Here is a 144,179-nt window from a genome sequence, read left to right on the forward strand (position 1 = left end):
GTTTCCCGGTCTCGCAGGGACTCCTGGTCACTGGAGTCCCTGCACGCTCGCAGCCCCGCCGAGCCTCTCACCCGGACCGCCTTAGGAAGCCGCCTTGAAGCCCGCTGTGCACACCAACTCGAAGCGGCACCCGCGGAGCGGGTGCGGCGAGAAGGCGAGCCGGTTTGCTCGGTACGCTACACTGACACACGCCGTCAGTTTCCAAATGCCTCCGTTGATGGATTCAAACAAATGTTGATTAACATTGGGCAAAGGATGCTGTATTGCCACACTGCACCAGGCGACCCTAGTGCCACTGTGGGTGACCTGCTGGTGCTGCCTTGGACCTAGCCCGATACTCACCTTATGTCCTGGAGGTTGGTCTCGTAAGTCGCTGTACAGTACCTGAAGGTCATACTTGTTTTTCCTCCCAAGAATGACATTGCAGCTTCTGAAAAATGTAGTGTCGACTTTTTAAAACACAAAGTATTTCTCTTGCAAAATGTACCTACCTTATTGTATCGATTCTGGTGTCTAAACATATATAAAGATATGTGCTATTTTTATAAATAGGTTTGGAACTCCTTTTTGAGTGTGTGTATCATTTGGTTGACTATTGTGTGTACCTACAGATGTCTAACACTCTTCTCTTATAAGCCTAAGGCTGCTCGACCACACTACCCCCTAGAAGAGAACCTTGAGATTGCTAAAGCAAGCCCCTGTCAACTCACAAGAAAACTCCCAGACTCTTTGCGCGCTATACCTCATTTTGGTATACCATAGAAAGAGCCAGCTTCACAGAGAGTTGCATTTGCAGACTGATGGAGGAAGGGGGCAGGGCCCTTGGCAAGTTGCCGGCTTTTTAAAAAAATCTGATTTTTAGGAAGGGGGGCATTGTGGCCCACTTCCCTGGACTGTTTTTGGCCCTGGAGACTAATTCCCCTTGGGCCTGCCCCGTATGATTTTTTTTGTATTTTTTGTTTAAGGGAGGGTGGGCCATGTGGCACCACTCCTGGGCTGATTTCAGCCCTGGGGACCTCATCCCCTGGAGCAGGCACGGTGCATCCATTGGGGCGTGGGGGCGTAGCACCCCCGCCAGCCCACGCCTGCAGCTCCCTCGGCGTCTCTGAACTTAAGTAAACTGACTCAGTTTACTTAAGTTCACAGATGCCGAGGGAGAACTGACAATCATGTCAGTCAGCATGACGTCAGACTGCCCACCCCCTTCAGAATCTGAAGGGGGTGGGCGGTCTGACGTCATGTTGACTGACATGATTGTCACCAGGGGAAGCAGGCAGCAGCACAAGTGCGCATGAATGGGGACGCAGGGGGAATTTTTAGCCCATGCCCAGTCATGCGCACTTGTGTTTGTACTGCCTTGTGCATGCCCATTAGGAGACCTTCGGCCTCCTAATGGGCAGGCGACGGGCGAAGAGAACCCTGTGCCCCAAGCCAAATCCCAGTGACAGGATTGGCTGAGGGGTTGCCACTCCAGTGCTGCTGTTCCTGTTTGAAGAGGGGCGGATCAGGAGCAGAGGCGGTCAGGTAAGTTCTATCAAATTTATTCACCCTCGGCCCGGGCCCCCGGAACCCAACCCCGCGCGACCCCTCTCCGCCCCCAACCAGACACCCCCCACGAGTACTGCGACCCAGCCGCGACTGCATTACCCTTGCAGAGGGAACAGTGTAACAAGTCAAAGAGGGGTGGCTAATGTGGGTGATTGGCAATGCCAAATACCTATTACAAATCTACCTTTGAAACACTCTTAACATTTCAAGCTCTGGCACTTATTTATTGCACAGGTTTTTTATCTTGTGGTCGTGTGACAAGCCATGCACACTCGGTTCACGCAGTAGATGGCATGATGGTTAGGACGCTGCTACATTCTGTTAGATGTATTCCTTAATTGTGTCAGTTTACCCATATCATAGGGCTCACGAAAGTGACATCACACATCTTTTGTTGCCGATGATACCACAATAAGTAAGCTCATAGAACACTGTACTGAGAAACGCACAGAGAGATGTCTCCTAAAACCAGCATAAACTGAAAAGACATACTTCTATAAAAATTAGAAGCCAGAATGTAAAAAATAAAGCTGTTCAAATGGGTTTCAAGAGTCATTACAGGCATTTTGATGAACTGGACAAATTAAGTTTGCATTACAAGTTGGCATCAGGTTCCTCTCTGAGGAAAGGGACACTTTTAAGTGCATTGTTGAATTGCGTTCTATCCCCCTATGGTGCTGTGTTCCCATTTCTAGAATCATCTCTTAACCCAAGGCTTGAGTGCCCTCAATGTCTGCGGGCAGTGTGCTTGGCGGGGGATGGGTGGGCGGATGAGTGAATGGGGGAGCCTCTAGATGGATTTATGTATGCATGTATGCATGAACAGATAAATGCAGTGGATGATGGAAACATGGATGAATGACTGGGGATGATTAGGTGAATGATGTATTGACTGAACGCCCTTAAGCCGGCTGTACTCGCTCACTATGTAACATTTGTCCCCAACTTTTACGCCCTACCACTTTGAAATGTCACCAGCCACCATTGCCCTGGAGCCCGTCATTTTCCTTTTCTTGTTTTTTAAATAAAGGAAGAGGGGCAGTGTGTCCCGCTTCCTTCGGCCAATTTCGGCCCCAGGGACCCCATCACCTGGGACTACCCTTTATTTTAATTTTGTATTTTGTATATATTTTTTTTTATAAAGGGGAGGGAGCAGCGCAGTCTCCTCCACAGGCCGATTTCAGCCTTGTGGACTCCATCCCACAGGGTCTGGGCACTTCGTAGGGGACCGCGTCCCTTCCGGTTCCCCGCCTTCTGCAGGACCCGGAATTCCTTCAAGACTCAGGGAGCTGCTGAATATACAGCTCCCTGGATCCTAACCCAATGTGTTTTTTTCCCTGCTCGCTTCACAGCAGGCAGGGAAACAGACACATGCTCCGCTTTAAGCAAGTGAGAGCATTTTGTTAGCTGGGCTATAATGGCCATTAAAGGCCTGCTCCCTTGTTGAAGGCCCGAACTGAAGGCCTTTAATTCTAAAGCAGGCCTTAAATGGCTGGTATAGCCCGCTACGGCTGGCTATAAGGCTATAGTAGATATTAATGTTGCCTCATGTATTACATAAATATTGAACAACAAGTATCAACAGAGGGAGGTAGAGTATGGAGATAGGATTCTCACTCCACGGGCACTGATAATTAAACAAGAAGAATCCTACTCAGGGTGTGCACCTCAGGGAGTGTGGGACACCCAGTGTTGTGTTTAATACCCCTCACACACCAACAGGCCCCTTGGTGTCATGCTTCATCATCGGGGTCTTCGCACCCCGCTAGAGGGATGCGGCGTGCTACGACCAGCAACTGCGCGGGAGCACTAGAGTGGTTGACTATGTGTGGTGTGTGTTATGTGCTTGTGCTGGGGTATGTGGGAAAATGTGAGTGAAGGGTGTGGTGAGGATTAAAAAGACACCTGGCCAGTAGGTTGTAAGAAAAATTTATTCGAAAACTCTGGCTGGTGCTATTAAAAAAAGTGCAAGGCGAGGTTAGTAGTCTTGATTATGGACTTTACCTCTGGTGTGCGTCAACATGTTTCGGAACTCAGTGTTCCTTCTTCAGGACGGGTGCACAACTTCCCAACCCTACTCACGTGTGTTATTTTAGTAAAAAATGTTGTTTACTAAATTTTAGAAAAAAGTGAAAGTTAGTTATTCACCAGGAGTCCACCTACCTACCCTGGCTTTCTGGAAATGCTCGTAAGGCAGAACATGACAGTCAAAATGAGACATGCAACTGCATGATCCCGACAAACCGCTGTAGGCACACTATAGCCTAGTCTCTCACTGTAAATAACTTTCACTTTTTTCTAAAATTTAGTAAACAACATTTTTTACTAAAATAACACACGTGAGTAGGGTTGGGAAGTTGTGCACCCGTCCTGAAGAAGGAACACTGAGTTCCGAAACATGTTGACGCACACCAGAGGTAAAGTCCATAATCAAGACTACTAACCTCGCCTTGCACTTTTTTTAATAGCACCAGCCAGAGTTTTCGAATAAATTTTTCTTACAACCTACTGGCCAGGTGTCTTTTTAATCCTCACCACACCCTTCACTCACATTTTCCCACATACCCCAGCACAAGCACATAACACACACCACACATAGTCAACCACTCTAGTGCTCCCGCGCAGTTGCTGGTCGTAGCACGCCGCATCCCTCTAGCGGGGTGCGAAGACCCCGATGATGAAGCATGACACCAAGGGGCCTGTTGGTGTGTGAGGGGTATTAAACACAACACTGGGTGTCCCACACTCCCTGAGGTGCACACCCTGAGTAGGATTCTTCTTGTTTAATTACATAAATATTGGCCATATACACAGCACACATGATAAACCAATATCTCTTGCATCAGTACACTCATGTAAGTCTTGTCAGGACACTTGAGGTGGGGGAAAGTTCATGTTTAAAAGCTGTTACTTTTGACAGATGACACTACAGTGATTAAGCCTAAAGTACTGAAAGTGAAATAAGCATTTTATAAATAACTTCTTTTTAATCTGAAAGAGTCTTTGTCGTGTTTTAGAGGACCTTCACTGTATCCTTTAGAAGCAAAATAATTTGATGAGCTGGCTCTTTCTTTGACTCTTAGTGCTAAGCCAGACCCTTGACTCGGCTCTTCCTATGAATTCCCTGGCTTTCACATCTCTGTTTCTCTACTTGATTCCCCTCTGAGTCAGAGCTAGCCGATCCCCTCTCAGAGTGCACATAGTCCCCGTCTGAATCTACCTCTTTTGATTCCCCAAGAGCTGTTTCTTATCATCTGTCACCAGCACTGTGCTGCTTTCCAGCATTGACAGTAAGAAATGCACAGGCATCTTGTAAACGCCCAGGGGATTAAAAAGGCTATGTTGGGTTTCTGTGTTATTTATGTAATCGATTATAAAAAAGGTTAATTATCTAGCCTGCCTCCAAGCTCACCCACTGCATGATGTTTTGACTGTGCTTCCCACTAAGCCACCTACCTACACACACCAGATGTACCTCTACTCCCACAGCCCTCCTAAAATAAAATATTCCGAGAAAGCAGTGTGATACTATGCTGTTTGATTTTTAGCAATGTAACTTTTTATGCAATGCGTCAGCTCTTGCACCATACATGTGGTGTCCATAACCTATTAAGAGGCAGTAGTAGCCAAGTGCACTCACTTGTCATGCACTCAATCCTGAACGGAGTCACTCTTTCAGAGTCTTAATCAGTGCCTCAAATTATTTGCAGCTTCTCTCACTTCACTCATGCACTCTTTAACATGCACGACTAACTGCTTTAATTTCCACACTCAATGTACTAGCGCCCAGTTACACTTCTCCCTGCTACATTTATTCACTCCTGCACCTGTACATTTCCATTCATTTCTTCACTTCATTATTAATTGGTACACTGATTCAGTTCTATACATTCCCTGTTTGGTTCAATGTTTCCTTCCACATTTTTGCACCCATTTAGTCGTGTACATTCACTCGTTCCTGTACTGATTTATTCACTGATGTACTCACATATTTATTCCAACGCCTAGTACTGAACTCACTGCTGCATTCATTGAATTATGTACACTCATTCAAACCAGTACTCATTCATTCACTCCTATACTCAGAGCTGTGTTCATCACCTGCTGCACTCATTCATTCCTCTGCATTCATTCATTCCAATGCTCATTCAACACAGCACTAATTCACCAGGCACCTCACTCATTCACTATTACATTCATGTACACTACTTTAAGTCTGTAGTCATTCACTCCTGCACTTGTTTACCGTGAACGCTCATTGACTGCTACTCTCATTTACTCGTGTATCCCCTCTCATTCGTTTTTTTAATCATTTACTGTTGCACTCTTTTATTCTCGCACACTTATGCAAAAACATCAGTTGATGGACGGAATGTTGCACAATGGCAAAACATTCACCCCCAGTCACAGATCTGCGTTTAATCCATCATTATTTTGCTCACCACACCACCCCAGTTCAGACATGATCATATGCAAATCAGTCTTGACCCTGTGCCTCATGGGAACAGTCCAGCCTGAACTGCCAAGCCATGTCTTCCTTGGACCAGAATCAAGCATCCTAGGACTGGTTTCTGGCTATCAGCCGTCATCAGCCAGGATAGCTTGATTCCAGTGAAATGGAGAGCACAGGACTCACGTCTGAGCATACCCGTCCCACTCGGGGTGACAAATGCAAAAACATCAGTTGATGGATCAAGCATCCTAGGACCGGTTTCCGTCCATCATCTTGTGTGTTTCGCTGTTCGCCCTATGTGGGAAGGGTATGCCCAGACGTGGATCCCGTTCTCACTACGCCACTGGAGTCAAGCTATCCTGGCTGATGACGGCTGATAGCCAGAAACCGGTCCTATGATGCTTGATTCCGGTCCAGGGAAGACATGACATGGCTTGGCAGTTCGGGCTGGACTGTTTCCATGAGGCACAGGGTCAAGTCTGATTTGCATATGGCCATGTCTGAACTTGGGTGGCATGTTGAGCAAAATAACGATGGATTAAACCCAGATCTGTGACTGGGGTGAATTTTTTGCCAATGTGCAACATTCCGCCCACCATCTTGTGTGTTTTGCTATACTTAACTTAGACACAATGTCTAAAATATTTTTGCAGCACCAAATAATAAAAAAGTGAAAACACAACACAAGAAAAATCCTACCCAAATAAAAAAATAGAGTAAAATGTAATAAATCATTTGAGAAGAAACAGACGAAAATCCATTTAATAGAACCAGACATTTGCAACTTTAAATATTTAGGCGAAAGCAGTGATTAGAAGCACAAAGCATTAATGGTGGTCATCTGGTCGTCCTGAACCGGGACAAAGTCACAAGTTCAGAGATGGAGCATGGGCCGGACACAGGGACCAAGTTATGCCCTCTGAATAGAGTACTTTAAATCCGGGTTGCGGAGCACTGCGAGTTCTTGCATCAGGGATATATCACACAGCACCTGCTGCGAGGTACTGCATCAAGGATGCATTGCGCAGTGGTGGGTAGGAGGATCTGCCAGCCATCTAGCCCTTGGAGTCACTCTGGTGGTCCCTGGTTCAAGATGCAGGTCCAGTCCTTCCCACTCAGACAGCAGGGCAGCAGAGAAACAGTCTTTCCGGGCCTTCCACAATCCGGACATTGATCCAGAGTTGTACTGAAGAGTTGGGCCTGAAGGTCCAATATTTATTCCTAGGGCCCACTTTTAAGTAGGCGAAGTTTCTGGAGGCTTCCACCCCCAGAGGTGCTTGGAATTTCCTGCCTCTCTGCCATGGCCCCAGCTTATCTGCGGTCACAAAAGACTGGTGTCAAACCCTTTGTGAGTGTGCCAAGGAAGATCCTTTGTGTGTGGATGTGTGGTAGGTGACAGCTCCTCCCCATATTAGGTCAGAGATGGCCCATCCTGCCAACATCTATTCCACCTTTGCCTCACCATCTGAAGCAATACACAAAGACACACTGCCAGCTACATCTAGTCATGTGACCCATGATACAGACTGTAGGCACCAAATGGTTAGGAAAAATAAGTAACAACTTTTTTAAAGTGATACTTTCAGAATTGTGACTTAAAATCTAACTTTACAATTAAAGAGGAGCTTAAACGCCAATTCCTATGACACTAAACACAGCCTTGCTACCTGCTCCCATTTGAAGTTGTCTTTTATTGAATGTATAAGTTAACCTAATGTTATCCGACACCTATGGGAGAGGTAGTCCTTGCAGTAGTGAAAAACAAATTTAAGAGCTTTTCACTACCAGGACATGTAAAAGTTAAAAGAACACGTCCAACTTTTTAGAGGCACTGCACTCTGCTCTATTGGCGCTTTTGTGCCTACCCTGTTGGTGACATATGTATTTAAAAGGAAGGTTTAAGCCCAGAAAGAAGTTTATTTTGACAGGTCAAAATGGCAGTTCCAAAACTGCACATAGGCTGCAATGATAGTCTTGAGACCTGTTTAAGAGGCTACTTAAGAGGGTGGCACAAAGAGTGCTGCAGGTCCACTAGCAGCATTTAATTTACAGGTAAATTAAATATGCCAAAGGGGTCTAAGCAAGATTCACCAATGGTTAAAGGAATGAGCACAATCAGGTTAGCAGTGGTAAAGTGTGCAAAGTCCTAATGCCAGCAACAATGAAGCCAGCAAAAACAGGAAGATTTAAGGCAAAATGTTATGGGAAAAGCACGCCAAGGATGTCAGGTCCAACAGCCCTCATGTGACAGCTAAGTCTAAAAGTAAAGAACATGTTAGATCTTTCCAGAGTAGTTCCACAACAAACCTAAAAATTCCAAATATATGTTGCTTGGTTGTGTCGGGCATTCTTAAGTAAACAAATGCAATTTTTGAAAGGTGTTGATGAGAGATAAAGAGAAAGGTGCTTTTTAGCAATCATGATGTAAGAAATGTGGTTATTGATTGGGGGGTGAAACCCTACTAAAGCACTAACCACAATTCTCTGTTAGGGTGAGGCACACGCAAACCCTAAATTATTCTTGGCTGTACCCTCTGGTAGCTTGGCAGAGAGCAGTCAGGCTTTACCCTTGAGGCAATGTGTAAAGCATTTATGCAGCACTTCAGACAGTAATAAGGTGAAAACACAACAGAAACATATCCCACACCAATTTAGAAAAATACAGTAATTTTTTAAACAAATCAAAACTAGAATGACAAAAATCCAATCAGTAATTCTAGAGATATGCAGTTTTAAAGATCTCACTAAAATAGTCCCAAAAAGAACAAAGCGCCTGTCACTAAGTGACAAGAACAATCAAGGAGGAAGAAGAAGAAGAGAAAGAAGACGCACTTCCCTCTTACATCTCTCCTCTCCTCTATTTGCATCCCCCACCACATAGCACATACCGGTACACTAGCCCGCTGGAAGGCGAAGACAGCCTAGCAGCGGACGATCACTTTAAGAAAACAGGCTTGCAAAGCTCCGCGTTTGCTGACGTTGGGAGTCAAGCCCAAATCACAGGTCTCCCTTGGTACGTGCCGCCGAAAAGTTTTCAGCACCCAGAGGAAGGAGGTGCCATTTTCAGCGTTCCGCAGGAGGGAAAGACCCTGAAAGAGGAAACTCTGGGAGAGGAGAAGACTTATATGGAGGCCGAGGAGCTGACTGACGCAGGACCTGCTGGGACTGTGGTCCATGCATTGTTTGGAGTTCGGAAGAGAGAGGAGACCGGGAAGGAGAGAAACACTTCGAAGTGACCCGCTACAGATGTGGCTCTCCCAGGTACGTAGAAGCCTATGGGGCTTCCTGGGCAGAGAGGAGTATAACTAGCTAAAAGCTCTGAAGTTGGGAGGGATTGGCGGACAGAAAGCTTGATCACTGAATTCCTCTTCTGATAGCTTTGTTTTCCTTTTTTTCTGTTTTCTCTTATTGCACTGGTGGAAGACCATTTTGGTGACTTTTCTATTCTCCCACTCCCCTTCCTTAAATAAGAAGAAACAAAAAAGAAACAAAAAATACTTACCTGAACCTTTCTCTTGTCCGAGGGACAATTGTGGACAGGAAAACTCCAGAATGGGATCACATGGAAGACCCTAGGAGGAAGAAGGAAAAAAGGAACCATTAATATGGACACAAGTCTACTTTATAAATAAATAAATCATACATAAGGTAAAGCAAAACGTGCATGGCTGAGTCATTTCCACATGGTGCCTGTTAGAACCTGGGATGTCAGGTCACCTAGGGTAGCCTGGCCTAGGGGCAAGACATACAATTCTAGAGGCACAGTGTGAAGGTTGCAAACCACCCAGCAGTAAATCCACGCAATAACACTTAAAAAGGACACTACACCAATTTGTTAGGAAAATAAGTACCTGTTTATAAAAATAATATACTCTGTTCTCTTACACTTTAGAATTCACAGTTCAGTACTTTACAATCAATCAGGAAATAACAATCCGCTTAAGTCTTGGGAGAGAAAACTACAACTCAGTATAAGCAAATGCAGATGTCATGGAATTAATAGCAATCTTTTTCGCAGTGTCAACTGGCATTAAAAATCCACATCAATAGTATCTTTCATTACATTTAGATGACTTGTAATCAGTAGCTCTACTTTCAGGGATGTTAACTTATCTCAATATTTATCATTAATAATACATTTAATCAGTTCACAACATTGACCAAATCTGGCTTCAGTGAGGAATTCCAGTTTATTCCGAAGTTTAGTTAATAACCAGCAATCTTTGTAAGGAACTTATGCCTTCACTTAGCCAACAGGTTTCTTTATGCTACTCCCCAACCTGTGTTGAGCAGGGATTGAACGACCAGTGTCTAATTTGCTCCACTGTAGGCACTAGCGCCACTTCCCCCTTCAGTTCACCTCCTTACTTGAAAATACCTCGTTGCTGGGTCCTTTTCTGTGCCAGAAACAAGGGGGAATCCGCCACCGATGTGGCCAAGAAATCGAGTGTGGCAAAAGGCTCTCTCGAAGCTCCCCTGCTCTCTCCCCACTCGGGCCAGCTCCTCTGCTTGGCGCTCGAGCGGAGGGCAGGGCCGAATCACACAACCCCAGAGAGCCACCGGGTCCCTCAGCTCCCTCTCCCTGCTCGGCCAGCTCCTCTGCGTGGCGCGCGAGCAGAGGGAAAAGGGCGGGACACTCACTCTGGATGCAGCCGGCGCTCCCTCTTCGCGTTGATCAGCGGGGCCACTGTTCCCGCGGGCATGCGCGGAAGCGCTCGCTCTGGTGCTTCCTCACACAGCGCCTGCTCTCAGGAAGGACGCGTCACGCACGGGCCTGCTCGGTCCTAGGCCCCTCCTGAAGGGATGACAACAACGGATTGGGCATGCGCAAAGGCGCCTTTTTGGTAGCGTCTCGCCCTGACTTCCCCTGGCAACCGGGTCGCTACACAGCACTGCGACAACAGCGCGGAAGGCGCCCCCGGGGTCCCTGTCACGGCGAAAGCCTTCAAGACTTCCCAGATTAGATGGGACCTTTCTCCACTCTTCACCACCTTAACAATTAGAAGAGGGTCGGCTCGCTACCAGTCCTGACACAGGTAAGGGGTGTCCAGCGCCACCCAGGCCAAAAGCTTTCTTCTTACCCTCAGAAAGGAGGGGGAATCAAAGGGGGGCTTCCACAGGTTACAGCCACAGTGCACTTTCTCAGCACTAGACCACCAGCCCTCCTTACTGGGCAGATAAAGGGGCACAGGAGTCTTCTAAATTCAGTTCTGAGATCCCAAAAGTTAACCCCTACCTAACTGTCCAGGGTCAGCAGGATGAACTAGCTTGGCTAGGACAACAGGAATGGGCGGTGGAAAAGCCTTGACAGAGGGCTACTCTTGTAGAGGAAACCACCCTTCAGGATCCTACCCCTACCAGACCTCAGCCTTCACTCTAGCTGCTCCTCACTGACAGACAAAATGGCTGCCCAGCATTCCGCCTTATATAGGCTGACCCTCAGTGGTCCAGAATGGACCAGAAGGTTCTGGAACGCCCTATGCTAGTCTATGGGCAAGTTCTAGGTTTGACAGTTAGGGCAGTTGGTAGCCACCATTTTGTGGTTCCAACTTTTCCTGTCAGAACAGGCCTCTGGGCCTGAGGTGAAAAACTATGAGGGGAAAAAGAACACCTATCCCCTTGGCCAACACCTAGAAAAAGTCAGTGGACAAAAATTATTAAGGGTATGAGGGGCAAGAAGGGTACAAAATAAATAATAAATTGGAGGGACTACGCAAAAAGCCAGACAGGTCTAACACGCGTCCCCCCCAGCTGAAAGTGGGGAGAACTACCCAACCCCTTGGGAGTCCTCATCACTAAGGCGGAAATACCTGGAGAGACCGTCTGCATTGGCGTGGTCCACTCCAGGCCGATGTTCCAGCCGGAAGTCCATTCCCTGTAGGGAGATGGACCACCTCAACAGCTTGGGATTTTCCCCCTTCATTTGCATCAGCCAACGAAGGGGTCGGTGGTCAGTCTGAACCAGGAAGTGCGAGCCAAAGAGGTATGGCCGCAGCTTCTTCAGAGCCCACACCACCGCAAAAGCTTCCCTCTCAATTGCACTCCACTTCTGTTCCCGGGGAAGCAGTCTCCTGGATAAGAAGACTACAGGCTGATCCAGGCCCTCTTCATTTAGTTGCGATAACACTGCCCCAATGCCATGTTCTGATGCATCCGTTTGGACAATGAACTCCTTGGAGAAGTCTGGGGCCTTCAGGACCGGTGCCGCACACATTGCCTGCTTCAATTTCTCAAAAGCTTGCTGACAAGCTCCCGTCCAAACTACCCGTCGAGGTTGTTTCTTCGAGGTGAGCTCTGTGAGGGGCGCTACAATAGTGCCATACCCCTTCACAAAGCGACGGTAGTAGCCTGTGAGGCCCAGGAATGCTCGGACCTCAGTCTGTGTCTTGGGGGATTCCCAGGCCATGATTGCCTCAATCTTCGCCTGCAGGGGCTGCACAGTCCCCCTACCCACCAAGTGTCCAAGGTACACGACCGACCCCTGCCCAATCTGGCATTTGCTGGCCTTGATTGTCAATCCAGCTTGTTTCAGGGCCTGGAGAACTGCTTGCAAATGCTGCAAATGGTCCTCCCAACTGCTACTGAAGACAGCAATGTCATCCAAGTAAGCAGCAGAGAAACTCTCCATTCCAGAGAGGACCTGGTTCACCAGCCGCTGAAATGTGGCAGGGGCGTTCTTGAGCCCAAAGGGCATCACACAGAACTGGAAGTGTCCCTCAGGCGTGGAGAAGGCTGACCTTTCCCTTGCTCCATCTGTCAAGGAGATCTGCCAGTACCCTGAAGTGAGGTCAAAGGTACTCAGATATTGGGCAGCTCCTAGCCGGTCAATTATTTCATCCGCCCTAGGGATCGGATGAGCATCAGTCTTTGTCACTGAGTTCAGTCCTCGGTAATCCACACAGAACCTCAGTTTGGGTGTGGTGCCTGGTGGTGCGGCTTTTGGCACGAGCACCACCGGACTGGACCAAGGGCTGATGGAAGGTTCAATAACTCCCAGCTCTAGCATCTTGGCAACCTCTCCGTGGATGCTTGCCTTCACCTTGTCGGACAGCCGGTAGGTCTTTGACTTCACTGGTGGGCTGTCCCCTGTGTCCACATCATGGGTACACAGGTGAGTCCTTCCCGGGACAAGGGAGAACAACGTAGAGAACTGCTCCAGGATCTGGCGGCAGTCCTCCCGTTGCTCAGGAGTTAGAGTGGGAGAGAGAATCACTCCCTCCACTGACCCATCCTTCTCTTGAGACGAGAATAGATCTGGGAGAGGTTCGCTTTCCGCTTCCTCTTCCCCGTCAGTCACCATCATCAACATGACTTCGGGCCTCTCATGGTGGGGTTTGAGACGGTTGGCATGCAGCACCCGTAGGGGCTGTCGAGGGGTCTTAAGGTCCACCAGGTATGTGGCCTTACCCTTCTTCTCCAACACTTCAAAGGGGCCTGTCCAGCGATCCTGGAGGGCACTAAGCTCTCCAGGCTCCATCACGCACACTTTCTGGCCAGGCTCCAATTCCACCTGGTGAGCATTGTGGTCATACCACTCCTTCATGACTGCCTGGCTGGCCTCCAAGTTGTCAGAAGCTTGCTTCCACAACTTCGCCCTTTGGGTCCTGAAGGCCAGCATATAGCTCACCACATCCTGGGGGGGTTTCCTGGGAGACTTCTCCCAACCATCCTTCACCAGGCTGAGAGGACCGCGTACAGGGTGCCCATACAGAAGTTCAAAGGGGCTGAAGCCCACTCCCTTCTGTGGCACTTCCCTGTAGGAAAAGAGCAAACAGGGTAGGAGGACGTCCCATTTCCTCCGCAGGCTTTCGGGCAGACTTCTGATCATGCCCTCCAAGGTCTTATTAAACCTCTCAACCAGTCCATTCGACTGGGGGTGATAAGGAGTGGTGAACCGGTAGGTCACTCCACACTCCTTCCACATTGCCCTCATGTAAGCTGACATGAAGTTGGTCCCCCTGTCGGACACAACTTCCTTGGGAAATCCCACTCGGGTAAAGATCCCCATTAGGGCTCTCGCCACTACAGGTGCAGTGACTGTCTTCAGAGGAATTGCCTCTGGGTACCGTGTGGCATGATCCACCAGAACCAGGATAAACCTGTGACCAGCTGTTGTTGGTGGATCTAAAGGCCCTACAATGTCGATGCCCACCCTCTCAAAGGGTGTGCTAACGACTGGAAGTGGTTCCAGGGGAGCCTTTAGCTTCATCCCTGTTTTCCCACTGGCCTGGCAGGTTACACATGTCCGACAGTAAGTGTTAGACGCCACTTTCATCTGAGGCCAGTAAAAGTGGAGGACAAGCCGCGCAAAGGTCTTGTCCTGGCCTAAGTATCCTGCCAGGGGTATGGCATGAGCCAATTCCAAAAGAAAGGCTCGGTATTGTTGCGGGACTACCAAGGCCCTTGATGAACCAGGCAAGGGTACCTTGGGTTCACTGTAGAGGAGTCCATCCTCCCAGTAAATATGGTAGTGTACCGTAACATCACCTGCTGCTTGGGCTTCAGCCTGTCGCCTCAGTCCCTCAAGGGTGGGGCACTCCCTCTGCCCCTTACAGAATTCCTCTCTGGTAGGACCTCCCTCCACATGCCTCTCAGCAGGGATGGGTAAATCCTCCAGAGAGTCTACTTCCCCCTCCACGGACTCCTGATCCACCACCGCAGGTGGCCGATCTGTCACATGGGGTGTGGAAGCCGGAGCAGGCTCTCCCTGCCTCCGGGTCTGTCCCTTTTTAGCAGCGGGTTGGGCCATTGTTCCAGGCTCCAACCCAGGCGAACTCCCTCTCCGGGCAGTCGCAGACCGTGTGCTTGCACAGGCCCAGTCAGGTGCACCCAGCATCGCAGAATGCGTCCGGTATTCCACCTCTCTCCAAGTGTTGTGTTCCATGTCATTCCCCAACAGACAATCGACTGGCACGGCAGGGCTTACGGCAACTCGAAGTGAACCTGCAACCCCCTCCCACTCAAAGGGAACCTCAGCCACTGGATAGTGGCCCATTCGGCCGTCAGCCATCGCGGCGGGGTGGAGTACATTAGGAACAACCTGCTCTGGAGAAACCAGTTGACTTCTCACCATAGTCATACTGGCTCCTGTATCTCTCAGAGCCTCCCCTCTCTGGCCATTGATGGTGACCCATTGCCCATACTTTGTAGTATTTGGGGGCACCTGGATCTTTGGAACCATCTCCCGCTCTCCCAGGGACACTAAGGTGACACCCGCCCACTCACCCCCCTTATCTAAGGGCAACTCCTCCCCGAGCGCTACACTAGCTACTCCCGGTGACTTTCCTCCGGTGGGAGGGGGTGGTCTCTTTGGGCATCTGACATCCCCCTTATAATGTCCAACACCACCACATTCAAAACAGTGGAGAACCCTTGGCTGCTGGCTTTGGCCAGGATTAGGGTTTCTGGGCGGGTTTGCCCTAGGGGTGAAACCTGCTCCCTTTCCCTGGAAATAATTTTGGGGACCTTTGAAGAACTCCTTCTTTTTATCTCCCCCCTCCTTCTTCTGGGGGGCGCCCTGTCCGGCTTTTTTAGAATCCCCTCCAGTCCCCTTTGAGGACACCCGGGTACTTGCCCAAATGTCCGCCTCCTCTGCAAGCTTCCGGGGATTGGTCAGCTTGCTGTCCACCAGGTGTTGGCGCAGCTCGGGAAAACATTTCTCGAGGAGGCGTTCTTTCAAAAACAGATCGTACAGCCCCTCATAATCCTTCACCTCGCTGCCCTTGACCCAACCCTCCAAAGCTTTCTTGGCGTAGTCTCAGAAGTCTACCCAATTCTGGGTACTCAGTTTGTGACTTCCCCTGAATTTCTGTCTGTACTTTTCAGGGGTAAGTCCAAACTTCTTCACCAGGGCCACCTTCATCGTAGGGTAGTGGGTTTGCTCCTCCTGCTCCAGAGCCAACAAGGTGTCTCTGCCAGCTGGGGGCATGTATTTATACAGCCCACCCCCCCAGTGAGTTTCTAGGATCCCGTGAGCCCTCAGGGAAACTTCGTAGGCGGCCAACCATTTGGCAATGTCATCGCTTGTGGTGTAACTGGCGATGACATCTTAGGGTAAATAGGGTCTGGTTTCCCTGGTGTTCACCTTAGTTTCGCTGCCACCATTATCTGAATTGGAAGACCTTAGGGTTAAAGCTTGTAGGTCCATCTCTTTAATGGTTCGCTCATGGGCTAACCTCTTGTCCTCCCTTTCCATATCCATTCTAGCTAATTCCAACCTCATTCTCCTCTCCTCCCTCCTATCCTCTAGCTCGGCGTCAGTTAAACCCCTCTCTGAGACGCTGCTGCCCACCCTTGAAGGTGTCCTGGGACCTGTCAGTAGATTCCCCCCTCCAGCTTGGTACAACATTGCAGTCTCAAGGACAGTGTCCCTGTCACTCCCTTCCGTATCCAGTTCCTCCCCTGAATGAGCTTCCACCCATGCCCTTATGCTGGTCAGCAACTCGCCTTTCCTGGCACCTTTTTTAAAGAATACCCCCTGTTGCTGACACCACTCCTTGAGTTGGGTCACGGTGTAGGATTCCAGCTCCTCAAAATTTAATTCCATCTTTTACTATGGAATAAAATTGACACACAGGAGAAAACCAAGAAGTGACCTGAGGTTAACCTCCACCCACCACCAGAAACAAATTTGGAAAAATCTAAATTCAAATTAGGAGGGCCGCAAGGAGAAAACTCCTGGTGTAGGTCAGTGTATTGCGTTGAATTACTAATGAGTAGCTGCAACCAAGTCAGGATCCCACCGCTAGGCACCAATCTGTTAGAACCTGGGATGTCAGGTCACCTAGGGTAGCCTGGCCTAGGGGCAAGACATACAATTCTAGAGGCACAGTGTGAAGGTTGCAAACCACCCAGCAGTAAATCCACGCAATAACACTTAAAAAGGACACTACACCAATTTGTTAGGAAAATAAGTACCTGTTTATAAAAATAATATACTCTGTTCTCTTACACTTTAGAATTCACAGTTCAGTACTTTACAATCAATCAGGAAATAACAATCCGCTTAAGTCTTGGGAGAGAAAACTACAACTCAGTATAAGCAAATGCAGATGTCATGGAATTAATAGCAATCTTTTTAGCAGTGTCAACTGGCATTAAAAATCCACATCAATAGTATCTTTCATTACATTTAGATGACTTGTAATCAGTAGCTCTACTTTCAGGGATGTTAACTTATCTCAATATTTATCATTAATAATACATTTAATCAGTTCACAACATTGACCAAATCTGGCTTCAGTGAGGAATTCCAGTTTACCCCGAAGTTTAGTTAATAACCAGCAATCTTTGTAAGGAACTTATGCCTTCACTTAGCCAACAGGTTTCTTTATGCTACTCCCCAACCTGTGTTGAGCAGGGATTGAACGACTAGTGTCTAATTTGCTCCACTGTAGGCACTAGCGCCACTTCCCCCTTCAGTTCACCTCCTTACTTGAAAATACCTCGTTGCTGGGTCCTTTTCTGTGCCAGAAACAAGGGGGAATCCGCCACCGATGTGGCCAAGAAATCGAGTGTGGCAAAAGGCTCTCTCGAAGCTCCCCTGCTCTCTCCCCACTCGGGCCAGCTCCTCTGCTTGGCGCTCGAGCGGAGGGCAGGGCCGAATCACACAACCCCCAGAGAGCCGCCGGGTCCCTCAGCTCCCTCTCACTGCTCGGCCAGCTCCTCTGCGTGGCACGCGAGCAGAGGGAAAAGGGCGGGACACTCACTCTGGATGCAGCCGGCGCTCCCTCTTCGCGTTGATCGGCGGGGCCACTGTTCCCGCGGGCATGCGCGGAAGCGCTCGCTCTGGTGCTTCCTCACACAGCGCCTGCTCTCAGGAAGGACGCGTCACGCACGGGCCTGCTCGGTCCTAGGCCCCTCCTGAGGGGATGACAACAACGGATTGGGCATGCGCGAAGGTGCCTTTTTGGTAGCGTCTCGTCCTGACTTCCCCTGGCAACCGGGTCGCTACACAGCAATGCAACAACAGAGCGGAAGGCGCCCCCGGGGTCCCGATCACGGCGAAAGCCTTCAAGACTTCCCAGATTAGATGGGACCTTTTTCCACTCTTCACCACCTTAACAATTAGAAGAGGGTCGGCTCGCTACCAGTCCTGACACAGGTAAGGGGTGTCCAGCGCCACCCAGGCCAAAAGCTTTCTTCTTACCCTCAGAAGGGAGGGGGAATCAAAGGGGGGCTTCCACAGGTTACAGCCACAGTGCACTTTCTCAGCACTAGACCACCAGCCCTCCTTACTGGGCAGATAAAGGGGCACAGGAGTCTTCTAAATTCAGTTCTTAGATCCCAAAAGTTAACCCCTACCTAACTGTCCAGGGTCAGCAGGATGAACTAGCTTGGCTAGGACAACAGGAATGGGCGGTGGAAAAGCCTTGACAGAGGGCTACTCTTGTAGAGGAAACCACCCTTCAGGATCCTACCCCTACCAGACCTCAACCTTCACTCTAGCTGCTCCTCACTGACAGACAAAATGGCTGCCCAGCATTCCGCCTCATATAGGCTGACCCTCAGTGGTCCAGAATGGACCAGAAGGTTCTGGAACGCCCTATGCTAGTCTATAGGCAAGTTCTAGGTTTGACAGTTAGGGCAGTTGGTAGCCACCATTTTGTGGTTCCAACTTTTCCTGTCAGAACAGGCCTCTGGGCCTGAGGTGAAAAACTATGAGGGGAAAAAGAACACCTATCCCCTTGGCCAACACCTAGAAAAAGTCAGTGGACAAAAATTATTAAGGGTATGAGGGGCAAGAAGGGGACAAAATAAATAATAAATTGGAGGGACTACGCAAAAAGCCAGACAGGTCTAACAGTGCCACAGGGCCAAATGTGGTTATCTGTTTGTGCTGGACCTGGACAAAATAACCTATAAGGACCCACTTAGGCCAGCTGAACACTGTACCCTAATCCTGGTTGTGAAGAGATGTGGAGTTTCATGTCGAGGATGTTTCGCACAGCAGAGGGGATGCGAGGTCTAGGACAGAAAATGCATAGCACAGTGGCAGTTCCTGAGAGCTGTGGAGTGCGAGGCGATGTCCTTGCATGGAGCTGCGTTGCGCAGAGGTAGCTCCGATGGGCTGTGCTGGCCAATGTCCTTGTCTTGTTATGAGTTGCACAGCAGTGGTTCCGATAGTCTGCATTGGGTGAGGTGAAGTCCTTGCGGGTATGCGTCCGCTGCAATGAGCTGTGACAGGAAATGAGAAGTCTTTGCGTTGGGGAGATCCATGCAACAGTGGTGAAGCATCAGTACAGAGGTCGATGCATCGAGCAGCATAGGTGATGCACCCGATCTGCGGGAGAGCTGCAGGGGAGATGTGTTGGTTCTGCTGAATCCACGGATGGGCTGGCAGACCATCTTCAGGCCCCCTTCCAAGGGTCCAGGACTGGGGTGGCACAACTTGACAGAACAGGAGTCACAGATGGCAGAATCAAGGTGCTGGGTTCAAGGTTGTTGCAAACCTGCCAAAATAACTGAGTCTTCTAATCAGAAGACCAGCCAGCTATCCCTTAGAGTCATTCTGGGATCTTGACTTCTTCACTGCAGTTCAAGTCCTTCTCTCCCAGGCAAGAGGGCAGCAGAGCAGCAGGTCAGCTCAGCAGGGCACCAGTCCTTCAGAGAATCAGTCCAGCAGAGTAGCAGTCATCTAAGCAGCACAGCAGTTCTTGTTCCTGGCAGAGTCCACATGTCTAGAACTGTACTGTAGAGTTGCGATCTGAGGTCTAATAGTTATACCTGGTGCTCACTTTGAAGTTTGGGACATATCTAGAGGTTTCTACCACCTGAGGAGCCAGGCATCCCCTTTGTCCCTGCCCTGGCCCCAGATTGTCTGAGGTTGCAAAAGACCAGTGTTAAACCCTTTGTGAGAGTGCTTAAGCAGAGCCTTTGTGATGTGCAAGTGTAGTAGGTGACAGGTCCTCCCCCTTGTTAACTCAGAGTGGCCAATCCTGCCAACACCTATCTTCCTTTTGTCTCACTGTCTGGGAGCAATACACAGTGACCAACTTTCAGCTACGCCTAGTCATTTGACCCAGGAACAGGCTGCAGGCACCAAATGGTTAGGAGAAGAACATACCAAATTTCTGAAAGTAAAAAAAAATGAGCAAATGATAGATGGAATGCCAAACAAATTAAACATTCACCCCCTGTCACAGATCTGGGTTTAATCCATGATTTTCTTGCTCACCACACCACCCCAGTTAGGAACCAGCCATATGCAAATCAGTCTTGACCCTGCTCCTCCTGTCAACAGTCCAGCCCAAACTGCTAGGCCAGGTACTTCCTGGACTAGAAACAGGTATCCTGGGACTGGTTTGGGGGTAACACCCCACATCAGACAGGCTAGCTTGAATCCAGTGGCACAGTGAGCACGAGAACCAAATTGTGAGGCCACCCAACCCACTGCGAAAATACATTCTCAGTGTGTTCCAATTAGGTGTTTAAAAAGGTCTTCAGTTCAAGGTCCCGTACCTGGTTAATATTATGAATACAGTATGTGCTGTCTACTCAATTCCAGTTACATGGAAAGTACCTTACATTGTCCGAATGTCCAATGAGGTGGTTATTTTGTTCTGAGTAATTATAACCGCATCTCCTTACTTGATACACTAGTGAAACAAAGTAGGGAAATGTTCCTTAACAAGATTAAGGAGTAGGTAGTGGAGGTTGTCATTTTGAAATCTTGACTAGCGTGTTGGCATACATAAATTCCTCTACAGCAGAGACTTAGTGGGGAATCCATTGAAACAAATTCTCAGTAAATAACAAATTTGCTCCAAGACAAAAAGAGTGGGATATTGAAAAGTGTACTCTGAAAAGGTGCTTAGATAATATCTGTGTCTAAATAAAATTCATTGCAGGAAGACGACAAAATACAAAAGAGAGATAATATTTCTGAATTTCCAAAACCAATTCAATGTAGTCCCTTGATGGAAAAATGGGGAGATCATCAAGCACTTGGCTTTATTGAGGCAAGCCTGTATAAATAGCTATTCTGCTGTACAAGAAGGAAAATAATTATTTGTAACAAAGGAATGCCTGCAATTGTTATTTTATGATTTGTAGCATTTATATGGTGCCCAAGAAGGGGGTTTTATGTTCGTCATGTGTTGATCCTAAGCAGGTATATGATCTGGTTGACAGGAATTGTCTTATCAGGTTCTTGTTGAAAAAGGTGTTTATCTTGCAGTGGTTCTTCAAGCTAGGCAAAAACATTGATGTATAAAAGCTAAAGCTAAATATGGAAAGGGTAGTGAGGAATCAGGGAGTTCTCATTAGGCAGGGGAGTCATCTTTAAATGAGATCTGGAACCACCATGAATCCCATCTTTAGTTTGACCCTCAGTTGCCCTTTACGGTGATTGGAGGCTATTTTTCTAAGGCTGCGGACCTGGGTGATCCCAATGCTCTCTTACCTGTTAGGTTGTTGTTGTGGAAAGACTGTTAAATGTTCTACATGTGTTGCCAAAGGATTTCTTGGTTTATTATCAGGAGAAAGCAGAATGGTGGTAATGGACACTGAGAGCATTAAGATAGATAAAGCACCCCTATAGGAAGAAACTTTGTGATCAATAATACTCCACTGGCAGTGTTATGAGCTATCTTTATTTCAGTTTTAGGCCGACCATCTCCCTTATGTGAAATCATGAAATTGACATGAGCAAGCTTGCTCTTTGACATACAAAACTGCTCAGTGTTGACTCTTTAAGGAGCTGGTAGGGTTCTCAATCAGTTTTTGCTCAGCAGTCTATAATGCTAAAGCTATTATTTCAGTAGTGTACACACCAGTGGTTAATTAGTAAAAGAAATAAGTCCCGGGACTCTCGTCAGGAGGCAGCTCGCAACAGCCCAGTTCTCCTGTTAGCGCCGCCTAAAACAGAACCAACTACTAACCATGAAAGTGGGGAGAGGATGTGGCGCCAATACCAGAGCTGTCGACTTTGGAGCTGAGGAACCACGTTGGAGTCTCGGCGTCCGCTCAACCTCCGGGCAAATAACTTAATCTCCCTGTGCCTACCATAAATGAATGTGTCCTAATCTGGTGCTCATGAAAAGTGCCAGTGTTGATGATTAAGTGCTGGTGCTGAAACCACTGGCTCAAATTAAGCACTGGTATAGAGTAGACTTATTTGAATATCTAGGATAGCATGAACTGTGGTGTACAGGAGATGTTTTGGTAAGATCTTTGATAAGTTTTCCAATGAGCACCCTGGTGATTCCTCTAAGGACAGAAATTGGATATATTTAATTTAATTTATACGCTTTACAGCCCCCAATAAAATATTATATGAGTACTGGATAAACAATATTTCACAATTCCTGTGAAAATTCCACAGAGAATAGCTAAATCAACCGGCATTAGCGGGGAGTGATTACTATGTTTTCATTAAAAAATACAATTTGGATCAAATGTTCAGTGATTCCCTTTTGGACAGTGAAAATGAAAATTGCAAATAATTAGAAGCATTAAGTGAAACCAAGACAACTGGAGCATCAGTGTAAAAAATGACATCAGACAAGCGATAAAACAATGGGCGTGAGTTATTTCACATATAATTCTTCTTGGTCCCTTCAAAGTCTTTCACAATTGAAAATATTATATCGACAATTTGGGTGGGTACACAATTAGACATAACTTTCAACTAATAGGGCTGAGTGTGCAAGGCACTAGAGAACTATCTTTTAAATCTAAAAGCAGAATTGGTGACAGCATCAACATGTTATCAAAACTATTTTAACACCTCTGGTAGAAACCACCAGAGATGGAATGGGGAGATTGGAATGAGACAGCCCAATCTTTGTATGGACTAAGAGGGTTATTTTGAGTTTGGTAGAGTGGAATTACACTGCATCTCATCGGGGTTCGCGTCCTGGAAAACGAATTGTTCCCAGCATGATTCGCAACCTCTGCTGGGCAAGCAGAGACAAGGGTTGTATGACCAACTTTCAATGAGTTGTAAGTCAGTAAAGTGGCGTCTCCAGTAGCTAACTCAAAAAAATACATTGCTTTGTGCTATTTTCTTCTATGCTACTCTCCAGAGAGATTGTATAACGATTGAGGTAAAATAAGGACTTGCTTGAAGTACAATTTTTCCAAAGCTGTACTTTTCCAGGTGCTGCTCCAGTGCCCTGCATCATGGGCCTTTTGGTGTAAAGTTGGTAGGGAACTCTTTTCGTTGGCTTTAATTTACAGATAATACTAGCTTAACAATTCTGGGTTGCATAAAAGTCAATTAGACATGTTGAGGGCCAAAAGTACATTTTATTTTTGAAAAGTGTATAACACACTATACTAAGGTCATAATTGCTGTCTGCATTCACACATTAAGACACATCAGTGGGAAGAAAGGAAAATAGTAAAACATTTTGATTTGCAGTCCCTCCACTGTGGGGCATGCAAACAAACAGATAAGCTTTGGTGGGACATTGTTGTGCCGCATGGTAATGGAGACAACCTGGAAGTGGTATGACCGAAGTTGATAATTGTTATTTTCTTTCTCGTTTCAGATTGATTGTTTGGATTATCTCTCACTTGGTTGTAAGGCTGGTTGTATGAATAATTGGACCACACTCTGCTGCAGTGGCAAACACTCTTAGTTCAAGGCGCACAAACCTGTACTCCCTGAGGATTTATTAAAAACGTGTAGGTGAAAATGTGGCTCAGTAGTAGTATATTGGTACTCTCATAAATGTAACAAGTCACCTAGAGAACCCATTGAGCACAGTGGGTCCAGTATGGTTTATGCTAACATATATTGTGTTTTTGACATCTTCTATTAAGTCCAGAGGAACTACTGAGAGGCTGCACTAGCTGCCGCTTTCCGGGAGTACTCACAAGCAAAAGTAGTTACACCTCCATTAACATATGTAATGTAATGTAATGTAATATGTTTCTTGTATAGCGCAGGCTACACTCCAGGGAGCATCTTTGCGCTTTTAGAAAGAGAACCTGAAACCGGGGGTCTGGTGGATTGGTACAGTTTAGACTAGGGATATACATTGTGTTTTGGAAAGAGTATAGATCCAATTTTTAAGGGTCTTTCGAAAGATGAATTCAGTGGGGATTAGGTGGAAATGTGGTGGGAGCGTGTTCCAAGCTTTGGAGCCTAGAACTGCCAGGGCTTTCCCTCCTCTCGTTTTGAGTCTAAACTTGGGAATGGTGAGGAGGTTGGCAGTTTGGGATCTAAGACATCGTGAGGGGGTGTAATGTTTGAACATACTCTGTAGGTAGCTAGGTCCTTTCCCATTGAAGGCTCTGTAGGTGATCAGGAGTATTTTAAAGAGCACCCGTTTGTGAATTGGCAGCCAGTGCAGGATGTTCAGTGCTGCTGTGGCTGATATTCTCCTTTTCCATCCTAACACCAGTCTGGCTGCGTCGTGCTGCACCATTTGTAGTTTGTGGCAGATTTCTCTGTTGGTCCCTGCATAGAGGCTGTTGCAGTAGTCAATGCGGGAGGTTATAAGGGCTACTGCAACCATTTTCCTTGCTGAGAGGGAAATCAGATCGAATAATTTCTGAGCCCTTTTATAATGCCAAAGCAGGTCCCTGCTACGGCCACTGCTTGAAACTAAGGGAGGGGTCGAATTTGATCCCTAGGTTTTGGACTGAGAGGGCAGTATTGGGGGGGGGGGCAATGGCATCCTCTGGCCACCAGGATTCGGGATTGAATTGATTTCCTTTACCAAAAGGTAAAATCTCAGTTTTACCGGAGTTAAACTTAAGGTGGTTCATGTCCATCCATTTGAACGTAGCTTTAAGGCAGTTCTTGAGTTTCATTTCAGCTTCACCGGTATTGTCCTCCATGACCAGAATGAGCTGTGTATCATCTGCGTAAGATATGGTATCTATGCCATAAGATGATATGAGGGCAATTAAGGGGGCCATGTATACATTAAAGAGCGTTGGGTTTAAACAGGAGCCCTGGGGCACTCCTGTTCCTAGTAGTTTTTCTTCTGACCTATATTGGCCTATGATGACCACTTGTCGTCTATTTGCTAGGAAGCTTTTCCGAGCACTTTGACGGGTGTTTAAAATTCTGTGCATATCACCATATTTGCGCTTTTATTATGCACCACATTGAAATGTCATCGAACAGAGTTTTTTTTACTTATCAGAAAGCTCTGTGGGTGATTGCTGAACTGAATGAATGTGACATCACTCAAATCCAAAAGGCCCCCTGTTAGAATATAGGGTGTTGTAAGGGCTCATAACATCTGAAGGTGTGTCACAACTAGAGATATATAGAGATTAATACTACATATGCTCTATTTTTCATAGCAAAATTGCGGAAAGAAGGGTGACTCACACCTGGAGTCACCTTGAAACCTATTATGGTTTGGACCTCTTGACTGGTATAAGCCAACGTGGTCGATTGAGGGTAAATAGCTGGATGTTGTTTGTGGTTTGGGACCCCTCACATCTTGAAGCCTTCTACCCTTTGGCTTCTATACATGAAAGGATGACATACTATATGGGGATCTTTTCTCGGGAGACCTTCCTTGACGCCGGGGGGTTATCGTTGCTGCCGCTACTGGTGACGCTGGGTCCCTGACGCTGACAGCTCCTCCCGCCGCCGGTGCTCATCACCTGCACGGCCGCTGTGGGGAGGAACTGCAGCTCCCAGCAGGCATTGCGAGCCGACGCCCAGCCCAGCTGCTTCCCGTCACCACGCGCCTGGAGGCACTGTAAAAGGAGGAGGCTCTCACTGGAGAGCGGGGGACATCTTTTGGCAGACCTTCCTTGACGCCGGGGGGTTATCGTTGCTGCCGCTACTGGTGATGCTGGGTCCCTGACGCTGACAGCTCCTCCCGCCGCCGGTGCTCATCACCTGCACGGCCGCTGTGGGGAGGAACTGCAGCTCCCAGCAGGCATTGCGAGCCAACGCCCAGCCCAGCTGCTTCCCGTCACCACGCGCCTGGAGGCGCTGTAAAAGGAGGAGGCTCTCTCTCCGCATCGCGGACGGCGCCGGGCGGAGCCCGGGCAGAGGGCGGGCCGTCTGTGGCCGTCCGGGGCAGGAGGAGGCCGGGACGGGCCACGGACCCTGCACCATCCTCGCTGGACCATACAAACTGTGAGCTCCCTCCCTTGTAAACTCTTTTGACTGCATCTAAGCTCTTTCGGACAAACCTGTGAACATTTTAACGTGGGTCACTATAACTAGGGGCAATGTCTAAATCGAGGGCTGTAAAAATTCCCCCCGAGACTAGGACAATGGATAACTACCTAGTCAAGGTAGTAACAAAATTAATCAAGAAAGGCGATTGTCTTTAAACCGGTTAAGCCCGCAGGCTCTACCAACAAGCCCTAAATCCCCTGTAGCTGCTTCTGGGTCGGGGCTTAGCCTCAATCCAGACTCACTTGGTGGCAGCTTTATTGATGTTCCTATAGCAGAAAGGGAGTTAGACCGGGAAGATTCACCAGATATAAGACCCTGTACGCCACCGACCATTTTGCCTAGGCCCCCAGCTACCTCAGCTAACTCATCCATGGAGCAGACACCAGTACGTAGGGTTGCGAGGCCGGTGAGGGCTTGCAGAAAGACACAGGCAAAAAGGGGAGGGGGCAGAAAAGCAAAGCCTGCAAGGAGCATACCGACAACCTCAGGGGGCTTGCCAGAAAGTATAAATAATGGTAGTCACAATGATACACCCATGTTCCCCGCCTACATAGAGTTGCTGGCGGGTATCATTGAGGCCAAACTGGAACTCCTAATTAAACCCTTGGTAGCAAAATTAGACGAGGTCACGCTGGAGGTTGCAAGACTTGGAGAAACTTTAAACTCTCACATAACACAGACTAAAACACAAAGGATACTAAAGGAACCTAATAATCATGTGGGAGTTGAAGGCAGTAGCAGTAACAAGGGGGGGCAATGGAGGAAAGGTAACATCAACCATTAAACCTGCACCCATACCCCAAACAAACCTGCGTGCCACCCCTACACCACCTCACCCACCCCAACCATTAGTATTAGCGAACCAGCCTTCAACATCGAATTCTGGCAGTCAAAATATTAACACAGGGGGGAATAGAGGTGGAAGAAACGCCCCCAAGAAAAGAGCCGTAGTTAACTTACCCCCTGAGTGTGTCCCATACACAGTAGTTTTAACAAATGTCCCGGAAGTGGATTCACAGCTTATAGATTCTAGGCTAGAAACCCATGAAGCATTAAAAAATAAATCATTGGCGTGGCTAGGAAAGAACTGTGGTTACCCACTTGCCTTTGCCAACGACATAATATCAACAGAGCGAGTTAGTTCGGTAGGAAATTCCAGGAAGACTACTAGCGGGGACTGCATTATTGTGACCTTTAAGCACCCGCAACATGTGGCGACAGTCCTCCTCAGGGCAGCCTCCCTACCAATAGGGGTTAATAGTGTATGTGCACGGCCACTTGGGTTCTTCTATAACCATCTTACCAATAGCAGGACCCCCCAACCGGCCCAGTCCAATAACCCTGTTTTTTGTTATGGGAGTGGACCCTCTTGTTATATGGAAAGCAGTTATCAACATGCAAGCAGGCAGGACCGATACTGCCAACGAATGGATAGACAGGATAACCCATTTGTGCAACCCTTACAATTGTCCAATCGATACACCCCCCTATCCTCAATGGAGGAAAATGATTGACTCTTACCCAAACACAGTACCAATGTTGAATCTCTAGTTCCTGCACTTAGAATAGCCACATGGAATATAGCAGGAATTAAGGCAAAATTGGGAAATGAAGCATGGATTAACACGATAAGAATGTTTGACATTATTGCATTCCAAGAGACCTGGGATCCATGTGATAGTTTTTCCTTGGATGGATATAGCCATTTTGGTATCCCGGCTGTAACTAGTGTCGCAGGTAGAGCCAAGGGTGGCTTGTTAAGTCTTTTTAAAGTTGACATAAAGGGATCTTTAAGGCAATTAGATTCGGGTTCTGAGAATTGTCTTATTGTTGAATTATCTCTCCCGGAACATCCTAAGTTTTTATTCATAAACTTTTATAATTCCAACGCAATTGACTGTATTTTGCAATCCCTAGATAAGTAGGAAACTTTTTTGTCAGTTTACAGTGAAAATGTAAATACCTTTGAAATCATATTCCTGGGGGACCTTAATATCCACCCATGCAACATGTTGTGTGTCAGTAATGAAAAAAATGGCCCACCATACTGTTCGACCATCCACCTTGAACATTCCAAGCAGGGGGAGTATTTAGAATTTTTTTTAGCTAGATGGAACTTATATGAGTCAGGATGTGGGGAGGGTGGCGACAGGGTCCCTACTTTTAAGGGAACAGACAACGGCACCATTATTGATTACAACTTTATAACTTCATTTTTATTGAGCAAGGTTTTAATGTATAAAACTGTGGTATCTGTTTTTAGCGATCATAATCCGGTAATCATGGAACTAGCAATTACTGATTTATTTTCTATCAGAAATGGCCCACATATGGGCAGGTCAAATCTCAGAGTTAAAGACCAAGGGCGCAGGTTGAAATGGGACAGAGTAGTCCCCGAAACCTTTTTACAAGAGGTACTGTCCGAAGCTGAGGATGAAGTGGGCGTGTGTTTATCTAGCAGGGCCCAAAATAGTGAAGTGGTACTTGCCTTTGGTAGCATCTGTGGTAAGATCGATTTAAAGCTGACCGTCGGCATTAAGCCAAAGACCTCTTTAATTAAAAGATGGTTTAATAAAAGATGCTCCAAAGCACACGGTGATCTACTCAGCGCCTTGAAGGCAACGCCAAAAGATCCTGTACTTATCACGAGCCTTAGAGCTCAGTATAAAAAAGCCATAGTTGACAGGAAAAAAGAATTGAGAGAGGAAGCTTGGTCCCAGCTACTTGATCCAGTCAAAATAAAAAATAGTGGAGAATTCTGGAAGATTGTTAATCAGCCTTTATTCTCAGGCGAGGAGAACTCCCCACTTGAGACTAGCATACCAGATGAGGGTTGGATAAAGCATTTCAGTCAAATCTATTCTGATCTTAGTGGTGGAGTTGTTGGGGGACCTGTTGTCCGTATTGCTGAGTGTCAGTCAGTGACCTTTGAGCCAGCAGAGGTGGAAAAAACTATAGATCTGACCCTAAAAACAAGGCGCCAGGACCCGATGGGGTCCCTGCCGATGTTTTCAAATGCGCTCCCAAATTTTGGGCCAAATTACTTTGTAAGGTTTTTAATACCCTAAGCCATGAAAACATTCCGGAATCGTGGAAAACATCAATCATTATTCCTGTGTTTAAAAAGGGAAATAGGCAGGAATGAATGAATGAAATTATTTATAGAGCGCACGATGGCCAAACGGCTTCCTGGCGCTGAGAGCTCTAGGGAACAGAACAAACAGGGCCGGGGAGGTTAGCGGGGGTAGGCCTGGACAAACAGAAATGTTTTGAGCGCTTTACGGAAGTGTGAAAAAATAGGGATAGAAGGATCCCGCCTGCTATAGACCTATCTCATTAATTGACTCCTCAGTCAAAATACTAGGACGGGTCATTTTAGCTAAATTAAATGAGTGGGCAAATGATAGAGGTGTCTTGACAAATGTCCAATATGGATTCAGACCTAAGAGAAGCACGTTAGACCAATGCCTCAATCTGCACCTGTTAGTGGAGAAATACACTAAGGCAAGGGAGGGATCCATGTACCTAGGTTTCATGGATCTCTCGTCAGCGTTTGATCTGGTAAACAGATCAAAGCTATGGACTATCCTGTTAGACATGGGCCTGGATAGGGCATTGGTTAACCTCCTGGCAGACTTGCACTCGGGCCTTAAAGCCACAGTCAGAGCCACCTCTGCGGTGCGGTGCACGGAACCCTTCAACTCAGAAAGGGGGGTCAGGCAAGGTTGCATCCTGGCCCCCCTTCTGTTTACAATATACATAAACGCCCTGGAACCTGCATTGAGAGAAGCGACTCTTGACATCCCGCGTGTAGGGGAGCTGGGTATACCGGTACTCCTATACGCGGATAACGCGGTTTTACTCTCACTCACTGGGGTGGGGTTACAACGCCTCTTGGACGTTTTTGAGAACTTCATGGGGTCATTGGACCTTAAAATAAACGCCAAGAAGTCCCAGATTATGTTAATGGGCAGTGCCACAAGGAAAAAATGCTCTAAAACGTTTTCCTGTGGACAAGAGAAGCTGTGTCGAGTAGCCACCTTCCCTTACTTAGGGATCACTTTTGATAAACGGGGCAACTGGGGACCTCAGTTAAAGAATGGAGTAATATCTTTGGCAAGAACATCGTCGGCCCTTCATGGTTTTTCGAAGAAGTTAGGGGCCAGGCCAATCGTAGCCCTGATGAAAATTTACAGGGCTAAATGCATCTCAGTAGCATCCTATGGAAGTTCAATCTGGGGATATAGGTGCTCGGACTCCCTTCAGATGACAGAAAATACATTTTTAAGATGTGTCCTTGGCGTCCCACAATCTACTCCTTCTTACATAGTACATTTGGAACTTGGGGAGGGCTATATCACAGACTTGATAAAAACATCACCCTTAGTAGCTTGGATGAGGATATGGCTAAATAAAGAAATACCCCTGAATCATATCATAATGAAAGATTGTTTATGTTTGGATAAAGTACACAATATACAGTGGTTGAGATACATTAAGGACAGTCTTACTAACGTGGGGAGACCTGAGCTATATTCAACGCCAGAGATGATAACATCTAAAGACATTGCACTAATTAAGGGTGCAATGCGAGAAATGCTAAGCCTGGAAAGAGAAGAAACGGAATTGAAAAAAACCACTGTGAGGGCTAGCCTAATTCTGTCTTTACATGGTGGCCCAGAAACTTATTTAAATACCGTGAATCACCCTTACCACAGGTTTCTCTTAACTCGATTTCGTTTTAATTTGATACATTTTAATCTTGGTTTTTTCCCTGTATGGAGCACTCCAGAAAAAGCATTGCCATGCTCCTGTGACATGTTCTCCGAACAAAACACAATGCACTTTGTGATGTTCTGTGGTCATTACTCAGATGTGAGGGGAAAGTTTCTTGTACCCATTTTAAAGGAGGCCGGTTTCATACAAGTCAAACCTGCCCTCCTGTACTTACAGTTATTGCAGACTCCTAGGATCATGTTTCACGTAGCTAGTTTTCTAGTGAGTGCTATTTGGATTTGGAACAGGAACGTGAATGATAATATTACCCCATTAATGAAATGAACTGAGTAAAAACTGTACTTTGTGACCACACTAGTAACTGAAATCATGGTAAACATTGTTGTGGGACTGTTTTTTATTCTTATTTTTATATTAATGTTTGTATTTTTAACATTGATTATGTGGTTCCTAGAAATTATGAATGGTATTTTAACTTGTTTTTAATGTGTGTATTTATCTAATGTATTTTATAACTTTTGTATGGTGCCACTGTCTTTATATGATATTAAGTTATCGCAATAAAGTATTTTGACTGACTGACATACTATATGTGTGGTTTTTATTTGTATTTCAGTTGTGAAGACAACGAATGTCCTCATGCAGTGGCGTAAAAATCTGTGATGCCCTGAAGAAATTGCCCGAAATGGAAGTGGCAATGAAACATGTCGGCAAGTGGAGTATGGCTAGATAGGTATTAGCCATTCTCACTGTTTTAACATCCCACGACCAACATGAAAGTGACAGAATAAAGCTAAGTTCCGTGTTGCTTGTGGCCTTTTACGTATTTGTCGTTGGACACGTTTGTGTTTGTCTGTTATTTCCACACACTGCATTCCCTCACAAACACTGTTTTGTTTGTTTTGTGGACACCATTCTTTCTTTTGAGCTTGATGGCGCCAATGATGAGATCAGGGCAATCCTGGTGAGTACCTGCCAAGTTCCCGTTGGTGGTTCGCCCGTGAGGTGCCATCTCGCTCACACACACTTTTTTCTAATTTCCTTCATTTACCTATTTAGGCACATAGGTGTGTGTTATCTGTTGTCTCACAATTGGTTTATGTTTTTCAAGGGATTGGGCAGTTGTTTTTTTAAATATGGCATAATTTGGGTGTACCTCCTACCTCAGCAATTAAAAGAGAGGAGTAGTGTGCAAAAAGGTTTGCATTTGATGGTACTCCAGTAATTGATTGAATGTTCTATGCCTGTTAAGTCTAGGTCTTGTTTTGTGCGTATAGGAAGCTTTTAAGCCAGCTCAGCACATTTCCGGCGATCCCTGCCGCGGCTAAACGGTTTATCAGGATGGTATGTGACACCGTATCGAAAGCCGCGGACAGGTCCAGCAGAACCAGGACCGCTTTCTTACCCTGGTCTAATGCAGCTCGAAGAGTTTCAGATGTGAATATTAAAGCTGATTCGGTTGAGTGCTGAGCTCTAAAGCCTGCTTGATTGGGGTGCCAGGTGTTATTGGCTTCCAAAAAAGCGGTGAGCTGTTTGTTAACTGCCTTTTCAGTCAGTTTACAAAAGGTAGGAAGGAGGGAAATGGGGCGGAGGTTTGTGAGGATTGCAGGATCAGGTAGTGGCTTTTTTCTGCAGGGGCTTCACTGCTGCGAGCTTCCATTCCTCAGGTACTAAGTCTAGGTTAAGTGATGAGTTAATTATATTATTGATAAATGGATTTGCGATCTCTATCAATGTATGAAGGACAGATAGAGGGCAGGGGTCAAAGGGTGAGCCTGATTTGAGCTTTAGGATCTCAGTCTGAGATTCCTCTTGGCTAACAGGTAAAAAGGAGGACAGAGTGTTCATCTTTATGTTGACACTGTTTATCGGGTTCTTCTCTTGGGGTTGGGGTTGGGGGAAATCTTTGATAAGCGTTTGAATATTTGTATCGAAGAAGTATGCTATGGTGTCACATTGACTTTGGGAGGGGGGAATGTCCCTTTGCATGGATTTGGGGTTAGTGAAGGTGTTCACGATGTTAAAAAATTCTTTCTGCTTATTGTTGCTTTTAATAATAGCTTCTGTGTAGTATTCTCTTTTGGCTGTTTTAATCATCCCATGATGAAGGCGGCGGGCGGCTTTATAGTTGTCACGGTCTGAATCTATATAGTTGAGGCACCACATCCGCTCGAGAGCTCTAACCTTCCTCTGTTCTATTTTTAAGGTTGGGGAGAACCAGGGGGTAGAGGGTCTCTGTTTCCTACTGGGTCTTCGACTAGGAGTGACCGAGCCCTCTCCTGCGCCAAGTGTATTAATCCATTTTCTGAAGGACTGACTGTCTTTGTCGGGCTCTCCCATCGGAGGAGGTCTAGATGCTGCTGCTCATGAAAACTCATGAAGTGTGCATGCTTGATAAACAAATGCATCTGACATGTAAAATTATTTTGTCTGTGAAGTATTGTTTGTTTGTATAAATACTTTATGCGATTAATTTAAAATCACAAAAAACACAATACAGTACATCACAATACCTGAAAATATTTGTACAGGTAAATAAAACCACCAGATAAAAAAAAACATCAAAACATTATAGGAAATAATTGGAGTTTCTTTCTGGCATTATTAACCACCCAGACCATGAGAACACTATTGCACATGTTTACAGTTTCATTCTGACATTAAGCTCAACCCAAAGGTAGCTTGACATAGGGCAATGTTTTTCCAGTGTGGGCAAGGTTTGTAGAAAGAGATATGCAGGTCGACATTGTAAGAAATTAAAAGACCTTAACACTGGAATGATATAACGCTTTGTCTAGTTGGTGTACATTTTACAGAAGACCACTACATGCATAGTACTCTGAGTTGACATGTGATCACATGGGCAGTTTGGAAATGTCATGGACCAGTCATTCATCACGGGAAAGCTGATTAGCCGATGGTAAATATCCATTCTAAAACGAGTAAACAAAAACCGATGTCTGGCATTCAGTACGTATTTAAGATAAGGCTGCATATCATACGTAGTCAACATGGATTGGTTCTTTAATACACTGGGCTTCAACAGTTACACAGTCTGAGTTCGTCAAAGTGCGCTTAACATTCAGGGGCTTATTTACAAGAGGGAGAGGTGTGGCACCACGGCCAGGGCGCCACGGCCAGGGCGACTGAAGCTGGAATCTGGGGATCTCGGGGGAAAACTGTATTATTAAGCACATGTTGAGGTAATAATCGCAAAATTAGATAAACACCACCACCATGTGGTAGAATGTCACGAGTGCTGGTTAGGCAATTAAGAACCGGTGACTAGATGGCTGAAATTAAGTACTGGAGATAACCCCTTCTCTAGCCTTCACCAAAATTGGGGATATTGAGCTCCCAGTGACACCAAGGATAGAAATGTACTCCTGTTCTTGACAGGAGTAAATCTCTGATGATATCAAGGTTTGAAATGATCCATGTAAAGTTTTGAGAACACCCATAAACCCACAGGTTTTGGGTACTCATCCTCTTAGCATGGCATTCACAACCTGGAATACTTTCCCCCAGCCCAGAGAGTATGTCTAATCCCACATAGTAATATAGAATATTGTGCAGTGAATAAATCCATGTTTTGTGACCATGCAATGCCTTTCTCAGCTGTATCCTTAGGAGAAACTTGTCATTGGGTAGTTTTTGTCCTTTTTTGATAAACCTTCATACCAGAAAACGTTAAATATGTACACTAGGATATATTGATAGTGCTACGACATTGTGCCCTCTGTCTGTTTGTTTACACCTATAATGGAATGTAGCTCAATGACAATGGAGAGCCAAGGAGAAAACAAATACGAATTATATTTAATAGTTACTTCTAAAAATATAATCATTTATTTATAGGTAGGTTCGAAAGATTGTTGCGTTTTCCTTTTCAATAAAGTGATGTTTGTATGGATTGTTATTATTTTTACAGAATGAGGATTGTTGCAAGATTAAATTTATTTTATAATAAATAATGTTGCCAAAGCAAGTCAGAATTACAACTAAGTAATCAGCAACAAACAAGGCCCACAACATTAATGCAAAATGTTCCCACGCCAAACTTGTTTTCAGATGAGACCTGTGATACTGGAGAAATCGGTGAGGATCCATCACCCCACCTTTTGGTTGGCAGACCGATGCAAGATTTTCTCATTCAGCATTTGGCTCTTGCCCCCCCACCCCCACCCTCATTCACCCCGAAAAATATAATCGGTTTTATAAATGTATCCTTTCAGTTCACCAATATTCTTGATTTTGCTAGCTTGTCACACCAATTGCAACAATGATATATGCGATAACTGGAGTGGTCGGGCCAAGAGTAATTGGGACCTTCAACCGGAAAACTGTGAGGGTTTGTCATACAGATCATAAATTCTGAAAAAGAGTTTTCCAAGGGATAAAAGTTCTAATGAGGGCCTCACACTTGTAGAGTGCAACATCTTTCCATTGATAGTACTGTACCAATTGTAATAGCTGTGTCAATAACTTATGCCTTGATACTATTATAACACATGGGCTTCTGCAATCCCGGTATAAAAATTGGTCTCTAATTTCTTTATAATAGCCAACTTGTGACTTATCCAGTCACTGATTATAAAGAAATTACATAAGAACTCAACTGTATAGGTTACATTTGAGTTCTGACATCACAATGCCTGCTGAGAGACAGCTTTGTTGAAGTGTTTAATTTTGCTCTAGAGATTTTATTATTATTCTTTACATCTGCAAACATGCTCTCTCTTTCACATAAAAGAGCTATAAACCAAGGATTTAAGTGGTTTGTGGGAAAGCAGATGTTGTGGCCATGTATTATAAGAAATAAAGTACCCCATGCAAACCATGATAAGGAGATTGCAAATCACCTAGGAGTTCCATAACCTTATAAATGAATTCCTCTTTGAATTGCAGTATCCTCATAATGTACGGCAGGGAGTACTTTATCCCATATATAATTTTTACATATAGCTTTTGGTGTCAAATGACAATAAAGTATTTAATCACGTTGGTATAAAAGCAGCTTTTTAAGGCACACAGCAAGCAGAGCAGAAAGAGTTGTTTCGAAGAGGGCAGCCAGGAGGAGAAGGATGCTGCAGATAAAATGCATCTTTGGAGGAAGTAAGGTTGTTTTAGGAATGATAATTGGTGAGGGCTTATGCTGAGTGATGACAGTCACTCGCCGCCGCCGCGCGTAATGTATCTGTAATGCCTTGATGGATATAATCGGTGTTTATTACATAGGGTTTTCACAGGAACCGCTGGTCGTTAACCATATACAATTATTGGGGTTGTCCTGCAGTCGCAGCGCGATATTCAATGAAAAGGGACCATTCGAGAGCCCTGGCGTTAATTGTCACTAGATATGTATTTACTGAAAACTGGCTCCTTTTACGACTTGGCCATACATCCCTAAATGAAGTGTTAATGCCCTATAGCGTGCCACCGAATAAATACAAGGTTAGAGTTTCGCACTGCAAGTCATTTAACAGACTCCCAGAGATGTCATTCCCCTGTTGTAAAATGCTTTCATTGAAATTCCAGTCCATAATAGCAGCTCATAAGACCTCTCTCGGACCACCGAGTCTCGCGCTTTCTATGTTGCTGAACCGCGCCATCCTCGCAAGGTGAGTGCCAATCAACTGATTAAAATAGCTGTGAAACATGAAATCATGCGGCATTATTTGCTGGCTGCTGCCCGGGGAAAGGGGCAGAATGGAAACCTCGATAAGACCGAAACCCCTGATGGAAACAATCATGGGAAAGCAGTAATTGATTCGAAGTACATTTGCAAGCCGTTCTATGGCACCGTGTGCAGTGACGCACGTCCGCCGCTGAAGCCAGCGCACCTCAGGCTGAAGGGAATTGTTACTGCGCAGTTCTTCTTGCTTCGAGTTTGACAGCACATCTCAGGGAAGGTGGGAGCCAATGTGGCGCTGCATTATTTCGCCTGCACACACACACTCACGCGCGTTGCGTGGGTGCTGAGCCCATGTTTAGCTGTGTCTTCTCCGTGTTATATTGTGACAAACAGAATGCATTTGTCCGGCCCCACCTGGAATATTGAATTTCATGCTGTACTGCCACAGAGCCCAGGCGAGCGGTGTACACATATCTAAATCATGAAATGTTTCCTGATGGGGGAATGATGGCTACCGACAGGCGGGATTGCATAAATAATGCTTCCCCGGCAACACTGTGCAGGTATTTACATTTTTAGTAGGCACGCTTGGTCTCCGCCTGGGGATGAAGTGATATGTATGCGCAGACAGGTCAGGCCTGCAGGGAGGGAAACAAATAGAGGCAACACCTTCGCTGTCTCCCCGAGACCATATCTTAACGGTTGCTGGCAAGCTCCTTCCAGACTGGGAGCTGCAACAGCGCGTGGCTGGAGCTACATATGTATTTTCCAATCCCAAGAGTCGATATTCACTAAATTTTATGCTTAACCCAGATACACGTCATGCAGCCATAAGGGCTCACAGTTTAACCAGGCCCCTTCACAGAAGAATAACCACGCCCCTCCACAAATCAATCAAATATTGGAGGTTGAAGTCAGGGAATTATGACGTGGCGAAGCACCCTGACTCCTTAATAACAGGTTCTTTGTTAAATTCAGCAGCTGAGCAAGTCAGAGATCTAACACCGGGTACCAATGCGCATGCACCACTGTTCCCACTCTTGTCTCTTAACGTGCTCTGTTGGTCATCGGATTTCTTTTAGTAATACAGGAAGTAACTGGTACCTTGTTTCAAATGCAGTAAACTAATATTTAACAGTTTAAGGGAATAGCAGGGACCCTCATATTTTCGATTCAACATACTTATAATGTGTGATTTTTGACAAGTCACAATGGGCCTAATTCACAAAGGTAAATTACACCTTTGAGTAATTCACACTTTTCAAGTAAATTTACTACCTTTTGCTTATTCACAAAATCTAAGATATGTTATTACTACCCCTCCCCCCCCAAAGCAAGTAGTAGGTAGGTGGAAAGCAAGTTTATGAGGGCTATTATCTATAAAACTTTCTAAAACAATAAGAACATCTGTACAATATAAAATTGACTTAAAACCCAACTGCCCCTAACACAAGCCTTGCGCCCTACTGAAGCCCATCCTTGAAACTCTGTTTGAAAGCACGTATAAAACAAGCAATTCCTACTGCCACGTCAAGGTAGCACATTACAGACAACAGCTCTATCGCCTCAAACCTTTGTAATGTTCTGGATTTTTAAAACAAGAGTCTAAACTTGATCCGGATGAAAATGTAAAAACAACAATCTGTAAGTACATGCAACAAAGAGCATTCAGGGTGAAGGCGCAAAGACCATTGCCATTCAGGATCATAGTAAATAGATTGTGGGATGAGTAAATTGGGATACATCCCATCATTCTCACCCTTAAAATGTAATTCCTCAATCTGGGATCAGGTATCTGATCAGGTAGGGGAAGACAGTGTTGCGGTCAAGTGTATTTAGTGAGAAGCTGATAGACGGCTTCTTCAGATAAGTCAAGTCAAGAGACCTGGCAATCTTTCCCGCAGATTATTTCAGTATTTGTGTACTAGGAAAAAGGGACCAATTGTACCCCACTCGGACTGCTTGTTTTCAAAATCCCTTATCCTTTTCCTTAGTTCCCTTGCCCTCCTTCTTTCACTGTCTTGGATCTCATTCCAACACAGTTTGGACACCTTTGAAGCTTCGCTATCAACCGAAAGCTTATTGAGAAATCACAGGACCTAGGAAAACGGCAACAGGTTCCAGGAAGTTAGATTCAGCTCCCTACTTACACCCTGGACCATGGTACCTGGCTGCAACGATAGGAGCCTTCTAAGAACCCCCCCTCCAACCGATCCCAATCACAGAAAGGGTCCAGGGCAAGTACCTCAGCTCTATACATACCCAAAGGGAAGTTTTTCCCTTTTAAGCCTTCATTAAGGGAGTAAGTGCTTGGCCTGCATATTTCGAACAGTTGTATGATGGAACGACTCAAGTCATTACCAAGCATGACTTTAAAACGCGTTCATACAATGACCGCAACACTACCATGCATGCCATTACCAGGCATACGCCTTTACCACACATGCCTTTACACAAAAAGTTTTTATTGTAAAGGCATGTATGGTAAAGGTGTATGTGTGGTAAGAATTTAGCAGGTAAGTATAACCCCTATATATACACAATATGATGTTGGCCAGGGAATAAAAGTAAAATAATTCAACATACTTGAATGTTGTGTCATCATCCTTTGGACCAAGGAAGGAGAGTGGATATATATATATATATATATATTACCTACTGGCAGTCGCCAGTAGGTAGTTATAGTTAGGAACTACTTTCCATAGAAAATCCACAACATTCTATTTGGAATAACTTTGGCGCCGGTGGACGAATCTTCACGAATTTCTCCAAGAAAATGGCCTGCTCGGCTCTGCTCCTTCCCTGACAGTTTGGAGATGATTTATCTAGTGGGGGCCGAGAAAAAAGGGGGGTCCCAAAACGTGTTTTCCCCATGCAATTTTCATAGGGACCTTTAGCCAGGGCTACAGCCCGAACGGCTGAACGGAATTACACCAAATTTGGCAGAGAGGTAGAGTTTGGTTCGCAGATTGTGCTTTTTGTTAAATGGTGTAAATCCGTTCAGTAGTTCCTTAGAAAATGAAAAGTAAAATCATAGCGCTATCTAGAGATGAAGTACAGCACGCGTACAGAAATCCATAAAATTACGAGCACAAGTTGCATGCTGATTGGTTGTCAACTGTGCGTCAACACTCCAAACCAAGAAGTGTTGGCAGCCATTTTGCTCGTTGCTAGAAGCGACTCACAAGAAAACAGTAAAACAAAGTTGAGAAATAAGGAAAGGGGGCAGGGTAGAAACATACTGACCCTCTAATCTTGCTCGGGGGGTCGTACATGGATCTTAAGGCTAAATTCGTATTTTTTCTAAAATACAAAATCGGGGAGACGTGTATGGTATACGTACGCAGTGGAAAGGGAAATAAAAAATAGAAATCTGTTTTATTCATTAGGTCCCGGGGAGGAAAATTCCGGGGGCAGTTTTTTTCAAAGGGGGGGGCTTGTAAGGTACCCGAGCACCAGGGAACGCCACCCCTCTGTGGTTTTATTTTGAAGTTTGCGGGGGGGTTCGATCCCCTTCCCCTCAGTCTCCCGAGCACCGGGGAACGCCACCCCTCTGTGGTTTTATTTTGAAGTATACGGGGGGTTACTGTCCTCTTCCCCTCAGTCTCGGGGACCGTCACTCGACTAGGCTTTTTTTTGAAGAAAATATATATTTTTTAAAGTGTGTTTTCAGCTCTCCCTTTTTCTCTCCGCGTACACGTCGCGGGGACCCCCACCTTCCTGGGGCAGTATTATGTAAAATGACCTTCCAGCCCCCGGTACCTGCACTCCCCAGGGTTTTTTAATGTTGGGAGGGGGTCGTGCTGCCCCCCTCCTGGAACCCTTGGTGGCCCTGGGGTCCACCATCTCCCAGGGTCAGTTCTTGCAGTGTCTCGGGGTGCGTACTTCTGGCACACTGCTGTTTGGTATGGTAGGGCGGTATTGTCGCCGCTCCCACTTTACCACAGCAAACCGCTTTCCTATTTGAAAAAGAGAGCAAGGTAATCTGTTCTCTCTTTTAAGAAAGCAGATTGTTTTTCAAAAGAGAGAGCAGCATATAAGCTGCTGTCTCTAATAAAGCAATGCCGGCTCTCGAAGGACGCAGGGAGCCATCTGAGATCGTGGGGGCATTGGGGCTAAAAAAAAATAAAAAAAGTTATTTTTGAGAACTAACTTTACTGGTCAAAAAAAGAGCTATATTTCTATGATAGTATGTAAAACTTTCCGGTTTTTTTTGTGCACCAGTTGTACTCTACGCATGCGCAGCCTCCTTTCCAAGCCCACGTTTTTTAAATTTTCTTCAAGTTCGCCAAGCAAGCCTCTCCTCATTTCAGGTATTAAATTTGCCACTTTCTTCTCCCGGGCCGTGTGTGTCATCCGCTGCAATACTTTTGTAATATATTAATAAACATATTGTATCTATATTTATTTGAAATGTAGTGTTGAGGCGCCAAACGTTGAATACATAATCCGTCCAGCGCCATTTTAGTAGTTTTTCTCCGTTATTTTTATTATACCTTTACTTTCATTTTACTCTCCGCTTATCTTCTCTAAGATCCTTGAGATTTCCTGGCACAGATACCACAGTGTTTGTCCTTCACATCAGATCTTATGACTTGGTCACACGTATACCTAAAAACTGATTTGAAGGACGTAAGCCAGAACCATTACAACACGTGTTCGTCAACACAAAGACATTATTAAGATTATGCGTTTATCATGCATGGTAAATGCATACTAGTTGTAAAAGCAAGTGTGTTAAAGCCATATGCGTGCAAATGGCTTCGTGGTGACGTTCACTCGTGGTTATGACCGCGTTGTAATGGCTGTTTCCCCCAGGGCACTGCAGGAACCAGGTCTGGGCGTGGTGGACTCCAGGGCACCAGGCGGAGGGCACGCAGCCCCTCTCATACAATATAGAAATCTTTGTGGGGTGATTGTTTCCGTGGGTTGGGGGGCGTCATTGAGGCCCACACTTAATTTTGTAGGGTGGGAGGTTTGCATGGGAAAATGTTGCAAGAGGTTTTAAATGTGGTACACATTGTTTCATATTAGTTTGATTTCTTTACCATGTTGTAGTGTACCCAGAGAAAGTATAAGTCAGTACTTTTCAATCTTACTCTTGAACATCTTACTATAGTGCTTCAACATTATAAATATTATTTTCATTGTGGACCATCAACCCCCCCCACAAAAAAAAGAAGTATGTTGTTTTTTTATTAAACTTTTATTAAAAAAATAACTGTAAACGAAACTTAATGATAACTATGTTATAAACAACTAGAAAAATAACTTAACAAAACAATATTATAAACAAACTGTGAAGTGGACTCCAAAAGACGTTGGATTGGTAATCTGCAAAACAAAAAGGAAAATTAGAGTTTAGAATTATGTAGATGTGAGTAAATGAGCTGAAGCATTACAAGTCAAGGTAACAGTTCGATTTTACGTGTGCAGTGTGCCTGGTACATTTTACTTCTGTTATAGTGCCGCATTCAAGAGGTGTCTATATGGAAAGGCTTACTGCATCACTGACACAAAAGTGGCACAACGGGATTGTAAATACGCCGACTTATTTCTAATGCATTGTAATGAAGGCATTGTATATTTAGGCCTCTGTGCTTGCCGTTGTATAAACACTGCGGCCAAACACTGCGGCCAGTGAAATTCACAACTTAAAGACACTTTTGCTTCTACACATCAAAGCAGACAGCATTTTCTATAAGTTTAAAAGAGAAAGAGAAATGATGTCACAGAGAGTGAGAGAGAGAAAGAGAGAGAAAACAACATTAAAACTGTCTCGCAGAGTATGGAGTTGAGATTTTTTCTTGAAAAGTCAGACGTAGATTTAGAAGCTCCTTGCGTCACTTTTCACATGTTAAAAGTGACAGAAAAGTGGCGTAATAAGCTTGTAGATCTGTTTGTCAGACTGTTGTAACCTATCTGTTGTCAGTGCTCGAAGGTAATTATACGTTTTACACAGTGAAGCTCCAGCACACTACCCACTGTCTCCTTTCACAAATGAAGGTAACACTACAGTTTTACGTGTGCAGTGTGCCTAGTACATTTCAGTTCTGTTATAGTGCCGCGTTCAAGTGGTGTCTATATGGAAGTGCCTACTGCGTTACTGACACAAAAGTGGCAGAACAGGATTGTAAATATGCAGACTTATTTCTAATGCATTGTAATGAAGGCATTGTATATCTAGGCCTCTGTGCTTACCGTTGTATAAACACTGTGGCCAAACACTGCGGCCAGTGGAATTCACAACTTGAAGACACTTTTGCTTCTACACGTCAAAGCAGATAGCATTTTCTATAGCATTAAAAGAGAAAGAGAAACTATGTCACAGAGAGTGAGAGAGAGAAAGAGAGAGAAAACAACATTAAAACTGTCTCGCAGAGTCTGGAGTTGAGATATTATCTTGAAATTCAGACATAGATTTACAAGCTCCTTGAGTCACTTTTCCGTTGTTAAAAGTGACACAAAAGTGGCGTAATAAGCTGGTAGATCTGTTTGTCAGACTGTTGTAACCTATCTGTTGTCACTGCTCGGAGGTAATTATACATTTTACACAGTGAAGCTGGTGCACACTACCCACTCACTCCTTTCATAGATAATTTGTTGTTTCGGAAGCAAAATTCTTTGTCACCTAGTGCGATTGGCGTTATTGAAAGATGGTCCTCTACGTGTGGAAGAAGCCTTCAATGTAATCAAGAGAGTTAATCGTTTCAATTCAGATATGGTAGTATGCAGCAGCGTGGAGATAGTAGCGTTCAAATCTTTAAAAAAGAAAAAGAAACAATGTTTGAGAGAATAAAGAGAATAACAAAGAAAAATGGAAAAAAGGACATTAAAACGTGGGAGAGACTCATACAACAGGGGAGAGGTACGTAAAGCCAGAGGCGCAACCACAGTCAAAAATATCGGGGTGGGGGGCTAGAAAAATCTTGGGGTGGGGGCTTTAGTTCAAGGGAGTGGAGATGCAAGGGCTGTAAGTGGGGGGTGATTATCAAAGCCTCATTAACAAGCAAAATATTTTTTAAAGCCCTGTGACGTACTCGGGTGCGACTGTGTGTGGGCCCAGGAATCTATCTCATCCTAGCTGAAGCCCCGTTAGCCCAATGTTTTTCTGCGCCTGTTGCATACTACATATTCTCTCCTTTGACAGATTACTCGTCGTTGTTTCAGAAACAAGCTTGTTTGCTCACCTTGTGCTATTGCCGTTGTCCGTGTTACATAATGAATTGTGAAGCTGTACATCTAAATGATATTAAAAGAAAGATGTTATGATTGGTCATTCTTGCTATATTAATTTGGAGTTAGATAATATTGCGCTTTTATAGACGTTGATTGTCAGATTTCTACGAACTATTTGTATTATGAATATATTCCAGACATTTCAGCGATTATAAAAACGTTACTGCTATTGGGAAAAAAAATTAAACATGTAAATTTATACATTATGTAGGAGTGTGTTCGTCTAAAATACTAAGTCACATTTTTGTATGTAGTCAGCTACAACCCTTTGACTCTTTCCGATGCATACTCAAGCCTCACTGCTCACCTTTTCGTGGAAAAGATACCTTCTTCATGAGGTAGTTCTGATCTCCAACAAAGAAGTCTCATATATGGTGCCAAATCTTGATATCTCTATGGCTAACAACATATTCGTGCTCCCATCATCATCGCAGGTTCTTCACCCACTCAGTGCTTCGGGAACCACTAACTCAGTGACCAAAGAGGCCACGCATGTGGTAGTGGGCTCCTTGTTCGGTGCTTTGGGACCAACTCTAAAATGCCGTACAACACCTGCGCTCTGTCTTTTTTATACATAGGGTCACGTGTGTAGTGATGGATACGCTAAATGGGTGTGGTGTGGGTATATACCAGTCATGAGGGAGTGTGTGTGTCGATCCGACAACTAGACTTGCAACTAAGAAATCACTACAATGGAAATTTGGGTTTTATAGTGTTGTTGTGTTTTCCTGATAGCGTAAGAGTGGCTTTCTATTTTCTATGTGACATTACAATACAGTAACCATGTATGTAGCCTATTTGTGATGCATTTTATTGTATAATGCGTTTCAAAAACTAGTTGTGGTAGCGTGCTTTTAAATTAAACTGTGGAGTCTGCTTACGAGTTTGTTGAGTGTGGAAGTATTTTTTTGTTCTATTTTCTATTCTATTATAATTGTGCTGACTTTTCTCCTGTAGCGTGCAGTACTATATTATTTTATAAAATGTATAAGTGTTGAAATCATCTCTGAAAGTAGAATGTAAGCATGAAAGCTGCTGTCTGTGATGAAAAGCAATGCCGGTTCCCGCAGACCGTGGAGGCCTTGGGGCTCTTCCCACGATTCGCAACGTTACATTTGAGCCCCGGAGGATGGGGTCCTCGGGGATTATAAAAAATTAGTGATAAAGGCTATTTTTTTTATGGTCGATTTATTGTACGCGTACCAAGCACGTATGGATGACGTACGGTGTGAAGATTGGAAGTCGTCCTATAAGCGTACTGAAGGAAGAAAAAGAAGAATATTTTTCCGATATTTATGAACTGTATGTGTTTAGATATTGGGTGGCTCTAAAAAGAGCCCTTGTGTTTATTGAGAGATTTTAGTACCTACAAGTAAGTACCAATGCAGAGTCTAAAGTTCAAGAGGAATACTCTGTTTCCCTCATTTGTAAAATGTACACCGTCTCTCCTATAGATGCCATCCATATTGAAATGTAGATTGTTGTGGTAGATGAACCCCATTCTCTAGTCTCGGAGAAAGGCAGAAACAGATTTATTCACATGTTTCCTAGCTTTTTCAATCTGTGGACAATAGTGGTTGGACCACTTCCATTTCTGCCTTTGGCATATATTAGAATATACAAAGGCAGTTTTGAGGAACAGTGTTATCAATTGTTGAAAGGTGTCCTTCATAAGCATTTCCAGACCTACCCCTGTCAAAGTGCCTAGGTCATTGCCACCACAGTGCACAATTATGAGGTCAGGGTATTGGAGATGTAAAAAGGATTTCACCAATGGCATCAATTGATGCCACTTTAATCCTCTCTGTCCAACCCATTTAATGTCTGCATTTGGTAAACGTAGGTCTTTGTGAATTCTTTTCTGTTGTGCGTACCTTTGGCTCCAGAAAATATAGCTGTGTCCCACAATCCACACTGTAAATATCTTGAAGAGAGATCTGGATGCACTCTGAAGGTCTCTGTAAATGAAATGGCAGTTTGAAAATTAAGATTTTTCTAAATTGGTGGACAACATGCAGTTTTGAAAAAAGAAAAGAAATGATTGGTTGTTCGAAATTATTCTACAATAAGCTAAGATGAATATTTCTGTTTTTTAAAAGCCTGATTTTTATTGGTTAAGAAAAACTGATAGAAAAGAACGTTACATAAGATAAGCTGGTATATTCTCAAGTCAAGCACACTTGCTGTTTTAATTTGCAACAATGTAGGATGAAATTTTCACCTGTGTGCTGAGTTAGATGTTTTCTGAAGTGTTTCTATGGTAACTGGCAGATTGTGGAATGGGAGAAGGGTTGAAAGTTTTGTCAGTTGGAAAGGGTGCAAAAGTTCAATCAATGTAAAAGTGTGTTTCGTTTTGATTTAATGTGGGAATAAATGTGATTTTATTTATTTGTATATGTGTGTAGATTAAGTGTGTTACTTGACAGGAAAAGTTTGCTATTGCTATAGGTCTTCCTGTCCCCCTAGGACTGCTTAGGGGGGTTTACAATGATCCGCAAGGTCAAAGTCTTGGATGGGCTTTGTTGAGCATTTGATGGCAGTGGGGACCACCACCTAACAGGGCCGGCTCCTGTAGTGTTATGGGGTGCCTATCCCAGGGACACTGCTATTTGCTATGGTAAGGCGAGAGTTCTGTTTCAAGCAGGAAAGCAGATTGCTTTTCATCTGAGAGAGCAGCATGTAAGCTGCTCTCTCTGACAAAAAGCAATGCTGGCTCCCAAAGTATTGGTACTTATAATAAAATTGTTGAGGAGCAGTGTTTTATATAGTGCTGAATTTTTCACCTCTGTTGACAGTTGACTTTTGCATGATCTGTTGGGGGTAGGGTGGAAAGTTATGTCAGTTGGAAAGGTTTGAAATGTTAAAGCAATAGAAATGTGTGTTTCATTTTGAATTAATGTGTGAAGGATTTTAATTGGTTGTTTATATGAATGTATGTGTAAAATAAGAGGGAAAATGTTCCATTTCGTGGTTTGGCTGAAAACACTGAACTGGAGAGATTCTGTATAAGAATAGCTACTGTGTGAGTGGTATTCTTCTTAATCTAGAAATCAATTTGAAAGGTGAGTTGATCAATTGTATGGGAATGTATGTGGTGCATCTTTGTACATTAAGGAATTATGAGGTATATTATCAAGACAGGTGATAACATTTTTGCCGCTTTATCGGCAAAAAACTGCTGATAAAGCGGCGATAAAGGGCTTGATAATATGCTCTATGGAATTCCAATTGAAGCCCATGTTAGATGTGAAAGACATCTAACATGGGCTTTGTTTGGTATTCCATAGAGCATATTATCAAGGCCATTATCGTCGCTTTATCGGCAGTTTTCTGACGATAAAGGGGCGATAATTTTATCACCTGTCTTGATAATATGCCCCTATATTCGTCCCTTGTTAAACGTTTTATAGTCATAAATGTGTTTTGCTATAATGCATGCTGTTATGTTGTTTTGTTTGTGCGTCTGTGTACATTAAGGAATTATGGATGTATTATCAAGAAAGGGCGATGCATTATCGCCACTTTTATCGGCAGGAAACTGCTGCTAAAGCGGCGATAATGGGTTTGATAATATGCCCTTGTGAATTCCCATAGAAGCCCAGGTTATGGTGTTAACCTGGGCTTCAACGGGAATTCACAAGGCATATTTCCTGCCGATAAAAGCGGCGATAATGTGTCAACCTTTATTCATATTATGGCCCTATATTTGTCCCTTTTTCCATAATTTCTAGCCTTTCTTTTTATACTTCCCTCTCTCTCCTCTTACTCCTTTCTCTCTCTGGGTACTACTGTCTTTTTCTTACATTGTCCTCTGTGGTCATATTGCCCTTGTTTGTCTTCATATTTTCCTGTTTCTTCTCTAATTCCTTCTGTCTCCTCATTTTATTCCCTTCATATTTAATTATTTTCTTGATACTCCCCGTTCTGTCCTCTTTCTTGTTTCTCTCCCTCTGTATATAGTCTGGGTCGATTTACAAGCCTCTTGTGCGTCTTTGTTGTTTTATTGTGTTAGGGACATATTATCATGGACCGGTGTTAAAATTATCGTTGTTTTAATGGCAGGAAACTGCCGATAAAACGGCGGTAATGGGCTTGATAATACGCTCTTGTTCATTTCCATAGAAGCCCATGTTCTGATGTTAACAATGGCTTCTATGGGAATTAACAAGGGCGTATTGTCAAGCCCATTATCGCCGTTTAATCAGCAGTTTCCTGCTGATAAAACGGTGATAATTTTAACACCGGTCCTTGATAATATGCCCCTTAGTTTTTTTGATGTAATAGTGGCAGAAAAAATGTGCTAAATTGCATATGTATTTTAAAAATGAGCCAGTGTTGTTCACTGAAATGTTGTAAGTATATACATGGAATATGTATAGTCATTTAAATGTTTTTCAGTAGTAAATGGTAAAATGCATGATCTCATTTTTTGTATCTAATATCACGGGGTGCATGTGTGTACATTAAGGAGTTATATTCACACCTTTTTAAACGTTTTACAGTAGTGAATGTGTTTTGGTAAAATGTATGGTCTTATCATTTTTTGGGTAATATCACACTGTGCATGTGTGTATATTAAGGAATTATGGGCCATATTATCAAGCCTGGGTGATAAAATTATCGCTGCTTTATCGGCAGGAAACTGCCACTAAAGTGGCGATAATGGGCTTGATTATAGGCTCTATGGAATTCCAATCGAAGCCCATGTCAGATGTGAAGGACATCTAACATGAATTTCAATTGGAATTCCATAGAGCCTATTATCAAGCCCATCATCGTCACTTTAGCAGCAGTTTCCTACCGATAAACCGGCGATAATTTTATCGCCCAGGCTTGATAATATGGCCCTATATTCGAACATTTTTGCATATTTTCTACACTCTCTTGTTATACTCTCATCTTACTCCTTCCTCTATCATTATACAATCTTCTTTATCTTAAACTCTTAAACTCTGCTCTCTTTTTATACTTTTTTTTCATACTTGCTCCTCTTTTTGTATATTTGTCCTCTTTATATTCTCTCTTGTCTTTATATTCACCACTGTTGTCATAGTTCTTACTGTCTTCTCATAGTACTCCCTCTCTCCTTATACGGTCAGTCTTCCTTTATAATTGTCTTTTGTCCACATTTATGTCTCTGCGTCTTTTAACAGTCTTTACACTTTCTTCATATATACTCTTCTGTTCTTATATTCTCTGTTTCTTGTTATTCTCTCTGTTCTTTGTAGGTACTCCCTATTGTTTTCTCACACTTTTCTTTTTCTTCTAATACTCTTCTTTCTGTACTCACATTTCTCCTCTCTTTTCTTATACTTTGCACTCTCTACTAATATTGCCGTCTTTTCTTATTGTCATATTCGTCTCCTCATTTTCCCCCCTGTTCTTATACAACCCACTGTTTTCATATTCTCCTCTTTTCTCTTACTTGTGCATGTCTCCTTATAGTACTGAGTTTTTCTTATTTTTCCTTTTGTCCTATACTCCTTCTCTCGGTGTTTATATTTTCCTCTTTTTCTTCATACTTGTTTTCTCTTTTCATTTTCTGTCCTCTCTGTTTATATTTCTTAAATCTGTTGATATTGTTTGCTCTCTTCTCTTACTCCTCCTTGACTCCCTGCATACACTCTGCAGCACTTTCCTCATATTTACTGTGTTTTCATACTGATCTCTCTCTTTATATTTGTTTCTCTTGTCATAATTCTGCCTCTTTCTTCATACACCTTTCACTCTTCATAATTTTCCATCTGTGAATTCTACTTCTTTTCTCCTCAGACTGCATCCTCTGTTCTTGTACATCCCTTTTTTCCTTATGCTCCACTTTTCCCCACATTCTTCGTGTTCTCTTCTGGTACTGTTCTGTCTGTCCTTATACACACTGTCCTTTGCTAGTATTTGTTTTTTGTTCTTATTGTTGGGCGTCTTTTCGCATATATTTCCTTCTTTTTGCTTTAGAGTCTTTCTCTGTCTTCGTATAGTGCCTCCTCTGCCTTCTTAGTTTCTCTTTTTCTTCTTATACTCTTTCTTCTCTCCTCATATTTCCATCTTTCTCTTCATAGTCTCCCTTACCTATTGATACTTTCCAGTTTATTCATACTTCCTTTATCCCGTTATATTGCAGTGTCTGTTTATACTTCCCTTTTTCGTTATATTTTCCCTTTTTTCATACTTCTTCCTCTCTTGTTGTAAGTACTTTTATTTTCATAGTCTCACGTTTCTCGTCATAATCCTCCCTCTGTTCTTATAAGTAATATTATAGAATATTTCATATATGTATTTTTGTAATGTTATATATATATATTTTTAATAGATTCTGTTTATCAATACTGAGAAAACGGTATCATGCCTACCAAATGTAAAAAAAAAACAACGAAAGAAAGGTGTTTATTTGAAGAGAAGTCATCCACAAGAATGACATGAAGAACCATGTGTTAATGAAAAGAAAAAAAGTCCTGGTAAGAGAAGGAACACTTTTCTGAGGAAAATATTAAAGACTAAGAGTAGTGTGCACAAAGGAAAAATTGTATTAGTGTGTCTGCAACAAAATGAAAAAGAAGAATAAAGAGAACAATCATGGAAAGTCAACTGCATAAAAAATAGTGTATAGTAAATGGAGGAAAAAACAATTTATGGAAATTAGGAAAAAAATGTTTTTTAATAGAGTTGCGTTAAATTTAATTAACGAAATTAAGGGATGTACAAAAACAGCATTTTATAAGAAGAAGAAAGGTATAGAAAATGTAGTTGAGAAAGCTTTCAAATTGAAAACAAAATTGTTTATTTTAGTAATCAATAGAATTCGATCACTAGATAAACCAATACATTTAATGAAGGCCAAGTGGAGAAGAGTAATTAACAGAAGTAATTTTTGTGAGTTTTTTTTGGGTGAATGGAAACATAGTTCAAGTTCTGAGCCTTTTTTAATGAAGAAAGTTATCTTCAGAGTAATGATTTGTTTCATGCAGTTGACACTAGTGGTCGTGCTTATGAGGTTAGAATTGGTTGTCCTATTGAGAAAGAGAAAATTCTTCCTAGAAATGCAGAAGAGGTGTTAGCTGATGAAGTTTTAGGGAGACGTCCTAAAGCTCCAGTGTACACTCGGAATTGTAGTAGTATTTGTAGTGTACGGCAAAAATCTATTGATTTTTTATGCAATTTCTTACGTAACTATACAAAGAGAAGTGTGAAACAAAAGATTAAGATGTTGCAAGGACTAGACCCTTGCAGAGTAAGAGAAAATACTGGTTTGCAAGGTCATTCTCTGGCTTGTGTTTCTAAAAAAGTATGTCGAAGTGTTTTTCACCATTTCAGGATCTTAGCAGTACATCATTCTGAAACGAGGAAATTAGTCAGAAGATTGTATTATGCAAAAAGTCCAGCTCTACTGTTAAAAAAGTTGAACAGTGCTCTTTTGCATGGATCTGTATCAAATGTATAGAACGTTTGTGATGAAATTGAGGTTAGTTATTTTGATCCTGCGGAAGACAGTGCAAAAATTGAGATATTAATAGAATGAAATGTAGAAGAGAATGTACAAAATTGTAGTACAGATAATTTTGAGCAAGAAATTACAAAGTTTAAGGTGATTTCAGATGAAAGGCCAACTTATTGTTGTGTCTGTTATCTACAAACTCATTATAAAAATCAGACCAGGAGTATTGGTTTGTATTTAAAGAGTGAAAAGGAAAATAATAATGAGTGGAAGGATTTTGCAACTTATTTGTTGGTAGAGAATTGTTTTAATTTGGGTTCTGATCAGCGTATTTGTAAATATTGTTATAAGAAATTAGATGAGAACAAAATGCCTGCTAGAACTGTGCATAATAATCTTGAGTTGGTAAATATTCCTTCTGAACTGATGGATTTAAATACCTATGAGTCTTTTCTTATTCAATGTGTGCATCCATTGCAGGCTATTGTTCGTATGGAGCCTAAGACAGAAAAATTGCCTCCTTCTGATTTACAGAGAGGATTAAAGGGAAGAGTTGTATATTTGACTCCAGATTTAAAGAGAAATGTTGAAACAATTGGTGTAGAAAATGTAGAGGATGAGCCTTAAGTTATTCTTGTTAATACCGGTCATACTAAGAGTAAGAAAATCTGGCAAGAATTAGGGGATGTTATGAAAGTGAAAAAGGCAACGTTGTATCTGGTAAAAAATAATGAATATTACAGAAATGTGTATATGAGAGAAGAAGAAATAACTGTAGAAGAAGATAGTGACTTGCCATCTGGACAAATTGAAAAAGTGGATGTGTCCAGAACTGAAGAAATCCACGAACATTACAGTGTTCATCCACTGCATTCTAAAGAAGTGATGGGGAATACTATAGAGTTATTCCAAATGAAAGAAGCAAAAGGAAGTAATGGGAAAAAAGCTTGGAAGCTTGTTGTTTCCCTCTATTGTTTCCCACAGGAAAAGGAGGACGATATGATGACCGACCTGTGTAGATTCCTGCATCTGAATACCGGACATCAAGATTATATGCAGAAGATCCAAGATTTCGACAATGTCTTCCGTATTTGTTTCATCTTTTGTTTGAGAGTGATTTGTCTGGACTTTCTTATGCAGTAAACCATATATTGAAAACAGGTGTACATCTGCAAAATGTTTCGGCAAAGGAATCTATGGATAAAGTACAGCATGAAAGATAATGTTTTGGAATCTCAGATAATTAATCTCATGCCGTGTCAGCGTGGTACTAATGAGTACTGGTACCGTCGTCATGGAGAACTCAAATGTATGCTAAGGAACGTAGGAACTCCTACATGGTTCCTTACTCTAAGCTGTGCTGAATATTCTTCGAAAGGCAAATCCAAATATACTAAATATTGAATACAAGACACCTGGAGAATTGTGCTCTTTAAATCCAGTTAATGTATGCAGGTATTTCAATCATAGATTTGAAGCTATGATGTCTTTTATCACCAATAAAAAAATCCTCCTCTTGGAGAGGTTCTGGACTTCTTTTGGAGTATCAAGCAAGAGGTGCTCCTCACATACACATGGTGATATGAATCAAAGACGCTCCCAAATTTGGTACAGACTCAGATGATACTGTGTTGTGTTTTATTGAAGAATATGCTACATGTGATATACCCAAAAGTACACAAGATAAGGACTTAAGACAACAAGTCTTAAGATTCCAAAGCCATCTTTGTGGGAAATACTGTCGTCGAAAGTACAAATCTAAAGACGAATTCTACACCAAATATCGTTTAGCATTTCCACGTCTAGTAATATCGAAAGGAAGAGTGAACAGTTTTATGTCATCTTTGTGACATACTATCACAAGAAAGTCTCCAAAAATACCTAAAACTTAAGAAGAAACAAAGAGTCAAAATACATAAATGACTATAACCCAGTCATTTTGTCCATGTGGAATGTTAACATGGATATTCAATATGTTGCAGACAAGTCCATTGCTGTTGCTCAATATGTAACATAGTACATAACAAAATCAGAAAAGACGGAATTGAAGGAAATGTGGGAAGAGATTTCCCACAAGAAGAGTCTAAGTAAGAAATTATATACTTACAGTTTGAAGATGTTATCTCATCGAGAAATTGGAGGGTATGAATGCTCGGATCGCGTATCATCTGCAAGTCTTTACTCCAAATCAAGAAGAATCATTTGGGTGAGTCTAGGTCTTGCTGCACGACTTAACCGAGTTCTTAAATCTGTACAAGAAATTGAATATTTAGCTGAAAAAGAGCGAGAAAGTACAGATATTGTGAAAACAAATATGTTGGATACATATTATCCAAATAGAAGTCATCATCTTAAGAACATTTGTCTCTATGAAGTGCTGCAAAACTATATTTTTAAACGGAATATTACAGAAAACATCGATAATGGTATATATGCTGTGATTGGTTCCGAAGGATGTCTGGTGAAACAAAGAAAAGGACATTTGATTAATCACCGTAAACTGAGTTGTGAAACACCTGACAAAAATTGAATTTTACTATTTAGCTGTTTTGCAACTTTTCAAGCCATGGCGTTCAGAATTGGAATTACTTGGAGATTTCGAGAGCTATGAAGATTCCTTCAATGCAACTAAAGTTACTATACAATGTGCTGTTTTTGCTAATTATGTGAAAATGTTGAATGACAAAATTGAGCAAGAAGCTACAATTGCAGCTGAGATTGCTAGAGACAGTGTCTCAGGGGAGTCAAACTTCTGCTCCGTTGTGTCAGGACCCACTAGGAGAACCAATTGTTCAAAATGAAGCAGCAACTGCTTTGGAAGAGGTGGAAACAGCAAAGTATCAAGGTCAAGAAGATGTTAGAAACTTAGGAAATTTGGAAGAACAACTAAATTTTGAACAGAAAGAAATATATGAGCAAGTGAGAGAACAGATTGACCATGGATTACTTCATGAGAAGAAAGAGTGCTCTCATTTGAACCTATCAGAATGTACGTGAGTGGACAAGCTGAAACAGGCAAACGTTTTTTAATTAAAGTAATCAGAAGTTTTCTACAGAAAATAACTGAGTCGCATTTGTCTTGTGTTGTCACTGCTCCAACTGGATTAGCAGCCCACGATATTAAAGGAATTACTTTACATTGTTTATTAATGCTCCCAGTAGAGCATGAAAACAAATTAGAATACCACAAGCTATCTGGAGAAGCTTGTTTTGAAGTTTCAAGAGTGTTGAGGAAAATGAAACTTCTTATTATTGATGAGGTAAGCATGGTATCAAACATAATGTTTGCTGTGCATTTAAGAATGCAGCAAATTCTTAAGACATAGTATGATGTATTATTTGGAGGAAAGCACATCATCGGTTTTGGAGATCTTCTACAACTTACTCCTGTAAAAGGACAACCAGTGTTTAAAACACTGCTGCATGAAGATACTAGAAAGTCTTTGGGGAGTATTGGAAATGTAAACCGAGTTACCAAATTCTTACCTAATATTTTTAAAGGCTAAATTTTAAGTTCAAAATTTGGCCTTCCTGGATTACTGCTGTTTAGGTAGATTAGTCTGGTGTTGTAGAGTATTTTGTAAGTGAGGGTAAGGAGCTTGAAGTTGATTGTCTTGTCGATATTGAGGCAGCGTAGGTGTATCAGGTGGTGGGTGATGTGTCTGCAGCAGGGGACATTGATGATCACTCAGGTGGAGGTGTTTTGGATTTGTTGTAGTTGTTGCAGGTGTTTGGCTGGAATTGTTGTGTAGTGTTTTGTCACAGTGTAGTCTGCTGCTGATGAGTGCCTGTGTCACTGTTCTTCTTCTTTTGGTTAGGATTCACTTGTAAATGTTGCGGAGTATGTGGAATGTGTTATAGCAGTACGAGGAGATGGTGTAGACTTGCTTACACATGGAGAGGGAGGAGTTGAGGATAAATCCTAGGTTGTGGACATGGTTGGTAGGTGTTGGTACTGTCCACAGTGTAGTCAGCTAGCAGGAGTTGGCCAAGGCTGAGGGGGTGGGTCTGAGGATGAGTACCTTCATTTTTTTCGAGTTCATGTTTAGAGAGCTGCTCTTTATGTAGTTATTGACGTCCTTCATTGTGTCGTGGAGGTTGCTTTTGGTGGTATGTCGCTTTGGTGAGGAAGAGGATGAGCTGGGTGTTGTTGGTGTAGGAGATGTTGTTAAATTGTGATGGTGGGCTACTTGTGTGAGGGTGGCCATGTAGATGTTGAATAGCGTCGGGTTGAGGGATGAAGACTGGAGGACGGAGCAAATGATGTCAGTGGTTTTGGATCAGAAGGCTGGGAGGCAGATGCTCAGGATTACTATTGGACAGTTTGCAAAGTAAGAATTTGATGCATACTATTTGGCTGTGCGGAAAAGTATGTGAAAGCAATAACAAGTTTTTGTTGTATATTTTGTCAGCATATATTTGTAAGTAACATTATATACAGTGTATGGAAATTAATCATAATGCTTTGTTATTTTATGATTGTTTGAGATGTGTCATATTTACGTATTAAATTGCTCTTAAAAAACCATTCAAGATATGTTTTATTTCTCTTTCTTAGATTGTTATTGAGAATGTTGAATTTTTTTAAGATAATCGTATTGATTGTCTTTTTTTTGCCCGCTGTTATGTGATGAGTAGTGTTGAAGTCACTGTTTCTAGTGAAATTCAATATATTCTGAGAACAGCAAAAAAAGCAAATGTAATACTTTACAAATTATTTTGTATTGTAAAAGATATATTGTAACTGTATTTTTTTGCGTCTTCCACAGATGGTAATTTTATAATATATAATTATTTTAATATTTATTATGCTTAAGGTAAGTACAAAGAACTGTTGAAAATGTTCGATAGAATGTGCTTCAACCGAGCTGAAGTAACAAAACAAGGATTGGAGAACATAAGTGTGTAAAGATGGTTTGTATTTTTTAAAGACATTTCAAAAAATTATATAGTGAGTGTACCTGTCAGAACCACTAATTATTCAGTGGATACGATAATTGCTTATCTAAACCCTAGCTGGTGCAGGAGAGATGAAGAATCCGTAAAGAAACAGACTTGGAGTGCTTTAGTGCAATAGAGGAATTCAAATATGGCTGTGTGGAGGAAAGACACAGTGGCTGTCTAGTCATTTACCACACACCTGTGTGGAATCCTTAGTGAGGCGCGTGCTCCCTAACAAGTGTGCACTTCACCTACGAAGTTCCAGAGTTCAGACCCATTTTGAATTGCTTCAGAGATATTCCTGAAGAGAAAGCACAAAGGTTGCAGATAAACACTAGAGGAGAGGCTAGTTCGAAAGACCTAGGAGTAGGTAATTAGTAGCGTTAGACTACATTATAGCTATGGAATAGAGATAGAGTGGGGTAGGTTAATAAATAATTTTTCTTTGTTAGTTTCCTTTATGTATCCATGTCAGTGATACAAAGATGGTTTGTATCTTTTTATAGATTAGAAAATCTTAAAATATAAATATACTGACTGTTCCAGTATTCTTTGCATTTCACTACAACACATGTACTAGTTTGGACCAGGTATGGTGAATAGAGATATTGTACTTTTTTTGCTACTGTATTTTATAATAACAGCCTGTTTTTTTCAGATAGTGATAAGGAGTTACTGGTTTGGTAATTTAAGAAATGTTGAAAATGAACGTTCATATAAATAATTATAAATATATAATGTTATAAAGTAGTTGAGACGGGTATTTATATAATATTTATTAAAGGGAAAATTAGTTGATAAAGCTAGTTTTGTGTTCTGTATTAGGAAAACAGATTAAATAAAGTGTTTATGTTTTTGTAGAAGGAGGTCAGCATAACAAATTTACAATGGAAAATCAAGAAAACAAAATGGAAGACGATGTTGAAAATACTAACACTGTCGTAAAAGACATGAACATAGCTTTAATGAGCAACGTTATTGAAGTTCAAGAAATTAATATTGGAGATATCAGGTTTGATTTTCTTGATGGATCCTTGGATGATGCTTTTGTGGAAGCATTAGATGAGATTGAGATTCATCAGATGACTTTTGAAAATGATATCCAGGAAAATGATATTCCTGATGAAATGATAATGGAAGCTGCATTAACTTGTGAAATGTTACAAGAATAAATGTATTATTATATTATAATAATGGTTTGAGACACTGTGCTTCCAGCATTGTAATCATTTAGCTACTACCCAAGTAGTCATGTTGCAAAGTGGACTTTAGGGTATGGACTGTTTCAAACCCTCATAGACAACATAGGTATTTTTGTATGCACCGGAAAACTTGTCTTTTATAGGTTCTATTCCCTAGGGGGTATCATTAGTCTTTTACCAAACACTCTCACACTACTGGTTCAATGTTCTAGTGAGTCATTCAGCAGTATGGCTGAGATACCCGCCACCCCCTCTCAACACAATCCCCAAGGATGGGAAACCGGAAACGGTTCTGAACTTTTGGAAGGCGGGAGGGAGTGACCCTCCCGGCCGTATTTATTAAAATATGAAACAAAATCAAAACATTAAAATAACAGTTTCATATTATGTACAATTTCATTTCCACATTACGATGTTTGGCTAACCTTAACATATTTCTAATACAAAGGTTCTCCTAGCCGAACTAACATCCTACAAAACATTTAACTTGAAATTGTACATCCTAACTTTTAAGGGCCAACGGCAAGGTCGTAACCGGTGTCAGATCCCTAACCAGAAATACCCCCCCCACTTGGGAGGGGCGACCGCACAGAGGCGTACCTCAAGTGCATCTACCAATTTCCCTTGACTTGACGGGGGCCCCAATGAACTCGTCGCCATTTAAAGGTCGTCCGAGGACTCGTGTGAGGTGTCTAGAAGGTAGCGTAAACCCCCTCCCCACCCCACACAACTTACCACATCTGCCGTCGCAGGTGTCCTGGCCACGGGAAATTCCCCAGGAGGGGCCCGTAGCCCCTCCTATCCAGGAAGGGGCCTTGACCGCCTTTCCTTTCCTTTCGGCGGCCCATCCTTAGAAGGGACCGCCTCCCCGTTGAGGGGCCAATGGCCACCTCCCCCGAGCGCTCCCATCCGTAATGGGTGACGCCCCCCCCATAGGGATCTTCCAATTACTGCTCACCGATCATGACCTTACCGCCCGACCAAAATAAATACGACAGTTTACCTAAAATCACTAAATTACAAAACAACCATAACTATTACAAGTATGATTACTGATCAACACTAGTGCAGAATTGCTTTATTTGAAAAAACATACTGAAAATGACCATTCTTTATTGCATACTCAAAATATCACGACAATCATCACAACCTGCAAGAAATAGAGTTACCACATCAAAACTTTATTTAAAACAACTGGCTGTCCTCAGGGGCTGGTGGGTGGGTCAAAATTGGCTCTTCGTTCCGTCTCGAGCTCACGTGCAGCGGGGAGGTGCAGCTTCAGAGCACAGGAACAAGAGGATGCTTTCTTGGCTTGTTGCTCCTTTTATCCGTCTTCGGGCGGGCGTAAACCCGCCTCCGCCTGCCTCCGAGGGCGTGGCCGGCCGCGTCAGTGTCTAGGACAACCCACTCCAGGGCGGGAAAAGGCGCGCCCCGGCTACGCCGCTTCGGGCATACCAGCCGAGACTCGCCTCCCGCCCAAGATGGCTTCCCGGGGGGATCGGGGTACTCCACCATACGTTCGGGGGGACCGAATGGTCGCCCCTTTCCATATGTGCTTATGTATATACTGTTCTAAAAGTGAAGCTGCTATACATTCAGCCAGACACTCTCACTTTCACTGTCACTTGGCAGTTTCACATTCACCATACACTACTAATGTATTCATTTATTCATTTATGAACTACACTTTCATTTTGACAAACTTTCACAGACTAATATAGAAATATAGTTCTTCCTTTGACCAGTGAAGGTAGTTCTGATAAGAACTGTTTTATTTGTCTTTTTAGTTTTCTATTTTTTTGTATTTTTTCAACAAGTTTTTTAAAAAAAAAGAAAAAAAAGAAACTGGAACAAAAAAGTTAAAAATAAAATTAATGTTTTGGACAACGTTGCTCTTCTTTAGTCTTCACAGTGAGATCAATAGACTGCTGATTGTAACAAAGTAATTTGTTGCAATATTTTCAATGAAATTTTAGATCCGGAAACTGTGGCGCAATAATAGGATGCGGACTGCTCGGAGGAGGAGGTGGTGGAGTTGAGGTAGTAGGAACTGCAGGTTGAGGATTCTCTGCAACGTTTGTGTTGCCATCCTTACATAGTTATTTGGATGCAAATTTTTGACATGGTGAACCATGCTGGTTATATTGAAAGAGTACTTTTTAGTGGGATCAACCCTGGAAAGAGTAACCTCACAGATCTTGCAAGTTACTTTCGGTGCATTTACTTTTTTCAGTCCCTCAGGATATGTAAAAAAACTTGCAAATGAAAGCTTCTTTTCTCTTTTTCTGAAGTTGCTCAGCAACAAATTCTTCCTCACAGGAATGTTCTGATGAAGTTTCAAAAAGAGCAGCCACTGTATAGTTTGGTTCTACAGGACTACAGCTCCACATGACTACAGCTCAAGAGAATAGATGCTTCTCTTGAGAAAGTCCAAGCAGAATGATCAAAATAGGAAGGGTCTTTCAACAGTTTAAATATGAAGTATTATGAACAAATCAAAACTTTCCTTTTATGCTCACATGGCTTTGCATACACTTACAGTGCATTTACTGTGCGTTTACGTTGCGAGTACGTTCGACGTGTGACGTACAGTTGCATTTTTCGTAATTGCTTTCAAAAGTAATATACGGTTATTAAAAATTTAAAAAAGTATTTTCATGATTATCCCAGATAATGTATTTCCTTAGTATGTACATTAAATACATAAATATATGTTTTTAAACAATTAGAAACATAGAAACATTTGCGCCGTACGCGCATGGGGCGTCGTACATAACGTCACACGGAAGCATCTTTATTTATTTATTTACTTATTTTTGACATTTCTAAAGCTCGACAAATACCCGCAGGTGTCTCGGCGCTGAGAATGCACTTACTTGTAAAGCGAAGACCTATAGAGAGTAGTGGGGAGTTATTGGTCAAACAGCCAGGTCTTTAAAAGTTTACGGAAATGAAGAAGGGAAGGACTCAACCTGATACCTAGATTCCTGACTTTGGCTGTCGGGCTCGTGGTGTGCCAAAGGCTTCTGGCTACCAACAGGATGGCCAGGCTGGGAGAAGGGGTCCAAAAATAACTACCTCAGTTTTTTCTGAGTTCAATTTTAAACAGTTGGTAGCCATCCATTCTCCTATGACAAGCATTCCATTTTTAAATTTCTTTGCCACTAGATCTCCCTCACCTTTGATGGCTAATACCAACTGCGTGTCGTCAGCATAGGAGGTTAGGCTCATCCCATGTGCTTTGATGACATTAGCAAGGTCCGACACATAGATGTTAAATAGTGTGGGACTAAGGGATGAGCCTTGGGGAACTCCACATGGTGACGAAAGTTGCGCCGATTGGAAAGGTCCTAAAGTGACCGCTTGCGTTCTTCTAGCCAGAAAAGACGCAAGCAGGTCTCTGGCGGAATGACAGATTCCGAGCTTTCCGACACGGTCGACCAAGATGGTATGGTCGACCGTGTCGAAAGCTGCGGATAGATCCAGCATTACCAGGATCGCTGTCCTACCTTGATCCCTGATTGCCCTGACATCATCAGCAGCCTTAATCAAGGCTGTTTCGGTCCCGTGGTACTTCCGAAAACCGAATTGAGTATCGTCCAGGAGGTGATGTTTTTCAATGTATTCCGATAACTGGGAGTTCATAGCCTCTTCAATTACTTTAGCTACGAACGGGAGACTCGCAATGGGCCTATAGTTTTTCAGTTCGTTTTTATCAAGGGAAGGTTTTTTTAATAGGTGTTTTAGTAAGGTGTTTTTTAACGAGTCCGGATATATCCCTGAGAGCAGAATGGAATTGCAGATTTGTGTGATTACTGGGATAATGGACTCCATTACAGGTGGGAGGACTGAAAAAGGGCAGGGGTCCAATGCAGATCCTGTTTTGATTGTTGACACGATTGTTCTTATGTGGTCATTTGTGATTGCTTGAAAGCTGGAAAAAATGTTTGCCGGAGGTGCCGTGGGGGAGGTGGCTCTCATCGAAGGTGATTTGGCAGTGAAGGCTTGATAAATATCATCAACCTTGGTGAAGAAAAAGGTGGCTAAAGAATCACACAATGCTTGTGAAGGAGGAGGAATGAGATCAGGAGTGTTGCCTGACAATGTTTTGGTAATTTGGTACAATTGTCTGCTTGAATTTTTAGCTTTATAAATTTGGTCTGAATAAAAAGCTTTTTTCGCCTTTATAATCATAGCTTTATAAAGCGCCAATGAATCTTTATAGCAAATTTTGCTGGCTGTGTCGTAGGTTTTCCTCCAAAGCCTTTCCTTGTTCCTATTAGTTTGTTTTTGTAGCCTTAACTCCTCGGTATACCATGGGGCGGTGGGTTTTGCTCTGTTTCTGGATAGTAATTTGGTGGGAACTAATTGATTCGTTGCCTGGCCCAACCAAGTCTGAAATTGTTGTAGTGCCGTATTGGGGTCGGTGGACACAATTGGGCGAGTATGGTCCAGGTTTGTTCTGAGGTCATCCTGATTTATGTTTTTCCAGTCTTTGAAGGATTTTTGAGATGTTGGAGCTAAATTTTTATTAGGAAGGGTATTAATGGTGAACCCTTACCTCCCTCAAGATGGCGGGTGAGGTGGGTCAGGTGACGTGTGAGCACCTGGAGACGGCAGCGCTGTAACCAGGAAGAGCCTAGGTTCAAGCCTCAAGCGACACAATCTCGCACTGAGGTAAGGGGCTATTAAGAACGATCTGGTTAAAATATCTACAAGTTTTAAAAATAAGCAATAAGTGGTCAGCAACTTCAGAGAAACAATGCACAGAATAGAGAGGAGATCCCCCGGCTTCCGCCTCAGGGGATAGTGTACAGCAAGTAAGGATTTTGCAAACACAGCGACTCCACCCCCTTAAGTATTCTAAGAGGGCGGGAGGGGTCTAACCACTACACCGCAACCCTTACCTCCCTCAAGATGGCGGGTGAGGTGGGTCAGGTGACGTGTGAGCGCCTGGAGACGGCAGCGCTGCAACCAGGAAGAGCCTTGGTTCAAGCCTCAAGCGACGCAATCTCGCACTGAGGTAAGGGGCTATTAAGAACGATCTGGTTAAAATATCTACAAGTTTTAAAAATAAGCAATAAGCATCGATGCGACGCGTAACGTCAAAACGTATTCGTAACGTATACATTGGTACGCGAGGTGTATGATTACTTGTACAAAGTATGTGTGATCACCGTATGCGTACAGTACGATTATACAAAAAGGAAAAAGGAAATATATAGAATTTGATTTTCATAAATTGGAAAAAAAATAAATTAATAAAAAAAATATTTTAGACTTTTGTTTTGTTATTATTTTACAATACAAATACAAAATATACCTTAAAAAATAAAATAACTGTAAATAATTATAATAAAAATGTAGGAAATTAGTATAGAAAGACAGAACTATAGTAATTAATACCTTTAAAAACTATCATTTACAAAACCTTTGAAATTCACTGAAAAACCATAGGTTTCACACCCGTTATAGTTAGGAAATAGCATTTAAAAAACCTATGAAATTCACTGAAAAAACCATAGGTTTCAGCCACGTTAGAGTTAGGAATTAGCATTTAAAAAACCTTAGAAATTCACTGAAAAAAACCATCGGTTTCACACATGTTATAGTTAGCTGGATGTTTCACTCATACAAAACCATTGAAATTCCCCAGTTATAGTTAGTTCAGCTAACTATAACTCGCACGCCCGCAATGCACTGCTGATGACGTCACATATTACATCACTCATGACATGGTCAGTGACATCACTCATGATATATACAGTCATGAATGATGTAATATGTGACGTCATCAGCAGTGCATTGCAGGCGCGCAAGTTATAGTGAGTCCAACTAACTATAACATGGGAATTTCAATGGTTTTATGTCAGTAAAATTTCCAGCTAACTTTAACTGGTGTCAAACCTATGGTTTTTTCAGTGAATTTAATAGGTTTTTTAAATGCTAATTCCTAACTAGAACTGGTGTGAAACCTATGGTTATTTTCAGTGAATTTCAAAGGTTTTTTAATGCTAATTCCTAACTATATAAGACCTGAAAGCCCACCAGGAATCTCCAGTATGCGCCAGGGGACTGCATTGCAGAGAGGTGTAATGAAGCCACGCCCCTTTTTACACCTCTCTGCAACGCAGCCCCCGTGCATGTTTGAAGAGGGGGAACTAATTCCCCTTGCATACTGGGGGCCCCTGGGGGCCAACTAGCCCACCTGGAACCTCCAGTATGCGCCAGGGGGCTGAATTGCAGAGTTGAAATTGGTCTAAGCCCCTTGTTACACCTCTCTGCAACGCAGCCCCCTGCCGCGTTTGCAGAGGGGGAACTAATTCCCCTTTGCGTACTGGGGGTCCCTGGGGGCCAACTAGCCCACCAGGAGCCTCCAGTAAGCGCCAGGGGGCTGCATTGCAGAGAGGTGTAATGAGGCCACACCCTTTTTTACACATCTCTGCAACGCAGCCCCTGTGCATGTTTGAAAAGGGGGAACTAATTCACCTTGCATACTAGGGGTCCCTGGGGGCCAACTAGCCCACCTGGAACCTCCAGTATGCGCCAGGGGGCTGCATTGCACAGAGGTGTAATGAAGCTATGCCCCTTTTTAGACCTCTCTGCAACGCAGGCCACTGGCGCGTTTGCAGAGGGGGGACTAATTCCCCTTGCATACTGGGGGTCCCTGGGTCATATCTGCCCATACACCGATATTCCGAACGATTGAAAATGACTTTTCTTGAGAAACATTTGGATTTGGATTATCATGTCGTATACTTTGGAATTTTTGAAAGACTGACTTTGAGGATGCTATAAATTACTCAAGTCTGCCCGAATTGTGTGGGTAAAATTGATACCTAGTCACTTTGAATAAGAATGTACTTACATCTCGTCTAACATTTGGAAGAAACATCTAGTTATATGACAACAGGATACATACATAACTTGAAGGAAATAAGAACGCCCTGAAGAAGTTCTGTTGTACAGAACAAAATGTTTCGACTGGCTGTGGTACATAAACTTAAGGAAAATAAAAGCATTTGAATATACACCAAGATTCAGCGCTTCAATAAGGACTCTAAGTGATATGATTTGATTGGACTTATTGTGCAAGTGGTGCTGTGCCAAACTTTGGAATATTCTCCACTACTCTTTACTACTTACTCTCCCCTACTCCACTACTCTCAAATACTCACTCTCTACTACTCATTCTCTACTACTCTACTACTCTCTACTACTCTCTCTCTACTACTCACTCCGTACTACTCACTATCTACTACTCTCTACTACTCACTCTCTACTACTCTCTCTCTACTACTCTCTACTTCTCACTCTCTACTACTCTCTACTACTCACTCTCTACTACTCTCTCTCTACTACTCACTCTCTACTGCTCACTCTCTACTACTCTCTACTACTCACTCTCTACTACTCTCTCTCTACCAGTCTCTACTACTCACTCTACTACTCACTCTCTACTACTCTCTACTATTCTCTCTCTGCTACTCACTCTCTACTACTCTCTACTACTCACTCTCTACTACGCTCTACTACTCACTCTTTACTACTCTCTACTACTCACTCTCTACTGCTCTCTACTACTCACTCTACTATTTACTCTCCACTACTCTCTACTACTCACTCTCTACTGCTCACTCTCTACTACTCTCTACTACTCACTCTACTATTCACTCTACTACTCTCTACTACACACTCTCTGCTACATCTCTACTGCTCTCTACTACTCTCTACTACTCACTCTCTACTCTCTATTACTCACTCTCTACTCTCTACCTCTCTACCTCTCTCTACTTCTCTCTCTACTAGTCTCTACCTCTCTACCGCTACCTCTCTACCTCTATCTCTCTACCTCTACACCTCTACCTCCCTACCTCTCTCTACACGCACACATATACACATATATATGCATATGCATTTATATATATGCATGTGTATGTATATATATATATATATATATACATACATATATAAACATATATAATCTGTATATCTATATAAATACAAATATAAATGCATGCATACATATACATATATGCATACAGATGCATGTTATTTACATGAAAGTTTAAAAAACACTAATAAAAGCAAAGCTAAAAAGCCACCTCATTACAAACAGAATGGCTTTAACTTAAACGAGGGCGAGATCTATTGCATTTTCAATGCTTGTTTACTTTGGTTCCATCAAGAAGGCATTCAGATGTGTTACACATTTGCCATAAATTCTGAATGTTAGCACTCTAGTTGCTCATTAGATCACTGTAGTAAAGCTACTGCTTACCAGGGAAGTCTGCAGCATGTATTCAAAGTGCATGTTTCAGTCTGCATGTCGGAATTTTTTTTAATGAAATAGAAGAGGATTTGAGAAGTCACTCAAAATGATCCCTAATTTTTCTTTCTGAAGCACTAATCATACTTTCTATGGCAAAATTAACTCCCTCATTTTGTTCCTTTTTAAATTAAATGTTTTCAGACTTACCACTTCATTCCAATCAAGATGACTTCTGGTGTGCCATACTTTTGTCATAAGTAAGACTGTTAGTGCTCTAGTTCTGGGACATTCTGTCATTGGGCTATACTTTGGCTACATCTGGGTGATATTTGGGCTACATTTAGGCTCTTTTGTCTCTGGTGGCCATCTTGGGAGACTGTATGTCAGAATTTTTTAATGAAATTGAAGAGGATTTGAGAAGTCACTCAAAATGTGCCCTAATTTTTCTTTCTGCAGCACTAATCATACTTTCTATGGCAAAATATACCCCCTCATTTTGTTCCTTTTAAAATTAAATGTTTTAAGAGTTACCACTTTATTCCAATCAAGATGGCTTCAGGTGGGCCATACCTTTGTAATAAGTAGGACTGTTAGCGCTCTAGTTGTTCTTTAGAACACTCTAGGACATTCTGTCATTGGGCTATACCTGGGCAACATCTGGGTGATATTTGGGCTACATTTGGGCTCTTTTGTCTCTGGTGGCCATCTTGGGAGACTGCATGTCAGAATTTTTTAATGAAATAGAAGAGGATTTGAGAAGTCACAAAAAATGTGCCCTAATTTTTCTTTCTGCAGCACTAATAATACTTTCTATGGCATAATATACCCCCTCATTTTGTTCCTTTTTAAATTAAATGTTTCAAGAGTTACCACTTTATTCCCCTCACGATGGCTTCAGGTGTGCTATACCTTTGTAATAAGTAGGACTGTTAGCGCTCTAGTTGTTCTTTAGAACACTCTAGGAGGCTGCAGTAGAACACAAAGGAATCAACTGACAGTCTCTGTCCTTGTTGGATGTACATGTTTTACTGAGAATGTCAGACTTCATTCTCACATGACTGAGAAAGATAATGTGAATTTACAGAAAATATGCTTTCAGTTTAGCTTATAGATCCCCTTCCAAACCACTGTGGGAAAATCATGAGATATTAGTTTTCTTTCAAACATGATTCATGATATCACAGCAGAAGGCTTTTTCACATGGTAAAATCACCTTAGAACACACCACAATTCCTAAAATGAGTATGGTACAATCAACAAATGATTTATAATGTAACTAAAGTCCTAAAACCCTCTATTAACTACAATGCATTTTAATGAGGTGCTTTCATGTATATTGGTCCCAAGATGGCTGCCAACACTTCTTGGATGAAGTGCTGACAGCCAATCAGATCAGATGTGTGGTTAGGCTCCGCCCAGATATATATATTTTTTTGAACCTAAATTACTCAAAATCCACTGGAGCACATATCTTGAGACATAGCAAAGGCACATCAGGCTACCAGTCCCTATAATTTTGCCAAGTTTTGTGGAAATCCATTCAGCCGTTCGGGCTAAAAGTGAGTCCAACCGCCCTATGGAAATTAACATGGGGAAAACACGTTTTGGGACCCCCCTTTTATCTCGGCCCCCGCTTGACGAATCCCCCCCAAACTGTCAGGGAAGGAGCGTAGCGCAGCTAGGCAAATTTAAGGAAAATTACAGGCGGATTCCTCAACCGGCACCAAAGTTATTCCCAATAGAATGTTGCGGATTTCCTATAGAAAACAATCCTAACTATAACTACCTACTGGCAACCGCCAGTAGGTAATATATATATATATATATATATATATATATATATATATATATATATATATATATATATATATATATATATATATATATATATATATATATATATATATATATATGTGTGTGTGTGTGTGTGTATATATATATATATATTCACTGAAAAAACCATAGGTTATAGACCATATATAGTTAGGAATTCGCATTTACAAAACCTTATTTTACTCACATAAAACCATTGAAATTCCATATATAGTTAGTTGCACTAACTATATATCGCGCACCCGCAATCCACTGCTGATGATGTCACATATTACATCATTCATGACATGGTCAGTGACATCACTGATGACATCACTGATGACATCTCAAATGACATTACTGATGACATCTCAAATGACATCACTGATGACATCACTGATGACATCTCATTTGACATTACTGATCACATCACTGATGATATCATTCATGTGATAATACAATGAACCTCTTCAGACTCTAATATAACCTTAGATACAATCAGTGTAAACAGACACTCACAGACTGTCACTCATCCATGGAGTTACTCACACACCTAGTCAGTCATGCAAAGAATCAATCACACCTCCATTTCCTCAACTATACAGTTATACAAACTTTACTTATTCAAACATATACTAACACATATTTACTCTCTTATACAATCCCTGATACAAGTTCACAATGATCCATACAGCCACTCACACATTCACTGGCTCTTATGCAGTTATTTATATATGTCAACTCTCACATGTACTGTGTTTTACATATGTACTTACTTTGACATGTAGCACTGAGATATCCATTCACTCACCAATACACTCATGCACACAGTCAACCGCCCATACAGCTGTTTCCACATGCACTTTTGAAACCATACATCTAGTGAATCAACTGCTCACACATCTATGCACAGAGTCATACACCTCCCAGCCACCCACACACACACTCAGTCTCCCATACAAATACTTGGGCAACCAATCAATAACCCATATACTTACTCATATAGCTACTTATCAACACATGCAACAGTTTACAGAACAACAGACATAATGATGCACAAATTAAGACAGTTTAGTCACTAACCCATGAACTCAGTGAGACACATTTAATCACTCACTCATACAGTCAGTCATGCACCTACTAAATCCTTCATCCAGACACTTATACATCCACTCATTCTTCAATATGTAAGACATATTTTAACTTTACAGAAACATACAGTCACTGGATGTTGTCATCAGTGATGTCATCAGTGATGCCATTTGAGATGTCATCAGTGATGTCATCAGTGATGTCACTGACCATGTCATGAATGATGTAATATGTGACATCATCAGCAGTGGATTGCGGGTGCGCGATATATAGTTAGTGCAACTAACTATATATGGAATTTCAATGGTTTATGTGAGTAAAATAAGGTTTTGTAAATGCGAATTCCTAACTATATATGGTCTATAACCTATGGTTTTTTCAGTGAATTTTCAAGGTTTTGTAAATGCTAATTCCTAACTATATATGGTCTATAACCTATGGTTTTTTCAGTGAATTTTCAAGGTTTTGTAAATGCTAATTCCTAACTATATATGGTCTATAACCTATGGTTTTTTCAGTGAATTTTCAAGGTTTTGTAAATGCTAATTCCTAACTATATATGGTCTATAACCTATGGTTTTTTCTGTGAATATATATATATACATACATATATAAACATATATCATCTGTATATCTATATAAATACAAACATAAATGCATGCATACATATACTTATATGCATACAGATGCATGTTATTTACATGAAAGTTGAAAAAACACTAATAAAAGCAAAGCTAAAAAGCCACCTCATTACAAACAGAATGGCTTTAACTTAAACGAGGGCGAGATCTATTGCATTTTCAATGCTTGTTTACTTTGGTTCCATCAAGAAGGCATTCAGATGTGTCACACATTTGCCATAAATTCTGAATGTTAGCACTCTAGTTGCACATTAGATCACTGTAGTAAAGCTACTGCTCACCAGGGACGTCTGCTGCTGGTATTCAAAGTGCATGTTTCAGTCTGCATGTCAGAATTTTTTTTAATGAAATAGAAGAGGATTTGAGAAGTCACTCAAAATGATCCCTAATTTTTCTTTCTGAAGCACTAATCATACTTTCTATGGCAAAATTAACCCCCTCATGTTGTTCCTTTTTAAATTGAGTGTTTTCAGACTTACCACTTCATTCCAATCAAGATGGCTTCTGGTGTGCCATACTTTTGTCATAAGTAAGACTGTTAGCGCTCTAGTTGTTCTTTAGAACACTCTGGGACATTCTGTCATTGGGCTATACTTGGGGTACATCTGGGTGATATTTGGGCTACATTTAGGCTCTTTTGTCTCTGGTGGCCATCTTGGGAGACTGTATGTCAGAATTTTTAAATGAAATTGAAGAGGGTTTGAGAAGTCACTCAAAATGTGCCCTAATTTTTCTTTCTGCAGCACTAATCATAATTCATATGGCAAAATATACCCCCTCATTTTGTTCCTTTTTAAATTAAATGTTTTAAGAGTTACCACTTTATTCCAATCAAGATGGCTTCAGGTGTGCCATACCTTTGTAATAAGTAGGACTGTTAGCGCTCTAGTTGTTCTTTAGAACACTCTGGGACATTCTGTCATTGGGCTATACTTGGGCTACATCTGGGTGATATTTGGGCTACATTTGGGCTCTTTTGTCTCTGGTGGCCATTTTGGGAGACTGCATGTCAGAATTTTTTAATGAAATAGAAGAGGATTTGAAAAGTCACTCAAAATGTGCCCTAATTTTTCTTTCTGCAGCACTAATAATACCTTCTATTGCATAATATACCCCCTCATTTTGTTCCTTTTTAAATTAAATGTTTTAAGAGTTACCACTTTATTCCCATCACGATGGCTCCAGGTGTGCTATAGCTTTGTAATAAGTAGGACTGTTAGCGCTCTAGTTGTTGTTTAGAACACTCTGGGAAACTCTGTCATTGGGCTATACTTGGGCTACATCTGGGTGATATTTGGGCTACATTTGGGCTCTTTTGTCTCTGGTGGCCATTTTGGGAGACTGCATGTCAGAATGTTTTAATGAAATAGAAAAGGATTTGAGAAGTCACTCAAAATGTGCCCTAATTTTTCATTCTGCAGCACTAATCATACTTTCTATGGCAAAATATACCCCCTCATGTTGTTTCTTTTTAAATTAAATGTTTTAAGAGTTACCACTTTATTCCAATCAAGATGGCTTCAGGTGTGCCATACCTTTGTAATAAGTAGGACTGTTAGCGCTCTAGTTGTTCTTTAGAACACTCTGGGACATTCTGTCATTGGGCTATACTTGGGCTACATCTGGGTGATATTTGGGCTACATTTGGGCTCTTTTGTCTCTGGTGGCCATTTTGGGAGACTGCATGTCAGAATGTTTTAATGAAATAGAAAAGGATTTGAGAAGTCACTCAAAATGTGCCCTAATTTTTCATTCTGCAGCACTAATCATACTTTCTATGGCAAAATATACCCCCTCATGTTGTTTCTTTTTAAATTAAATGTTTTAAGAGTTACCACTTTATTCCAATCAAGATGGCTTCAGGTGTGCCATACCTTTGTAATAAGTAGGATTGTTAGCACTCTAGTTGTTCTTTAGAACACTCTAGGAGGCTGCAGTAGAACACAAAGGAATCAACTGACAGTCTCTGTCCTTGTTGGATGTACATGTTTTACTGAGAATGTCAGACTTCATTTTCACATGACTGAGAAAGATAAGTGTGAATTTACAGAAAATATGCTTTCAGTTTAGCTTATAGATCCCCTTCCAAACCACTGTGGGAAAATCATGAGATATTAGTTTTCTTTCAAACAATATTCATGATATCACAGCAGAAGGTTTTTTCACATGGTAAAATCACCTTAGAACCCACCACAATTCCTAAAACGACTATGGTACCATCAACAAATGATTTATAATGTAACTAAAGTCCTAAAACCCTCTATTAACTACAATGCTTTTTAATGAGGTGCTATCATGTATATTGGTCCCAAGATGGCTGCCAACACTTCTTGGATGAAGTGCTGACAGCCAATCAGATCAGATGTGTGGTTAGGCTCCGCCCAGATATATATCTTTTTTTGAACCTAAATTACTCAAAATCCACTGGAGCACATATATTGAGACCTAGCAAAGGCACATCGGGCTAACAGTCCCTACAATTTTGCCAAGTTTCGTGCAAATCCATTCAGCCGTTCGAGCTAAAAGTGAGGCCAACCGCCCTATGGAAATTAACATGGAAAAAACGCGTTTTGGGACCCCCCTTTTTTCTCGGCCCCCCTTGATGAAACCCCCCCCCAAATTGTCAGGGGCTGCTCAGAAACAAAATGTTCCATTTTCCTGAAAATTTCAGACAATTCCGTCCACAAACGCAAAAGTTATTAGACATAGAATTTTCAAAAATCCCATAGAGAAAAAATCCTAACTATATATACCTACTGGCGACCGCCAGTAGGTAATATGTGTGTGTATATATATATATATATATATATATATATATATATATATATATATATACATATATATATATATATATATATATATATATATATGCAAACACCATCGCGCGCTGCATCTGCGACGCAATCCAGGCCACACCAGCAATGGTCTTCCAAAGGATTTTATTAAAGTTTAAAAGTTATCAGGCATAACGCGTTTCGAGTCCATGACTCTTTGTCAAATGCCATTCGCTCCTGCACCAGTGGGTTCGTTGCAGATTTTAAAAAAACGTAACTTCTAGACACTGAAAGAGGACCAAAGTCAGTATTTTTCCAGATTTAAGGGGACAGGTACCAGGCTCATGAGAGTTTAAAGTTCGTGCATTTATTTCCAGCTGCAGAGGTGAGTACCTTGTTGTTTGGTGGTTTGTAGTACCCCTTCACAGTATGTTCATATTATTAAGGTTACCTTTGCTGCCTGGTCTCGTTGGTGTATCGTTCGGTTACATGGGACTACAGTTCCCAGAGTCCTCTTTACCTGTCCCATTTTCTTCACCGGATTCCAGTGTCGGTGATGGCAATAACCTCAATTACACAGCGTGTGCCGAGTGCGAGTCACGCAGTAATAAGGACATTTCCATATCTCGGTCACAGTGTGAGTGTTCAGTTATGCGACCACTGATGTAGGTTATCTTTTAACAAGCCGAGTTTGCTGTGCTTCGGAAACTTCCTCCGCATACCCTGACTGTTCCAAATTCCATTCGCCCGACCAAGGCGGGCCTCACACAGTGGCCTCATCCAGCAGGTTAGTGTCCTGTAGCTTGTTGCAGCCGGGGGGCACCCAAAAGAAAAGCTCCTCGCTTCTGTCCCTCGTTCCTGACAGGTGAGCGCCTCCCCTCACGGGTCGTGGGCCTGGTCCTGAAGTGTGTCAGACACTTCTGTTAAATGCAAACACCATCGCGCGCTGCATCTGCGACGCAATCCAGGCCACACCAGCAATGCTCTTCCAAAGGATTTTATTAAAGTTTAAAAGTTATCAGGCATAACGTGTTTCGAGTCCATGACTCTTTGTCAAATGCCATTCGCTCCTGCACCAGTGGGTTCGTTGCAGATTTTAAAAAAACGTAACTTCTAGACACTGAAAGAGGACCAAAGTCAGTATTTTTCCAGATTTAAGGGGACAGGTACCAGGCTCATGAGAGTTTAAAGTTCGTGCATTTATTTCCAGCTGCAGAGGTGAGTACCTTGTTGTTTGGTGGTTTGTAGTACCCCTTCACAGTATGTTCATATTATTAAGGTTACCTTTGCTGCCTGGTCTCGTTGGTGTATCGTTCGGTTACATGGGACTACAGTTCCCAGAGTCCTCTTTACCTGTCCCATTTTCTTCACCGGATTCCAGTGTCGGTGATGGCAATAACCTCAATTACACAGCGTGTGCCGAGTGCGAGTCACGCAGTAATAAGGACATTTCCATATCTCGGTCACAGTGTGAGTGTTCAGTTATGCGACCACTGATGTAGGTTATCTTTTAACAAGCCGAGTTTGCTGTGCTTCGGAAACTTCCTCCGCATACCCTGACTGTTCCAAATTCCATTCGCCCGACCAAGGCGGGCCTCACACAGTGGCCTCATCCAGCAGGTTAGTGTCCTGTAGCTTGTTGCAGCCGGGGGGCACCCAAAAGAAAAGCTCCTCGCTTCTGTCCCTCGTTCCTGACAGGTGAGCGCCTCCCCTCACGGGTCGTGGGCCTGGTCCTGAAGTGTGTCAGACACTTCTGTTAAATGCAAACACCATCGCGCGCTGCATCTGCGACGCAATCCAGGCCACACCAGCAATGCTCTTCCAAAGGATTTTATTAAAGTTTAAAAGTTATCAGGCATAACGCGTTTCGAGTCCATGACTCTTTGTCAAATGCCATTCGCTCCTGCACCAGTGGGTTCGTTGCAGATTTTAAAAAAACGTAACTTCTAGACACTGAAAGAGGACCAAAGTCAGTATTTTTCCAGATTTAAGGGGACAGGTACCAGGCTCATGAGAGTTTAAAGTTCGTGCATTTATTTCCAGCTGCAGAGGTGAGTACCTTGTTGTTTGGTGGTTTGTAGTACCCCTTCACAGTATGTTCATATTATTAAGGTTACCTTTGCTGCCTGGTCTCGTTGGTGTATCGTTCGGTTACATGGGACTACAGTTCCCAGAGTCCTCTTTACCTGTCCCATTTTCTTCACCGGATTCCAGTGTCGGTGATGGCAATAACCTCAATTACACAGCGTGTGCCGAGTGCGAGTCACGCAGTAATAAGGACATTTCCATATCTCGGTCACAGTGTGAGTGTTCAGTTATGCGACCACTGATGTAGGTTATCTTTTAACAAGCCGAGTTTGCTGTGCTTCGGAAACTTCCTCCGCATACCCTGACTGTTCCAAATTCCATTCGCCCGACCAAGGCGGGCCTCACACAGTGGCCTCATCCAGCAGGTTAGTGTCCTGTAGCTTGTTGCAGCCGGGGGGCACCCAAAAGAAAAGCTCCTCGCTTCTGTCCCTCGTTCCTGACAGGTGAGCGCCTCCCCTCACGGGTCGTGGGCCTGGTCCTGAAGTGTGTCAGACACTTCTGTTAAATGCAAACACCATCGCACGCTGCATCTGCGACGCAATCCAGGCCACACCAGCAATGCTCTTCCAAAGGATTTTATTAAAGTTTAAAAGTTATCAGGCATAACGCGTTTCGAGTCCATGACTCTTTGTCAAATGCCATTCGCTCCTGCACCAGTGGGTTCGTTGCAGATTTTAAAAAAACGTAACTTCTAGACACTGAAAGAGGACCAAAGTCAGTATTTTTCCAGATTTAAGGGGACAGGTACCAGGCTCATGAGAGTTTAAAGTTCGTGCATTTATTTCCAGCTGCAGAGGTGAGTACCTTGTTGTTTGGTGGTTTGTAGTACCCCTTCACAGTATGTTCATATTATTAAGGTTACCTTTGCTGCCTGGTCTCGTTGGTGTATCGTTCTGAAGGACTGGGTTCTTTTGGACCCAGCGGTGCCAGGGCACAACACCTGAAACCTTCGTGGGTAACCTGCTCCGGCGTACAAATCACAGAGACACGGGACACTTCCTTCGGCGTCAAAGAGTCAAGGTTTATTTACTGCAGGGAACACAGAAGTCACAGGAAGTACATCGAGTGTAGTTCGGGGAGACTGCTTCAAATTGTATTTGTGGATCGCTCCTTTTATACAGTTTCTACCCATAGGATAACATGATACACAATAGTTTACAACCTGGTTCCCACAAGTCGCTCTCAGAGGGGTCGCTTAGATCACTTTGAAACACACAAGATCCGGAACATAAGTGCGGAAACATTTGGCGGTTCCCAACTGTAAAAACCCATCTTCCCACCATTAGCAAATTCCAATCAGCAGTAAAGTAGATCGAAACAGGAACGAAGACAGGTGCAGAGGAAGACGGAAACAGTGGGGAGATCGGAAAGGGTGTAAAAGGGGAGTGTCGAGAAGCACGAGATACAGGCATCAAAGGGACGTGCCTAATGAGATGCACGACTGAGACAATAAGCCCGTGCGGCAAGATGAGCCTCGAGCGGCGCCATCTGCCTTACAGTAGCATCCCCCTCGTCATAAAGACACTTTCAAAGAACATGTGTCTTCCGCAAATATCTTGGGAGTCCCAGGGTCGCGAAGCGGACAGCGTCCGTTCGCTGGCTACTTGAGGGCAAGAGACAAAATGGATGCCGTATCTAAGATGGAACCCGTGGGTACAGATGACAAACCCACATAGCAAACGAACGGGCTAAGTTAGCACAGCGAAACTGCGCACACTTGCTAAACTCGTCATTTGCGGTTCATAGATACTAGACTCGACCATATTCGTGTGAGTCGAAAACACCACTTACAATTGTCACGGAACCTCAGACGCTCCTTTTGCCCTCATGTAGGCAAGCACTAGTCGGAATCATACTCGATATTCATCAGACCATCAAGATGTCGTTGTAGCATAGCTCTGTCCAACCGAGTCCCCTTGGTAACAGATGGTTGTCTCATACACGTTGTAGCACAGAGGCCACATAAGGCAGGACCACACTGCACACAAAGGCAACACGTGAACAGGAACACTACCACAACCCCGATGATCGTCAGAATCTTCCAACCCCAAGTCGACACCAGGCCCCAAAACCAACCAAGTAGCGTCCAATCCCCTACATCCACGTGTATGGATTCGGAGATCTTGTGCAACTTCGAGATGGCTTGATAGACAGTAGGAGCATTATCTGGAATGAAAATGCAACAGCTCGAATGGATCACTTTACATACCCCACCGCGATCTGCTAAGACAACATCTAAAACCATACGGTTTTGTAATGTCATAAGTCTCTCCGCCTGAAGTTCTGTGGTGATATTACCAAGGGCACTGGCAGTAGTGTTAGCTGTCGATTCTACCACTCGAGTCAAATGTCTCAGGTTCCTACTATTAACCATAGGTCCCCAAAACGGGAGGAAACCCGTGAAAAAGTCTCCTGCCTCTTGACCGGCAGTATCCTCTTCACTAATTACGCCTCGTACAACTCTAGTCTTGTGATAATCGGCATCTACAGTAAACGTCGGAGGCAACAGATTTGCAACAAAACATGAGCCCATGAAGTCTGCGGGCAACCATGTGTATGCACGATCATGACAGATGAAGTACGTACCCTTGGCAGCCAGAAACACAGGGATCGGGGACATTGACAGAACGTAACTTTCAGTGCAAGCACTTACTCCAAGTGAGGCTTGCGAGCCACGACCCACAAGACAAAGATTACCAGTGTGGGGTACGACCCATATTGGAGACGAGCTTTTAAGCTGCTTTTCATTAGTGAACGTACTATATTCCCCTCTATTCGGTGCCCTATAGGCTTGTACCTCTGCCTTAGGGATGAGATAAGCATCATGGATCTCATCTTCCAAATCCTGTATTATCATCGATACCACCCACTGCCATGAGGTAGGACCCGGTTTGGGGGAACGTTCTGGAGAGGGGTGGAAACCTAGTGCGCTTCGAAGCATTGTTTGGTATGCTCGAGCTGACCCTTGGGAACTATACGGTAACACCAGATATGGAATTCCCTTACCCGTAGTATGTGGCATCAACCCACACACCCAACAATTAGTAGTGTTAACCACTAACTGATGCTGATGGAGGAGCTGGATAAAGGAATTGTTGCGGAATTCTACACGTCTAGCCTGTTCGTGTTCTGGTAACATATGAAAGGAATGAGGAGAAGCAGTAGAAGTAATGTTAGGGTAAGGAGTAGGAGTAGGGGTAGGAAGTAAGAAGTAAGACATAGTGTAATACACCCCACCCGCCAAAAATGCGGAAGCAGTTAAAAACAATACAAACAATTGGAATACAAAACATTTAGTACGACTAAGTTTCTGCAGCTTGACTCTATATGCCTGAGCTCCTTCCAAATCATTCAGCTTCAAAAATGCCATTTCCCTACGACCGTCCGCAACGTTTCTTGACGCACTTCGTTCTGTGCAGCAATAGTCAATTCCCAGGAGTTCCTAGGAACCGACGGCCTTTAACCTAGCGTCAAGACCTACTGTCCAGAAGGAAGTACGCGCGCGGCCCTACGGCCCTCAATACACAATATGTATTTTATTTAGCACAAATAATTCAGCTGTGGAAGGAAAAAGATACAAGAAAAAAGCTTGATATATATATATACAAAACAATTTTCAATGATACGAATGTTCAAAGTTGATCATGGGAAACGAAGATATTGCAGTTATCAATTTCAGCAAAGCAAGCAAAAAAAAATTTATTTGTCCTTAGTATGAGAACGCAAAGAATATCGATGTTTCCCGGGACGTGTCTGCTCGTCGAACAAAGGATCCGTCGAAGAGACAGCGTCCTGCTGATCAGTTCGTTGGTCTGGTCTTGAGTCTCTTGCTGACAATGTTCCAACAATGGCTTTCTGCTGCGCTGAGTGTTCACCAACAAGTTGTGCGTCACTGAAAGGTACAAACGCCGGCAATGTCGCTGCTTCTGTTGACGCAATGCCTTTCCTCACCCACGGGTCTGCCGGCAAAGGAATAGGGACTCGCTTACAATGGGTAGCATGTACCCAGTTCTTCCGTCCCTCAAGACGAACGGCAGTCCTCGTGGCCAAAAGCACCTGGTGAGGTCCAACAAAGCGGGGGTCCAGATTCTTCTTGCGCGAAAAATTTCGGGTGACAACCCAATCACCAGGCTGGAGCTGGTGGCCTGGACCCTCCGTCTGCGTCGGCAAGGCGTCGTAAACCTGTTGATGAATTAACCTCAGTTTAGCAGTCAAGTCATGTAAGTAGTCAATCAACATCGGGTACTCAAGATCAACAAACATACCTGGCCTAGGAACCCCCCACACATTCGCAGGACGGCCGAACACTATTTCATAGGGACTAAGCCCTATTCGGGAGTGTACAGTCGCCCTAGTTGACAGTAATGCTAGAGGCAAAGCGTCAGGCCACGAAAGTCCAGTCGTAGCCTGGATCTTCGCTAATTTTAGTTTAAGGGTGCCATTGTACCCTTCAACCAATCCAGCTGACTGGGGATGATTGGCGCTGTGGAATTTCTGATTAATTCCAAGGCCCTTACACACACTCTTCATCACACTTCCAACAAACTCACTTCCGTTATCTGACCACACGACTCTAGGCATTCCATACCGAGGAAAGTATTCCTTCAGTAGGATTTTCGCAGTAGACAAAGCAGTATTATCTTTGAGGGGATAGGCCTCGATCCATCGGGAGAATGCGCAAACCACAACCAAAACGTATTTCAGGTTATTGCATCGCTCCATATGGATGAAGTCTAATTGGATCACCTCAAAGGGATACGAAGGAGGAGCAAAACTGCCAGGGGGAGTTGGGGTTCCTTTGCCAGGATTGTACATTATACACACCATACAATTCTTCACCAAACGTTCAGCACACTTAGTAATTCCATCATTCTTCCACACATCAGCCAACAACTTGCAAATACCCTTCGCGCTAATATGTGCTAACCCATGTGCCATTTGCACAACGGCCAGTACATACGCATCAGGCAACATCCATCTTTTCTGATCTGACAAATCAATCCAGCAACCATTCACATCCAACCTTCCCGTACTTTCTTTCCACTTCATCTTTTCAGTGTCGGTGGCCTCATTCTGAATTGCTTTCACACTCTCTATAGTATTCTCACACATACTTGATTCTGTAGGCCACCTAACCGAATTCGTCACATACATTCGAGTGCTAAGGTTCCGGGCAGTCTCCTTAGCAATCTCATCTGCAAACGCATTACCACGACCAACATCATCCGTCACCTTACGATGCGCACTACATTTAACAATTGCAACTTGAGCAGGCAAAGTCAATGCATCCAAAAGATCGTTCACAAGCTGGCCATGCTGTATTTTCGTGCCGTGTGACGTCAAGAAACCACGTTCTCGCCACAATCGTCCGAAACTATGCGCTACACCGAAAGCATACTGACTATCGGTGTACACATTCACACGTTTACCTTTTGCTAATACACATGCTCTAGTAAGAGCGATCAGCTCTGCAGCTTGGGCAGAATTCTGACTCAATCTCGCAGTCTCAACAACAGTATTCAATGTCACCACAGCATAAGCAGTAGTCACATCACCATTCGGCAATTTAAAACATGACCCATCCACATACAGGATGCCATCCGGGTCTTCCAATGGGGTGTTTTTAAGGTCCACACGACCTTTTGTTTCCTCCTCTGTCCGCAAGTAACAGTCATGTTCTGTTACTGCATCTGACTCTGCACTAATTGGTAACAAAGTTGCCGGATTTAGGACATTACAACGTTTTATCTGAATGTGGCTTGCCAAGAGCGTCAATTCGTACCCAGATAACCTCGCACTCGTCAAGTGCTGAGTTTTCGTACGGTTCAAAAGAGTATCGACTGCATGCGGAACCATCACCGTAAGCATATTATCCATGACCAATCCTGCTGATTGTCGGATGGAGACCGCAGCTGCCGCAGTTGCTCTCAAACAACCCGGCAATGCTCTAGCTACTGGGTCTAAGGTCGAGGAAAAATATGCACATGGACGTTGCTTACCACCAAAAGGTTGCGTTAAGACGCTTAAAGCACAACCTTCCCTCTCGTGAACATATAACGTGAACGGCTTGCTGTAATCAGGGGTACCTAACACAGGGGCCGAACACAATGAATCACGTAATTCAGAAAAACTTTTCTGACATTCTTCCGTCCATGGTAAAGGAGTCGAAACATCCTTGCACGTAAGAGCCACCAATGGTTTCGCTAGCAATGAAAAATTAGGAATCCACTGCCTGCAGTACGATGTGATACCTAGAAAGGCACGCACATCTCTTTGGGTTTGTGGCACAGCCATGCGCGCAATCGCTGCAATTCTCTCTGGGGTCAATCTCCTTCCCTCCTTTGACAATAAGTGACCTAGATAGGTTACTTCTTGACAACAATATTGGAGTTTAGAAGGTGACACCTTGTGATTTAACTCACAGAGATGTTGCAGCAACGACACTGTAGCAATTTTGCAAATGTCCTGAGTATCAGCAGCCACCAATAAGTCGTCGACGTATTGGATTAAAGCCGCACCAACCGGCAACCTAAACGCATCTAGTTGACCCTTCAAAGCTTGACTGTAAATCGATGGACTTTCACAGTAGCCCTGAGGAGCGCGTTTGAACCGGAAGCTACGTCCACCAAGAGAGAAACCGAAAAGGTCCCTGCTCTCTTCGGCAATCGGGATGCTGAAAAACGCATTTTTCAAATCAATCACCGAAAACCATGAAGCCGTAGCTGGAATCAGAGTCAGTAGCGCCGTAATGTCAGGCACAACAGGGAATTGAGGAACCACAATTTTATTCACCTCCCGTAAATCAATAACAAAACGATAAACAGGCGGTTTGGTAGGATCAGTACGTTTAAGAATGGGCAGTACAGGACTATTGCACACGTTTCCCCGAGTTTCTTCAATGACATCTTTCTCGATCAAATCATAGATGATCGCTAACAAAGCTCGTTCACCATCCAGGGAAATACGATATTGGGGAATACGTGGCAATCGCACATTCGATTTCAACTGAACAACATAAGGGGAGATATCAAGTAGGCCCACGTCGTTTGGACCCGTCGCCCACAAAGATGCAGGAAGAGAATCCAATTCCGGTGGAAGCTTATCGAGGGACAAATACATGGGAGAGACTACCCTCTCTCCTAACGTAAGCTTTACACCCGCAGGAGAACAATACAAAGTCGCATACAAGCGTTTAAGCAAATCCAGACCCAAAAGATTTTCACCACAACCAGTGGTTAAAATCAACGGAGCTTCGAGCTCACGAGGCCCAATTTTAAGGGGCAAAGGGCGCGAAACTGGATTGCTAACGGGGGCGCCAGAGAATCCAACAGATACATTTGTTAAGCCAGACAAAGGTGCGCCAGGGAGTTTCGAATGCATGATAGAACTTTTCGCTGCACCAGTGTCCAACAGAAAAGGCTCAACGACGCCCGATGTAGCAACTGCGACGTAAGGCCCTCTCTGATCAACCGGAACTGATACCACTCCCTCTCCTTGTCTTTGGCTGTCCTAGTAATTACTATCGTCAGTTCCCTGATCGACGTAATAATCGTCTACATTGTACTGCGCAGATCGTCCTTGCGATGATCCACGTTGGTCAAAACAATTATTAGAATTTGACGAGTTATCAGAACGGTCGTTCTGAGCACCACGACCTCTACCACGTGATGCGTGCTGTGTACCACCACGACCTCCTCTAGACGAATTACCACCACTACGGTCATTTAAAGCAGGACAATCAAATTTAATGTGTCCCTCCTGTCTACAATAAGCACATTGGTTGTACCCCAACGAAGATCTCTGAAAAGATGAATCATTACGCGGCTGCGATCGATTCGATTGCGACTGCGATCTATTCTGCTGAGGCGCATTCTGATTAGAACGCGGCGGATATGCTTGTTGTAACAACACTTTAGTTTTCAGCTCTTTCGTCTTTTTATCGGCACGGTCATTTTCCTCTTTTTCTCTATTTTCGTAATATTGTGCCGTAGCCAGAATCTGAGCTGAGGTAGAAACGGCCCACGCACTTTCTGAATTCTTCAATTTATTGCACAAGTCGGGCAATAAGTTCGATACAAATTTATCCACAAACAACCTCTGTCCACCCTCAGTACCCATATCCTGCCCACTATGATCGACGAATGTTTCCTCGAACCTCGTAAAGAAGTCTGAAACACTCTCATCTTTCTTCTGCTTACAGGCTGACAACTTGTCCCAATTTACCCTCATAGCTGGCATAAGCGTTTTCATTAATGTAATGATTCGCTGGGGAAGAAGTTCAATCAACTGATCGGGTTTAGTAGCAGCCACTTGTCCAGCGTCTGCCGCTGTAATGGCAGCCCAATCACCACCTAATTCATTCGCGTGATCTTGGTGACGAATCTTGGCCCATACCGGTTGCGGTACGACATTGCCAAACAACATGTCGATATCGGCCAGATTCATTATCGTAGCGTCTACGAGCTGCGATAATTCTTTGTAATACCCCGCAGGATTTTTGCGAGGATCAGGCAAAGTTTGTTTCACCTGAAGCACTTCCGATCGTTTCCAAGGGAGGTGTATCCACACTCTCTGGAAATGTGCTGGTATTGGAGCATTAGCATTAGTATTATCAGCGGGTACCCAAACTGGCGGAACTTCTCGCATAGGATATTGGCCAGACCCATCTCGTTGTTCAATGTCCTCAACGAACAATGCATGAGGAATAGGAGCGGGACGAAGAGATAGCAACCGTTCAATAGCACGTCGGACATTAGTATCGACTATCAGTCCAGTTGCGAACTGAAGCCGAAGATTAGACAGGGCGGTCAGCACCTCGTCAGGCGCAACAGCCGCTATCTGATCATGTAAGAACTTGCACATTTCATCAAACACATATCTCTGAGTAGGTATGTTGAATTGATCAAACGTTTCGAGGACAACACGAGGTGGATTTCTAACAGGGTTTATCATCCAACCCATCGCCATATTGTATAGCGCAACACGTTCTCTATTACCAGGAAGCTGGCTACGTCTCTGTGGACCATCAGAACCAGCAGACCCAAAAACAGGTCCGAGCGACTGAAAGAAGTTTGTCGCAAGGGGAGAATCACGATTACGAGTAGAGGGAGAAGAGTAAGACACAGGACTAACAAGAGAAGGAGTAGAGACGTTAGCAGCAACAGGGGTTAACAACACAGGAGCAGTAGCGTGAGCAGTAGCGGGAACAGGAGTATGTGGAAGCGGAGGAGCAGTAGGAATAGAAACAGGCACAGGAGCAGGAACAGTCGGAAGAGCAGGTGCAGGTTGAGGAATAGGCGGAGGAATAACAAGTGGGAGAGCAGGTACGGCAGGGACCACAGGAGCTGCGGTACCCTGTACGTACGGAGGTGGCGACTTCATAAGATAGGACATTAAAGAATCCTCAACTGCCTCTTCCTTCTTATCCGACTCCGTAGACAAAACAGGATAGCATTTGTCTATGGACATACGCTGTAATCTCTCAAACACTTCCTTATCCTTATCCTCCTTATCACGCTGAAACTGCTCAGCTTTCTTCACTATAGTAGCAACAGTATCTCGCTGACTACGTTTATTTTGTCTGATCTCTTTCTGTCGGGCTTCTTTGCGCCAGAACCGAAAGGCATCAAACATGGCCGGCCTAGATTTACGTTCGAACAACTTTATTTCCAAATTATCTAAGATCGACGCTTCGAAGCTACCGTGAGGTGGCCAACGAAGATCGCCGTCTTTCTTTGTATATTTGATCCAATAATCGTTAAAAGCAATCGGGCCTAGCCCATGTTTGCTATATAGGTCATATGTAGGAGTTCCAACCGGAGGTATCGGACACGAGTCCTCCAGCAGGGAATCCGCACCACAAGGTCTAAAGCAACTGAACAAAGTACTGCGACCAGGCATCTTGCACACTAGCCGAGTTTCACAAACTTCAAGGGTTACGGGATTTACCAAGTCCCAGCAAGAACAAAACCCTCGGTCTTTGGCGGCTGCAGTCGTCAAACAAATACAACAACAACAAAGTACGCTAGCAAAGTGTCACCGACAAAAACACTCACACAGCGTGTACAACAAAGACACCCGCTAAAGTGTCTACAACAAAAACACTCGCTAAAGTGTTTACAACAAAGAACTCTGGGAGCGACCCACAAATACTTAACTCAAAGATCAATGGCGTCCTCAGGAAGGCCCGTCAATCGTCTCGCTATACCAAGGTCTACGCCAGGCGCCAAAACAGGTCTACAGTCAGGGTAGCAGTCCGTCGCAGCCGTTAGGAGGCGGGAATCTTCGCGGGAAAAGTCTTCGGGCCACTTATTTCGACAACAGGATCGATGAAGCGGGGTGCACCTTCCCTCGGAGATTTCACACGAAGTTCCTCACGATCGTCAGGCTTGGACCGGTACCACTGATGCAGCCCCACGTTGGGCGCCAACTGAAGGACTGGGTTCTTTTGGACCCAGCGGTGCCAGGGCACAACACCTGAAACCTTCGTGGGTAACCTGCTCCGGCGTACAAATCACAGAGACACGGGACACTTCCTTCGGCGTCAAAGAGTCAAGGTTTATTTACTGCAGGGAACACAGAAGTCACAGGAAGTACATCGAGTGTAGTTCGGGGAGACTGCTTCAAATTGTATTTGTGGATCGCTCCTTTTATACAGTTTCTACCCATAGGATAACATGATACACAATAGTTTACAACCTGGTTCCCACAAGTCGCTCTCAGAGGGGTCGCTTAGATCACTTTGAAACACACAAGATCCGGAACATAAGTGCGGAAACATTTGGCGGTTCCCAACTGTAAAAACCCATCTTCCCACCATTAGCAAATTCCAATCAGCAGTAAAGTAGATCGAAACAGGAACGAAGACAGGTGCAGAGGAAGACGGAAACAGTGGGGAGATCGGAAAGGGTGTAAAAGGGGAGTGTCGAGAAGCACGAGATACAGGCATCAAAGGGACGTGCCTAATGAGATGCACGACTGAGACAATAAGCCCGTGCGGCAAGATGAGCCTCGAGCGGCGCCATCTGCCTTACAGTAGCATCCCCCTCGTCATAAAGACACTTTCAAAGCACATGTGTCTTCCGCAAATATCTTGGGAGTCCCAGGGTCGCGAAGCGGACAGCGTCCGTTCGCTGGCTACTTGAGGGCAAGAGACAAAATGGATGCCGTATCTAAGATGGAACCCGTGGGTACAGATGACAAACCCACATAGCAAACGAACGGGCTAAGTTAGCACAGCGAAACTGCGCACACTTGCTAAACTCGTCATTTGCGGTTCATAGATACTAGACTCGACCATATTCGTGTGAGTCGAAAACACCACTTACAATTGTCACGGAACCTCAGTTCGGTTACATGGGACTACAGTTCCCAGAGTCCTCTTTACCTGTCCCATTTTCTTCACCGGATTCCAGTGTCGGTGATGGCAATAACCTCAATTACACAGCGTGTGCCGAGTGCGAGTCACGCAGTAATAAGGACATTTCCATATCTCGGTCACAGTGTGAGTGTTCAGTTATGCGACCACTGATGTAGGTTATCTTTTAACAAGCCGAGTTTGCTGTGCTTCGGAAACTTCCTCCGCATACCCTGACTGTTCCAAATTCCATTCGCCCGACCAAGGCGGGCCTCACACAGTGGCCTCATCCAGCAGGTTAGTGTCCTGTAGCTTGTTGCAGCCGGGGGGCACCCAAAAGAAAAGCTCCTCGCTTCTGTCCCTCGTTCCTGACAGGTGAGCGCCTCCCCTCACGGGTCGTGGGCCTGGTCCTGAAGTGTGTCAGACACTTCTGTTAAATGCAAACACCATCGCGCGCTGCATCTGCGACGCAATCCAGGCCACACCAGCAATGCTCTTCCAAAGGATTTTATTAAAGTTTAAAAGTTATCAGGCATAACGCGTTTCGAGTCCATGACTCTTTGTCAAATGCCATTCGCTCCTGCACCAGTGGGTTCGTTGCAGATTTTAAAAAAACGTAACTTCTAGACACTGAAAGAGGACCAAAGTCAGTATTTTTCCAGATTTAAGGGGACAGGTACCAGGCTCATGAGATATATATATGTGGTGTATATATATATATATATGTATATCTTACACAGCCGTGTTTCGACTGTACACAGCCTTTGTCAAAGTGATTTTTTTGTTAGATTTTTTTTCTGTTTAAAGGTACAGTACAATAGACATAAAAGACAGCATAACCATTCTCACTATGTTTTCCTACTAATGTAATCTGTTCACCTTGCACACTTTGGGCACATTAGGATGGCGGGTGGACTTTGTCCGCCCGCCATCACATCGTACAAAGGGACCGCCCGCCATAAGGGCGGGGGTCCCTTGGCTGCTATTAGGTTTTGCCCGCCACAGTGGCGGGCGCATCCAGCATTCCTGACATTGTGGCGGGCGGTGCACTCAGCACCACCTGCCACAATGCCAGGAAGGCATGTTGTGCACTTCCTTGCACAACATGGCAGGCACCGCATGCCTTTCTGGGGCGGCAATGCCGCCACGGAAAGACAGTTCAAACCCCATATCATAATATGGCTGGCTACCGCCACCATATTAAAGCCTTTTCTGCCCGGTCGACTTCTCGACCGGGCGGAAAAGCGGCAGACGGTCTTTCTGTCCGCCGCGTACCCCCGCCATGGTAATATGGCGGGGGTCTTTAATGTGAGCGCCCGCCATCTTACTGGGGTCCTTTGTGTTTCAATGCAATTTCTATATTTTTATCCTTCTTTCAAAAGATACATTTTACACTTTTTTTCACAAATTTTTATATGTATATATATAAAACCAAGCCTCTTTGACACCATCATAACACTCTAACAAACCCTGGACCGAGGACCAGAAAAGGGAAGCATGCTCTAAGTCAGTGCACAATAGTTTATGGATTGCGTCAGAAGTCCAACCAAAGGTCAAGCATTTGACAATATACATAGCATGGCCACACTCGTATTTAACAACTCATCAGAAAAGAAGCACATATGAATATTCATTCATTGCTAGGGTAAAACTGTGGGGTATCTATGTGCATTATTTAGATAATTGTAGGTTAGTTCATTATGCTAACCTTAAGTTTCATTTAAAAAAGCCTCCCATCAAACCCATAACTACAATAAATAACTATACATGTGCAAGATTTGATAAGTAAAGTGCCAAAGTGTCACACAATTATAAACTGGAAGACAACATCACAGTATGTAAAGTGCTATAGTGTGGGAATCACCCATCTTATATTGCACTTCCTGTCTTTCAAACCAATTTAAACTGTGCAAAAGCTGCTATGCATATATAACATGCCTAAGTTCAAAAATGACCCTAACATGGAAGCCAGTATAATCCTAATATAACAGAAAAATACTCCAATGATAAGGATTGAACTATATCTCATGACATGGGTTTCTCTTTTTCCAAACACATATAAATTCCCTCATTATAGTCAATAACTGATGGTCATGTTAGTTAATCACTACAAAATATATCAAAGTGTAAATGTGCCAGGTATCCTAGAATTACAAATTAAGACCAAACTTCTGTATAAAGTGCAATGGTGCGAAAGCTAAAATCATCTTCCCACTGCTCGAAATTACAATATTTAAGACCCATTACCATTTCAATATTAAAAAAGCATGAGTCATTTATTTGTTTATTTATTTAGGGGTTTATACCGCTCTTGAATCGTCTCCCGAAGGATTATCTCTGCTCACAAACGCCAGTAGCAAGTGGAAGGGAGCGATCGGTCCAAGAATTAAATTTAATAGTGTGCTAGTTCTGGAACAGGAAAGTTTTCAGCCTTTTCCTGAAAGTGGAATAGTCTGAGCACTGTCTAAGCGGAAGAGGGAGTTTATTCCATAGTACCGGACCAATCACTGACAGGGCTTTACCGCCCTGTCTTGCCTTTTTTACAGTAGGCACTCGGAGGAGGAGCTGATTGCTAGACCTAAGGGTACGGCTGGGATTGTATGGCGTTAATTTTTCTGCCAAATATGAGGGTCCTAGTCCGTGTAAACCCTTATGGATTACGCAACAGGTCTTGAATTTTACCCTTTGGCGAACTTACAGCCAGTGCAGTTTATCTAGGAGGGGTTTTGAGGCAGATCTAGAAGGGGCATTTGGGACCAGCCTAGCAGCGGTGTTCTGTACCACTTGTAGTTTACCTAATACTCCGTCATTGGCCGATGCCAGCAGCCCATTGCAATAGACGAGACGACTAAGCACCAAGGCCTGCACCAAGGTTTTTCTGATAAAATCAGGGAGTAGAGGAAACACTTTACGAAGGAGACCTATGAAATAAAAGCACGATTCCACGATGTTGTTTCCGTGCTCTTTTAGGGATAGCTCCTGGTCCGATCGTACCCCCAGGTTCTTTACCACCTGTTTGGGTTCAGGAACCGGGCCTAGATCTGACGGCCACCAATCAGGGTTCCATAACATTTTGGCCTCCCCGAAAAGCATGACCTCTGTCTTACCCACATTGCATTGTAGGAGCTTCGAGGACATCCACTGGGCAACTGCCTTCATGCCTTTCGGAGAAGAATGTTTTATCCTCAGATGTAAGAGATTTAAACGTGAAAAGGAGCTGTGTATCATCCAGGTATGACACTGGGATGAAACCAAAAGCTCTCATAATCCTAGCCAGGTGGGCCACATAGATATTAAAAAGGGTGGGGCTCAAACATGAGCCCTGTGGCAACCCCTTAGTGATCTCTACCTCCGCTGATCGGAACGCACCCATGTTGACACACTGAGTGCGATCGGATAGAAAGCTCCTCAGCCAGGCCAGTGCCGTACTCTCAAGGCCAATCTCTGCAAGACGTCTGAGCAAGATGTTGTGAGATATGGTATCGAAAACTGCCGATAAATTCAACAGCACCAGGACCACCGAGTATCCCTTGTCCTGGTACATGTGGAGATCGTCCGTTACTGACAGCAGTGCCAACTCAGTGCTACAATTTGGCCTGAAGCCGGACTGAGAATAGTCCAGGCTACCAGATTGTTCGATAAAATTCGAAAGATGTTTATTTACGTGCTTCTCTGTGAGTTTGTTCAAGTATGGGAGCAGAGATATTGGCCTGAGGTTGGACAGATCCGTCCACGGAATAGAAGAGTTTTTTCCGAATAGGTCTCACCAGTGCCTTTTTCCACTCCAATGGGACATGGCCTTCGGCAAGCGAAAGGTTGACAAGGCACTGGATCCCAGGACCGAGCGCCTTGCCAACCACCGGTATGATTCTGGCTGGAATAAGGTCAGATGGGTAGCCACTCTTAATTTGGCTCACCAAGTCTTCCACCTCATTCAAAGAGATGGCGGGAAACATAGTAAGCACTCCGGAATTTGCTCCCTACATGACCTGGGGCAGAGCTATAGACCGACTTACAGATAGATTAGAGTCGGTGATTTTCTCGTAAATACTGTCTATCTTATTTGAAAAATAAAGGGAAATATCATCACATAGTTGCTGTGACGATAGATCAGAGCTCTCGCAGGCTACTGGTTTTATAAAGGTTTGCAAGATCTGATACAGAACTTTAGGCGCATTGCCTGCTGCCGTAAGTTAAGAAGCAATGTGATTCTTTCGGGCTGCTCTAATAGCTTTGTGATAAGAGGTCAGGGCCATACAGTAGCAGTTCCTGTCAGCCTCAGAATGAGACGATCTCCAGAACTTTTCAAGATTTCTGCAAGGTCGCTTAAGGGACCGTAAATGCTCAGAGAACCATACTTCCTGTTTTTGTGTGGGGCGAGGCTTATAAAGTTTCAGAGGAGCAATAGTTTCTACCGCTGTATGGATAGCCAACTTATATTTGGATAAAGCCACCTCAATCATTTCGGTGGGAGCGATATAAAGCTCTCCAAACCTATCCTTAAATACCTCCTGGGGCCTTTTGTGCAATTGTCTTCGCCTCATGGGTAGTGGCAATGGTTGGTGGAGAGGCTTACCAGAATTAGGCATTGTAAACTCTAAAATGAAATGGTCTGTCCAATTAGCCTGCTTGGGAGGGAGACATACGATAGTAGGGGAATTGGAGAGGATTATGTCTAATGTGTGCCCTGCCTGATGGGTGGGGCCAATGTTGTGCTGTATTAGACCTAATAATGAAAGATCTATCAGTAAGGACTGGGCCTCTACACAATCCTGCAACTCCCTATGGACATTAAAATCTCCAAGGAGTACAAAGTCACTGCCTACGTTAACATGTGGGGCCAGGGCCTCCACTAAGGAGATAGAAAAATTCACGCAAGGGCCAGGGGGGCAATACACTAGAGGCCCTTTCCAGCTATTCCTTGCCGAAATAATGATCTCAAAGATCAACAGTTCCAGATCCGAGGTAGAGCATTGGTCCAATATGGAGATAGCTATGCCACTCCTATGAACTATAGCTATACCACCTGCTGTCTTAATGGGACGATCTAATCTGACTATTTTATATCCATCGAGGATCCCTAGGGTGATAGCGGGAACCGAGTGGGGTTTAAGCCACGTCTCTGTTAGGAAACATAGGTCAGGTTGTAAGGAAGAAATAAAGTCCCAAACCTCATTATGGTGGTTTCTCCATCCTGTTTGCGTGTTAGGGCCAGCCCCCAATGTAGTTCCTTGATGGTAGGAAACATCATCATCGTATTGTGCCTGAAACTGACAATGACGACATGAGAACGGCCCCTCCGGGAGAGATCCCACCTCCCTCTCACAGCCCGCTTGAGGAACTCTCTGTAGCTCTAAGAGAGCTTGCGGAGATTAGCTCACCAGTTCGATAGGATGACCGCCTATATTTAGAGAAGTTAGAGCCATGGGCCCTGGCCACGTCCGGTCGTGGACGGGCGCAGACGGGCTTTTCTTTGGCTTGTCTTAGGCGCGTCCTTAGGCACTCCCCTGTGCGCTACCGCTGCGTGCTCAGAGATACGAGAGGGCTAAGTAGCCCTTCCTGTCGGAGAGCTAGAGCGCTAAATGCTCGTGTAGGCAGAAGTACCTGCTTCTTCCTGTCCCGCCCTCCGCTCAACGGTACTGGTTACCGAGTCGGACCGGGGCGGGCAGGCTGTAAGATCGAGCACAGGCATCCCTTAGGTGAGTGTGGGCCCCCCAAATCCCCTTGTGGCACCAGAGATGTTTAAGAGGCCAAAAGAGAAGATGCAGTGGACACAAATTAAAAGTTAGTTCGGCGCTAATGTTAAAAATACAGCAGCTTTTTAAAAATCATTCAGGGGTCAAAAGTATCCAAAAAAGCACCAATAGAATGTATTGTGCTCTCAAATTGGCTTACTAGGCATGAAGTGGGTCGGGAAGACTCTGCCACCGTCCTTCCTATCGGCATAGTTCAAAAGTTTGGGAGAGAAGCAAGGCAATGTATCAATCATCATTCAGTCCAGATGAAAGTCTATCTCCTATATATATATCAAATTCCTTGGTAGAAACCAGACACCGACACAAAGGCTCAATTTTTCTAGATTTCTGTCTTGCCACCCCAATACCCATAACAACCCTAAACCCTAAAATACCCTTGCCACCCAAAAACCCATATCCATCCTAATCCCTATATTTACACTTGCCACCCCTAAACCTATATCCACTCTGACCCCTAAAAATACCCTTACCAACCTAAAACCCATACCCACACTAAACCCCAAAGTTACACTTGCCACCCAAAAACCCATACCCACTCTAAACCCCAAAATTACTCTTGTCACCCAAAAGCCCATACCCACTATAAACCCAAAAAACACTCTTCTCACCCAAAAACCCATACCCACCTTAAGCCCTAAAAACCTTTTACCACCCAAAAATCATAACCACCCAAAATCCTAAAAATCCCTTCCAACCCAGAAACGCATATACTCTTACCCACCAAAAACCCTACAAAATACATTTCCCTAATATATACTTACATTTAAACTTTAACAACGAATATGCCTTTACAACTAAATTTATTGTAATGGCATGCGTGGTAAACATATATTCGTTTTAAAGACTTGCATGGTAATGGCATGCTTGGTAGTGTCGCATGCGTGGTAAAGCCTGCATGGTAAAGGCATGCGGGGTTCCGGCTTTGTTGCAAATGCTGTTTCCCATTTACAATTGAATCTAATCAGGCAACTAGCTTGCAATATGGACCTCGGCTTGATGCAACCCATATGTGTACCCCATTTTAAATTCCAGTTGAATGACAGGCCTAGGTATTTATAGGAATACACTATTTCCACCGAGTATACGGGCACCATTTAAAGCTTTTTACCTTTTTCCCAAAAATAAACACCTTGATCTTCTCCAGATTAATTTTCAACGCGTTCTGCTTACTGTATGCTTCATGGGAGTCTAATTTTCCATGCAGGACACTTGGGGTGTAATCCAGCAGAACCAGATCAACTGCATATAGCAGGCAAGAGATATTCTGATTCCCAACTTTAAGGGAAAATTACAGTTAGAGTTACAGATGTAGGAAGGTTAGCTAGAAATAAGCTAAAAAGCAAGGGGGCTAAAATGCACCCCTGCCAACAGGGATTCTTGATGGAAATATTTTGAGTGAAAGGGCCAACCTGTTTTATCTAGCTCAACCTGTGCCCAATTATCTTTGTGAAAAGGCTGTAATACAATAAGGAGGTCAGTGGCGAGCATCCAGGTCACAAGTTTCCTACAAAGGAGTTTCCTGTCCACTGAGGCTAAGACTGTCCAGAAGTCAGTGAAACAACATCAGAGCCTTTGGTTCACTTCCTGGGCCTTCCGAATATTAGCCCAGACAGCCAAGCAATGGTCTATGGTAGAATGGTCTTCCCGAAATCCTTCTTGCTCGATCGGTATAATTTTATGTTCGAAGGCCCAGTCCTCGACCTTGATAAAGTTATTTTGGAACACTCCTTAACTGAGATGTACAAGAGGCTAATCGGCCTGTAATGAGAGGGATCCGAACCATTCCCCTTTTTTAATATAGGTATAACTATTGGCCTATTCCATGATGGTGTTAGAGGCCTGTTGAGGCTGTCTAGCAGAATAGGTGAGAATACACCCTTGCCCACCAGTCGCTATTGGATTTAATTATCACTGCCGGAATATTGTTGGGACCTACAGCTCTTGAAAGTTATTCTGATCAATAACTGCCCTTACCTCTTTTACTGAGAACAAGGTAGGGGGAATATTCTTATCGGCAGTACACTTATGCCTGACTGAGGTAGAAATGCGACCATACAGATCTGCAAGACTTGCTGACTGAGTATTAAGTCCAGAACCACACATGGCAAACTCACTGGTAAAGCTGGTAATGCAACCCACTCCTATAGAATATATTGGAGGGTCATTTTTTTTTTTAAATGAATACACTCATAAAGAAATTTTAACAACATTTTTATAATAATCATTACTGTAAATTAATTTTAAATATTTATTTTAAATGTAGAACAACATTTTTATAAATCTACCACACAACTTAATTTTGAAATACAATATGAATAAATGGAAATGTATTACATTAAATTAAAATTATTGTTCTGACGTTTAAATGAAAAAAAACAATGTGTATAATGCATTAATAATTATTGGAAGTGAAGTATAAAATTCATTAAAATGAATTGTTATATTTCAATGCAAATCAAATAAATATGTATTTATAATACAAATTATTGTGACATCTTTAAAAAAAGGGTATTAAAATATTGTATAATTAAATAATAAATATGTACTATTTGTAATTTATTTTAACATTGTTTCCTATGAGATTTTATTTGAATTCCCTATCTCCATTATTCTCTATGGGACAGTGTTGCAGTAAGGGAATGTTAAAACTTGGAGTCACACTTTCAGAAATCTTTTTATAAGATAGAATATTATCAATGTCTGCCATTGTTATTTTAAGTGGAATTATTTATAATTAACAAAACGACAACAGTTACAATATTATTTCATATAGGTACAATAATAAGATACAAGATGAAATACCATATATTAAACAATTATGTACATACAAATGATAATATAAAACTTAATAACAAATAACATATGTTATAACATATACAATACAACTTTTAAAGAATGTATTTTTCAAAAGATGTAAAAGAGAGGAAAAACATTATGGGAAGAGAGAGGGGTTAATAATCAATGCAATTATAAGTTCCGAACAATTTGAATTGAATAGCCATGTTAAAAATACAAGAATTAAGTTATACCACTATTGCAAGAAAAACCATAGCCTTATGTGTCGGTTTTAACTATAAGAATCAGACCATAAATTAAAAATATAAAACATGCTTATTATCGCATTTGCACTTCTTCTGGGCTCATGGTAAATGTTTTTAGATATACATTATTTGTTGAGAACATTTGACAAATCTAGCACAAAAGATATTTCTTACTAGCTAGTGCATTGGAGGCTGAACAGGTCAAACTAACCTATTATTGTTTCTTATATCATACTACCTTGACTTAAAAGAGAGGTTAGATGGATTTTTCCAATTTTCTGTTATTTGTTAGAAAGCAATCACTAATAACAATCAATGAACGTATATTTGCTAGATATCCCATCCTAGTCAAAAGCTATCATGAAATCTATTGTAACATTTACATTGCAAAGTATGTGTTTTTTTGTTTAAGATGCTTTATTGAAATTATATTGAGAGACAAATATAAAGTAAACACAATGTTCAAAACAATACATTTCAAGCACAGTGAATAAAAGAAATATATGCAAGGTTATCAATTCAATATACCCGAACTTGAATTCAAAAATATAAACTGTTTACAAAACAATATGCATTTTTAGGAGATTTTGTAAGAGAAGAAAAGAAAAGAGAAAGAAGGAAAAAGAAAATGAGAAAGAGAGGAAAAGGAAATGATAAGCAATAACAGCATTGCAATAATAACCATGTTAACTTAATGAAGATTTACCGACATTTATGGAGGTTTATAACTAGTGACTGTTGATTTGAATAGGACAGCTTGTCTGGATAGGAATGTTGTGAGTGGCAACCATAATTAATCTTTCCTAATCAGTAAAGAAGTGGGAGTGCCATATGCGCGATCCAATCTGTGATGATGACATAAAAGATTCTACCAGGCAATGAAAGTAATTTTAGTGGTATCTTTCCAATTCGTGCTGATAGTAACAGGGCAATAGCTATAGCCAAATCAATAAACTTTCCTATATTCCCTTGAGAACGCCACAGGGAGGAAGAGCAGAGCTGCCTAAAAAAATATGTGATATATCAAAAGAGAACGACGTGGACAGAATTTCATTAAGTTTCTTCCAAATGAGCCGCCAGAGCCTATTAACCAAAGGACAAAGAAAAAACAGGGGCAAAAATTCACTTTTATCACAAAGACCAAGAGACAAAGACCAGCAATTTGCATTCTTAGTCAGTCGAAACTTATGGAGGTCCTCAGGGGTCAAGAAGAGCCTGTTATAAAAATAATACAACTTTTGTGTTGTGCTTGCAGAACGAGAGCAATCATCGATCTTAGCCTATATGGAGCTCCAGGTCTGGAAGGAAACTTCCTTGTGAAGGTCCCTTGCATTTTGATCTCAATTCTGAAGGACGGGACAAACTGCTATAAATGCCAGATGCCTTTATTTGAAAGGAGAAATCTAAAGTGTGAGAGGGGGGCTGATTTTGTGGACTCGCTGAGAGAACAATTATGTTGAACATCAAATATATCTGTTTCCAAACTTTCAATCAGAAGTTATGACCATAAGGATATATGAAAAACATATGAAATAAATAACGTATGACATTGTCACAAGACCAATAAATAAATGTAAAACCTTATTCGCCTTATTCAATATGAATAGTATATTTAAAAATCTGTGGTAAATAAAAAGTACATATTGTGAGCCACCTGTTTTCGCATATCTTGGTAGATTAGGAAATCTGTTTTCTCAAAGTCACTCAGAGTCTGATTACGATGATGGTGGGACCGCCACTGACAGTCCATCGGTGGCAGTCGTACTGCCAACTTAACACAGTTTACCGCCCGCCATATTACAATGGCGGGCGGATGGATGGCAGTCGGAAAAACCGACCGCCATGCATCCGACGGGCTCAGGGAGCACATTGTTGCATCGGAGGGAGCCACAATCCCTACAAAGGTGGCGGTGCCTGCCAGGCACTGCCCTTTGGATTATGAAAGGGACATTAGGGGCCCTTGACAGGCCCCCCATACCTCCTGGCCGTCAGACATGGGACCTGGGGGGCACCATACAGATCCATGTACCATGTGACAGGCACCACATGGTGCCTGCCACGAAGTGCAGGGATATGTGCAGTGTCTCCTTTTTGTACTGCAGCTTGTGCTACAGCCAGCAGCACCCGCAGCAATACAAAATATAGGCATTGCGACCGCTGTGATGAAGGTCGCATCCTATTGCCTGTGGCATGACCGCGGACAGCCTGTTGGGCGGTCCCATTTACGAAAAGATGGCGGTCGGACGAAAGTAACCAGCCCCTTAGTTTTTGACTTCGCCCTATTGTTATTACCATACATTGCAACATTAAAAATAATGGAGTTTATAGAGCTGGAAGAAAGCAAAAGAATAACAGTATTATTTTCCAAATATTTATTAATAGAAATGTCAAATTCCTGAAGAGACCTTGAGTGAATGGATGAAGTTGCTTTTTGCAAAAACTATAATACTGATGGAGACTTAAGGGTAGGTACAATCTGATTCATGAAATATCCAGCCTCCCACAAAATACTCCTGAAATCTCTAGTGAAGAAACCTTATTGGGGGTCATCGGGTTGCAAATGTGTCTAGGTGGCCAAAGATTGCTATGTTGAAAATGAGACACCAGAAAAATGTGAAATGTATGGGAATCTTAAAAAACGTACAGAGCTGCATGGAAATGTATTCTTTTTGGGAGGGAGGTTTAGGGTCTCTGGGAAGGCCAGCAATATAGTTATCATAATTCTCCAAAGGTAACAGGGGTGTGCATGCCACTCAGAACCCAAGGCACACTACTCACCCTCATGAAACAGACAAAGCTCAATATTTCTACCTCATCACACATTAAGCATTGTTTTCCTGGTGAAGCCTTACTGAACCATATATTACCTCCTCCTGTTTCACGGATATTTTATATTTAGCCTATTTGTATGCTATTACTTGTTCTATGTAAACTAGTAAGTATAAAACTATTTATTATCTTTAAATTAGCGCTGTTCTATGTAAGAAAAGTGACGTCTAGATGAAATGAGATCCTTTCACATTTTCCTGCTGAAAGAATGTAGAAACTATCCATAATGTGGGAGTATCCCATGTTACAACTCTTTCATAAGAAATTAAAGTCAGAATGGGTATTATTTTTTACATAAAGGTAATTCCATGCAAATCCTGATTATTCTGTTTTGGGTATGTAGCATAGATTTTGGGGTAGTTTGCTGATTTTTTTGTTTGGATTATTTACACTATTTGACAATTAGATTTAAAAAAAGTGAACAATAAACACAAATACCAACAGGGAAACAGTTTGTTTTACACACAGTGTATAGCAATTGAGGAGAATAATTTGTTTTATAATATATATCCTCTTTTGTTTGAAAACAAATTGTCCCTTTTGGACGGTATCCCAAATTTGTTCCAATTAAATAAGTATTGATGGTTATATGGGGTACCTTATTGTCTTTTTCCTTGACTGGTAATGTTTTCAATTGATATTTGTATGTTGTGTCTCCACTTGATTATGCACTTGTGAAGTTTTCCTTTGTGAAATCACTAATGGAATTTGTTTTATTTGTGTTTATTGTTCACTTTTTTAAATCTAATTGTCAAATAGTGTAAATTGTGAAGTGTTGCCCATCTCCGCCAGGAGTAATTCTAAAAATGTATAATACATTTCCAAAAAAGAAATAATTTAATGATGTAGACCATCTTATTTGTGATTTTGGTCTAAGTCTGTTCAATAATTGACAGCCAAATTGTATGGTCAGCTAGATATTTCAAATCTTTGTAATTTATTGGCCCATTCTAGCTGTGTGGTACAGCCCCCACCCCCGTTTTAGTATTGTGCATGTTGCAGAAAAGCATGTCATGCCTGCAGTAAGAGAAACTCATTAAAGAAAATAGTGCTTACAGACTAAAAAAGACGCACCGTGTAACAACCAAAGTAAAAGGGCCAGTGCTCATGAGAGGTTACAAATGAAGACAAGGCAGTACTAAGGAAGGACTAACACGTCTATTAACGAATCAGAAGCCAGCATTTACTAAGGGCAATGACACATACCAAAGACAAATAAGGGCGTAGAGTGGGTGGGGCTTCTATTCGATACTCCAATACAGCATGCCGTAGAGCATGCACTGCACAGGCTTGACCAAATAAATGGTTATTGCTGATGATGAATTGATCCCAGCTGAAGCATGTTACTATTCTCTAATACAATTATCCACATTATCAATTTGTAACTATCGTTTCCAGTGTTCCTTTCTTTTCACCCCTGAGGTTTAGCCTATATGTTCCACTGTGTGTATATAGTCCAATGTCTAAAGCTTCAGGAAGGCAAAGCGGAAATCAAGCAACTGATCAATTAAAAATTATACAGAGGTAAAAGTGGGAGAAATAATACCCTTCGAATGAGTGAATGAGTTAGTGAGTGGGTGAGTGAGCGACAAGTTGGGAACATTTAGCAATAGGAAGATGAAGACCAACAACAAAGCAACCATTTAAATGTAACAAACAATAAATAGCAGTTTTATTTTAATTTTTAAATATTAACGGTTCAATTTAACTATACAATATTTTTTTATTTATACAGTTTGACCCAAATATATACATTATGCTTCAGTGAAATACATTCTTGCCCTGACAGCATTAAAAAAAAATGGCACGGATTGGTTCCTGCAAATTTTGTGCATCGTTGCATCATATTAGACCTGATATACGAAGCCACCTTGCATTCACAGAAACCCACAATTTGCAAAATTACAAGTTTTATGACTACAAAATTACCTCTATGTTAATGTGGAATCAGCAAAGAAGTTGAGTGAATCAATAACGCTTGCTGAAGTAGAGCTTGCCCTGACTAAGGGGGCATCCGCAAAGGCCCCAGGTCCTGATTCAGTACCACTAGATCTCTTTAAATGTAACCGAGAGTTTTGGTCTCCTTTACTTATGAATGTTTTTAAGGCACTAATACTTGGTCCTATTCCGACCTCTTGGAAAGAGGCCATTTTGGTCCCAATTTTTAAAAAGGGTAATAAACATGATCCTAGATGCTACAGGCCAATATCACTAATAGACTCAACATGTAAATTGATGGGTAGGGTGATATTGGCAAGGCTGGAAACTTGGGCTGAGTCTTCAGGGGTAATTGTGGACTCACAATATGGTTTTAGGAAAGGCAAAGGAACAAACGAGCAGTGCCTGAACCTTGCTTTGATTATGGGCAAGTACATGGGTGCCAAGAACGGTTCCATACACTTGGCATTCATGGACTTGTCCAGCGCCTTCGATACAGTATGTAGGGACAAACTATGGCGTATGATGGACTCTATGGGTTTTGAAGAACCACTGGTTACCCTGCTTCGTAGGTTACACACTGCTACAACGGTTAGGGTCAGATATGGCCGTGGTGGTGAGAAATCAAAACCTATATTATCCACTGAAGGTGTCCGACAAGGATGTATTTTAGCGCCCTTTTTTATTTCTGATCTACACAAACGGCTAGAGGGTTTCTTGCTAGAAACATCTGCTGACTTCCCAAAGATAAATGGAAGAAGAATCCCAATGTTGTCTTACGCAGATGACACTGTTTTAATGGCACTTACCCCAATAGTATGCAGATCTCTCTGGATGCTTTTGATTTATTCATGGGCAAATTAGAATTAGGTGTTAATTTTATTAAATCATTTGCCATGACCTGTGGTCCAAAAAATGTTAAAACACGTAAATATGTGGTGAATAATGCCACTATTGAGAAGGTGGATAACTTTTGTTGTCTGGGTAACCTCTTTAACAAAAAATTGAGCTGGGAGCCCCTGCTGACAGCACGGGTTCAGAAGGTTGCACAGCTAATTGAAGCTCTCTTCCGCTTTGCCAGCAAATTAGGCCAGCGACGCGTAGCAGAAATCACATTATTATACAAAGCTAAGTGTGTTTCTGCTTTGACCTATGGTTCAGGAGTTTGGGGCTCGTATAATTGTGAAAAAATATAAACTGTTGAAAATAAGTTTATTAAACGCTTATTATCTGTCCCAATGGGTACATCTAATACATTTTGCCACGGAGAAATTGGAATCGAGTTTACAAAGTGATGTTATTCACATTGCCCCTTTAACATTATGGGCTAAGGTTTGGCAATCTGAAGAATTGAACTTAACCAAAGACATCATTCAAGATTGCCTTAAGCTTGATTACTACACCCAAATCCTGTGGCTGCGATATGTTAGAGAGACTTTTAATAACATAGGTTTAGGTAAGATGTTTACCAATCCTGAACTGCTTGGTAGAGATGCCAAGGAGACTATTAAAAATGCTTTTAGTAATTGTTCAGGTTCTTTAAAGACAAATGACCATGTGATAAGTGTAAGGGGAAAATTAGTCCCCCAGTTCTATTTGTCATATATTACAAATACACAATGGCGTTTCTATCTTACGAGATTTCGCCTTGGCACCTTACACTTTTTGTTTGCTTTCCCAAAGCAGGGGGGTTGGTGGGAGAAGTTACCCTACTGTCCTTGTAACAATAGGGTTTCACAAAATACTCTCCACCTTATGCTTTTCTGTACTTTGTATAAAGCACCTAGAAACACTTTCCTTAAACCATTGTTGGAAACATTTGAAACGCGTTATCATAAAGAAGCATATGACCATTTGTTATCCCCGTCAACTGCACATATTTGTAATGCCGTTTTAAACTTTATTAGATCTGCTCTGGTGATCAGAAAAAGATATTGATGGATTTTGTTTTTAATAATTATGTAACTATGTACTGTGATCTTATGGTTGATTAACTCAAATGTTATTAAAAATTGTTTATGTATACTTTTATGGTTTCTATATGAAATCGAAATAAAGTTTTTGAAAAAAATGACTACAAAAAGGCAAGTCGCATTGTAATACAGGTCCAATGCAAAAATCACAGCCTTTGCAACTGCAAAAACAAAATTCGTAAAAATCACAAGATTTGCAACAGGAAAAAGGCAGCTTGCAGTTTTTAAGGGTACATTGCAAAATCACAGGCTTTGAGATTGGAAAACAGAATGTAGCAATGTACTAAAGCTACATTTCAGAAACACTTGCTTTTTGGCCTCAAACAAACCAGTCACAATGTATTAGTGGATAAACCCATACTGGTTCCTTATTGGCATCGCTTTGAGACTTTCATACTGTGACAATGGGCCAACCAAAAAGATGAATTACCTGGTTTCAAGATAACAGGAACTTGGCTATCAGTATACTTAGCAACACTGATAAGAAGGTACTACTTCCCCTTACTTCCCCCATCACAGATATCAATGACTCCCACAGTCTTGGATGTCTCTCTGATCTGTATGATATTGTAGCTCCACTTCAAAGCAAAAAGAAACAACTTAAACCATCAGCCCCAGGGTTCAACAAGGCCTTACACGAGGAAAGGAAAGCCTTAAGAATTCTAGAGAAGAAATGGAGACAATCACCCGCCCTCATAACCTCAAATGTCTCTGAAATGCTATGTCCATGTACAAAAGACATATGGTTGCAAGAAATCTAACCACTTTAGGTCCCTCCTGGACTCAGCAAATAAGCAACCGAAGTAACTCTGATCTGGTCCTTGATACCAAAAGCTACCCCACTTCCTTATCCATCAAACTGGATGATTCACCAACAAAAGCGGAAGAGTTTGTAAAGTAAAGTTCTTCCACTGCAAAGTAAAATTACTTCTAAGTCAAAATGTCCACCCTTCCCCTCTCCTGAAGTGCAAATCCAAAGATACTTGGCAAGTAATTAACATCCTTGCGGAGGAAGAGCTACTCAAAATCATCACAAATATCAAACCCTAAAACACCTTTGTGAATCTTCTCCCAGGTAACAATGCTAAAAAAAAATTCAATCACATGCTCCCCTCCTAGCAAAATTGGTGAATCTCTCCATCGGGTCAAGGAACATTTCCTGACTGCCTCAAAACTGGACAAGTCACCCCTCTTCTCAAACAACATCTGCAGATTAAATGACCTCTAAAACTATTGTCTGATCTCCAACCTGTCTTTCCTCCCACAAATAATTGAAATATGTCTAGCATAGCAGCACCCAACACTATAAAAATAACAAACTCCTAGACAAATACCAATCTGGTTTCAGTCAGGGCTATAGCACTGAAACAGCTTTACTACTGGTGGCTGATGATGAACTTCGAATGATAGACTCAGGCAAGTCCTGCATCCTGATTCTTCTCAATCTATCATCAGCCTTTAATCACACACTCCTAGTAACCCTCAAAAATCGAATGGGCATTAATAGTGTGCTCCTTAAATCTTTTAAATGATTCTTCCTGGTCAGATCGCAGAGAATAAAAATTGATGACTGTCTCTCAACACTGATTGCGGTTGAGCAACCCTATTCATTCGGTACATCATGTCACTTGGAGTCGTCCTTAAGAAAGCAGGGATTTTCTATAATCAATATTCCGATGATACACAACTATACCTAAAGGTCTTCTCAGTAAATGGTATCTCGCATCTCCCCATCATCCTAAACTCTGCTCAAAACTAGAGGACTTCTCATCACCTAAAACTCTAACTTTCCGAACTGTATTTCTCCTCATCTCCCCTTCGGAATTAACAGTTCCAATAACATCCTGGATGGACACATTCAACATTCTCAACCGCAAACCCACCATCGCTCATGGTGCCAAATGCCTAGGAGTCATCCTAAACAAGAAGCTCAAATTGCAGTCACAAATAGGCACCATGGCCGGAAACACGCACTATCAACGGTGTCCTCTTCTCTGGGGTATCCATCGCTACATTCCATAGGAAGATCTGAAATGTCTTGCTTATACTTTGGTGCTCTTTAGAATTGACTATGGTAACTCTCTTGACTAGCCTCCCAAGAACCCATCTTAGCCCCCTATATTCGAACCCACACTCAGCAGCAGGGGTGTCGTGAACACCCCGCACTAGCAAGTTCAGTGCAGGTGTTCTTTTTATGGGCATCTCCTGTCTGCAAATGGCAGACAAAAGCTCCTAATTACCCAAAGAAAGATGGGTTGATAGAAAAGGGAAAGAAGAATGAAAGCTTGAAAGGAAGGGTGAGTGAAAGGATGAATGTGTGGGTGACAGCATGGGAAAATGGATGGGTGAAAGGATGCATGTGTGGATGAAAGCATAGGTGAAAGGGTGAAAGGATATGCGGGTGAGTGAAATGATAGATGAAAAAGAGAAAGGGTGGAAGAATGCGTGGGTGAAGTGAAATAATGGTTGACACTGTGGTAGATAAAAGGATGCAAGGGTGGGTGAATGGGTTGGTGGTTGAAAGGATGCATGGGTGGGTGAATGGATTTGTAAGTGAAAGCAAGGATGGGTGAAAGGGTGGATGGGCAAGTGAAATGATGGGTGAAAGGGTGGATGCATGAAAGGGTGAATAGGTGAAAGGATGCATGGGTGAAAGGGTAGATGGGTGAAAGGATGAGTTGAAAGGTGAAAGGATGGGTGCATGGGTAGATAGGTAAAAGAATGCATGGGTGGGTGAAAGGGTGCTTGATTGGGTGAAAGGATGGATGCATAAAATTATGCACAAGTGGATGAAAGGATGGGTAAAAGGGTGGGTAGATGAAAGGATTTGTGGGTGGGTGAAAGTATTAGTGGATGGGTGAAAGGATCTTTGAGTGGGATAAAGGATGGGTCAAAGAACTCCTGTGTAAGTGAAAGGATGTGTGAAAGGGTGGTTGGGTGAGGGAAAAGATGCATGAGTGAAAGGGTAGATGGGAGAAACAATGCTTGGGTGGGTGAAATGATGGGTAGATGGATGAAAGGATGCATGGGTGGATGAAAGGACTGGTGAAAGAGTGGCTAAGTGAAGGGATTTTTGGGTGAGTGAAAGGATTGATGAAAGGGTGGCTCGGTGGAAGGATGCAAGGGTGAATGGATGGGTGAAATAGTGGATAGGTGAAAGGATGCATGGGTTGGTGAAAAGATGCAACGGTGGGTGAATGGGTGAAACGATGCATCTGTGCAAGGATGCATGGGTGAAAGGATGCAGGGGTGTAAGAATGGGTAAAAGGGTGGATGCATGAATGAAAAGATGGGTGAAAGGATGCATGGATGAGTGAAAACAAGGGTGAAAGGGTGGGTGAATGAAAGGATGGGTGAAAGGATGAGTGAGTGAAAGGGTAGATGGGAGAAAGGATGCATGGGTGGGTGAAATGATGGGTGGATAGCTTAAAGGATGCGTGGATGGGTGAAAGGACTGTTGAAAGGGTGGATGGGTGAAGAGATGTATGGGTGAGTGAAAGAATTGGTGAAAGGGTGAATGCGTGAAAGTATGTGTGGGTGAAAGGATGGGTGAAATGGTGGATGAGTCAAAGAATGGATGAAAGGATGTGTAGGTGGGTGAATAGTTGAAAGGATGTGTTGGTGGGTGAATAGGTGAAAGGATGCATTGGTGGGTGTATGGGTGAAAAGAAGAACATGTGAAAGGATGGATGTGGTAAAGGATGGATGAAACAGTGGATGGATAGAATGGTGAAAGACTGAATGATGGATAAAAGAATTAATCAATGAGAGAATGCAAAGGTGGAATGAGCGGGTGGATGGAAAGGGTTAAACGAGGCTTGGATAGATGCTCAGATGGAAGAGACCTTCTAGGAAGGGTCATGCTCAGTTGCTTTACTATCTTGGTTCCAACAGAACTTTGGTTTAAAGTGGGGGTATTTTAATTTTCTGGCTACTTAGCTGCTCTGTAGCACACTTCATTTACAGGGCCAAAGTGATTGTCCACCTCACATCTAAACTGTTTTCTTTCCACTGGTTGCCCATTGAAGCCAGGGCTGTATACTAGACTGCTTGCATAACCCGTAACGCCCTACACACATCCACTTCCTGTTTCTTGGCGGTGAAACTCTAGCTTTGAAGAGGTTCTGGACCATTGCAAAATGCTGCGGCGTTGCTGCCAGAACCCATGACCGTTAAAAAGGAATGACTGCTGGCACAATCCTTTTCAGGTAGTGCAACCACAATTTGGACCTCACTACTTCCAAACCTTAGCCCTACCACCTCGGTGAAGACCTTCAAACTGGGACTGAAAGCCCTCCAGCCCTCTTCCTTCACCGATACTTTAGCTAAGACATTGCAGCCAATCCTTTGCAGCCAATCCTCTCCATCAAGACGAGAACATGTTTGCTCACCTTCTAAATTGAACTGAAAGCCCTCCACCTTACACAATCCTTTTGCTAAGTCATTGCAGCTAATGCACTCCATTGGGAACATGTTCTCTCACCTCCTAGCACAGAACTACAATAACTCTACTTCATCAGGTGCTTACACATTTTTCATCATTTTATATGTCTATTGTATAACTTGTTCTTAAAATAATTTACCATTTTTGTAATTTTAGGGCTTATATAAGTTTATTTGGTAATTCCTGAGCCCTTTGTAACTATTCATGTAACAACATATGTCTGCTGTTGAGCGCTCCGGCAACATTACTTAATTTTCGGGCTATATAACAATGCGTAAATAAATAAATATTGGGAGCATTGTGATTCCTCGAGATTTAGAAAAAGGAGGGGCGTGAAAGGGTGTCCCCTCCACCTTCAAGGGTCGCAATGCAATGTATCAATGGTTTGCAACATGATTGGACACCAGCACCCAAAGATTGCGTCTACTGATGACAGTGGACCCTGGGGAATATTTATTTTTTTGCAAGTCCTGTCTGTGTCCATTTATCTGTGGTTTGTATGACAGAAGTTAATAGAACTTTGCAGCTTATGGTTAGTAAGCAAACTCCTCATGAGAATAGTCAGAAGAAGGTCGCCACTCCGTGTCTTTGCTTCATTACTAATTCCGTGATTTTTTATTTCACTTTTTAAATTATATATCTAATCTTAAAAATCCCAACAAGTGAAATGTGTTTGAGTCACAGTAGTTATAAGTTAGGCGCTACAGTGAAATAGGATGACACTAACAGGGGCGGCTGGTGACATTTGAAAGTGGTGAGGCGCAAACTAATTTGCATATTGCACCGCAGCGATCGAGCCCAGCGAGCGAGCCCGAACCACCTTGCATCCATCCATACATCATTCATGCATCCACCCATCCATCCACCCACCCACCCTGCATCCATACATCATTCATTCATGTATCCACCCATCCATCCATCATGCATCACCCATCATGCATGCATCCATGCATCCATCCATACATCATTCATGCATCCACCCATCCATCCACCCACCCATCCTGCATCCATACATCATTCATTCATGCACCCACCCATTCATCCATCCACCCATTCATCCATCATGCATCCACCCATCATGCATGCATCCATGCATCCATCATTCATGCATCCATCCATCCACTCATCCATCCATCATGCATCCACCCATCATGCATGCATCCATGCATCCATCCATACATCATTCATGCATCCACCCATGCATCTACCCATCCTGCATCCATACATCATTCATTCATGCATCCACCCATCCACCCACCCATTCATCCTGCATCCATCATTCATGCATGCATGCATCCATCCATGCACCCATCCACCGAACAATCGTTAATGCACCCACCCTGCATCCATCCATCATTCATGTATTTTTATGACCATATAAAAATAAATTATGGACTCTAACAAGCCTTTAGGATCGATGTTGAAGGATGTGCCAGTTTACATATTACATCACCCCTACCTTTTTATGCTGGAAACCTTCTACCGCCCATGTATTTGCCATCCTGTAAGCCCTAGGTATGTACTATACAAATTCACATACAAACATACACCAACATGCATGCAATAATAAATGCATATATCATGCTATTACACCTCTACAGTTTGTTAACATTTTTAAATTTTAAAGAAAAAGAGAGATTGAGACGGAAAGAGTGTCAGGAAGAAGCTGAGGCATAGTCAGAGAGAGAGTAGCAAGCAGGTTCAGAGCGGCTTGGAGCAGTAACGGGCCGGGGGGAGACAGGTGGCAGAGGGGAAGAGCGGCACGGAGCTTTAAAAACAGAATAATAAAGACGAGTGAGAAAAAAGCTAAGAAATAAGGGAGATGTGTTGAACTGAGAGGGTAACAAATATGGGATGTGGTAGACGAAGAGACGAGACGACTGGAGTAATGCACTAAAAACACACACTCTTACCTTGCTGCCGGTCCCGGTCCGCGCCACCTCTGGGTGCTGCTCCCCACACGTCACAGGCTCACAGCGCCCCTGGCCAATCCTGGCGCCAGGGGCACAGGTACCCTCTCGCCCGCAGCATGCCCATTAGGGCTTCTGATGCGCAACGCCGCAAAAACACAAGTGCGCATGCGTGGGCACGGGTAAAAATTTCACCCTCCGTCCCCACGCATGCGTACTTGTGTTGCCGCCTCACCCCCCCACCCCTCTCCCCCGCCTGTACGATCTCAATGAATCAACTTGACGCCCGCCCGGCGGTCTGACGTCATGTTGATTCATTGACATGATTGTCATGAGGGAGCTGCGGGCGGCGTCGGGCAGGGGGGGCTACGCCTGGACACTAATACACCAGTGCTTCTTTTTCCCTCCAAATCCCTCACCTTTCTGTCACTTCAGATTTAAAATCTCGGTTCTGTGTAATTCATTCATTTTATGCACCCTCACAATGCTGCTGGGCGCGTTCAGGTGCAGAAAATGAAGACAGGACAGTAAACAAACTGTGCATTTGGTCAAACATTGCAGTAACAGAAGAGAAGCTGGCAGGGATAAATTTGGCATTCGACTTCGATTTATGGCGTGGCAGGTGTCCTGGAGTCAGAACCAAGAAAGGCAAGAGAGTATGATAAAATGGAAGGGAAAGAAAGGGGGGAGTGACAACAACAACAACATGTTTATAAGTAGTTAAATTCAGGATCGTGCTGAGAGAAATATAGACCAGAAGGCACAAGCAAAAAGGGCGCTAAATGGTCAACATAAAGTGAACATTCTCTAGCGGATCTGGCGTGCCTTTGAAACTAAATCTTTTCGGCAAGCAGGTGGCGCAGTTTTCACTAAAGTAAGAGACTTCCTTTACCCAAAAGCGTTCTGGGACTTTAATTACATGGAAATGTAAAGCATTAAGCAAATAAAAGCATTTGCAATGTATTAGGACTAGCATTTACGCGAGACCCATTGCATTGGAAACGGGAGTGCGGGCTGACGAGAAGGCACGAACGGGAGTGCAGGTGGGGGGCGGGGAGACTGAGAAGTTAAGGACTGCGGGGGGCACGTGAAGAAAACAGTGTTTGAAGAAAAGGGGCCAATAACCATGGAAGGCTACAAATGACGACATGGTCATCATGAGGAGGGACTAACAAGCCTAAAACTAATCAGAACTTAGAAGGCAGCATTTAGGACCTAAGCCAATGAAAAAGATGGGCGGGGAGTGGGCGGAGCTTCCAAGCTATACTGAATACTGCATGCTTCGCAACGACAGGCTCGACCTAAAAAAACTAACACAAAGAAAAAGGAAAAAAATTTGGAAATAAGTATGGTTCAGATAGATATCAGGACAATACATCGATTTTTGAATTGTGAATTTCTGAGCCCCCTCAAATACAAGCATTTGCAATGCAATAGGTCTCGCATTTACACGAGTTTAAGCTATTGGCATTGTAAATGACAATGCGTTTTATTTATGTTTCAAAAACGAAAAGATAAATGTTAGAAATGGGGGTCTCTAGTTGGCAGCGGCTGGCCACAGTCCAAGTAGGGACCCTTCTTCCTAAGTCAGAGTAAGGGGGCTACACCCTTTGATAACCCCTGATCAACCCTGTGGTAACGTAGCAGCTAGGCTTATCTCAGAGGTAGTGTGTAAAGCATTTACGATCATACACAGTAACACAGTGAAGGACACTACAAAGGGACACCACACAAGTAGTTATAAAAAAATAAGTATCTTTATATATATACATAACACAAGACCAATAACGGTAAAAAGCCACAATACTGAAAAAGGGGAGTACTCTTGAAAAGCTGGAAAAAGAGTTCAAAGTGTTCAAATAGGGGTTCAGTTCAAAGGAGGGGTCTCTGCGACCCTTTTACTTACAAAGTATCTGGATTCCAAAGCAAAACAAGCAAAAATTTCCCCATGCTAGGCCGGCGATGCGTTGAATCCTTGCCGCAAGGGAGGATGATGCGCTGGTGTGCGGGTGCGTGCGGGACAAAGCGACAGACTTCTTCGCGGTAGGCCAGCGATGCGTTGAATCCTTGCCTCAAGGGAGGATGATGCATTGATCCTGTTGAGTGTGCGATCGTGTTGCGATGAAAGAAGATGGTGCCCCGCGAGGGAGCGACGATCCGGGTGTGATGCAGGGAAAATGGCAGACACATTGCGCCAGCTCTGCGATGTCATGATGCGATGATCTCGATGCGATGATCCGGGGTTAGCGAGCCTACGAAAAGCCTGCACCCGTGAGATGCGATGATCTCTGGGGTTAGCCAGCACTTTGTGGCCCGCAAGCATGTGATGCGATGATCTTTGGCTTGTGAGCGGTCGGCGGCAGCAATGCGATGATTTTTCTTACGATCTTCAGCTGCGGTGGCTTGCAAACAGGCGTTAGCGACAATTTCAGCACTCTCTTCTATGTAGTAGAACTAGAGGCCCTGGAACTCATAGGGGCCTCACCTGCAGATAGAAATCCTCGCTGGTGGAGGAGTCAGATGTGCCTGTGACTCCAGCAGGAGGCTTGCTCTCTTCTAGCCCTTGGATGATTGCTTATTAAAATAAAAGTCTCTCAAAAGTCCTTTTCCCTCTTCTTCCAAGTCCAAGGGGAACTACTGCAGGCCAATCCAAGAAACAGCACACAAGCACAAGGACAATCCTCTCCTGCAGATTCCTTCAGTAACACTGAAAGAGGTTCCTCTTGACATCCAGGAGCAATACAAAAATCAGGGGTTTGGGCACAGATATTTATGCCCCAAAAGTCTTTGTTCTCAAAAGTCTCTAGTCACTGAACCCAGCCAGAACTAGTTCTGCTCAGGCCTGGAGCCCTTTTGTTTACCAGGCTGCATCCCTCCTTTCAGAAAGAGGGGTTCTGCCATCAGACGCACAGTAGGAGGTGGAGCCAGCATTCACCTTGCCAGGCACAGCCCTATTCAGGTCAAGGAGCTACTCCTCCCCAGTACTCCATGCAGATCTCTTTATTCAACCCAGGTCTAACTCAACTTGCCTTGCCCCTCTAAACCCAGACAGTCAATACACATAACAGCAGAGCACACTGGAAGGCTTAGGCAAGTAAATACCTACTTTCTAAAAGTGGTATTTTCAAACACAGACTATTAAAACCAACTTTGCTAAAAGATTTATTTTATTATTCTGAGCTCAGGCATACTAATCTCGAATTTCTACCATGTTCCCTGGGACAGTTTGGATTATAAGATGCAATAGCCAGTCTGCCCATTCTAGCCTATGGAGAACAGGTAGCCTTGCAGCAGTGAAAACCAAAATGGAGGGTAATTCACTACCAGGACATGCTACACAAATTCAGCCATGTCCTACCTTACACACACAATGCACCTACCATAGAGGTGACTGACATGATGCTAAGAGAAGGTTCAGGGGTTGGGAAGTGTGCACACTTCTCAGCCAAGATGGCAGTTCTGGACTGCACACAGACATTGCAGTGGCAGGTCTGAGGTACACTTTACAAACTGCTTCTGTGGGTTCGGAAACCAGCGCTGCAGGCCCACCATCAGCATTTGGATTACCAGCCCTGGGCACACAAAGGCCACACTACTGGGACTAACAGGGAAACCAAATAAGTCAATCAGGGAAATACCAATTCACAGTCATATTTACACAGGGAGAGCATATGCACTTTAGCACTGATCGGCAGTGGTAAAGTGTCCAGAGTCATAAAACCAACAACAACAGGTCAGAAAAAATACAAGAGGAAGGCGAAAAGTTTAGGGATGACCCTGCAAAAAGGGTAATTTCCAACAATAAATAAAAGCCATTGGCATTTACAATGCCAATAGCTGAAACACGCGTAAATGCGAGACCTGTTGCATAGCAAGTGCTTGTTATTTTAGTTAGCAAGTGTAAACTGTGTTTTTTATGTATTATCGATGATTGCAATTGTTATGAAGGGGATTGAGCTGTCAGAAGAAGTAATTTCCCAGTAATCGGGATAACAATGCATGAGCAGTGCGGACTGCAGCTCCCTTTAAGTCCAGGCGCTTCAAAATCGCAAGACCATCAGACACTTTCCCTAACTATAAAACCAGCTATTTTCAAAAGGAACTGTAAGATTCAGACAGTTGGATTATCTTCCAATTTGGGATGTAAAAACAGTACCCACTTTTTTACTTACAAAGCCAAATAATGCTCCTGGCTTGGGGCCCTCGACTGACAGCCGTCAGAGGACAGGGAATCTCTGCTGGATTTAGAAGGCTGGTTGGGATTTAAGTTCATATTTTTCTGACTGACAGCCTTGGTGGTCTTGAGCAGATCTGCACATCTCCTTCACAGCCAGTTTAACAGGTGTAAATTAAGAGTACTGAATGGCTGGGTGAGAAAGTGTTCAATCTCGCGACATAAATATTATCAGCACTTCGTTCTTACTCAGGTGACACCGAGTGGTCTCTTAGTGCAGCTCTTTCCTAAACAGCAGCTCCAAACATCCCTACACACCCTCCTCTTCTCCAATAGGAAGTCTGACTTTTTCGTTTCACATTGGTATTACCTTTTGTAGTCAAATAACAAAGAGATTCTTGGACATCTAATGCGTCAATGAAAACACCAAACCTTCTAGTTAGGTATGTGCAGTGGGGTAACACAAAATGATGATGACTGCGCCAGCGGAGGTTCCGCCATCAAAAATCCAGCATTCTCCCACCTTTCAATCAGGTGGGACAAGAGCAAGTTTTTGGGGCAGAAGCCCCTCTAATTTATGTTGGAAATCCCACTCTGCCAAAATCCAAATGAGGCCCTAGTTTATGAAAAGTACATCTTACGCAGAATCATGTTGTTACTGATGAATGAGGGACTTTGCACGATAACTTTTAGCAAAACGAATAATGCACACATGGCATAAAGAAAATACTTTGCAGTTTTAACTTTGCCATAGAAATTCGAGGGGACTGAGAAAGAATTATGCTCATTGCTATCTTTAACAGCAATGAACATCCACGCTTTTATTTCAAGGATCACAATACTGACTTCCAACCATATTATCCCTGTATCAGACTAATAATGTTCGACAATGAGAAGCGGTACAAAAGGGGGTGGTAATGGACGGAGCATCTGAACCAATCAAACACTCACACCCAGTCAAAAGATCTGGGTTTAATCCATCACCGTTCTTTAACCCACTCTGCCACCCCAGTTCAGACATGGCTATATGCAAATCAGTCTGACCCTGTGCCTCATGGGAACAGTCCAGCCCGAACTGCCAAGCCATGCCTTCCCTGGACCGGAAACAAGCTTCCGAGGACCGGTTTCTGGCATTCCAGCCGTCTTCAGCCCGGCTTGCTTGAATCCAGTGGCAAAGTGAGCAAGGGACTCACGTCTGAGCATACCCTGCCACACTTATGGCAGCCAAAAGCGGTACAAAAGGGGGTGGTAATGGACGGAGCATCTGAACCAATCAAACACTTACACCCAGTCAAAATATCTGGGTTTAATCCATCACCGTTCTTTAGCCCACTCTGCCACCCCAGTTCAGACATGGCTATATGCAAATCAGTCTGACCCTGTGCCTCATGGGAACAGTCCAGCCCGAACTGCCAAGCCATGCTTTCCCTGGACCGGAGACAAGCGTCCGAGGACCGGTTTCTGGCATTCCAGCTGTCTTCAGCCCGGCTGGCTTGAATCCAGCGGCAAAGTGAGCAAGGGACTCACGTCTGAGCATACCCTGCCACACTTATGGCAGCCAAAAGCGGTACAAAAGGGGTGGTAATGGACAGAGCATCTGAACCAATCAAACACTCACACCCAGTCAAAAGATCTGGGTTTAATCCATCACCGTTCTTTAGCCCACTCTGCCACCCCAGTTCAGACATGGCTATATGCAAATCAGTCTGAACCTGTGCTTAATGGGAACAGTCTAGCCCGAACTGCCAAACCATGCCTTTCCTGGACCGGAAACAAGCTTCCGAGGACCGGTTTCTGGCATTCCAGCCGTCTTCAGCCCAGCTTGCTTGAATCCAGTGGCAAAGTGAGCAAAGGACTCACGTCTGAGGATACCCTGCCACACTTATGGCAGCCAAAAGCGGTACAAAAGGGGGTGGTAATGGACGGAGCATCTGAACCAATCAAACACTCACACCCAGTCAAAAGATCTGGGTTTAATCCATCACCGTTCTTTAGCCCACTCTGCCACCCCAGTTCAGACATGGCTATATGCAAATCAGTCTGACCCTGTGCCTCATGGGAACAGTCCAGCCCGAACTGTCAAGCCATGCCTTCCCTGGACCGGAAACAAGCTTCCGAGGACCGGTTTCTGGCATTCCAGCCGTCTTCAGCCCGACTTGCTTGAATCCAGTGGCAAAGTGAGCAAGGGACTCACGTCTGAGCATACCCTGCCACACTTATGGCAGCCAAAAGCGGTACAGAAGGGGGTGGTAATGGACGGAGCATCTGAACCAATCAAACACTCACACCCAGTCAAAAGATCTGGGTTTTGAGAGAGCGCAATTTGAATAAAACATACGTATACGCCAGATGTACAAGCTCATGGCGTAAAGTTAGCTAATGTAACTTGAGAAATGAGAAAATGTATCCGTACTTACTTAAGAGTGTTTTAGTAGAAATAGAAAGCCCCTATAGTGTATGGGCTATAGCAGAAATGTGTGGAAAGTGTATTCTTATTAGACGTGATTAATCATGATCCATGTTATGTAGCTGCTAATGGAGGAATGTCATGCTGCAAAGCATAGAAGGGAGCAGGCCTCATGGCCAGGGCAGAAAGGTTTGGAAATGTACACTTATACATAAACATGGATTGCACTAATGTTATAGTGATTCTGTTTATTCGTTAGATTTATATTCCATAGAAGTGTTTCTCATAATCAAAGAATAAAGTGTTAACATGTTATTTTAAATTCACGAAAGGATTTGAAGAGAATAAAACTTCTGCGAGAAGGGTTGTAGGCCTGAAGAGAGAAAAGGTTTTTTTTTCTAATTTGCACGTGCTGATACATGCCGAGTTGTGTTGAGAAATAAGTTGCAAACTTCTGTTAGAAGCCTATGAGAATTGGGATTCAAGTTGCGGATGTCTGTCTGCAGGTGCGAGGGGGGTTCCAATCAAAAGTTTGATGAATAGAGCTCTGTTCGAGTAGACTGGTACAGACACGGAGGAGGATTCAGGAATGTTTAGGGGGTATCAGCGGGCCGGAGAAGAGCCTGAGAAGCAAGGTCAACGCCAAACACGAGGCCCAGAGGAAGATCATCATGGAAAAAGCCAGAACCGACACCACGTGAGGGGCGTCTCGTGAGGGGCGTTTCAACTGTAATTGTGTTTTTGTATTAGGGACAGCACCCCTGGGTGGAGTTAGAGCAGATGCCTGAGGACCCTTCAGAGAGCGGATGGGTAGGCAGAGAGGGGTCATGACTGGAGATCATAGGTTTTCACCGAAAGACTAAGAGTGGGTGATCTTCTTAGGAAGACATTCACAGCTGACACCTTTGATAGGTTGGGACCTGGCTAAGTAGGGATACCATCTAGTACAGGGTAGGGACAGCCTAACCTGATTCCTTCCTTCCTTTGTAAATGACGGATAGATCACAATTCGTGTCTATGCTTGCAGCCCTGCTGATTTTGGAACTAGTCCTAGTAGTGTTCTTTGCTCGCCTAAGAGCTTTTAGAGAACATATGTTTGTATTAGTGCCTCTATATCTTTTGAATCTCATTTTGAGATGTCTGTACTTGCAGTTATCAATGACTCTGTAATAAGCCTTTAAAACTTAGAAGTAGTATGTGGTTTTTCAGAGTCGAGCCCATTATTGATCAAACTAACCTGGTATTAGATGCACTTTCTTTCCTCAATGACAGGCAATAAAGATTCAATCGACCAGAACGGGGTTTAGATCTAGAGTGATAAGATAGAGATCAAAAATCCCGCCCTCCCAGTTGGTAGCTATAGAGGATGGTTGCCTTCTTGAGGAAGGTGATCTAGGCCAGGTTAGATTACCCCAAGGCCCCTAGAAATCGAAGATCGATGATCGGAAGAACCGCCCGCCGAAAAGGGTGCTGACGGCGCGAGAAAGAAAAGCAGCAGTAACGGTCGAGAGTGAGTATAAAGGGTCATGCGTGTTAGATTGCGGTGTTTTTGTGTTGCATCTATGTTGTAATGTTTTGCGGACTTGAATGCCTGTAGAGTGACTGTGGAACAGGTTGTGAGCGCGCGCAACCGGTGCAAATCTTAAGTTCAGAAGAGAGCTTAAGTGGTTCGGGTGTATCGGACATCCAGAGTAATTGTCAACCAAGTGTGAAGGGGGTCATGAGGTACCATTGATCGCCCGCAGGACCGTGATAGGGGGAACATAAGAGTGAGTGTGTGAGTAATGGACGCTGGTCGGAAGTTACTGTGTGTTAGCAACCTATCAGAGAGACGATTGCCTGGAAAGGCATTTCGTCAGTTGTGGTGACAATTACAGATAGACTGTGGACGTACAGTCAAGAAAAGTGATCGCTTGGTCGGAAGTAGTCATTTTTCGGTGTACGAATGGGACGCATGCGTGACCGAGAGACGAGCTGAGAAAGGAGGGGAACTGCTGCAGAGGGGAGACGAGTGACGTCAGAAAGTGCCGCTCTGGGATTGGCCGGTAAGGGTGAGACCGCGCCGTGATAGGAGTGACGTCAGAAAGTGCCGCGCTGGGATTGGCCGGTACGGGTGAGACCGCGCTGTGATAGGCCAGCTAGCAAAGCCGCGCTAGGATTGGCGGATTGTCACCAGGAAGTAAACAGAATAGCGAAGCAGGAAATTGTGCGTTTAATCATGAAATGTTTTAAATGGTTAAGAGCGGCGTTTAAGAGAGAGAGGCGGAGATCTTATGATGGGGAAGAAGCCCCGCCGGAGGGTACGCCGGCAGATTATATGGCAACGAATGTTGGGTTGCATACCATATTGTGGATTTCAAATTGGTGTAAGATTACAGAAGGGAATGAGGAACTGACGTTTCCAAAGTACGGGACGTTTAGATTAGAGGTATTACATCGATTAAAAACAGTTATGACCTCAAGGAGACCTCTGCCTAGACCGACTCAGTTTGAAGCCCTCAATGCATGGATTAGGGCGGCGCACGATAGAAACCAGAACAGGCGCCAAGAAAGGGTGAAAAGATCGGTAAGAGCAGTGCAGGATGCCAAATGGGATGCGGATGCTAAAAGATGGAGAGTGCATAACCTTGAAGTAAACAAACTGTACCCAGTGATAGAGGTGACGGAAAACAAGAGCCCATTCGAGGAAGATGATGAGAGCGAGACAGAGGACAGCCTGATAAATAGGTTGCTAACAGATAGGCCACCCCCGTACAATAGAGAGACAGAAAATGCCGAGCCCAACAGAGAAGGGGGGGCTGGCATAGGGGAGTATAGACCGCTTCCTAGCATAGATTGGGATCCCACTGCAAGCAAAGCATTGCCTCAACCTAGTCCGGTGCAGAGGGTAGTCGGAAGGTTTGTGGTACAAAAGGCGCCAGAAACGGAGCATGCCACATCCTATGCACTGCCAGACGCCCTGCAAGTACCTCTTACTATAGGTCCTATAGTATCGATTTATGACCCAGAGAGAGCCAGCGGGGAGGAACAGGTACGACTGGACAGGGAGAGAGCAGAAATGGTGAGGAGGAACAATACGATCAATTCCCCAAGACAGCTGCCAGGACCAAGGGATTGGCGCACCCCAGTACACACAGCAGTAGATCCCACAAGAGATCAGGGGGGCCCGAGGTGGCCGATGGGGATCTATGACAGAATATCGACTACAAAAATATCGACCTACAAGAATATCGAGTCAACAATATCGAGGGCAAAAATATCGACATCCTATCTACAACATGGTAAGTACAAAAATATCGAAAAAATAATATCGTTGTAAAAAATATCGATGTTAAAAATATCGATTTTTTTTTAATATATATAAATGTAAAAGTAAGTATATAACACTAATAAATAAAATAAACATATTTAAAAGTATCTAATAATGTTTAAAATTAATAAATAAAAATATATACAGTAAAGATATAATATATATGTACTAAACAATAAGTATTAATAATTAATTTACTAAAAATACCCCTTTACCCAAAAACTGAAAACTGACCCTGAACCCTAAAAATACCCCTTTACCCAAGAACTGAAAACTGACCCTGAACCCTAAAAATACCCCTTTACCCAAGAACTGAAAACTGACCCTGAACCCTAAAAATACCCCTTTACCCAAAAACTGAAAACTGACCCTGAACCCTAAAAATACCCCTTTACCCATGAACTGAACACTGACCCTGAACCCTAAAAATTCCCCTTTCCCCATGAACTGAAAACTGACCCTGAACCCTAAAAATACCCCTTTACCCATGAACTGAAAACTGACCCTGAACCCTAAAAATACCCCTTTACCCATGAACTGAAAACTGACCCTGAACCCTAAAAATACCCCTTTACCCAAAAACTGAAAACTGACCCTGAACCCTAAAAATACCCCTTTACCCATGAACTGAAAACTGACCCTGAACCCTAAAAATACCCCTTTACCCATGAACTGAAAACTGACCCTGAACCCTAAAAATACCCCTTTACCCATGAACTGAAAACTGACCCTGAACACTAAAAATACCCATTTACCCATGAACTGAAAACTGACCCAGAACCCTAAAAATACCCCTTTACCCAAAAACAGAAAACTGACCCTGAACCCTAAAAATACTCCTTAACCCAAAGTTAAATAATATTATTTAATTAGCAATTAATAATTAATTAACAATAACAATAAAGTAAATATATTAGCACATAAGCTGTAATTAATATAATTTAATAATTATTATCATTTTTCCCCAATTAATTAATTAACAGTAACCAAAAATTATATATAAATAAATTACTCTAATAATGTAATTAACTAACTAATATTATTTAATTACCAATTAATTACTAATTTAAAATATGTACCAAATTATATTAATTAATTAACTAATTAATATTAATTATTTGCCAATTAATTAGTTATAAATATTTAAAAACATATATTAATTAATTAATTATTATTAAATTACTCCCCACCCTATTCCCCTATAAACCCACATCCCGCTACAGAAAATATATATCAATTAATCAATTAATTATTTCCCAATTAATCAATAATAATTACCAAATAATTATAATTAATTAATTAATCCTACTAATTATTAATCAACTTACCATAATTAAATTACTTCCCACCCTATTCCCCTATAAACCCACAACCCGCTCCGGTACTAAAACATCAAATTTACTTATAAATTTCTATATTATTATAGAAAATGTATACACATATAATAGTAATTATTTTAAATACTTAAATTAAACATATAACACATACATAATAAAAAACTATAAAATAATACAAATATCGATATTAGTGTCATCGAAATTATTAACATCGATATATATGCTATCGATATTACTAACTTCGATATTACTTACATCGATATTAAGTATTTCGATATTACTTACCTTGGGTCGATATTCTGTCCTACGATATTCTTGCCTTCGATATTATGCTCCTTCGATATTACAGACTCGATATTATGGTAAGTCGATATTTACAACTCGATATTTTGACTGTCTACCGGCCGATGGATCTGAGGGGATCAGGGCCGAAATCCTTCCAGGAGTTAAGAGAGTACCTGAAGGAATGGGATGCGGCAGTGGAGGCTCACAAGAGCCTGATACCAGCGGAAGCTGAAAGGGAAAGTCAAGATAGCAGGATCCGGACTCACTGCGGGGCTGGCGAAAGCAGTCCGGAGTGGGACGGGAGGAGTCAGGAAAACAGAGAAGATACTTGTCGTACCAGAAGTGGAGGTAGACCAGTACTGGAGAACAGGAGCCCGGAGTGTGGGGGGTGTCCCGTCCCATTCACAGTGAAGGGAATAGGAGAACGCAGGAGTACCGGGACAGCTTTAAGTGCACACACCATGCGTCTGGCAATAGTGGACAAAATGAGAGTTGCGAGAGGTCTCGCCATGATCCCTGTGATCACGTACATGAACGGAATAAGGGGGACATGGGGAGCCGAGAAGGAGCTTACCAGATACTGAGTGACACTAGACAAAGAGGGAATAGCGACAGGGTAGAGAACAGCAGGGAGTCCTATCATGGGGCCAAGGAGAACAGGCAGGATGGACAAAATGAAATTGGGGGAAACAGGGCAGTGTTTCACCACCCTCCAAGGGAAGATGGCCGAGCATGGGACTTAGAAAGATGGGAACAAGGGAGGACTCTCCTTAACGCCCCTGAGCCTAGACGTAGGACTCAGAGCTGGGATGGGAGAGACATCAATGAACACCCTAAGAAAGACATACTGCGAGCCGAGATAAAAGCAAAGAGGCTTGATGTCGCCAGTTTAAGATCAGATCTGGATGACATGGTAGATGGTACTTTGCCTTTGGAGAGAATGGACATGTACGAGCAGGACGAAATACTGTTAATGGCAAAGGACATCACTAGGAAAGCGAGAGCAGCACATGAGAAATTAGTCGAACTGGCAGGAAAATACATGGTAGACTTGTCAAGGACCAAAGCATTACAGGGTAACCACAGGCTACATTATTCAGATCAGGACCTAGATGAGAGAAGAACAATCGGATTAAAAACACACATAAGGGAACTGATCACAGGAATAAGGACATGAAGAGCACTGGATAAATGGGAAGAAAGGTGGTCCAAGAAAGGGACCGTCAGAAGAAGCACACTTGGGATGTCCCCAGAGGGAGGGCTGCAGAAGATAGAGGCATACCCTTTGCGCGAGGTTGCAAACGGGAGCTACGTGCATGTGCCCTGGAGAAGGGGGGACTTAGCTGCCTTTACCAATTCCTTTCCTAAATTGAGGGAGAATCCAGTGGAATGGTACAAGCAGGTAGAGAGGTTTGTAAAAATCTCCAAAGTACTCTGGATTGACCTGAACACTCTGTTTGACATTGTAGTACCAGGAGACTTGTGGTCAGCATGTAAGGTCAGTGCTGAATGGCCCACATCAGAACCAGAGAGAGATGCACGGACTAATGGACCGTCCGAGACAGTAATGGCAAAATATGAGAGAGTGATGACTTGGCTGAAGGATAAGGTGCCAATGCAGGACATAGATTGGGTCAAAATAGATCGAACTAGGCAGGAACCCAAGGAGACAGTCCATGAATATTATGAGAGGTTGCTGAAGGCGTTTAAACAATATAGCGGGTTGGACGTAATGGATCCTAAAGACATAGGGCAGTTTGTGTCTAAATTCGTTTTGGGCTTAAGACCGGATATCTGTTTAATGATTCAGCAACATTTGATTTGTTGGCAAAATAAACCTTTGGAAGAAATTCTGAGATATGCTAGATACTGCAGTGATGAGATAGATTCAAAGGCCAAAAAGCTAAAAGAAAAACTGATGGTGGTCCAGATGCAGTCAGCTGGTAAGGGTGGACAACAGCAACAGGGAACAGGGACCGGGGGCAGGAGACAGAATAACCAGAACAAAGGTAATGAGGAGAACTCCAACTCCAGACCTAGGGTAGATATAGCGACATTGAAAAAGACGACCCGGTGCCACCAATGTAACGAGGTGGGACATTGGAAACGCGAGTGTCCCTACAACGTTGAGATTGGGGAACTAGAGATAGAGGAGGAAGGGGTTCAAAACACTTCAGGGAACGGGGCAACAGCATACCAAGGAAAGGTGGTCAAAGGGGGGACCCCAGCACCACGAGCCCAGTTCCCTCAACCACCCCGAATAGCGACCGGGGGAAAGACCTATAGACAGATGCCTCTTTTCGTAGGAGGAGAAGAGTGTTACTACGTTGATCCCCTAACAGGACGGAGAGTGGAGAGAGAAGACTGTACCCTCGGGCCGTCTTAGAGGTGGATCAAAGGGGACCATACGTTGAGGCCGAAGTGGCAGGGTGTCCCACGACTTTCTTAGTAGACACAGGGGCCACTCGATCCACGATAAGGTCAGCCGTAGTTCCAAGCCTGCCCATGTCCGGGGAAACGATTCAAGTGGTGGGGGTCGCAAACAGGAGAATGATAAGCCCCTTGACCGAACCAGTGCTAGTGAAAATAGGGAAATACAGCGATGAACATCAGTTTGTGGTTTGTGATTCTAGTCCTGTATGTCTATTGGGAAGGGATTTATTGTGCAAGTTAAATTGTACAATACACTGCACACCGCAGGGAGTGGAGGTGCTGACTAATGATGATGACGCTGACTTTAAGGTCGCAAACTCAAGAATGTGTGTGGAGCTGTATCCCACTTTGACAGTGGATGAGCTCCCCTGGGATCTGAGGGAGACCGTGGCACCAGAAGTATGGGATTTCACTGGGGAAGAGATTGGACTAGTCAAGGGAGTGGACCCAGTGAAAATCATAGTAAAACCGAATGCTGAGTTTCCAAGAACACCCCAATATAAATTGACCCCAGAAACGATTGCAGGTATAAAACCTGTGATTGAGTCCATGATTAAGCAGGGAATACTGAAAGAAATCGTGGGTAGTCCGTGTAACTCCCCGATTATGGGTTTACAGAAACCAAGTGGGAAATTCAGAATAGTGCAGGACCTCCGAAAAATCAATAACATAGTTGTTTCATGTTGTCCAGTGGTACCGAATCCATCAGTGATATTGTTTCAGATACCGTTCCAAGCCGAATGGTTCACAGTGATAGACCTTTGTCAGGCTTTCTTTTCGATTCCTTTGGACGAGGATAGCCACTTTCTTTTCGATTTTAAGCTGGAAGGTCGCGTATTAACATGGAGTCGTATCCCACAGGGGTATACAGAGAGCCCATCGATCTTTAACCAGCTTTTGAAGAAAAATCTTGAAAGTCTAGTACTGCCCCAGAATTCGGTTCTGGTCCAGTACATAGACGACCTACTTGTCGCGTCAGAAACTGAAGAAGCTTGCAGGGAGGACTCCATTGCATTGCTAAATCACCTAGCTGTAAACGGACACAAGGTGTCTCCGAGCACATTGCAGTACTGCCTGACAGAAGTGCAGTATTTGGGGCACAGAATTGAAAAAGGAAAGTGGAAGGTGTCACCAGACAGAATAGAGGCGATCATGAAAATGAACGCACCTAAGACACAGAGAGAGGTCAGGATGTTCCTAGGGATGGTGGGTTATTGCCGACAGTGGATAGCGAACTTTTCACTGAAAGCAAAACCCTTGCAAAAACTGACGCACAAGGAGGTGAGTGATCCGGTACCATGGGACAAAGATTGTTTTATGGCGTTCCTGCAGTTGAGAGAGGACCTGTGTCGTGCTCCTGCTCTGGGAATGCCAGATTACGACAAACCATTCTTGCTTTACTGTTGTGAAAGAGAGGGTTGTGCTTTGTCAGTCCTGGTCCAAATCCATGGGAATGCCCGTAGACCAGTCGCCTACTTTTCGGCTACCTTAGACCCAGTAGCCGCAGCGTTGCCCGGATGTCTCAAATCCGTTGCTGCAACGGGTGTCAGCATTGAAAGGTGTGAGAATATAGTTATGGGACATCAGCTAGAGGTGTATGTGCCACATTCTGTTGAACTGTTGATGACCAGGACCAAAACTCAGCATCTGACCAATAGCAGGCTCACGCGCTATGAGCAAGTCATCCTTGCTGCAGAGAACGTGACCCTCAAGAGATGCTCTGTTTTGAACCCTGCTGCATTGATGCCACTCCCAAGTGACATTGATGATGATGAATGTACAGACCACGATTGCCTCGATGTGACTGAACTATGCACCAAACCGAGACCCGACATCGTGGATGAGCCACTGACTGACCCTGATGAAGTTTTCTTTGTCGATGGCTCGTGTGTAAGAGACGATGTTGGGCAGTTGAGAGCAGCCTATGCTGTTTGTACGATTACTGGAGTAGTGGAAGCCGCATGCCTGGAAGGAGTACACTCCGCTCAGGTAGCTGAAATTATTGCATTGACGCGTGCCTGCCTGGCAAGCAACAAAATTCGAGTCACCATATACACCGATAGCCAATATGGTTTCGGGGTAGTTCATGATTACGGGCAATTATGGTCTCAAAGGGGTTACATGACCTCTTCAGGTTCCCCCATTCGAAATGGAGAGTTTGTACGCCTATTGTTGGAAGCCTTGCAATGTCCGGCAGCTATTGCCGTTGTGAAATGTACCGCGCACACAAGAAACCAAGACTTTGTGTCACAGGGCAATAGATACGCGGACGAGGTGGCACGATACTGTGCCGAGCAAGGATACTCTTTCACGGAGGTGGAAGTGGGTGGAATCAGTGTAAGGACTGAATTAGCTATGATATTGGAAACCATAGATACTTGGGACGAGTTAAAATGTGTACAAGAAAATGCACCCGATTTTGAGAAAAGAACATGGGAAACTGCAGGATGTGTGATAGGCGAAACAGACTTTTGGGTTTCAGCCGATGGAAGGGCAGTGTTGCCAAACGAGTTGGTGAGCCCAATGGTGAGACAAATACATGGTCCAGTATACCTAGGGAGAGACGCTATGCTGAGAGTATTCAGACAAACCTGGTACAACCCCAAGTTCAGAGTAGCAGCAGAAGCAGTGTGCCAGCGTTGTGTGACCTGTCAGCAGCTGAACATAGGGAAAAGGACACCAGTTGCATTGAGTCACATAGGGAGGTCTGGAGGTCCATTCAATCGAATGCAACTGGATTTCATTGAAATGCCAAGGTGCAACCGCCTTCGATACGTGCTGGTGGTTGTTTGCATATTTTCCAGATGGGTCGAGGCATACCCTACACGCAGGTGTGACACCCTCACAGTAGCCAAGTTATTGCTTAGGGAGCTCATTCCGCGCTTCGGGGTACCGGCCTCTTTGGAATCAGATAAGGGAACGCATTTCAACAGCGAGCTTGTGAAGATGATTTGTGCAGCCCTGAACATAGACCAGAAATTGCATTGTAGCTATCGACCAGAAGCTTTGGGAATTGTGGAGCAGATAAACGGCACCATAAAGTCCCGAATTGCCAAAATGTGTTCATCAACATCTCTGAGTTGGCCCGATGCCTTGCCACTAGTTCTCATGAGCATCCGTAGTACCCCAGACAGAAGAACGGGACTATCGCCACACGAGGTGTTAATGGGGAGGGCTATGAGATTGCCATCAGTACCGACTGCAGCCTTGTTGAATATCACAGATGATATGATCCTGGACTATTGTAAGGGTCTGTCTGACGCCATTCATTCTGTGTCCCTTCAGGTGCAGGCTGCTGAGGTCCCGTCGTGCCAGGACTTGTGTCATGACCTGTGCCCTGGAGATTGGGTACTGGTCAAAAAGCACGTCAGACGAAGCTGCCTAGATGTCCGCTGGCGTGGGCCCTACCAGATCATCCTAATATCGAACACTGCTGTGAAAGTGGGAGGTCTGCCCAACTGGATCCACGCGTCTCACACGCGGAGAGTTCCAGCACCTCTGGAAGAAACAGCTCCTCTCTCGGATGTAAGTCCAGCTGTGGACAGAGAAGCCATAGAGGGGGCCAGCCAAGCTGTAGAGGTGCCAGAAGAAGCTGGAAGCGTGTCTGACCAAGCTGAGGATGGTCAGTACAATAGTGAAACCGACGACGCTACAGAAGGAGGAAGTAGCGGGGAGTACGAATCAGACGCGGGTCAAGCTGAAAGTGAGCACGAGCAAAGCAGAAGGACAAGGAGCGGAAGGGCAAGGCGTGGAGAGGCTAGCTGGCCGCAAAGGAGAAGGTCAAGTCTGAGGTCAACTCCAGAGAGAACCCTTGCTCCAATATCCGAAGACTCAGACCCGGACGAAGGTGCTCTGGGCGCTGAAGCAGCAGGTCCAAGAAGGTCAAGGAGAGTACGTGTGCCTAGCAGAAGATACGCCACTCCTGAGTGGACATATCTGGCGACAGATGTCTTGGGAACGAGTCACAGGGAGAATAAGGGCGGTGATTGTGACCAGCACTGAACCCATCATTACAGTAGAAGTACAGCTGTTGGTGCCTGGAGTCGAAACAGAAGGGTCACTAACGTTCAAACTCCCCAACCCTCCCTACCTAAGCAAGTTAAAGCACATGTTCTTCACCGAATTACAATTCCCCGACTTTGGAACAACGATAACAAGCCATGAAGAGCACATCCTTCGTTTGGAAATATTGAACTACGCTATCCAAGCCGCGGGTTCAAGCCTCATTGTAGATGCTTAAAGACTTTGTAAATAAACAAGAGTAAGAAGATAACCTAGCGCCTAGGAAAGCAGAGAAAACTTAGGGGTTTCCTTTAAGTTGACGGAGAAGGGCTAGGGTTGTCTGTGCTAAGGTTCAAAAAGACTTTGCAAAAAGAAATTGCCAGCTTCCAATTGTGTGGTTCTAAAGACTGAAGGATCAAGAGAGACTGTAAAGGAACTCAAAGTGAAAGAACTGTATGTGAAGGAGGAGAAAGGAATCGTACTGTCTGAAGTACATGGAGGCCGGTAATCCGAACCGTAGAGCTAAATGTATAATAGGCACACTTATAGTGGGAGTGATACTTCTTATAGCTTTAGTAGTTACTGTGTCATATGTAATGGGACATGAGAGTGAGGCAGGGGTACCAGACGCAAAATCTGTAGTGACACCAAAACCCACCGCTGCTGGTAAGAAAGGGGAAACCGAACAGGAGAAAGCGTTATTAGCAGCAGAAGCCCGTAGGTTACACATGGATGAGTCCCAAGGCGACTATAGGTCAAATGCTTATGCCAAATTATTATATGAGTATGTCGATGCCATGGAAGTCAAGGACTGTTATGTATGTATGCAACTGCCTGCGTCTGTAGATGAAGGCATTAGATATCATCATCTCCCACTGACTTATGGCATTACATGTAGCTTATTGCTTAGCATATTTTATGTTTCCTTGGGATACTTTAGATACTTCACATGCCCGCAGAAATAACCTGACTTGCAAAGTGTCAGAAGTCGAGAAGAAGTTTATAGGGCAAGTGGATGATCGTTATAGAAGGCAAAAGATTCTGAAGAAATCAGGACAGTGGAAGACAGATTGGACCGAGGAGGAGAAGGACCACAAAAGGAAGGGTAGTAGTGGTCCTATAGCTTTGGATAGAACACAGAAAGGGAAGTTATGCCTTCACAGAAGCAAAACGTACTACGAAAATGTATTCGCAGGGGAGGTCAGTTGTGAACATGCTTTTAGATTAGAATATTACACAAAGGACTTTTTGAAGGGAATGCAAGTGATTCCAAATGTATATTTTGTATGTGGAAGAAATGCCTATGTGAGACTACCTGACAACTGGTACGGATCATGTTATTTGGCAATTGTCTTCCCCAAAATATACCATGCCCAAGACTTAGAGATCATAGAGGGCAAGGTCTCAACAAGAGGAAGAAGAGACGTAGGGGATGCAGAACTAGTCGGAGATGTATTTGGCGCTGCATTTCCTATTTTAGGACTTATCCTCAATGATGTCAAAATTAGGAGACTGGCAACAGTCGTAGACAGATTGTCCGCCAGTACCGCTAGTTCCTTAATGCTGGTGGAAGGAGAGATGCAATCGATAAGGGCCATGGTGCTTCAGAACCGTCTTGCGTTAGACGTTCTGCTAGCAAAAGAGGGCGGAGTCTGTAAGGCTTTGAAGGTCCAGGAATGTTGCACTTACATTCCAGACAATTCAAAACCTCTGGAGAAAGTTATCATGAACATAACTAACATTCACAAAGAGATCGAAGACCTGACTAAAGTAAATGTTTGGGAAAAGGTGGGTCATGGAATGGGTGAAGTTGGAGGTTGGTTCGCCAACATAGGGAAGAGCTTTGTATGGTACATACTGAAGCCTATCATCATAATAGTGATCTGCGTGATCATGTTGTGGGGATTGGTGAGGTTGTACCAGTGGTACAGATCAAATAGGTTGGAGAGATCCAGGAGAGAACAGGAACGGAGATTAGCTGCCATGCAGGACAATCAGTACAAGAGTCTGAGGGCTCTCGAAATGCTGAAACGAGGGAGCCTTGCAACAAGCTCTGTATGAAATATTCAAATGGATGTATTAGTGATGACCCCTAGAGGTCATCAAAGGGGGGAACTGAGAGAGCGCAATTTGAATAAAACGTACGTATACGCCAGATGTACAAGCTCATGGCGTAAAGTTAGCTAATGTAACTTGAGAAATGAGAAAATGTATCCGTACTTACTTAAGAGTGTTTTAGTAGAAATAGAAAGCCCCTATAGTGTATGGGCTATAGCAGAAATGTGTGGAAAATGTATTCTTATTAGACGTGATTAATCATGATCCATGTTATGTAGCTGCTAATGGAGGAATGTCATGCTGTAAAGCATAGAAGGGAGCAGGCCTCATGGCCAGGGCAGAAAGGTTTGGAAATGTACACTTATACATAAACATGGATTGCACTAATGTTATAGTGATTCTGTTTATTCGTTAGATTTATATTCCATAGAAGTGTTTCTCATAATCAAAGAATAAAGTGTTAACATGTTATTTTAAATTCACGAAAGGATTTGAAGAGAATAAAACTTCTGCGAGAAGGGTTGTAGGCCTGAAGAGAGAAAAGGTTTTTTTTTCTAATTTGCACGTGCTGATACATGCCGAGTTGTGTTGAGAAATAAGTTGCAAACTTCTGTTAGAAGCCTATGAGAATTGGGATTCAAGTTGCGGATGTCTGTCTGCAGGTGCGAGGGGGGTTCCAATCAAAAGTTTGATGAATAGAGCTCTGTTCGAGTAGACTGGTACAGACATGGAGGAGGATTCAGGAATGTTTAGGGGGTATCAGCGGGCCGGAGAAGAGCCTGAGAAGCAAGGTCAACGCCAAACACGAGGCCCAGAGGAAGATCATCATGGAAAAAGCCAGAACCGACACCACGTGAGGGGCGTCTCGTGAGGGGCGTTTCAACTGTAATTGTGTTTTTGTATTAGGGACAGCACCCCTGGGTGGAGTTAGAGCAGATGCCTGAGGACCCTTCAGAGAGCGGATGGGTAGGCAGAGAGGGGTCATGACTGGAGATCATAGGTTTTCACCGAAAGACTAAGAGTGGGTGATCTTCTTAGGAAGACATTCACAGCTGACACCTTTGATAGGTTGGGACCTGGCTAAGTAGGGATACCATCTAGTACAGGGTAGGGACAGCCTAACCTGATTCCTTCCTTCCTTTGTAAATGACGGATAGATCACAATTCGTGTCTATGCTTGCAGCCCTGCTGATTTTGGAACTAGTCCTAGTAGTGTTCTTTGCTCGCCTAAGAGCTTTTAGAGAACATATGTTTGTATTAGTGCCTCTATATCTTTTGAATCTCATTTTGAGATGTCTGTACTTGCAGATATCAATGACTCTGTAATAAACCTTTAAAACTTAGAAGTAGTATGTGGTTTTTCAGAGTCGAGCCCATTATTGATCAAACTAACCTGGTATTAGATGCACTTTCTTTCCTCAATGACAGGCAATAAAGATTCAATCGACCAGAACGGGGTTTAGATCTAGAGTGATAAGATAGAGATCAAAAATCCCGCCCTCCCAGTTTAATCCATCACCGTTCTTTAGCCCACTCTGCCACCCCAGTTCAGACATAGCTATAGGCAAATCAGTCTGACCCTGTGCCTCATGGGAACAGTCCAGCCCGACCTGCCAAGCCATGCCTTCCCTAGACCGGAAACAAGCTTCCGAGGACCGGTTTCTGGCATTCCAGCTGTCTTCAGCCAGGCTTGCTTGAATCCAGGGGCAAAGTGAGCAAGGGACTCACGTCTGAGCATACCCTGCCACACTTATGGCAGCCAAAAGCGGTACAAAAGGGGGTGGTAATGGACGGAGCATCTGAACCAATCAAACACTCACACCCAGTCAAAATATCTGGGTTTAATCCATCACCGTTCTTTATCCCACTCTGCCACCCCAGTTCAGACACCCCCTTTTGTACCGCTTTCGCCCGCCATAGGTGTGGCAGGGTATGCTCAGACGTGAGTCCCTTCCTCACTTTGCCACTGGATTCAAGCAAGCCGGGCTGAAGACTGCTGGAATGCCAGAAACCGGTCCTTGGAAGCTTGTTTCCGGTCCAGGGAAGATATGGCTTTGCAGTTCGGTCTGGACTGTTCCCATGAGGCACAGGGTCAGACTGATTTGCATATAGCCATGTCTGAACTGGGGTGGCAGAGTGGGCTAAATACCGGTGATGGATTAAACCCAGATCTTTTGACTGGGTGTGAGTGTTTGATCGATTCAGATGCTCCGTCCATCACCACCCCCTTTTGTACCGCTTTTGGCCGCCATAAGTGTGGCAGGGTATGCTCAGACATGAGTCCCTTGCTCACTTTGCCACTGGATTCAAGCAAGCCGGGCTGAAGACGGCTGGAATGCCAGAAACCGGTCCTCGGAAGCTTGTTTCCAGTCCAGGGAAGACATGGCTTTGCAGTTCGGGCTGGACTGTTCCCATGAGGCACATGGTCAGACTGATTTGCATATAGCCATGTCTGAACTGGGGTGGCAGAGTGGGCTAAAGAATGGTGTCGGATTAAACCCAGATCTTTTGACTGGGTGTGAGTGTTTGATTGATTCAGATGCTCCGTCCATCACACCCCCTTTTGTACCGCTTTTGGCCGCCATAAGTGTGGCAGGGTATGCTCAGACGTGAGTCTCTTGCTCACTTTGCCACTGGATTCAAGCAAGCCGGGCTGAAGACGGCTGGAATGCCAGAAACCGGTCCTCGGAAGCTTGTTTCCGATCCAGGGAAGACATGGCTTTGCAGTTCGGGCTGGACTGTTCACATGAGGCACAGGGTCAGACTGATTTGCATATAGCCATGTCTGAACTGGGGTGGCAGAGTGGGCTAAAGAACGGTGATGGATTAAACCCAGATCTTTTGACTAGGTGTGAGTGTTTGATTGATTCAGATGCTCCGTCCATCAACACCCCCTTTTGTACCGCTTTTGGCCGCCATAAGTGTGGCAGGGTATGCTCAGACGTGAGTCCCTTGCTCACTTTGCCACTGGATTCAAGCAAGTCGGGCTGAAGACGGCTGGAATGCCAGAAACCGATCCTCGGAAGCTTGTTTCTGGTCCAGGGAAGATATGGCTTTGCAGTTCGGGCTGGACTGTTCCCATGAGGCACAGGGTCAGACTGATTTGCATATAGCCATGTCTGAACTGGGGTGGCAGAGTGGGCTAAAGAACGGTGATGGATTAAACCCAGATATTTTGACTGGGTGTGAGTGTTTGATTGATTCAGATGCTCCGTCCTTCACCACCCCCTTTTGTACCGACAATGAGAAGCAGCAGAGTAAATATATGAATGCCAAAACCCAACCTCCACGTAAAACCCTGCACCACTCACATTCAGCACCTGAATTATGAAAAACACAACACAAACTGCACAGCTCACATTGGCTATCAACTTCTAGTTTATGAAGGGGCGTATCCCACCCTCACACGAGCAGGCAGTTTTGCTCACTGTCAGCGACTATGGTAGGAAGGGACACATCAGAAACCATAGCACATAAACTGTCAATCTCTAATTAGTACATCTTTATGACCACTCATGGAAGAAGGAGCACATCTCAAAACAGCATAAAGAACTCCAAACACTGAGCACGTGAGGAACAACGTATATGTCTTCTAGATCTACATATACACATTGCTATTCCCCATCAGCACTGGAGGCATGACCTCATCTAATATTCACACATACACCCCCATCACTCAATTGCATGGGCCATGAAGTGCCTTGCTTGTCTGGAACCCACTGTGCTGTCTGTGCGGGGGATTCATCTACCATGCAGTGTGTAACACCAGATAATCACAATATTGCCGTTGGAGATTGCCCTCCTCCTAAAGTAACCTGTGAGGAGCTGTGTGTAATGGCATCTCAAACAGTCTCACGCCATTAACTATATTTCTCTTTATACATTTCGAATTGTTCTATATCCCATATTGGGGACCCAATGATATGCAAAATCAACCAGTAGGGTGTGGTGTTATTTCAAGAGTTGCTGACTTTGGAACTAGAGAACCAGTTGCAAGTCTTTGCATCAGCTCAACAGCCTGTGATGCCACCAAGCAATATATAAACCTGGACTGGATTAGCTACTTATGCATAGAGGTGGAGCACTTAAGAGCTTTTCCACATTCGGGTGGTGGATAGAGCCGTACCACCTGTGAGTCCTTGCGTCTAGTATTTGGTGCTGCCCCATGGAGTGACAAATGCAAAAACAACAATTGATGGACTGAATGCAGAACAATGTCATACATTCACCCCAGTACAGAGATCTGGGCCTAAATCCATCGTATTTTTGCACTCCACACCACCCCAGTTCAGACATGGCCATATGCAAATCAGCCTTGACCCTGTGCCTCATGGAAACAGTCCAGCCCGAACTGCCAAGCCATGTCTTTCCTGGACCGGAATCAAGCCTCCTAGGACCGGTTTCTGGCTATCAGCATTCTTCAGCCAGGATAGCTTGACTCCAGTGGTGTGGAGAGCATGGGACTCACATCTGAGCATACCCATCCCACTCGGGGTGACAAATGCAAAAACAACAATTGATGGACTGAATGCAGAGCAATGTCATACATTCACCCCAGTACAGAGATCTGGGCCTAAATCCATCGTTTTTTTGCACTCCACACCACCCCAGTTCAGACATGGCCATATGCAAATCAGCCTTGACCCTGTGCCTCAGGGGAACAGTCCAGCCCAAACTGCCAAGCCATGTCTTTCCTGGACCGGAATCAAGCATCCTAGGACCGGTTTCTGGCTATCAGCCTTCTTCAACCAGGATAGCTTGACTCCAGTGGTGTGGAGAGCATGGGACTCACATCTGAGCATACCCATCCTATTCGGGGTGACAAATCTTTTTGCATTTGTCACCCCATGGATAGACGCCAGCCCCATCCCCTCGAGTAGTATCACGGCAGCTCTCGTGGCCAGCTCTGCCTGCCAATACTTCTTAAGTTGTTCTCTGACTGGAGTGGAGACTTTCATGTCTAGGCAAATGCAGCATGTTCCGCTAGAGAGAAGAGGCCTCTTTCACAAGCAGGCAATGGGCAGATATGTTAACAAGCGTCTGCCGCTGCTGGCACATGAGTAAAAGCAGCCGAGTTGCCCCCGAAAAGTCCCCAGTCTAAACCATAGCAGAGCAAATAACCCAGAGGAAGCCGGGCGCTTTCCTGAAACATCGGGCAGCCAGGTCTCTCCCTCTCTCCAACTTGTCTCACCCCCTCGCCCATTTCTTCCAGCGATCTGCTCTGCACTGTGTAACAACCAAGTAAAGGGGCCAGTAAGCATGGAAGATACAAATAACATGGCTGTACTAAGAAGGGACTAACCATCCTCATAATGAATCAGAAGACAGCATTTACAAAGGACAAACACACAAGACAATGAAAATAAGGGCGGGGGAGTGGGCGAAGCTTCTCTCCGTACTGAACTACCACAGATCTTCGCAGAGTAGCGTTTGCGTGCTGGCTCAGGCTGGACCTAAAAAACCCTAACTAACTAAACATAATAGAAAATTAACTATAGTACCTTATTCGAACAATAGGAGAGACAATATTTGTTTGAGTAAGTGTACCTATACTGTAAGAGCTAGATATAAGAGTAAAGTCAATGCTGAGAATTACTCATGTTCCGGTGTTTTTCAAGCAATATTACCAACACGAAGATTCCTAAGAGGTGAATCCAAATCAAATTTTGAATAAGCACAGAGAAAAACTCATATCTCATGACAAAGGAAGCATGAACGAATGCTGAGAGTTGCTTAGGGTCCATGAACCTTCTGCAGTATTAGATAACACCATTTCCTTTCTAGCTGATCTAAATTTGGTATGCAGGTATGCAAAGGAGTGGTCTGGTTCCAGAAATCGGTCAGTACAATAAGTGATACCGGGCTCTTCTACAGTCACCTCGTAGCACAGAGATATATGTCAGTATCACGAGCCCAATCAAAATTCTGCTATTCATAATTATCTCTAATTAAATTAGGAGTAATTAATAGCTAACGTGAGAGATAGATTGTGCTATAAAATTAATTAACTATAAATGAGCTCTGACATCAGTCAGGTAATTCCTTGTCATTTATTGTGTATAAATTTTGGACTTTAGAATTAAATCTGTTCGGTAGCGCAATACAGTTTGTCAGCCGTGGGGCCTGAAATATGAGTTATTGATTGCAGTTCCTGGATGCACACAGAGAACCAGCATGAGGGAGCGAACGCCAGGAATGTGTTGTGCTACCTTTGAACACGATGTGAAGAGTATGTTTTCTCTTTTCATTGGAAATACGCAGAGCCAGCTCTTTGTCCTGGTACACTCCGACATTTGCCCGGGGCGGCAGGAGATAAGGAGCTGCAAACACATTTTATTATAAGAAACTGCTTCATCCCTGAGGTAATGTACCATTAGCTCCTAAAAAGCTGCATGATGTATTTATTCACTGGCAATGAATAATGCACCTTTTAAATGTGCTCCTAAAGCCAATTTCCCTTTTGCTTTGGGTGGTTTCTAAGCTCTATTAGCCTTTTCCATATAAAAGAGAATAATTATTTGCAGGATGGGAAAGTGGCATACAAAAGTTTTTTTTCTAAGTGTGAAAACATGTATCTGTAGTTTTTATGTAGCGCTCAAACTGCCAGAATCCTGCTTTAGAACACTAGTACCTATACAACCTGATTTGAGACCTGATATCACATCACACTTATTTAATGTGTCCCTGACATCAGATTCATGAGATTAATGTATTTATAACAACATGAGGGCATAGCTTCTTAACGTAATATCTTAATTCATTAATTTCTATTTCATCTATGCATGGCAGGCATACAGTGTTTACAACTGAAAAACAATCACATTTTAATGAAAGCTCACTGTAAGATGCTGAATAAAAATCATCATTTGTAATGCTTTTTCATTAAGAAAAAATAGTAATTTCCTAGTCTGACCCTCCAAATTATTTGTCCATATCAATGCATTTTAATGAAGTGTTCAAGTAGAACAAGCATTTTAATGTCAGTATAAATTGCTTTTCGAAAACCGTGGCCGCTTGAAACTTATGCAACAGTTACCCGTTTGGAAAGAGGCGGAGGTGGTGATAGGGTGTGGATTATTGCTAAAGGCCTGGTGTATTAGTTACCTTAAATACATTGCATGATTTGTTTGTTTAGAGTGTGCGTGCGGGTGTGTGCGCGCGCGCACATGCATTATGGGAAAGAGGAAGTCAGGAAATATAATACTTCAAGCCTTAGTACGATTTTGGCCACTTTCCCAGTGGGCATCCAAAACACATCTGCTCCAAGATAATCGGAAAGCAGAGTTTGTCTCCTCCGTGGATATTCCTTATTTATATGCAGCAAAAAGCAGCTTCCTGCAAAGGTGCGCGCGCCTGCTGAATGTTGAAGACTTCAATTACGACCCCGCTTCCCGCTTTGATACTGATTTTGTTAGTGCAAGAGCAGTCGCGCACTGCACGACCTCACACAAACGCGTCTTTTCCCCAAAGATATCTTTAAAAGATGTGAACTCCTGCTTTAAAATAACCACATCTGATCTGGTCTAGCTTCATTAAATTCCACCGTCATAATAATGAATAAAAATAAGCGCCAGCTAATAAAAGGCTTCACTAGTATATCTCAGGTGGAGGGAATATGTTCTTCTAGAGTTGCAATTCGTTCTGACATATAATAATCGCTATATAAATGCAAACCTTTTCCCTCTTCTATCCCTTCGCTAGCCTTCTCAATCTATATACCTTACTAACATATCCACAACTCAAATCACTTTCATATTTCACTCTACTAAATCCTTTATGGGTTACGGAGTAGTATGCTACTCGCCAAAAAAAGCGCTTCGATGCCTCGTCAGGGGTAGTAAGCGCTATATAAATGCAAATACAATACAATGCAATAATGTACAACTCAATATAAAAGATTGTGACTTGAGAGTAAAGTAGACATTTCTAACCAGAGGTTTACAGCCTGCTATTGTCTTCTCCAATGTAACCTTTGTTCCACAAGAACATGAAGTGTGTATTTATTTGTTTATTGTTCATACACATGTTTGTTTAGCTATCTACTTGCAGGTGGTTCTGCATAGGTGCACATATGAACACCAACAAGGGGGAGGTTCCCCTCTGCTGAGTAACATTAACAACATATTACGTTTTTGTGGTCCATCAAGAACTCTCTCAAGATGAATGTGTAGGACCCATTGTGGGAATTATGTAGCGCAGAAACATGTCGACACCATGACATGATAACTCTGTTCCCTAAGCACAGGTGCTGATGTTTGGGAGTTCTTGACTGTCTTGACTTCAAAGACAGATGCATGTGAGGTTGCAGCCAACGTTGTGAATCCTGGAAATAATGCAGGATGGGGACTGCTTTTGGTGAAAGAACATTGTAAGTAGGGAGACCTGCTGGAACAGGAGGGAACTGGCATTCCAGGGTCAGGGGGGAACAAGTGAATCAACGGACAGAAGGCGGCCTGGCATAAAGTGCAGAAAAAGGAATCAAGCTGTGGTGAGTGGGGCTTACTATATAAGATGCTTGAGATGCACAGGGTTCTATCATCTGACCCGGATTCTGATTGACTGGAAGTGGTTGGTGGTTTAGGTCATAATTAGAATAGACTGTGGTATCGTTGTTTAGTGGTGGAGTCTACAACGTCAAATCTGATACAAAACATAAGCAATGCTACCTTCTGGCTGATAAGGCCATTAGGTTTCTAGGGTATTAATTACGCAGGACCTGAGCAAAGCCCAACAAATGGAAAGGAAGCCTTCCACCAGAGGTAGTATCACTGCCTCTCTTGGGTCCTCATTCTGAGGTATGTAGGGTTTCTGTTGAATCCCCACTGAGCACAATTGAAAATATTACCAGGTGTGGAGTTGCACAAAATAAAAAGAATTGCTGAAAGCAGGTGGGAAATGTAATACACAAAGTACCCTTGATTTGGAAAAATCATGTTAAATCACCTGGTAATTGTTATGTTATTTTATTTGTAATATGAGCATCTTCCCGAAAGGGCATGCTGGCATCAAACAGAAAGTTATTGCCTGGAGGTTCAAAACTAAGTTAATGTGATTATGTATCCGCCACCTTTCATTCGCTCCCCCTGAGAGGGAGTAGCGTTTTCTACTTCTCCCACAGGGCTCAAGCAAAGTTCCCTGCCAGGAGAATAAGGGCAAGGTATGCCGGCACTCTCCCAGGCAGCAAAACACAGTGTCCCGGGGTTGGGGTCCCTGGACACTGTGAAGTATCAGGCCCTGGGGGTTGGGGTCTCTAGGGCAGATACCAGGAAGGGGAGTATGACAATGCATATGCTTTCCACAGGCAAGACCTAAAAAGCTCTGCAAAAGGTTTAAATTTTCCATCTTACAAATAAAATCTAGATACCTACGGGTCTAGCCAGCAGTGTATATAACTCATAAATAACCTTCCCCTGAACTTCTGTTGGACCTTTGACGACGTCCAATGGGCGTCAAACTGTTTTTTTTCACCTTGATACACGAGCAACCTTGGCTGATACCCGGTGGAGCTGTCATATGCAGCTAAAGAGGAAATCTGGCCCTGGTTTCACCCCCTCGGCCATCGCCTATGGTTTTTTCAGTGAATTTCTAAGGTTTTTTAAATGCTAATTCCTAACTATATCAGGCCTGAAACCTATATTTTTTTCAGTGAATTGCAAAGGTTTTTTAAATACTAATTCCTAACTATATCAGGCCTGAAACCTACGTTTTTTTCAGTGAATTCCTAAGGTTTTCTAAATGACAATTTTTAAATGTATTAATTGTTATATTTATTTTTTTGATACTGATTTACTACATTTTTTAAACTATTTATTTTTAGATATTTTATTTTTTAAATTACATTATAATTACATTATACATTACATTACAACATATACTTTCTTAGAATTAATTACTTTAGTTGAAATACTTTGCAAATAGGCAATAGACTTTTAAGTACAATAGTTACAGTTGTTGCAATGGGCAACACAATTTCAAACACAATTCAACATTGACCTCAATGTGAATTTCTAGTTAAATGCAATTAGTTACTTTATAGATTACTTTTCTAATCACATGACTGGATTCCAGATTCAGTCCTTGGGCATCTCCTGTAAACAGTTGAGTTAAAGTGTTTTAGTTACAGTAGTGATTTTTAAGGAATATTATTGTATTTTAAAAGTTGACACTTAGAAATGTTTTCACATAGAATCACCAATGTTATCCTATAGCAGGAAATTCCTTTAGGTGGTAAGTAGTGCTATAGTCACTTTATCTTACTCAGTGGTGGATCCTGGATCCAGCACTGGTGCATCTCCTGTAAACAGTTGAAAGAATGTGTATAAATCATACAGGCGATTTCTAAGGAATATTTTTAGTTTGTGAAAATAGACACTTAGAAACTTTTCTAGTGAAAATCAGACAATGGATCTTTTGGAAGGAAATACAAGTTACTAGTATAGTACGGTTAGAATTACTTTTCAGGGTCAGTGCTGGGCTAAAAGATGCAGTGCTAGGCTAAAAGATGCAGCACTGGGTTCTCTCCTGATAACAGGTGAGTAAATCGGAATTCGTTGTTCGGATGATTTTAGGTGAATATTTAAAAGTTCCAAAACTCCACACTTCAAAGAATTTCCAAGTGAAACCAGTCAATGTTAGCCTATGGAAGGAAATTCAAGTTATTATTAAGTATTGTTAGACTAATTGCATTTAACTAGAAATTCACATTGAGGTCAATGTTGAATTGTGTTTGAAATTGTGTTGCCCATTGCAACAACTGTAACTACTGATCTTAAAAGTCTATTGCCTATTTGCAAAGTATTTAAACTAAAGTAATTTATTCTAAGAAAGTATATTTTGTAATGTAATGTATAATGTAAGTTCAAGTTCAAAAAAGCTTTACTCGGTTTGCATAACACAACCATATAAGCTGAACAATTATATCAACATTAAAATACAAAGTTTAAAATATCGTTACTCCTCTTTCTGGTTAATCGTTATAAACACAAATGTATCAGTGCTCCTCTTCTTATACAATTGTTATAAACTCATTTTCGCGGATCAAACTTCGTGAAAATCTATAACTAAACTAAAAACATACTGTTATAAGTTCAAGGTAATAAATACTTCGAAAAAGTAAGCAGTTTATACAGTTTGCAATAATAACCTACACAGACGGTATACTAATGCTTTATTCCAAAGTGCATTGTGCTATAGAGTATCATATGCCAGGGTCCATATGTGCAAAATCGCTATATCTAATTTTACTTTTACAGTACTTGAAACTGTGCAAAATCGCTATAAAGTGACGTATCCATAAGTGCAAATTTGCAATTTAGAACAACATTTCACAGTACTATCGATTTTCTAGCAGCTCTGCATTTCATTATAAAATTCGCAACATAAAAACAGATATCTGGGCTCTCAAGTGAACATAATATTTTCATAGCATTTGCAGTTAGTCGGATATTATATTTTAAAAGGATAGGCTTTAGGTGAAATTTCCTACGAAATACATAAAATTTACAAAATAATAAAAAATGGCAGCAACTCTGTTTCGAAATATTGTCACATGGACACTTCACATTAGAGCTTTTTCGCATTACAGGGAAGGCTACGAGATGGTGGGCAATTCCCAACCTAAGGAGTGGTAATACAAATCGATGTGAAGGTCTTGACACATCAACCAAATATGCCTGAAGCCCACTTTTAAGTTCAAGTTGCCTCTAAAACACAAATGTCTTTTGGGTCCCGATTAATTTAACTCGTTCCCCCCTCTTGGAGGACAGAAAGGAGTCTTTTATCTCTTTTTTTGATAATCATATTGGATATTCAGACTCCTCAAAGATATTAAAATTAAAATAATAAGTTAAACCAGTGAGTAATATAACTTAACCACGGTATGCGGTAACAGTAATCCAACTTTAGACAGTCCCTAATTATAGACTGTGTGAACTCAGTTTCGCTTTTGGACCAAATGGAGCGCCATAAAAGTAGGGGACGTAAAGCAGCCAAATCAGATATATAATTAAGACCAGTTTCTAGATGAATTAACTCAGTAGAAGCTGAGGCAGGTGCACTCAGCAACCGTTTGAGGAAACTGTTTTCATCTGTTTGGAGTTGGACTGCAGAAGAATAGCCCCATATTCCAGCCCCATACAGGGCTGAAGAGACACATCTTGTGTTATATATGGTCACCATGTACTTTACCCTACGGTCCCCTAATTTGGCAGCAAACCTAAATATACCATTCGTATTCCTAACCATCTTGTATCTAGTATTTTCTTGTTCACTGGTCCATTTACCATTTCCCGCAAAAGAGATACCTAAATAACAAAAGGTTTTAACAGCTTGTATTTTAAAACCATCTAAGAAGAAGGGCCTTGATGACTTCGTTTTCTACCCAAATGTCATGGTTTATGTTTTAGATTTATTAATTAAAAGTTTCCTGCCTTAGATAAAATCTGTAAAATTGTTAATGAGCCGTTGAAGACCTATCGGGGTACGGGAGATTAAAACAGCATCATCAGCATATAATAATACCGGCACAACCTTATTGTCTATCATTGGTGCGTCTGCTGAAATTTGATTTAATGCCATGGCTATTTTGTTAATAAATAGGGAGAATAAAAGAGGGGCCAAGACGCACCCTAGCCTGATACCTCTTCTCACAGCAAAAAAAGCGGGTTCATTCACCAGTTGGCCCGTATCGGACACTGCAGGATAGTCTCTCATATACTCGTGTCAAAAAGAACACTATCTCTTTTGGGGCCCCAGATTCAAGCAGTACGGTCCACAAGAGGGAGCGGTCCACTAAGTAAAAAAGCACTGCTCAAATCAGCAAAGCATAAAAACACATTTCCCCCTTTCACTAATGTATATTTGTTAATTAACAAATTAAGATTCACACATTGTTCTAGGGTGCCTAGGCCCTTCCTGAATCCATATTGAACAGGAGATAAAATCTTATAATCTGAGGCCCAGGTTTTCAATCTTTTTAAAAGCACCCTGCTCATCACCTTTATAGATGAGACCAACAAGGATATTGGACGGTAATTGCAGGCTTCAGAGCGAGAACCCTTTTTGTGAAGTGGGACAATTAATGATTGACCCCAAGATGTTGGGAAATTCCCCAAAGCTGCAGTGTTAAAAATCCTTGTAAGGATCGGGGCCCATATATCCATTTCATTCTTCTATAAATTGATCGGGACCCCGCCGGGCCCGGTGCCTTCCCCCCTTTACTATTTACTAGCCCTTCCTGTACTTCTTCCACGTCAATTAACATGGGCAGTGTGGGCCACGTAAAATCGTCATTTAAAAATGAAGTTAAAAGTACCCTATCCGCATTCAAAATATTTAAAACATTTTCAATCCATTCTGTGCAGTTTACATAGGACGTCAGTTCAGGAGTACAGTTATTTTCAAAAAAAGGACTATTTACAGTTTCCCAAAAAAGTTTACTGTTCTTGGTATTGGCTGCCATACTTAGTTTGTCCCATGCATCTACTCGAAGCTCTTTTTTATGGGCCAATACAGCTTGCTTATATTCAACTCGTAACATACAATTGGTTACGAGGTTTAGTCCCCAGTGCCAGTTTCAACTTGTGCAATGCCTGGGTGCATTTAGAATCAAACCACCTCGTGCCAGCCTTTTTCGGACCTTTAGGGCTTCTAGTTAATAAACTCTTAATTACTCTGTTTATATCAGAGAATGCAGTTAAAAAGGTGTCAGGGAGGGCCTCTTCGCTAAGGCAGTAGTCAATTTCTTTTCTGCAATTAGTGACCACTTCCTTTTGGACTTTGGATGGGTCTACTCCATCCCACTTAATTCTCATACCGTTGGGCCTGACAGGGAGGATGCCAGAAATACATTCCTCGGTGTTAGTTAATTTATTACCCCAATCTAAAAGTACTATAGAAATACTGTTGTGGTCACTGACCACCTGTTCAGATATCCATAGATCAGTATAAAAACTGTTTTTTTAAATTAGAATATGAACTATATTACTGTTCACATTTCTCCCATTAAAAGTTGAACATTTAATATGGCCCTTTCTCATGGAACAATCTAGTAAATCAAGGTCAAATTTTACCATTATCGTATTTAAAGACATGCCATATCCACAATGGGGGAAATGTAACAAATCATCATTGTTCCCATTAGTATTGTTGTGTGTCTTCATAAACCCACATGAGTTATTTTTTATTACGGGACAGACTTGAATATTAAAATCGCCAGCCCATAAAATGGTGGCAAGTTTACCAGAGAGTGTCAGTACCCTGTCTGTCTCCATTTCCAATGCATCTAATAATTCTCCCCTATTATTGGTAAAAGTATTATTATAATGATTGATTAAAACCAAGTCCTTACCCTTTGGGAACTCAAGTCTTAACACTTGGCTATGATTATCAATAGATGAGTAACTAATAATTTTACACCCAAATAGTTTATTTGATATGAGCGGCAACAGTCCTCCCTTAGCTCTTCCTGCTGGGGAGGGTATAGCATTCAAACAGTGTGATGTATAACCTTCCACTACAACCAGGTCTGTACCTCAAGTTTCCTGTAGGCAAATAAAATCATTACCGGAAGAAATAAAATCCTTCCAAAAATGGGTAGCTAATTTTTTGCCAAGGCCTACAATATTCCATGTTGAAATTGTATAACACTCCTGTATTACAGTTTGTATTCCTTGGCTAGTGGTAAGATTTGTAATCATGGCTACATTCACTGGTAACTCAGCACCCTGTAACCTAGTCGTAGATTTTTTGGCAATATTTATGGTAGTACAATAACCACTCCCAATGCTATCAGAACATATATACACCTTATTGGGGTCGGTGTATGAGGGTTGTACATCACTTGATTCATTTCCCCTTTTAGTTGGTCTGTGAACTACCCTCCGACCCAACTCATCCTTTCGGGATACCCCCTCATATCTTTCACGTCAATCATTATCCTCCATCGGGCTCAAGGACTGGAATCTGTTATACAGTGGAATAGAGAAACATGTGGGTCGGGCTTCTGGTGGGGGCAATAGATTAATATTAGAATGATAAGCCATATGGTTGGCAACCAAGTCATTTGCCAACAAATGTCTGTAAAAATAGCCCAATGGCAATAGTGTTGTATTAAAATCCCAGCATGAGGGAGGAGGTGCATTAAGTTAGGTTTTGTGTGCCCAGCCTGGTGACCTAAACTTAATTATTATACAGTCCCCATCAAATTTTTTAGGTAGTGGGCCTATCCACCCCACTCTTTGTGTAATATCTGTTCAGCCCCTATTGATGGAAAACCACAGATTTTTGACAGCCAACGAAGAGTTTTATTTTTAAGAGTTTCATGTGTTTTTGATTGTTCTTCCCGCAATTTAGGTACATTAGAAAGGACTACAACGTAAGCTCCACATTCTGGTGGTAAATTTATAACTGCTGGTGTATCAGTTACTTTAGGGTTAACCAGGTTACGTAACCCTCTTGCCTGCTCCCTTGGTTTCCCATTACCTATCGATGGTATTACACTATTCTCCTGTGGTGGTTAATTTCGTGCCTCAAAATTTTTACCATCATCTACATTTCTAGCTAGAGTCATGCCTGTGCTAGGCCCAGCCATCGTTAGGGTTGGCTGGTTAATCTTTGCCAAATTAGCGGTAGCATTATTTGTGGTCGCACTAGCCTGGTCCCTTGGGTTGGCTATTTGATCTCTCAATCTAAGTTTATCCATGTGCCCACTAAGCTTATGTAACTCTCTCGCCAAATTGTCGATTTTGTCATGTAATGGCAAAATTAACTGATTTATTTTTTCCAAAAAAACATCCATACTGAATATGCACTTGGAATGGTCGTTACCAGAAGCAACTCTCTTTTTTGTCAAGTTCCCTCTTGTATTGATTTGCTTTTCTTTGACTGTCTTTCTATATCCCTGACCTATATTTTTCTTTTTACACCTTTTAGTTAAATTTGTAGGCAGGGGCGAAGGGGACAAATTAGATAAATTTGGTGTCACTGAGATGCATGAGAGGCGGGAATTCTCAGCTTCAGCTACGGCTGTGTCAAGTATCACCTCTGTTGTATCAGTGGCCCAGTCTGTAGTGATCAATCCTTCCTCCCTATCTGTATGGATCTCTGAAATCAAGCTAACTTGTTCACCTCCCCTTGTGCCAGTTCCCATAGATATACGTCTTTTTGTGCGACCTATTTCTTCCGCCAAGGCGCCAACCGCTTTGGTCATATAAGTATCAATAGAATTATGCGTTTCATCCATTAAGGGTTTTCCTCTGCGTCTAGTCATACTTGGGTAATATCAGAATGTATAATATATGTAAAAAAAGTGACAATCAACAACAGCAACTAGCATGGGCAATCATGGGTCACATATAATGATATCCTAACAAACTTTGGTTGTAGCGTGCTGAGGTAATATATATAGAATGGTACTAACCAACACCTGCTACTACATCATATAACTTATAGATTCGTAAAAAGTAAAGTAAAAACCCCGGCAATCTTCCTCGATTTACAAAAGTCAATAAGGTGGCCCAGCCCGGCCTCAACCGGCCTCGGACGGCCACAGATGGCCCGCCCTTTGCCCAGGCTTAGCCCGGGGAGTCCCGCGCGCTTCCCGCGACGCGGGGGCTCTCCTCGTCTTTTAAGCGCCTCCGGTCACATAATGGCGTGGGCGGCTTCCTGCTCGTGCCGCGAAGGCTCGTGGGCAATGTAGTCCCCCCTAACTGCGGCCGCGCCAAGATGCCAGGAGGCTGCGGCAGCTGGGGAGACCAGAGCAAGTGCGGGAGTCCTGCGGCGGTGGAAAAAGAAATCCGGTAAGTCCCAGTAACCTCGAGAGAGCACCTAGCACAGTATAATGTAATTATAATGTAATTTAAAAAATAAAATATGTAAAAATAAATAGTCTAAAAAATGTAGTAAATCAGTATCAAAAAATAAATATAACAATTAATACATTTGAAAATTGACATTTGCAAA

Source organism: Lissotriton vulgaris, chromosome 12, assembly GCF_964263255.1.
Source record: "Lissotriton vulgaris chromosome 12, aLisVul1.2, whole genome shotgun sequence".
Classification (NCBI taxonomy): Eukaryota; Metazoa; Chordata; class Amphibia; order Caudata; family Salamandridae; genus Lissotriton; species Lissotriton vulgaris.